Source organism: Amphiprion ocellaris, chromosome 7 (genome assembly GCF_022539595.1).
Source record: "Amphiprion ocellaris isolate individual 3 ecotype Okinawa chromosome 7, ASM2253959v1, whole genome shotgun sequence".
Taxonomy (NCBI): domain Eukaryota; kingdom Metazoa; phylum Chordata; class Actinopteri; family Pomacentridae; genus Amphiprion; species Amphiprion ocellaris.
In genome coordinates, this window is record NC_072772.1 from 28,219,115 (window position 1) to 28,341,010 (window position 121,896).

At 38.5% G+C, this 121,896-nt stretch overlaps 8 protein-coding genes across 25 annotated transcripts in view; 3 read left to right on the top strand and 5 right to left on the bottom strand.

Moving 5' to 3' along the window:
* Positions 1–6,692, bottom strand: part of robo2 (roundabout, axon guidance receptor, homolog 2 (Drosophila)) — a 270,858-nt gene extending 264,166 nt beyond the window's left edge. For 5 of the 13 annotated variants that reach the window (XM_035950235.2, XM_035950232.2, XM_035950231.2 and 2 more), the window contains exon 1: positions 6,159–6,681. In XM_035950235.2, coding sequence (XP_035806128.1) covers positions 6,159–6,282 — 124 coding nt within the window. In that variant the 5' untranslated portion in view covers positions 6,283–6,681. Of the gene's footprint in view, positions 1–6,158 lie in introns of all 13 variants that reach the window. The other 8 variants (XM_035950226.2, XM_035950224.2, XM_035950234.2 and 5 more) reach the window with 4 other exon arrangements.
* A 53,014-nt stretch (positions 6,693–59,706) lies between these two features.
* On the bottom strand, positions 59,707–68,337 carry LOC111571535 (protein sel-1 homolog 3). Of its 2 annotated transcripts, none has more exons than XM_023274753.3 (23): positions 68,181–68,337; positions 67,611–68,085; positions 67,256–67,382; positions 67,016–67,137; positions 66,815–66,930; positions 66,673–66,734; positions 66,441–66,573; positions 66,215–66,350; positions 65,962–66,099; positions 65,607–65,812; positions 65,345–65,524; positions 64,781–64,900; positions 63,598–63,738; positions 63,412–63,474; positions 63,156–63,329; positions 62,943–63,070; positions 62,774–62,857; positions 62,593–62,683; positions 62,391–62,478; positions 62,205–62,314; positions 61,972–62,099; positions 61,777–61,879; positions 59,707–60,071 (listed from the first exon to the last, which is right to left on the bottom strand). In XM_023274753.3, the coding sequence occupies exons 1-23, from the start codon at positions 68,232–68,234 to the stop codon at positions 59,982–59,984; spliced, it is 3,069 nt and encodes a 1,022-aa protein (XP_023130521.2). In that variant the 5' UTR covers positions 68,235–68,337; the 3' UTR covers positions 59,707–59,981. The 2 variants fall into 2 exon arrangements, with proteins under 2 accessions (XP_023130521.2, XP_035806135.2); XM_035950242.2 differs by having other exon boundaries at positions 66,191–66,350.
* Positions 68,338–68,588: 251 nt separating this feature from the next.
* Positions 68,589–96,201, bottom strand: stim1a (stromal interaction molecule 1a). 4 transcript variants are annotated; one of them, XM_035950239.2, is made up of 14 exons: positions 96,038–96,201; positions 95,184–95,316; positions 91,937–92,067; positions 89,304–89,418; positions 87,617–87,728; positions 87,123–87,238; positions 83,416–83,593; positions 75,678–75,855; positions 74,682–74,849; positions 74,228–74,328; positions 73,807–74,036; positions 72,851–72,931; positions 71,821–72,244; positions 68,589–71,374 (listed from the first exon to the last, which is right to left on the bottom strand). In XM_035950239.2, the coding sequence occupies exons 2-14, from the start codon at positions 95,302–95,304 to the stop codon at positions 70,873–70,875; spliced, it is 2,457 nt and encodes an 818-aa protein (XP_035806132.1). In that variant the 5' UTR covers positions 95,305–95,316; positions 96,038–96,201; the 3' UTR covers positions 68,589–70,872. The 4 variants fall into 4 exon arrangements, with proteins under 4 accessions (XP_035806132.1, XP_054868210.1, XP_035806131.1 ...); XM_055012235.1 differs by having other exon boundaries at positions 72,181–72,244; positions 96,038–96,198; XM_035950238.2 differs by lacking the exon at positions 72,851–72,931 and having other exon boundaries at positions 96,038–96,199.
* Positions 96,202–100,795: 4,594 nt separating this feature from the next.
* On the bottom strand, positions 100,796–103,230 carry LOC111571520 (post-GPI attachment to proteins factor 2-like). Of its 2 annotated transcripts, XM_023274721.3 has the most exons (6): positions 102,964–103,226; positions 102,632–102,805; positions 102,029–102,278; positions 101,624–101,730; positions 101,415–101,523; positions 100,796–101,285 (listed from the first exon to the last, which is right to left on the bottom strand). In XM_023274721.3, the coding sequence occupies exons 2-6, from the start codon at positions 102,797–102,799 to the stop codon at positions 101,155–101,157; spliced, it is 765 nt and encodes a 254-aa protein (XP_023130489.1). In that variant the 5' UTR covers positions 102,800–102,805; positions 102,964–103,226; the 3' UTR covers positions 100,796–101,154. The 2 variants fall into 2 exon arrangements, with proteins under 2 accessions (XP_023130489.1, XP_023130488.1); XM_023274720.3 differs by having other exon boundaries at positions 102,632–103,230.
* Positions 103,231–103,289: 59 nt separating this feature from the next.
* Positions 103,290–107,731, top strand: chrna10a (cholinergic receptor, nicotinic, alpha 10a). The gene is made up of 5 exons (XM_035950240.2): positions 103,290–103,784; positions 104,783–104,928; positions 105,084–105,238; positions 105,804–106,336; positions 106,680–107,731. Exons 1-5 carry the CDS (start codon positions 103,724–103,726, stop codon positions 107,378–107,380), a joined length of 1,596 nt encoding a protein of 531 aa, XP_035806133.2. The 5' UTR covers positions 103,290–103,723; the 3' UTR covers positions 107,381–107,731.
* A 1,650-nt stretch (positions 107,732–109,381) lies between these two features.
* On the bottom strand, positions 109,382–110,359 carry LOC111571525 (olfactory receptor 13H1-like). The gene has a single exon (XM_023274725.3). The coding sequence runs from the start codon at positions 110,357–110,359 to the stop codon at positions 109,382–109,384; it is 978 nt and encodes a 325-aa protein (XP_023130493.3).
* A 282-nt stretch (positions 110,360–110,641) lies between these two features.
* LOC111571524 (olfactory receptor 52B2-like) lies at positions 110,642–115,619 on the top strand. The gene has a single exon (XM_035950241.2). The coding sequence runs from the start codon at positions 113,989–113,991 to the stop codon at positions 114,928–114,930; it is 942 nt and encodes a 313-aa protein (XP_035806134.2). The 5' UTR covers positions 110,642–113,988; the 3' UTR covers positions 114,931–115,619.
* A 4,358-nt stretch (positions 115,620–119,977) lies between these two features.
* Positions 119,978–121,657, top strand: LOC111571533 (olfactory receptor 52B2-like). The gene has a single exon (XM_055012379.1). It carries the CDS (start codon positions 120,135–120,137, stop codon positions 121,071–121,073), a length of 939 nt encoding a protein of 312 aa, XP_054868354.1. The 5' UTR covers positions 119,978–120,134; the 3' UTR covers positions 121,074–121,657.
* The last annotated feature ends 239 nt before the right edge of the window (positions 121,658–121,896 follow it).

Consider the following 121,896-nt stretch of genomic DNA (forward strand, 5'->3'; position numbering starts at 1 on the left):
CTTTAACTTTATTCTCCCTATTGAATACGGCTTTGTCTGCTCAAATGAACTTGAAAACTGCAATATCAATACAACAAGATCTAAGACAAAAAGGTTTATTATCCAAGTAGACTGACTCCCATATTACAGCTGATGCTTGTATAACTCTATAGTGAGTCCTTGTAGAGCTTAAAAATTTCGGTCTCCAACAGAAAGGGAAAGCAACATGTGCAAAATGGTTCTAAAAGCAGCCTGTAAGTAAAGAGTTCTGTATGATGAGTCACACCCAGACTGTTACATAATAGCAAATAAACACACATATTGGACTGTAAAACTGTTTGATTATAGCACAATTATTAACAACCACTAATACTGCAGTAACAGATATATATTCATCTAAAGTTAATATTTAAAGTAAATAATTACATGGTGACAGAGTGATTCTGTTATAAAATGTTCGACATGCATGTGCCTGTCAGTCTTATGATTACATTTCTAATAATAAATTATATTAAGACAGTGCAGTGTTAGAACTTCTACTATCATTATTTTCATAACATTGGTTTTGATTTGACAACAGCCCTCTAACGCTCCAAACTGGGTAGCAACAACATTTACCTAATGTTGACTCAATCCTGTTACCACTGTATCTGTAATCTCGCCCACACTTTTCAGCATGTACAAATTGCATTTATTTCTAACAAGGCGTAGGCGTACATGAGGCAAGTACATTTGAGAAAATGATTCTTCTCAACTTGCAGTGGCACAAAGCTTAATGATCTAATTGGATTGAACAAGAAACAGCAGACATATTTTCTGCCTTTCTAGCCTTTTTCATCATGATTGAGTAATTATGAGGGAGCTACTTCTCTCATTATAGATGTACTGGCTGGGTGTCTTGTAAACACTTTGTTTATAAAATCAGTCGAACTGAAAAACCGGCCTACATTTTTATATTAGCATACATGGGATGTTGAAAACAGCTCTCAACAATGAAATCAAACTGAGTCACAGAATGTCAGCAAAAAGGCAATACGTCACATGAGTGAGTGATTTCCTGCTTGCTCTATGACAGCCCTTAGTGTGTTCTCTGCCCCAAGACACAAGTCAGAACACATTAATTGCAAAAGTAATGACAGTGATTTAAATTTTCTGTCAGGCTGGTGGCTAATTTTTCCTCCATTAGTTTGTATATTATTTCTATCCCTGCAGCCAGTTCTGACTTCTTGCTATAGTGCTAGGGCATGAGTGACACATTGGAGGGCGGGTAACAATATCTATTAGCAGTAATTCTACATAAAGAGAAGACCGGTTTATGAAACAATGCACTGAAATCGGTGAGTGCTAACCAGCTAGCCCTGCTCTCGTGCTGTGGTGGTCATTGATGTCTTTCACCTGCCTGTCCGGTGACTCTCTCATCCTGCGGCACATAAACTCCAACTCCACCATGCTGAACTGCAACTGGTAACAGTAGAGAGCAATCTAATCTCATCACAGACTTTACTTCATTCTTGCTCTACTCTGCAGCCACGGTGAGCTTAGCGTAGCATGAACCAGTTCTCCACCTGCTGCTGGGTCTGCTTGGAGCAGCCACAAACTCACAGCAGATCTCCCAAAGAGCAGAACGACTGCCATCACCAGCTGCAGTCCAAGACAATGGAGTTGGAGTATGCATGCTTAATGAGAAACTCTGGAGAGGCAGCTGAATGACATCAAGTACCAAACTTTCAAAATTATAAAACTCACATGTAGCTCCTTTAAGTCTGAGGTAAAATACTGTGGGAATAAACCTATTTAAATGTCTTAAGTCACTTAAAAAAATCTTTACTCTTGCATTCAAAACAAATAAACAGAGGAAGCTGCCTGAGAACTGATCAATTTCTGTCAGGACGTGACAGATTAATTTATTGCCGACATGCACGCTGCAGTGAAGCTTTCAAGAATCATTGCAGTTTATTTAAATTTAAGGGCTGTTTTAAGCAGTTCAAAACACTGCAACATCCCAACAAAAATACAGCTGAGAAACAAACATGAGCAGGCAATTAACTAGTAAGTTACCCAATAAACTATACATATTATTGAAATCTACAGTGACATACTCAATGAAAACCGTTCACCTTCTTTCAAATAATCTTGGCTGATCTATCAGTACACTTAAAACCTCTATGATCATTGGCTGCTTGTGTAGTTTTTAATTATGTCTTAGTAGATCCCTCGGTGAGCACAAAATAAAGGAACTATCTATTAAAATGCACATCTCAAAAATAACTTAAATAATTTAGCTGATCACCGAATATTTATGTTAATTATTTAAAATGTTGACAATTTACTGTAGAATCTTTGAATGGAGACTACCATGTATGATGTAAAGTTAATGTTGAGGTACATTTTCAGATGATTGCTTTATTGTTTCCCATAATGTGAGCATCCCTGACCAATGCATACTAATTGCACAGTAATGAAGCACATGCAAACGCAGTGATAAAGTCAGCAATTTGTGCCGTTGATCTGTAGTAGGCTGCAGAATATTCCTGTGCGAGTAGGAAGTGATAATATTAATTCCCTCGTCTCCTCTGCTGGTCTATAAATCTGATACTCTCTCACTCCCATCTCAGACGGCCACATACACTCAGCTGTTGGAGCTGAAGGAGTGAGAGTGTTATTTCTGTAATAGGTGTTGGTCACTCTTTTTTACCATTACTCTTTCACTGACTGCCTCAGCAGGCACCTGTTTAGTAAATCAGTTTTTGAAAACATTACAAAAAATGACCTTGTTTTCTAAACCTGGGCTAGTCCACATATCATCTGTCTTCATAGCTTTGTATTAACAGAGCCAGGCTTCTCTCCACCTGGTACTGTCTTCGCGTTACCATTTATTGTAGTTTGGTGGGATCGTAATACATCCAATTGGATTTATCCCCCACTGCCAGGCTCACTTCAATCTCTGCTGCCCCTGATCTAGGTGCTGGAGTAATATTAGTAAAGGGAGGCTCTCTCTGCAGGGTGGTGTGAGAATATGAAGGATCAGTAATTGTTGGATTCTGGGCGATGTCAGACATCTTGCATAGGAAGTAAAGTGTGTTGTTTTCTGATCACAGGGCACTTGGAACAAGCACTCCACTCTCTGGAAATGTGATGAAAATAAATAACATTCACGCGTTGTTTCAACCTTCAACATGCCACAGCTGGTACACATGGTGTTAATCCAATGAGAATCCACAGTCAGCATACACCAAGCTGTGCGCGGATGGCTGAAAGTCAATGTGATGCACAGTTTGGTTCCACAGAATCATAAATATACAAGAAGCTTATCCTTAAAATTTCAAACATTTGACTCGTTTTTTTCATTTCTTTGAATATGTTGGTCGTTGACTGGCCCGTGTACACCACAGCATGGAAGAACCAAATACTAGAGACAAGAGCCACGATGCATCACAGTGGTTATTTCGGGGAAACTGACTTATCAAAACGTAATAATAATAATAATCTTACATAGCGGTTTTTATGTCCATGCATGGATGTGATTGCATTGGTTGTATTTTCTTCAAAATCTGTAACAGTGATATGAAAAGGACTATGAATTGCCTTCCATTAAATAGTTCGATTCTTACAATTCCGACAAATAGTTTGACATCAACATTCCAAACTATGAACATTACGAAATGAATGCAGAGCTTAGCAAAAATACAGACTTTTCCCTTCGTTTTAAAGCTTTATTTTGATGTATGCTGATGTTTTTCCAATCAATCCTTGTTTGAAATTTGCAACTTTTAGTTTTGTATATCAGCAATTTTAAAGAACAATTTTTCAGTGTCCACTCTGTACAAATGTTCCAACCAAAAATCTTTCACACATATACTAGCTAAAGGCTAAGTGTTAGCAGTAAAAGTTAGTGTTCTTCACACAGAACAGTTGGAGTGGTGTTTTAGCAGAACTTCAAAGCTTCGGGGAGTGTGATATCACAATATGGGAGTCAGTCTACTTAGATTGCAGAAGTGGTTTGAGATGTTTCGATGGGAGTTTTGATCATTTTTCCAATCATGACAACTTGTCACTGTTGGAATCCATTGTGACCAAAATGGATTCAAACCACTTTTTTTGTGAAAATACTAACTTTCTACAGCCACCCTTCAAGCCTCCAGGGTAAGAGGGAGAAAGAGGTGTTTGATATTCAGAAGATGGATTTTGAGTGGGTAAGCACACCAAGGCATGGCTCGATTTGATGGGAAATTTGTGCAGATTTTGCAGATATTTTGCTTGTAGCCATTGCATAATGATGTTTATTTCACTCCTAGTCACCCTACCTCACATAATACAGCTAGCAAAAGCGAACACTCTTCAAAGCTAAGGTGCAGATGTGTAAAACAGCCAGCTTATTTTTAAGATTTAAAGCTATGCATTGTGCACACACATTTCCAGTGTGTAACAGTAGGGTAAATGCTGATAATTGAGTTAATGCTCTACAGCAGCAAATTACACATGCATGAAAATAGAAATGTTGAATGTAATAATGAACGTCGATTTAGAGCCAATGAAAATTACCACTGGTGAAAGAAATCCAATGACATTGTGCTGGCACACAAATGATATGTTAAATAATTATTCCCACCCTGCATTTTCTATGGGAAATGACAGGACACCCATGCAACCCTGCACAGATGTTATCTTATTTATGGAAAAATATTAGTCCTCTTTTTTATTACAAAACCATAATTAAGAAAGTAAGGTTACAATTGAGAGTGTGGCTACAGAATGATTTGTTCAACTGTGCACATAGATAGAGATGCAGTTTACAGCTTAATTACACCAAGGGAGGTCACTGCCCCCCATTTCACCAGAGGCCAGTGATAGTTTCATACTGTATCTGCTTTTACCCTTGGTTTACAGATTGCAGATTCATATTTGCTCCAAACACATCAAATTCCTCAATTGAACAAATTTTATCCATCATTTCAAGTAATTCGAAAAAATTGGGCTAAAACTGCGTGAAAACAATGGCAAAATAAAACTTTCTTTCTCATTCTGCCCAACCGACAAAACCAAAATCAATCACATAAAATAAAATGATTGTGACTTGTAATATACTGCATATGAAAGCTACATTAATTCCTACGCACAATAACTTATTAAAGCAAGTGAAGACCTGTACATGAAAAGAGAAACTCTTTCATTATCTCATATTTAAAAGCGTGTAATATCGATCAAAAAGCTTGGTCAAAGTCATTAAGTTAGAACTTCTGTGTGCTAATGATGCATGTCGGTGAGAAGTGCGCAGACGGTACGAGGAGGGTGCAAAAGAGTTGCATTTGAAGAAATGTAAAGGAGAGAGTGGGTGAAGCAGAACAAGAGCAAAGTGGCAAGGAATCATTAAATAGATCACGGCGGTGACGCTGCCTCTTTGAAGACACATGCGTCCCACTGAGCATGAGCCTTGAGTGCTAACAATACCGATAGGCTGCAGGGAGCATCTCACAGCCTCCTCACTGAGTACCAGCACTAAGATTAGAGATTCCTTTAATCCGACAAAGGGGATTAAATGCTACAAGAGAGGCGAGAGGACCGCTCCCACGGAGGGGCTGAGATGAATTATTTACACCTCCCCTCAAGACTGGTGATCTAAGTCTTTAAACCAAAAATCACAGTTCAGAGACACTGGTGGCATGTCCTGCCGACCAAACATTCCAGGGTGCACAGACAAATGTGATCTCGTGCAGCACACTCTGCCACACAGAGAGAGCAGGGTGTGTGTCAGTATGTGGGGAGGGATTACAAAATAGAGCTTTAAAGCTCTAAAAGATAGACAGCAAAATAGAGCTGAGAACGCCAAACTATTGAAAGTGTCAGCAAGTGTGACAGCTTTACACTGACTAGCAAAAAAGTTGGACATAACCACTCAGCTGACATAAAAAGAACGTCAGTAAACAGGCCAACTTTCTCTGCACACGTCCACTGCCACTGTGGTTTCACAACACATCCAGAAGTATTTAAAGACAAGGTCAGACCGTGAAGACATGAACCATCACCATTTCTAAACTGTCAAACCCAAGATCACCTGCAGATGTCCAACAAATCTTGAAAAAAAAATATCCACACATAGGTCAGTTCAATAACTCACAAGTCAAATAATCCAATTAGTGACCGCTACACAACGTAATACATGGTTGTCCATCATCACTTACCCCCCTTGTTCCATCTGCCTTTAGTCCTTGCCTGATAGGTGAGTTCGGGGCAGCCAGACAGCACCAGGAGAAAAAAAACAAGTTCAAACACAGAAAGAGATCCAGACTTTGCCCTGGAAAACATGTCCAAGAGTTGCTGGCAGCCGAGTCACTTTCACATGGCTGTGTTTCCTCCTAGTGCGGCGCGGCTGTGGCGCATGGTAACCCACGCGTGGGCTGTCATCATTTTTCACGCTGGTGTCAGCAGTGGCTCTCTAGTCCTACCATGCTGCTCTGTGATGCCCCGGCTGGGTGCTGGTCTTCACTGACGCTGGAGATCCGAGTGAAGCCACATCTCTCCCTTCTGTGAGCTCTGCCTCACCGGAGCGCGCAGGAACCAAACAGGAACACACAGCTTGCCATGCGACGGCTCGGCTCAGCTACGCTCGGCACAGTGCATAGGAACTCGCTCTCACTCAGGCTTGCTCACACACACACACACACACACACACACACACACACACACACACTCCCTCTCTCTCCGTCTCTCTCACGCTCACTGCTGCCGCCACCACTGATGCTGAAGCTGCTGCTGAATTATTTCCTGCCCTCCTCACTCTGGATTTCTCTGGGAATTCACTCCTCTGCACTCTGTCTTTTGCTCAGAGCTTCACGACGAGGGGGAGACAAGAGGTGGGAGCACAATCCACTTTCTGAGTTTTCTTTGGCTGTGCTGGAATGAGGCTGTCGGGTAGTGTAAGCCGACACTCACGCAAGAATAACAGTTAACTACTGAGCAAAGGGGACAGGAGAAGAACAAGGTCCATTCTTGTAGAGATGCTTCTTATCAGCGGGACATTTGCGAGGAGATTGTATCACCCTTGACAAAGTAAAGGGATAAGGCTTCACTAGAGGCAATGGAGCATGGAGGGAAGAAGAAAGAGAGGGTGGGAAGAAGAGAGTAGGGGGATCAGAAGAGCACTCAGGTGGGGAAATTGTAGGAACCACACTTCTTGACCCACCCACATGGTGACAGCTCATGGTCAGAAACAGTACATGAAATGTCCCTGGAACAGTGCTGACAACGTCAAACTAAATCACTCCAGACAAATTTTGATATTTCACACTTAAACAGCAATACAAGTTAGACACTAACCCACTAGCACTGCAACTAATGGCTAATTTGATTGAAAAAAATTATTAACTGGCACATTTACAATTGCATTAAAAAGTAATAGGAGTTACACAATACGGCTTTTTCAGAGCTGATACCAATTACTACATATCAAACTACACTTGCAGACAAAAGGAAAATCTTTGTATTAGAATGTAGAATAAAGCAAACTGCAACACATAACTTCACTGAGGCATCTTTTTTTATATTCTACACATGTTTAACTAAAGAGGAGCTTTTAAACATTTATCCTTCATTGTTGATAGGCTATTACTGGTGGTGTGTAACCAATTAGATAGAGCTGCGGGCAGGACATTGCTCAAGATCACAGAGTCGTGACTACAGATAGAAAGGGGCGGCTGCATAACAGCCAAAGTACCGCTTTTAAAATTTATGTAGTTGGGAATTGTTGGGGGAAAAAAATAAACAATACGGTTAATCAGAAAAATGGTGAATATCAGCTCTGATTATTTCCCACAGTGATAGTTGGTTGACCCCTATAAAGTAAAATCTTGACTGCTCTGTCCAATCGTAAGTCTAAAAAGTGAGAATATTTAATTTACAGATTCCGAAAAAGAAGCCAATCTTCACATTTGAGCTGAAACCAGATGGCATTCTCCTTTTTTGGTTGATACACAACCAAGAATTAGGTGATTATCAAAACAGCTGACAATGAATTTTCTGTTGTCTGACTAATCGGTCAAACAACTCTACAGTCCACAGAGAATAGGACACATGTCTAATGAAATTTGTAAGATTTTCATCAGTAAAACAAAGAACTGTAGCTGTGTTATATTACAGCCTCTTCGCAGGTCCTCCTTCAAGTCGGCGCCTTTGGCAGAGCTGCAATATGAGGAAGCTCTACCTCCTCCAATACACTGCAGAATTAAAAATATCTATTTTCTAATTGATAACTGGATATTGCTATGGTTTTGTAGGAGACGGTTTTTGGAAGCATGCTGTTTATCAAGATATTAGTCACATTTCTCAAAGCTCCAAGGTCATTATGCTCCTAAGTTCATAAAACAGGTACTTCACAAGCGAGGAGTATGAACAGGCTGTCGTACACACACCATGGCTTTAATGTCCTAATTACAGCTTCTGAGGAAACCTATGATCAAGTCCATAATTTTTTATACACAGTGCAAATTACTATTCTGAATCCGCACACAGTCTTCGCTAGTTTACCCCCTCCCCACTTTTCTGTTCCTTCACGCTATCTCGCTTTCCCTTCATAACAAACGTGCAACAACACCAGAACTATAATTAAGCTCCCTGCACATGAGAAAAGAGACATGCATTTTCTCTAAGACACCAGCAGGAGCATACGTTTGCAGTGCAAATTTCTGATGACAGATAAACAAGTTTAATGTTTGCCTCTCTCTGGGCTATTACACAACAGCTAAAGTACATAATTGTAAAGTATGGCAGTCCCCTGTTAATTGAGATATAAAATTACAAAGCAAATCTGGACCAGACAAGGTGAATTTAAACTCTAATGCTACAATATGTCTTGTTGCGTGTCTATACTTCTAAGTAAGAGTTCTTCATCAGTAGCCTGGAGCTTTTTGTGTTAAACAGTAATACTCAGAGATTATTCTTTTTGCATATAAAAAGCCTGGAATGGTACCTCAGGCCCTAAATTTGAATGATGCCGACAATGCTAAGCAAAATGTAGCTCAGATGCAAACAGTCAGTGAAGGACAAGCTGAAAATGAATGTAGCATGTGGTATAGTTTGTTGCAGACACATGGCTTTACTCCTTTATAACCCAAAGATGGACAGCAAGAACCCTGAAAGCAACTGTTGCTATGATGGCTAAATTTACTACTCCTGCTTCCCTTACTGAGAAATAATTTCATCTCACCACAACATCAAACACCGACGAGTTATTTTAGGTTTACAAACCCAGGCTAATCTAAAAGCTACTGCCCATCACAATCCTTTTCATAAACAGCAAAATGACAACACATTAATCTGCAGCAGATATGTTTGCAAATCTGTGGAAAAAAACAAAAGTTCTGAACACAAACTTCAGAAACAGATGTTCCAAAAACAAACTGTGTGTCATCAGTGGTCAAAAGGGACAGACTGTGATGTCTGCTGCCGCTTGTGTAAAATTAGTTCACACAGACATAAATCTGGTGAAGTCTGTCTATGATCCCAATGAGCTCATTATGCTAAACATCCAAAGTTGTTTTTGCCTCACGAACAAGATGAGGAAGGAAACATGATGGTCAAGACAGATGCTCAAAAAAAAAAAAGTATTGTTGAGTGGAGTACTGTCACGAAAGAGGAGTAGAGTGGAGTGAAGGAGGGGATGTGGGAACCCCTACATCCATACTGGTAAGTCTGACAGCTTATCACCCCCAGACAAGAGCCCCCTGGATAAATGTGGTCATGCAGGAGAAGAGCCCAGCTTCAGCAGTGATGGGGTGCAGGACAGCGATAAGGATGAAGCTCTACTGGGCGAAATGGGGGAGCAAGGCAAGGGGCCCTGGGCTGCGAAACTCAGCCAACAGCAATGCTCATTCCAGCTCTCACTGGCTAAACCTCTTAAAAAATTTACACACAGGCATTCAACATACTCAGCAAATATAGGTTACAGCATGCATGTGGTCGTGTGTCTTAAGTGTAACTGTGCATGTGTGCACGTTTGATTGCACATCTTACTACAGAACCCCAAAAAGTGTGGTAGGTGGGTGTGGAGCAGAAGGAGCTCCAGTGAATACAGAAAACAAAAAGGAAAAGAGGATGAGTGAGACAGAGAGTGAGACAGGCAGAGAGAGAGGGAGAGAAAAACTGTCTTCTTGATGTTTTTGCGATGCCGGCCTCTTGAAAACACACCATGAAATTTGCTTTTTCACAGGAAGTGACAGACCGAGCACCATGAATTGATCCCCTGATGGAGATCTGGCTCTTTGTGTAGTCATTTTCTCCTCTGCGCATCTGCCTGCCCAGATACTGGATAATCTACTCGCTCCCGGCATTCCTAATCCAACCATCCATCCCCATTCACTCCGCCCATGTGTGTCCCAGCACAGAACAGGGGTGTAGTTTGGAAGTCTCTAATAGAGTACATTTGGTTGTTTTTCTCTCTTGAAATGACTGTTCTGCAGCACTGAAATTATTCCCGTGCATTGCTAACCTCCAGGTAATGATCAACACTCTAATTATAATTCACCAGAATCAGAGCAACAACAATCAAACAATCAGAGGTGAACCTTTCTTTGGTGAGAAGCTGAATGCTGTCCTTTTCCCGAATTTTAAAACACTGACATAGCAAGTAAATCAAAGCTAGGACATCCACTACAGTTTCCTTGTTTGCATTTTTGCTTATATTTTTACTAACATTTGTAGATTATAGTCAACAAAACAACATACTTGAATAGAGCAGCACTCCCAGTATTTCTCCTGGCAACCAAATGTTAAAGATCATAAGCTGATTATAGCTCTGTCAGCCAATTCAAATAAGTAAACAGGCCAGACTAGCAAAGGGGAGTGCTTGTAAAAAATGATTAGTAAATATGTTTGCAGTGTACATATGGGCTGGCCTGGTCTGTCTGCTCCGTCTGCCATAAAATCAAGGGCACAATGTCCATTAAGAAATGCATTATATTACACTGCAGTTTGATTTTGATTAAAGGTCATGCCAATTCTTAATTACAAAATTGCATGTGCAACTATTTCTATACATTAAAAAGCTATGCAATTTCCTGTTGAATCACTGAAAATTCAACAATTACCTTTCCCTTCAACCTCAGTTTGGATGAATAATTTGTAAACTAATCAAAAATGTATTGTGTTCCGCGCCTCCTTAGCATGCTGCACTAAATAGCTCTTCAATCAAATTTCTGGTACAAGCATCCATATGTAAATTTTATATATAACCATTCAGAAACAGGCCAGCCTTGTTATGATGTACATGAAAACAGCAATTGAAGTCAAAAGTGTGGCGCAAGCTGAAGACGCAATTACATCAGGAATAAATTCCTTTACAATCAATCCTTTATACCATATAAACTTGTGCACAGAATGTGTCTGTGAATGGTCCCGCAAGTCAAAGAACAGAGAGGTAATAAGAATCAGAATGAGTTAGTGATGGCTGTCATAAAATATGGCAGGGACTTCTATTTACAACCTGTAATAAAACTGCCTCCGCTGCGATTTATGGAGATGCTTGCCCCACAGAGCCAAACCCTTTTTGCCAAGGGCATGTTAATAACCTACACAGTGCATTTTGAATATATTGGCAGATGGACATTTTGTCTAATAGAGCATTGCAAACTGGAAAGCAGGCGCTAAAAAAAAGCAACAGCATCATGCTTATACAGTATTCTGGTGGCAGCATGGCTCCAGCCTGAAGCTTTGCTACGTCTCTGAGACCAACTAAAGCTGCTGCCATGGCGGGGGTTTCTTTGGTTTCTGTACTCATCAATCCTTTGTCCTCTGTCACACGTAACAAGTTCCCCCCCCCCAACAGCCCACTGGCGAAGATGGAAACATTATAAATAGGATTGCATTTTTGAATAATGGACAGAAATGTCACATAAAACCTGTTATTAATATTAATATGAGGTGGAAACACATTACAAAGATGTTTTCTTACAGCCTGAGAAAAGATAAAATGTTATAGTGTTGGTTTAACAAAACAATCTTAACTTAAGGTGCATTTACGAGCTGTGAACCATAATCTCATCCGAGTTTGCATCAAAATGGGTCAAATAACAGACGGCTGTATAAACTGTAAGTGAGATTCTAATTGTCTGCTTCCAGATCCAGTTTGATTATTTCAAAGACATTAGATTTTTATGACTATAATGACCACAACTAGATAAAGCATGTACCTTTCAAAATTATATCAATTCTTAGTTTTTAAACTGCACGTCAGGATATATTAAAGTGACGGCAGATGAATATACCTTTCTACTGTCCAATAAAACATGAACCTTTAGACTTAGTCTTTAGACCTTCAGACTTACTGGCAGCAGCAAATATATTTAAACTCTGAGACCAAATTTTATCTTCCAGTTGGAGTATTTCTCAAAATGCATGCGTTTTCCTTATCGGCATGAGGTTTGGTATTTGTTTGTGTCCAATTATGTTTGTGCCTTCTCTCTTGTACTAGCTTTGGGATTGCTGTAGATAGGTTTCTATTTTCCAAAACTTTGGCAGCTGAAACATAAACAATAGTTAAAAATGTCATAAATGTATTTAATCATGCATACATGCAACCATTTGAAAACAAAAGCTGTAAAAAGGGAAAAGGAAAAAAAAGTATTTCAACAGGTAGCATTAGACTGAAATCAACCCATCCTTTTTGTGAAATAATCAAAGAACTTTAACTTTCAATTCTTTCTTTTTTTTCGTCCATGTCATTCTAACTATGCTATACTGAATGAAAGACATTTTTGAGTATCTGTGGTGGTATAGGACTTTATATTGCAATGAAAAAGCAGTCAACAGTGAATAAAAATGCAACAGGAGCAAAAACTCACAGAGACTGGTTGGGGTTCAAAGGAATAATTATACACATGGATTGTAATGCTAACAAATGGGTTGGTATGAATAGTGTTTACCATAAAAGGTAATCATAGTTGACATTAGCTATATTATAAATGCATGCTCTTAATCTATCCTTTAAAGTGATCAAACACATTATAGCAAGAAGCATGCATATTCATCAGCTGTGTTAGTAAACAATGGAGCAATTTAGATCAAAATAATACGCTCTCAGTGGGATCACATCAACAGGATGAAATACAAAGAAAACAAGGCAGACACGACAGAGTTATTGGAAATGTGAAAAGTAGAGCAGACGTGATGCAGGCATTAGCTGAAATAATTTGTACTGTACTATAAGCCATTACAGCATGAACAATGTTGACAATCACACTGCACAGACTATGGAACAATTCAAGTGCGTTATGAAATTGTAAAGAGAAGAATCTATTTGTTGCTTCTCTGGTCTCCATTAGCGAGACAGAGGGGAACAGGACATGGACAGATGTGGATAGTGTTGAAGGTGACCATCTCTTCAGACTGACAGCACTGTACAATCTGTATCATACACTCAATTAAATAACATGTTCCTGTTCTCAACTTTCTCCCGTCCTCATCCCGTCTCCTATCCCAAAAACCTCAATTACACTCTCAGCTGCCGTGTGAACAACAATATTTCTGACAATTCACATTAGCAGAATGTGGCTGGTCTGTAATTATTCACTTGTTCACCACAAAGTCCTGCAAGGTGATGGTTTAATGATGCTAATAAAATGACATACAGACACCTTAAATCACATTTTAACAACGTATTATTGTTATCAAAAAGCTATCACAAATTACAGTTGTGGCAATGAGTGGAACAAATAAATTAATAATAATCACTGTCGCTTCACCAATAACTGGTTCAAATTTTCCAAATGTCCCAGGAAATAAAAAAAGTTATACAGTGAAGGGATTATAAATGAACATAACTTTTTTTGTATAAGAATTTGCCCACATAGGAGTCATTATTTTGAAAATAGCAATTACCTCAGACTAAACTGACAACAGTAAATGTACAGCGAAGTTGCAGTATATTAACTGTGCCTTTGGAAAACGTAAAATGGGAAGTAAAAAAATACATAATAGAAACATTCTGTTTAAAAGGCTCCACATAGTTGCATTAGCTACTGAACTGTGTTAGCAATGAACAAGCGGCTATTGCAGCAGCACAGACTGTAAATACACTAAATTTACCAGACAGTTACAATATAAAAGTAGTTCCATCCTTAAAATGTCTGTATAGTTCTGTTTAACTGACCTACACAATTCAGCATCACAGATACAGATACTGCATTGGGTTAGCTTTAATTATGTGTCAGAATGACAACGTTATTACTTAAACGATGATTGTCTACTCTTGTATTTTAAACAGTTTTTGATATTTTTCCACAGTGCAGTCAGCCAGGAATAATGAAGAACGAGAGCAAAGCAATGACAGGCAATCAGGATCCATCCAACTTGGAATTGAACTGCTGACTGCATTTGCAACCATGTGGTATTCATCCTAAACACTCAGCTATCACATTGGCCCCAAATGGTTTTCCATTCATGACTGCAATGACAAACTACATATGACAAACTTATATGTGATATTATCAAAATAAAGACATCTGACACTTCCCACATTACAGTGTTGAATTCTCAGTCTCCTGTCTGCTGAGGTACTATAACCTTTGAATTTTACAAACTAACAAAGACAGTGATGCAGATGCAGCAGATTAAATTAATTTTTATATTGTATAAAGCTGATCAAATTTGCTGGTGACATTTGTCATTTTAGCTGACGGTATCCAGGAAAAAAATATGAGGATTGATAGTATTAATATCTTAACAACCATCGTGTTGAACTTGTACTTGACCCTAATTAAAACTTTAAGTCGTCACTGAATTCAAGTAAAGGTTAGCATTCATACTACATGCAGGTTTAATTATGGATTTTTCTGTATTTGCCAGGGCGAATATTTTACAAGTGAAAAGTCATTTTAATTGTCAGCATTTCACTTATCCATAATTATGAACACATAACTAATTGGTTCTAACCTTACTCAGATATAACATTACAGCCTTTAACCTTTGTCATTTAAAAGTTTTAATATTCATGTTCTGAATTTCAGCTTTTTACTGCATACAGGTACACAGCACAGTACTCCTCCTGATACTACCCATCATATACTGGTGCATCAAGTAGAAAGGAACCATAATAGGTAATGTTATGGAAAGGTGAGAAATGGGCTGTACTGAAGCCGATGTGTGACTAGACATAAATCATTACCTCAGTTTTGCTCCAGGCTGTTGCACACTCTCATTCATTTGAATACTGTACATTTGCAAACTATTAGACTGCTGGCTAATCGATCATCGGCTGTATATAGTCCAGAGGCTTGTTTGCTCTAAGAATATAAAGTAACTCCACTGGGGTTATTTATTATCAAACGCAAAATAAGGGTACCAGAAATGCCAAAAGGTGGTCTGGGATCAGCAAAAGAAGCGCTCATTATAAAAACACACACCCAAAGCTTTTGTGGGAGTGCCATTTAGTCAGATGGATGGAGTAAGGCACCGGGTCTCTCAGAATAACTTTCTGGAGGTGTTTACAAAATGAGATCCTCCGCTACAGGCTGAGGAGTAGCAGAGACTGCCAGCAGATTGAAAGCTATCCGCATCCATTACTTCATATCATCAGCAACAATCACATCATCTTCCAGACACTTCCAGGTAGACCTGAGCCCCTGCAGGCTTTATTGGAGCTGCCAGCCCAGCAGCCATACAGTCACCGAGCCTACAGCTCATCCTTCCGTTTGATCACTGCAAATTGAATGAGTATAATCAGCCAGTCGATATGAAATGTACCTCCCTATATCCAGTTCAAAATATGACTACGCAGAAACAGCAGGAGAGAAGTGCACTCAGACTGAAGTCAGGTGTTTCCATAATGATATTCTTTTTCTCCTGGACTCTTTTGGTCTCTTCCAGAAAATAGGATCACTTGTCATATGGAGAACAAAATGTAGCCGACTGCTATACAGTTATTCACACACACAGGGGGTATATTGAAAATGTGTCCACTTTAAAGCATCTATTTGACAGAAAATGTTTATGCATGACTGATAAATGCCAGTAAATTGTTGATATCGTGTATCCATATCTGCCACTCAAAAGGCTGATTAACTGTCAGGTCATACTTGTTCTGATTGACAATTCTGCCAATTGTCAATACTCTGAGCAAGTACACTGGCAGTGATGCATTTCAAACCACGTTTGTATTCCCATGCATCTAAATGAACTGCACAAGCCCAATGAATTGTAGCGCACTTCCTAAGCTAGCACATTTACAAAGTTTTGCATTGGCTGATTTAAACAAAACACCTGATTTCCGCACAACTGTCTCAATAATGTCACGGTCTTTGCTGCAGTTTAAATGTTGCTACTGGAGAGGATGACTGCAAAGTTAGGGATTTCAACTTTGAGCTTCAGTAATGAGCTGCAAATACAGAAAAGGTCTGCAAATAGTGATTATTTCAAGCCCTGTCTCCACAAATATTGTGTTCCCATACAACAAAATTCCATTCTTAGCTTTGTTTTGAGTGAAATTAATTTTTTGGAAGATTACATTTCAAAACAATAAATCTTTGTCATTTATTTATCTAATCTACTGTTTCTCCTTTTCAGGCAACCAGTCATATATGAGACGGAGCAGGACTCATCACCATGGCAACCCAGAAAATGGAGGAGTAGCTTCAAACATGTTGTGAAAAGGTCACATTTTAACCTAAATCTAACCAATTTAATGTTTGGATTATTGTGTTTTGATTGATTAAGTCATCATTTTAGTCTACAATATCAAGAGAAAGTAAAAAATAAAGGGAAATCTTGCAAATTACTGCCTATTATTTTTTGACCAACTGTTGATCAATTAATTTGTTCATTAATCAGTTGTTTGGGTAAAGAAGATGAAGAATCTAAAGAGTGGAATGAAGAGAGCAAGGGCACATTAGGTGAGCAAGTGCTTTTAAAGTGATAGGTCTCTCCTAATTAAATCAAGTTTGATAACTTACTCCACCACCAAGGGAATGAGAGAACTGCTCAGATACAGTGTGTGTTCATTAAGAGTTGAGTAGCTGAATATATTTTTGCTGCTCAAATTCTTGTAGAGCTCCTTCAAAAAGCAGAGCATTTTATCAAAATTTACCTGTATACCCATTTGCTATAAGTTGTCTATTATTTAAGTGTTTCTAAAATGCAATGACGGAGTTCAAATATTTAGGCAATATACAAATGTTACTGAACTTCTATTGGGTATTTGTAATTACATTACTACAGCAGAGGAACACACTGTTTATTGTAACGTAGCGTTAGTTCAACACCAGCAGCGACAAACAAATTCCGAACACATAATTCCTATTCAGATGCCTTCAATAGGAAGCAGAGAGGGCAAACTACTGACTTATAGAGACATTCTGGTGGGTATTCAAGGTTCAGCTCTACAATAACCCCACCTGGGTCCCTTCACATGGACAGAGACACAGATAGAGAGAGAGAGCTAGAAATACACCCCTTGATGTGCTGGGGTGGGCCGATTGCTCTCGGGAGCAGTGTTGGGCATTAAATCTGCCTGGGGATGAGAAAGAGTGGCAGGCACTCAACTAGGGGGCCTCAAGACACATTTTAAATTTTGTCGGGATGACATGTCTCGTCCACCTCTCAGGCTGTGCTGACAGGGGTGACAGTTAGCCAGCTTTTATGAGTCCAACTCGAAGGTTGCAGAAAGTCAGTTGAAACTCACCTACAAACTGTTGAAGTGGGTTTTGCATTGTACTTTTGTTTTTCTGCGTTTCATTTTGCATTATTAAAAATATTACAGAAATATAAATATAAACTTTACTCTATGCAAACAACTATGACATGCTCCATAAATCCCTTTCACAATACAAACCTGCCAGATACCGAGCTGACCACAGTGCATTTATCACATGGACTGCAGTGATGATGCAAGGCTGAATATGAATGTTTTGGAGATAAATTGCTTGTCACCTGGTCATGGCTGGCTGCAAGCAGACTCTCATCGTGAGTCTGTGTGTGGTGTGTTTGTCCCTGGCTGAACCTCACCTCACTTTACAGAGATGTCAGCACCAGTTGAAGGCAATCTTTTGTTTGCCTTTTCCTACATCATAATATCAGTGCATTAAGTCACAGAGGTGGCAGGAGGAGAGAAGAGGAGTGAGAGGGCAGGGGTTGAAATCAACACCTAAACCCAAGGACTGCAGCGTATTGATTGGTGATGATTGATTCTACAAATCAATTTTGTGTTAAGAATTTATGTTTCATGTGGTATCAAGCTGCACAGACACTGAAGTCTTTCAGTTAACTGCAATGATTGAACGACAACCTCAGCTAACAGGGAAAGGCATCCAGGAGAGGTCTTTAAGTGCTACTGTTCTGGTTAGTCAGCAGGGAAACAGACAGGTGTTCAAGACCTCAGCCTTGTCCAGAGGACAGAGGTCAGAGTAGTTAGACAGATTAATGAAATCCGGTGGAAACGAGTGCACTGTAGCTGAGGGAGAAGATCATTACAATGAACTAGACAGATGAGTCCAACCGTGGCCATTAACCGACCAGAGCTGGGATGTGGTTTCCGGTGCTAAATGCCACAGAAGCAAATTCAACAGTACATTTCACAACATTCGAAATTCTGTATCCAGCCCAGAAAATGACAGTCGGAGCATTATTGGAAATATGCTGGAGGTCAAATAAGGAGAAAAAAAGCACACAAGCCTTGAAAATTACTTTGTCATTCTCAAAAGTGTTTCTCAGTAATTCTGTAAAACCCAAGAAGAGGAAAAACAAGCTCTAACAGAAACTACATGTACAGTCTACAAATGTAAGCGAGCATGTCTATCTCAATAAATATTCATAGGTTGTGAACTCACCTGCTTGTTGCCAAAATTAAAAAGTAGGTTACAAGAGATATACTGTAGGGTGCCCGGAGAGCTCAACTGGTTGTGCAGGCAACCCATGAACAGGGGCTAGTCCCCGACGCAGCGGCCTGGGTTCGATTCCCGCTCACGGCCCTTTACTGCATGTCTTCCCCCTACTTTCCTGCCTGCATCTTCACTGTCCCTATCTAATAAAGGCCAAAAAAATAGCTTTAAAAAAAGAGAGAGAGATACTGTAGAAAAATAAGGCTCTGCAAGCTTTTACACCTTGCCTGTATGTTTGAGTGGAAAGCCAACACCAAGTGCGAGGCTTCTAAGCTTGTCACTTTTTCCAATTGCTCTTTTGCCACTAATGCTAGTTATCTTGTTTACACCACATACTGTGTAAATCTGCACATTGTCAGGGGAGTAATCTGCACATTTCTGCACATTGGAATTTTTATATATTACTTTTTATCATGTATAGTCCTTGGATTTGGTCCACTTGCTGCTGTTACACTTAAATCTTATTTGTCTTGTAACATTGACTATTAACTTGCAACATTTGCTTTTAAAAAAAATCTTACAACCCTTCTTTAAAAATTCTCTGCTTGTTAGCATTTACTGTAACACCAATTAACACCAAATTCCTTGTATATAAAAACCTAATTTGCAATAAAACTGATTCTGACTGGCTAAAATTTAAAAGGTCTGCTGTGGGGGTTTGTACCCCAGGAAGGACTACGGTGTAAACTGGGCACTAGTTTGCAAATGGACAAGTAAGCAACCATCGCAATGTACACAGGTTTCTTACCATTTCACTGATTTACATTTTGAGGCACTAACATGTAACAACACAAAGCAAGGTCCCAGCAAAGACAGAGAAGAAGACTGCTCGATGTAATCAGAACTTAAATGGATCAACAAGATTATTCTATTGGTCACATTTAACAGTACTTTGTAAATGTGAATGTTGTACAGTACAGAACCAGATTAGAGTAGAAGTTTGTTTTATTTCTTACCAAAAAAGACTGGTTTGGAAGCTATGCTAAGCAAATTTCATTGCAAATATTTCAGTAACTGTTTTCTATGTTATGTAAAAAATATATTTATATGTACCCTGTGAATTTGATAATTGCCCCTTCTCTAAGTACTTCAAAATGTAGTCTTAGGAGACATGCAAAATAAAAAATAAATCTGATCAACTGCAAGCTGTGTTCATCGAAAGAACTTTCCTTGAAGGTTAGCCAAATTATTAACGGAAATGCACTGGTGCATTGATGGACAGTGGTATAACATTTAACAATAGTACTTCCTTTGATTAAGGAGACAACCAGATGTGATTAAGGCGTCTCTGATTGTGCTGTCAGTCTTCCAAATGGACAGGACCTCGGTGCTCACCTCTCCGCAATTCCAGTCCAAATGGCTGGGCGTGGAGATGTGTCTCCACATTTCCAGCACTCACTCATTTAAAAGACCCCTTCGCTCTTCACTAAATCTTCCTTTGGTCCATCTGGAGATAAGGTTTTATGCAGGACAGAAGTCCACTCAAGCTAACCATCACCTTTACTGTCTCCGCTCGTACAACAAGCCATTAGCATTAACACCAGGATACAGCTAAGAAATTAAAGATGAGCTCGAGATAGAGTGATAGGAAATGTGAAGCATTCTGTATTCGACAAGTTCATCTTTATGTAATTAATGCAATTATGTAAATATTCTTGCACTGTTTATTTTACTTTTCTGTTGCATTTGTCTTCAAATATTCTCAAGAAATTTCAATTCAAAGAATCTCAAAAACACTTAAAGACCTTGGAAACAAAACTGGTGCCAACATGATTACAAATTCACAAATACTCCTAACAGATGGATTAAATGAACCAACAAATGTGTTTGCATTATATGCTGCGAATCTATAAACTCTTACTTTCTGTTATACATTAGGGTGTAAAGTATCTCTTGAATGAGAATGATTGGGTGCAAACATGTTAGTTCTTCTACAGATGTACAGTTGAAGCAAATAGCAGCAAATCAGTTCCACCTCATGGTTTCATTTTCATTTGCCTCAGATCTATAAAGGTGTGTATTTGTTGGTAGCTCATAGCAATGCGCACAATCTGCACACGCAGTACTGGCATAATCCATGTATTAGTATGCCCTTCATTAATTAGATTTTCCTGACAGGACATGTGTCATTTCATTTGTGTATGTCTGCATGCATGTACACTGCAGTCATAGTGTAAAAGATACTAGCAGTTTTCAATCAATTTCTCTGAAATTTTGCAACTCATTACACAATATTGGCGTCATTAATTATCCTCATGTTGTTATTACTTGAACTTTAATAACCACAGCAGATTTTGTTGATAAATTGCATGCCCATATGTTGTTTGTTCACATACAAATTCTGCAGAAGTGCAATTAGTCAAATTAAGCTGGAAAAAAAAATGAGGCCGATTAATTACTATGACATTATGTTGGGTAAAATAAATTAATTAAATAACTTCAAGTCTTGGCAGAAAAAAAAACCCAACGACCAGACGAAAACATACAAAATTCTGTGATGAAAAACTCATGTATGTACAGTCAAACCTTAAAAAAATGCTTGCAATTGTTAGCTTAATTATTAGAAGAATGAGAATCTATGACTAATGTTTCAGCAGCCTTTTTGTAATGTTTTGTTTTCACGTCATAAAGAAAGCAATAACACCAATGTGTCATTCATTCATCACTATCTTTTATAATTGCTTCCCTGTGATCTGTTTTGTTCAGATTTGGTTATTACAGTATTATTTTCACTGCTTTAATACTCAGTCTACCATGCTGACAACACATCACATTTCTTTCATTATGTCAGCCTGATTCAACTGATGCACCAGCAGCACTTCATCTGACCATGGCAGAAGAACAGAATAAGGAAAGTGGTTGCCAACTAGAGCAACAAAGACAACAAGACCCAGAGAGCAAGTGGGCAACAATTTCTGTCAAACAACTTGGTGATGAGAAGAGTCAAAAGAGAATGGAAAAGACTGGTTAAAGCTTACAGAAAGGCGAGGGTAAATCAGGTAAGTGCTTTTTAAAACACATACATCGTGTGCAGGGGCACAAGCTCACCAAAACCAGACAGTTGAAGTCTGGAAAAGCAAAACCTGATCTAATGAATCTCAATTTCTGCTGAGGCTGCAGATGGTCAGGTCAGACTTAAGTGTCAACAGCAAGAATCAAAGGAGCCAACCAGTCTTGAGTCAAAAGTGCAAGCCTCAGGGGATGGTGTAATGTACTGGGGAATGTTTTCTTGGCACACTGTGGGGTCCTCGTTATCAAAAAAATCATAATTTGAATCCCACAGCATGAGCATCTATTAATAGGTCTAATTAATCTCCTAATGGCTACTGTCAGAATGATGATGTATCATGTAAACAAAGCAAAAGTGGTGTCAAAATTGGTTCCTTAAAAATGACAGTGAGTTCAGTGAACTTCAATGGCCTTCACAGTCACTGAATCAGAATTAAACACAGGGATGTGGTAGAATGGGAAAGTCACAGCATTATTATGTAGCTGATTTCCAGAAATTACATGATGTAATTGTGTCAACATGGACAATAATCTCAAAGGAACGTTTCCAACAGCTTTTGAAAACAAGGCAAGAAAGAACTGAGACTTTCTAATAAATGGCACAAATAGACAGAAGAAATACTCCAGAAGTCAAATAGAAGCAGCCTTCAGATACTATGAGCTCAAAGTACATATGGCTAATACGTTAGCCAACAATTACATACTTCCAGTGGTCATACAACAATCCAACCTATTCAATCTGAGTCCGATGCGAGACACTACTTGACTCCAACTCTGCCTTTTTATGCTGGTCAATTAATGTATTTTGACAGAAGTTAATCTTTAGAAAAAGTGGCTTAGTGTTTTACATGGGGTTGTTGATGAGAACAAACATGACAATGATAACGCACATCAGAGTACAAGCTGAACTGCAAATAATAGTAATTTTACCACATGATTTGGATTTAGTTCAGCTTCAGTCGAATTTCAGTAATTACATTTTTACTCATTTTTAGTGTACTTTTTGTAAACATAAAGTAAAAACACTGTAGTCTAGCATTCATGCTTTAAATTTTTATATCATCCAAATACTCTGAGGCCACAGCAGTCACCATCTTTGTGTACAGTTACCATGGTTACAGGTGTTATTCTGGTCTGAGGGCAGGTTAATGGAAAAGGCTCAGTGTCCATCTCCCCCTGCTCTGCAGTGATAGACAGATGAATCTCCTCAGTAAATCTAGACATCATTTCTAAACTATAAACCACTTTCTCTCTTTCACCTAGTCTTACAATTACTGCATCTTCATACTCTCTCCACTGAAGAGCAGCAGCTCATTCAATCATTTGTTTACTCAAGTCCTGTTTACTGTCTGGGTTCTGCTTGATAAGAGAGACTAAATGGTTGAATAACATTAATGCAGTTATTCAACAGTATTTCTTTAGTGAATCTCTAGAAGGGGTTCAAATGGAGAGCAGGCAATTATAGTTTAAATGACGCACTCATTCTGACAGCAACATGAATGATTTTCAGCTCAAAGTAACCATCCTGCTACATCCAAATCTCCTGTGTTACGTTAGCAGTGTTAGATTAACCTTAGCTTACCTTTTGTGTGGTGGCAGCATGTTTGTCGCAGCTGTTTTGTTGTCCCTTCTCACTCTCTGCTTACTTTCGAAAAACCAGCAAAAAACATGTCTGACATGTTACATTATTAAAGGTAGAGAGCATTTAAATAATAGTACCATAGGTTATATTGATAAATCTATTAAACTAGTGAATTTTAGGGTGTGGGGGAAATCTTCAGCAGGTATATTAAAAGCACAGTTCAAAAACATCTGTCCATTTGTCCGACTTGAACATCATCATTTACGGTTTTATTTGTTGCTGAAAGGGGTAAAACATTTTGCCGGACTTCCCGTTTGGAAATAGCATTTTTTTATTCAGCTTTTGTTTTCATCATGAAGAATAAATCTTCAACAAACATTTTGTCACAGTTTTTGTTGCCAAAATTAACATTTGTTTATTTTCATTGAGTTTGATATGAGCAACACTGTTTTTCTCAAAACAATCATGTACTCCAGTAATTAATATTAAAAATCTGCTATAATCCATGTTTCAAAACTTTAAAATGCCATCAAATGTACATTCCCTGTGCTCCCTATGAACCATCTCAGTCAATTTATCCAAAATTTGGGCTAAAATGCTTATGTGCCGTCTACTTTGCACCAAACCTATTATGTAACTAGATGGAGTCCCATTTTTTTCATAAAAATCTGGTTTGACAGAAAAATAGCCATCTGGCATGTCCAATTACAAAGACTGACTGTATGCTCTGTTATTCAGGGAAAAGAATATTAAGCAAGCTCCCAGTTTTATTTTTAAATCGACTGAAAGAGGGACTTAAAAGAAGAATTCATAACCATGTCAGCTACTTGTGACTGGGTGTGGCCTACAACATAAACAGCCATGATCAAAATAAGTGCACCTGATGCTGTGCAAAACAATTATTCTCCTGCAGATCGGTGGAATTTTGAACAAAACTTGGAAGAAAATAGAAAATACATAAGAAGATAAAAAAGCACCGTAAACATTTAATGTTTCATAAGACATTTGACTCACTGTAAAAGCTGTATTTCTATCGACTTACTTAGACTATATGTGAGATAAAAACATGCGTCCTGGATTAAGGGGAACTAAGGACATAGAGATGACAGATAAATAGTGTACGAGGATCTGGTGTCTCTAAAAGACATGTGCCCAAGTCAAGCAGCTACATGATTAACCCTGTACTGGTGAGAGGAGTCAGTGAGTCAGTGAGAATGTGAAGGAGAGAAGAAAGAGTGACAGCAGAGGAGTTGAGGAGGGGGACAGAGGAAGTGTCAGCGTTGCTTTAGAAGGCAAAGAGAAACACAGGCTGACAGGTGAACCCGTGAGGATTGACCGGCCTACATCCAGATTTCAGCGAGAGCTCATCTGGCACCAACAGAGCTTATGTGTCAAACAGGAGAAAGGACAGGAGGATCCCTGCATATGGCCACGTGTGTACAGCTGTGGCCCGGCCTCACACTAAGCAGCTTTAATGATCAACACGTAACAACAACAGAGGACACAAGGACAAGGTGATTATCATCTCACACATGGTGGTGTTCAAGTGGTTGCTATGCCTCCACAGTAGATCCTTTTTAAGTATGACAACTGCTAGGAATCTTCGTGCAATTCCAATGAACGAAAATCTGAAAGACTCTTAGACATTTGCAAGGTTTGTGATGCAGTTAAAAAAAAAAAATTAATAATAATAAATAACAATAATCAAAATAGACAATTACGGCAATAGTAAATGGGGGAAATGTGACTATGACCCCAAGACTATGAATAGAATCTGTCAGCTAAGATTCTATCTTTTAACACAGGCATTTTTCCATATGTAGCACCCGAAGTACTTACTAATAAAAACACTGACATCTATTTAGGATCATGAGCAGTATGTCATGTGTGATTCACAAGAGGAGTTGAGGTTGAACTGAAAGGTCGGCAATTTTATACCCTTTCCTGATACCATAGTGTGGAAATTTACATTGTTATACCAGCAAAGGGGATAATGCAAACACTTAAGAAATATTGGTGGGAAATTTTAAAAAACAACAAAAAACACATATATAAGGACTCGTTCAGATTGTCCAAAGAAGTGGAAATAACCAATCAATCAATACAAGGCACACAGTATCATCAATCTGTATATGTAACAGAAACCAAAAATAATAAACAAAAATAAAACTCTTTAAAATACCAAAGACTGATTTTGTTGTTGTTTTTTTTTTAAACTAAGAATAAGTGTCTTCCAATTTGAAACTTTTCATTTAAATGGTGCTTTAAATTAGGAGGAATTAGAAAACTACAACTTCAGTTTTTTATCCTGCAATATATTTGTGTCAGTGTCAGTATTCACACTACTGCTGCTGCTAACTGGGTAGTATTAATGGTGTGTATGGATACTTATCTGGCATCCAAATGAATGAATTTAGCTGGTCAAACATCTTTTGTGAACACATCCCACGGCTGGCCACACCGTCTGACCTTTCACATTCTCAGTGGGCTCGCCATTGCCAAATCTTCACTGATGTTCTTATTTTAGTAGTTCCATACAAACCAAAAACTCACCAAACCTCCAAGTGCCTTTAATTGACAGAAACTGTCCCTTTTACACTAACAGCTGCAATACTAGTTAAACAGCAGGTTATTTCAAAGACGTGGGATTCAGCAAAACCTAAACACTCTTCTGTGGTGTTTTCAACAGAAAAGGGTTCAGTTAGTGTGCAACAACATCATAGGGCATTTTGATTCCAAGTGGAAGTGACATTATCACAGCATGTAGCACTCTCTAGCCTGTCTGACACAATGTACACAACTTCCATCAGGAAACAACACATAACTGCACTTCTAAATGACATACAAGGGTTTAGTGGCCCTATGTTCCTCACAGGTTACACAACTTTACAATTAAGTGCCTAAATTTGTCCCTGACTCAACTGCCTTGTATTTTCTGTCACAATAACATCTAATATTTCTTAAAGTGTACCGTGAAAAAAATCCTTGAAAATCAATTCTGTCCATGAAGCTGTTTAACCACACACTTGACAGCTCCTGGCTGGCACCTGAGTCTAACTCAGCTTAGGTGCTGTATGCTGGCACTCACACACAATAGATTTTTTCTTAACAGCTCATTTCTTCTGGTCTTATTATATTTAGCAGGTTTTCCAAACCTGTATGAAATGAGATTTCAACTTTTTGCAATGACCTTTGGCATACTCATCTGTGACATACTATTTATTCTTAACTTAATATCATAACATTTCCTCGAAATCACTTTATTCTGCATGTTTCATTTCAATTTTTGTCAAAAATACAGCTTTTGCAATAACCGCATTCTTTTAAAAACTAAAGATGATGTGTTTCTCAGCATAACCACAAAATCACCTGACTGCAGCCAATAACGATGTGACAAAAATTCAGGGATGTTTTAGCTGAACTGCAAGCCATGTTTACACAGAGCAGAAAGGTGACACATTAAAAATCTAAGTATAATATCTATAGTAAGTAGATCCATATTTTTTCCCCAGTATTGGCAACACCTGTGGGCACAAACACTTTGATTCCTTTTTTTGTAAAATAAATCCTAATACAGATATGATTTATGGCATTACAGTGTTTTTATACCATATAAATATTTTTGAGCTTGCTCTTCTAGCAGTCATGGTTGTAATCTTTCCACAGATGTGCAGAACTTTATACTGCAGTTGCAAAACTGCCCAATAAAAATGTGACAAGAGCAAAAAATGCCCTAAACATGCCTAGAAAACTCTATATGCATAACCTGTTTAATATAGAGAAGATCTTGTGTGTCATCAAAGCCTGTGTTTGTATCATGAATCAATGGATGGCAATAACTGACCACCACTCTTCAGTGGTTTAAAAGCATCCAGCATCATTTGGAGATTCCCATTTGGTTAAAGTACAAATGTCAACTCCAGTATTCCTCACCTTAGCAGAAATGAGAGAGCAGCAGAAATAGCAAGTTGTTGTACAAGGCAACTATTCTATTTTGTAGTCGCACATAAGGTGGCAACCGCGGTAGCCTGTGTTTTAGCTACAGGGCACGATTAGCTGCAGTGATTTGCCTAATCCTTCCAAGTAGTTGTGACACAGAAGGCTGCTGCATACTCACTGAGCAGCTACATTACTGTGTTTGAAGCTGCCCACCTGTTCAGCCTCCAGCATGTAAGCAACATCATCAGTGACAATTACCAGATTTGTGGCTGTAAGCTGTCATTCATCTGCAACAGCGTGAAACAACCCATTCACACTGTCATCTGTGTAGCCTTGGTTAATTACAATAGTTTGTAGAACATGAGTCTCAAGCTTACAGTCGTCTGTTCACCAACTAAAGTACCAAAGAGTTCCATGTTAAATCCACATATCACTGTGAGTACAACTCAATAAATTTTGCTCAAAGCTTCTTGGATTTGTTCCCACATTGTTGGATATGTTTGCTAGTATAGCAGCTTTCTTAGATAATGTCACTGGCCTCTGAATTGTTCAATGCAACTCCATTGTATGTAGACATGTAGACTAATACATTGAGGAAAACACCGGGAAAAGAGTTATTTTCTTCCTCACAATTAGCATTGTATGGAAGCTTTTTGCAAGTGACTAATAATGGAGATTTCTGCTTCACTAACAGTCTCTGGATGGTGGTGTAGAATGCAATTCCTAAAATACCTACTTGTATATTTCTCACATATCATTTTTAGTCATGTTGTACTGCATGAAATTTACAAATCCAAAATGCAGCAAGGCATTTGGCAGTTTTCACCTTGCTGGTTTTGACAAAAACATGAATCCCCATATGGGTATTTTATCTATGATTTACAGTATTACAACATACTCCAATCAACCACACGCTTCAAATATTGTGCAAATCCAGCAAAACTGCACTGACTCGTCGAGGCATGGACTCCTCAAGACTTAAGGCACCAAGATGTTAGCAGCAGATCCTTTAAGTCCTGTAATTTGTGAGGTGGGGTCTCCATGGATCAGACTTGTTTCTTCAATACATCCGACAGATGCTAGATCAGCTTGAGATCTGGGGAATTTAGAAGCCAAGTTAACATCATGAGGTCTTTGTCAGGTTCCTCAAACTATTACTGAACAATTATTGCAGTGTGACAAGGAGAATCATCCTGCTGAAAGAAACCACCACTGTCAGGGAGTACTATTGCTATGGAAGGGCATGCAACAATGTTTATGTAGGCGGTAAATGTCACAAGGAACATCCAAATGAATGCCAAGACCCAAGGTTTCCCAACAGAACATTGCTCATAACATCACAGTGCCTGAGCCGACTTATTGTCTTCCCATAGCACATATGTTGCCATCTTGTCCCAGGTAAACAACACACATGACAAAATGATCTTCAAAGAAAACAGGAATTATCAGACTCCATTTTCCTGTTCAGCTGCCCATTGTAGGCACTTTCCCCAGTGGACAAGGGTCAGCATGTACACGCTAATCAATCTGTGTCCACACAACCCGAAACACTACAAGCTGTGATTTACTCTACGTTCTGACACCTTTCCATTATAGACAGTATTAAGGTTTTCATCAATTTGTGCTACAGTAGCTCCTCTGTAGGACTGTACCGCATGGGCATCAATGAGCGTTGGGCACCCTATTGCCGGTTCAGCAACCTTGCAGTCAATCTCACTTTCATGAAAGTTATAATGTTCGGTTTCGAAAATGAGGTGGAGGTGTTAAATTCCACTGCTTAATACAGGAAGGTGTTTCTAATTAACTAAAAGTGTTTACAATAATAGCAAAAACACTTGACTTTGTCATAAACACACACACAACATTTAGTATTCTTGACAACAAAGCTCACGTTGTGATAAGAATTGAATGAACTGCTAATGCTGGCAAGTTCATAGCATTGCTGTGACAAAGGATTAATAGGTTGTTTTCAGACACCAGCTGGGAGACTTGCCCTCTCGGTCAGTAAGCCATCATTTGCAACAAAGACAGTTGGAAGTAATTACACAATTAATGAGCAATGAAAATTGATGCTTCTGTAAGCATTTATACAATGTTAAGGTGCCCTAAGGTCACAGAGAATCCCGTTGAGAAGCTTGACAGACAAAATGGAAGTTTTGTTCTATCCGTCTGTGATGAGGAAATTTGTTTGCTCTCCATGTGGGAGATAAAACCCACAAGAACAATGTAATTAAACCTGCAAGAAAAACAATGACACTCAGCGAAGTTCAACACAGATTCAGTGATAACGTTTCTTGCTCGAAATTGTACAAACATATTGAGATTATTTCCATTTTCAAGATTTAGGTTTTATTTGCGGTGTGTTTAAAAAAGGCTGACCTTCACAAATGCTGAATATCCACTTTTGTAAAAGTGTTAAATAATAACATTATACTGACAAAAAAAAAGATATCAAGCTCAACCACTCAGTGCAGAACCAGGATGGTGTATAGAGCGAACATACTATAGTAATTTGGTGGTAAATTTTAAAAAAGCAAGCATCTTAAAGTAATTTGGAATTAATGACTTGAATGACAAAGATTACTCCCCCAAGGAGGTGGAGCCTTGGTGGAGTAATCTTCCGGAAGGTCTGACCTTCCGGAAAGCTCAGAAATGACACAAGGAACAGTTGATTAGATTTTGGCAATGATGCAACTTATAGTCTGGATCCACATTTTTTAAATAGTTTTTTAACTATTTAAGCCGTCAGAAATGATACAAAAGCTGAGCCGCCTTGGCGGAGCACTGTGCTCTCTGAGTGCTTTTCTAGTTTGGAAACGTAGCCCCATCACCAATAGACTAACATTAGCAAAGCCAAGCAGCCAAATTCCAGCACTAACAAATGAGATCAGCTGACATAGACTCACTGCAAGACTTTGTAAAACTTGAAGACAATAACTTTATATTGTTGTTTATAGTGTCTGGCTCCTTTCAAAAGCCCTGCGCCTGCTAAGTGTTTTGGATAATGATGGCTTACAATTGAGAATTGATATTAAACCTAATCATGAAGGATACCAATTATTGCTCAATTAATGTATGCCCCATCTTCTTTCACAGCTTGTGTTATTCACTTGCCTAGTTTCAACCACCAACTTCATTTATTAGAGGAAATCCTGGTTTTATTACATTTTAAGATGACTGGCTGAAAGGATTTTATTTTACATATTTTTATAAATTAGCACACCTACAGGTATTGAATTCAAGTCAAATGTCCATTATTTTTTAGGAAATTAACTGGCCTTTAAAAAATATTATACTACACCTACATATTTGTGAGTAATTCTAAGACTCCTTTCTTAAACAGCAATAAATGGGCTCAGGGCTCAGTATGACAGAATGGGTGAGCAAGACAGAAAACACTGAGCTTTATCCTTGAATTTAATTTCATGTGTTGCCAGCTTTGAGCGGCACTCGATCCCATTCCTGCGGATTGCCTCTGGACATCCGTAGTTTCTAGTTCTACTTTCAGATTGGGTTATGACCTATGAGGTTGCAAAAACAATCTGAGCTGTTATGGTGCTGATGCTTCTGAGTTACTGGACTGCCTCTGCTCTCAATGCTACAAGATTATGGAAGGCTTGGGAGCAATGAGGGAAAGGTGTCATATGGGAAATAAGCTACAAAAGTGAAATATGCCTGAAGTCAACTTAACAAGGAGCTGTACAGAATTTTCTTCCTACAAATTTATGAGCAGAGCAGACAGGATCTTGTATTACCTCCCAGAAACTGATTTTTCAAACAGCAGTGTTTTCAGTGTAGTTGATCACAGCAGATTTGCAGTCCCCATTTTAAAAGAAAATAGCACCTTTAATCAGTTTAGCAAAATAGGAGAAACAACACCCATATCCAGACATGGGCATGATAACAGTTTTGTCTGAATTTGCTGATCTTTTATAACATTGATGTAGTTTAATTTTTACTTTTTCATTAGATGCTGGTATTTCGTACGCAATACAGGAATTGCACTTTTTCCTAGTTGACTTTGGCATTGAATTGTGGTCAGTACCTGCACCAAAAGACGATGAAATTTCACAGTTTATGTCTTATGTGAACAAATAGCTTGTATTTTAAAGCACATTTCTGACAACCAGAGGCCCACTAGTAAGAGTTATTAAATTTTTCCAGTGAAATAGCCTTGTCCGTTATGTGCTACAATGGCTAAAATACATTCCAAAATGTCAGATTAGTTTAAAGAATGGCAAATATTCTGAGTTCTTTTTCCTACCAAGTGAAAAAAGCTGAGCTAAAGCTTGTCATAGGTTTTCTAATACATACTAATCCAACGCAGATGGACTTAAAGCATTTGTGGGGCTTTCAAATATGTAACAGATGTAAAATTAGAGAAAAACAACACAACTTTACCTACACGCAGTTGCTCTTCCTTTGCATTTGACCAGGTCAACAAAGATTTAAAATGTACTATAAAGACTGATAAAGTCAACAAAGAGGAATAATGACAAAATGTACAGTAAATGTTGCAGATAGAACAGCACACAACAGTGGACACAACTGCTACATTCCTGCTGTTAAGAGCCAACAGGCATAGATGGCTGGAGAGGCTCTCAGGGCAAAGAAACTGTAGCCCCAGAAATGGCACTATAATCAATAGCTTCCCAGGCCACTTGTTAAAAATGCCATTTCCATCTCCAAGTCGCTGAGAGGGCCCTTCACCAGAAAAAGAGCCACATATCATTCTCTCCAGACAACTGGCGGTATGAAAAATAGGGGACCACTGTCACTGACCAATATTGATTATGAGTGAAAATGTGATCATTTTGTATTAACTTGCCCCTAGGAGCCCTGTTCTGTCAGGTTCGCTGGTGAAAATTAATGCTTTCATATCGTGCTAACAAAAATATGGGCCATTGCTCATTTTTGCCTCGAGACAAAGAGGTATGTGCCAATCACAAGAATTTAACAGTTTCCCCAAGAGGACATGGTGATATGAATTAGATTAAAGTCGCTATTTAACACATTTGTTCCTACTTTAAAGATATTTATTATTGCCCCTGACACTGCTTTAATGAAGCTCCAGACTTGGCATTTAAATTATCAATTTGTGATGATTAGAGTTGTCACTGTTAAAAAGAGGAAATGTGGAAGAGGCTTTGCTATCCAATTGAAATGTCTTGCTCTACATGTTCTACATCATCATAATGGTGCCCACATGAAACAATTTGTTAATGCGAGACGCTGACTGAGTTGAAGCCCAGCAATCAAGAGGAAAACATTAAGGAGGAGCATTTAGAAATTCTGGCAAGAAGCTCAACTAAATGTTAATTTTATAGGCTACTTTATACACTTTGCTTCATGACTACCTTGGTGCATTTCAGTCAAACTGATGCAGTTGCCTGTTTGGTTCAATACTTTTAGGTTGGTGTAAAAGCTGTCAGTCAATCTTTGTTTGGGAGTAAACCACCAGAAAACATGGACTCCAAGCAGACACTCGTGTGGTTTGTTTGGGGTGTGAAAAATCATTCTGATAGTAGATATGCAATTTCAGCATGCACTCAAAAAGCTATAATATACATCCATCTGCCGATTGTCAAAAGTGTAAGATGCATTTTACCAGCAATCTGGAAAAGTCGCACAAATATTTATGCAAATAACCACACATTAGAAAGTGAAAAGGAGTTGAAACAACAGTGCACTGTGCTTTTGGTATCATTTGGAGGCTCCTCATTTACATTTCATTACCTCGAGTTGCAGTTTTGACTATCAGTGCCCATAAACTGTTATTTCCTTGTGAGCTCTCGTTGACACAGGAAAAGATAATTAACATAAATCAAACAGTTAAAGGGCTTCATGATGCACTGTCACTTAGTAAAATTTGATTTTCCCACATGGATGGGTCAATCAATGACTTTTTTGCCAGTAAGACTTAATCTTTGTTCTTCTTGGCTTTAACTAGGGTGAATACAAACAGACAGAACTAAAAAGGTAGATTATTCTTATTAAGAATATTGGATTTTGGGGGGCTGATGTGATACTGTTGATTATTTACTAACTCTCCAGAAATTAATTTCAACAAGCAAGTCGCTAACCAATGAAAACACCACTTGACTCCGCACCACCATTGTGATACATACTGTTACATGTGCTGCAGACAGTGTTGGAAATAAAAGAGTTGGACCGCGCTTTACTGGACAAACTACCTGATGACACTATTTCTAAGTTACCCAAGCATCTTTTTTCTGTGTTATGTTCTGCAACAAAAGATCTCATATCACCATATATCTGACAACATATAAGTTGGTTCAATATGCCATTGATAGGCCGATGTATCGATCAGGCAGCCATTATTTGTTCCTTAAATCTGATCAAATAAACCACATGTGGTAAAGTAACCCTGACCATGTTGTGTAATCCAAAAATATAAATACATTCATAGAGGCAGATATTTGCATTCTGTTCACACTCAAAAAGTACTAACCACCCACACATGTTCCTTTGGTGTACACATATTAAGAATGCCAAAGGAACTTCATTCTATTGTTTCACTCTAGTATTTTCTTTCTGAAGCACAGCATATGTAAATCATACTGCACTGAAGGAAAGCAAATGAAAAGACAGACTAAATTTAACTGTGTCAGCATGACAGGAGAATAAAGGCAGTCCCAAAGTCATTTTGGATGCAGCGTGACTAGCCCTCTCTCAGCCGTTTCTTAGCAGGGAAATGGAGGTTCATAATTACAACATAGCCTACAGACAAATGCACAAACCCGTGGCACTCGGATCTTATTGAGGAGGCAAAAAGTCATAAACACCGCCCTATAGGAAAATAGCCCGTGGTGTTTTATTAGTTTGAGTGTTATTTTTTTCCCCTTTTCCTATTGAGAATTCAATAAATCTGTACCAATTCTCTCACGCTGTCACACTCAAACCGCCATGTGAATCTTATCCTTGCAGGCATTTTGTCCCAATCTCAGACACTGGCTCATCAAGTAATGGACACAGCAGTGATATTGCACTCTGTGTCACATATCACGAACCTTATCAGGCTTCATAAGCACTTATATTCAAGAAGCAATGCATTAAACATAGAAAAAACAAGAACTAATATCTTTTGTTTGTTTCAGAGCCAAATCCATATGAAAAATGTAATATATGGTCCTTCTTGCGGACAGACATATTGTGTATACCAGTCAACAGAAGACTATAATTAAAATGAAAGCGGATGTCAACATTTTCCATCATTTTTCTTACTGAACATGCTTTGGAAAAGAAGTCTGCATGTTCACTGGCTGTAGATGGCTGTAGATGTAAAAGGACATGATAAAGCCTGGAAGAAGAAAGGATACAAGATGGCTTTAATATTTTGAGAGTTCAATCATTTTTTCTCAGCCTGTGATGGCTGGCTGAAATTGTCTTGAAGTGTGTGTGTGGGTGGAGGTGCCAGTTCTGACAATAGTCAGGTATATCAACTGCACTGTCATAATCTCTCTCAGGCTGCTAGGGAGCCGCTGCAGTTGTCAGGGTGCTGCTCCATACAAATGCATTGGATTACACAGAGCACCCAGCAACAGCAAACAGATGTCGCAGAACACGGCACTGTCGATTTCTCAAGACAGGTGGGAATCGCTCTTCAATCAGTAGTACAGTAAATCAGGTGCACAAACAAATTACAGTATATTGAGACAAGCCTGTGGGGTTAACAGCCACTGTCTTTTTAAACTGTTGTTCAATGGAGCTACAAAAGTAATGTTATTGTCAAGGAGCAACTTGGCAAAAGACTAGAATGTAAAATGTGGGCCTCTACAAAATTTCAAGTCTGTCGGGGATATTTTACACTCAGGATCAGCCAATAAAGGTTTTCCAGGGCTGATATCACTATCAATGATTGGTAATCAAGAAAGGCCGATGACCAATATTTGAGGCTGATATATACTAAATGTAATGTTAAACAATATTTGATAGCAGGGAACCTGTCATTCATAACTAGGCTTCTTCATTAATAAGGGTGACTATAATTGAATATGTAAAATAGAAATATAAGTGATTAAATTAGGACACTGTTTTGTTTATGTGGGATCGACTGAGATTGCTCAGTGTGTCTGTGCAGTTACATCTGCTGTTCTTCTCTATTTTCTTAATGTGTTGATGGTCTATCACTTTTACTGTTCACTAAGGTTTATACCTTAAAGCACTATTAATTATTGCTTTTGATTCTGTTTAAGGTTGATCTGTGGCTGCCGCCTAACTTATCCGCTAGCCACTAGCATAGCCTTAGCCACTATGAGAAAAGCTAATTTCCTAGTTTGTGGTAAGAGTCTGGGTTTTTTGTTCAGTTTTTTTTTCCAGTCTCTACTTGAGAGACATTTTTGAGAACAGTCATGAGACCTGAAGAAGCGCATTGAATTTATCAATAATCGGTCAATAAAAAATACAGATAATTGGAAAAATGGCAGATATCGGCCAGGCCAATAATCAGTCCATCCTTATTTTACGCACACAGGTTCAACAACACTGGGTTCTCCGTAAAAGCATTAGTCTTAACAATATAGACATGAAAGTACATCATTGCAATTGGGAACAGACCTCACTCCTCTCTCACACAAGGAGGAACACAACCTGTTTTTCTATTGGCTTGTTGTAAATAGTCTTCAAGTTTAAACCTTATGGTACCATTTTCCGAACCATGTAAGAAATGCTGATTACATGTTCCCAGAGAGAAAAGCCTTTTAGGGGTTTAAGCATATCTTAACCTTTTTTACCCTGAGGTAACTTCCCTCTGAGTTACATGAAAGCTACTTTCCTAACAGAAAGATACATGTGCATAAAATGAACAAATAGTTAATGAATGATAACCTAAAAGCCCACGGTTGATGTTACCTCTAGAAGCCCAAAACCATGTTAGATTGCATTTGATTTGCAAGTCAAAATCATGCCTGACAAGGACAGTTGCCATCCCTTCACTTTGGTTGTTGATGGTTTAGTTGGGTGGAGCTGTCTATGGACCCTTTCTTACAGCTGAGCAGAGAAGAAAAGCAGTGGTGATAGAGAGACTTTATCTGCTCACATCTAAAGTTCTCTACTAAAAACATAAGCCATGCCAGATGCCTAAAACACCAGTCTCCTTCGACCTCAGAATGTCAGCAGAAATTAGACAAGCATCTGATGCTGAGTCACTCTTTTAAGTACCCTGAGCAGACATTTCGAAATAGCGTTTTCGTTCATCAGCTATAAATTGATCTCATCAATCAGCCTTAACTCTGAAGCCATACACAAAGTTTCATTGGAGCTAAAAAAAAAAAAAAAAGTCATGGTAGATCAAAAGTGCCCAGTTTTGTCAGCGTTTCCAGTTCAGCTCACAGTCTTATTCCTGAAAGATTATATTAAGCATAGTCTCCATCATCTGCCCACTCAGGGTAACATATGCAGCGCTCGCTGGCAGCAAACTAAGATGAACCCATGAAACAACTGATAAGCTCGGCCATCTTAGCCCAAAATGACATCAGCAGAGCTCTGAGATCTAATATCTGCCTTGACAGAGTCGGGTGATAACAGTGAGTGACATTTCTGAGGTGGCTGAAAGGCATAAGAAAGAAGAGTAAATGAAATGTTCAATGTCACACAGTGTGACTGTTAGCAGGTTTAAAATTGAATAAATAAATAATAAACTTCAACGTAAAACAATTGTCATTGTTTGTATGCAAAGACTTGGCTTTGAACAGAAGTACAAACTCTACAATGACAACACTATCAGCAACTCACCAGAATCGCATGAGCCCATCACAATCTGTGACAATGAGTTCTGGCCAAGAATATCAGACTTTTGTACCCAATCCTTTTTTCTTTTTCATTTGGCTTGGCATGCCATGAAGTAAAGTCTAATTAAACAATCATGCCCATGCAGTCCCATTCCCCTTCTGTCCTATTGACTTTGTCACAGCACTCATCCTCTCCCCAGTATAAAGTCCCATGTCTAATGCCAGTCAGGGACAATGACTGTTGTCACACACTGTTTGTCCCCCTATCTCTCTTCGTCTCTGTGAGCACAGAGTCAGCATCAAAGCAGCAGGCGTATTGAGCTCTGAGAGAGCAAACCAAAGCTTTAAGTGTTGAGTTTAAGCTAAACTGCTGAGCACAAATATGACTGAAGTTGTATTGCGGACTTGCATCTGCAAAACTGTCTTTAAATAACTTTCTCTTGATGTAATGGATGCAAGAAATTCATTTGGCACACCACTTAATCATAACAGGATGTGAGAACACAGGGCCTCGCACACTATTCCATATTCAACACAATGATATGCACAGTAAATATCAATCTCTCCAGGGCTATGTAAAGTTAACTAAAAACTAATCCAGAAATACATCATTTACATACATGTTAGTGTAAGTTACAGGAAAAATAATTGAGGTTAGAACTGAACTCAGTAAAATCTAATGCTAAATGAAGAAACAACAAAGTTACTAATGTTTTAGGGTGGGGTAGCTACATTTCCAACTAGAACTGTGGTGGAACAAATATTTTGCACTCTGACACAGAACAGTTTCTTATAAGCCAAATATGATCAAAAGTACACATTTAAATAGACTTGGATCTATAAAGCATAAAAATGATTGAATTAATATATATTTGTTCCTATACAACTGAATTAATTTCACGTTGCGAGAACCTATTTTTCTAAGATGTGGTTTGTATATTTCAAATACAATTCCAATAAACATACAGCATCTTTGCTATTGATTTTATTGCTTTACTCATTAAAAAAAAAAAACAATCAAACATTAGATAAGGCAAAACTCATCACCCTAGTAATCCAGAAGAGAGAAGAAGCTGTGGTGGCTTGACAATGAATAATATTTTGACCCAAACCATGCTATTTTTATTAACCACACAAAGCAGTTTTGGTTACTAAATCTAACCAAACAGCAAGTAAAAATAATAAATACAATATATGTAATAAACATTAGTCCCCAGGGTCAAAGTCCTGTTGTGGATATACATTTCCACCAATCTTCCAACCTCTTGATTCAGACTTTGTAGTTCTTTCTAAATTGTAAGCATTTCCTTCAAAAACGTTTCTTTCAAAACATAAATAAGAATGCAGTTTAGTTGTACAGGAAAGTAATTTTATGAGATTGGGTTGCAGTACAACAAAGCTTTTCCTACAGACAAGACTGAGCCTCAAGTTACTTACTAAATGTAGACATTAGAAATCGAGAGTGAACTCTGCATTAAAATAGTTAAGATAGTTTGAAAGGCTTCCTATTTGTACATTGGGTGTCTGTTCAATATCTGTTGCGAGGCTTTGAAGATAGACGTGTTATTACATCTGAAGTCTAAGTCCTCAGGAACCTAAACCAGTCAGTCATGTAAACAGTCATGCCATTTATTTGTCATGGTAAATAATCAGACAACTTGAGAATGATCCAGTCAGGTTAGACAGCATGGACAGCAGCTCCTGTAAAGACTGTTCACATTGTCAAGTTGTGAAAACATTTACTGATAACAAGTCACCTTCCACTAGTAAACATTCATGTGGTTTATCAAGGACTCTTGGAAATTCAGCAATATTTAAATAACTGGTGGCAGATTCATTCAACCGAGTACAAGGCGGAGAAAAAGTCAGGATAAGCGCACCTAAAATCATTGATTACAGGCAAGAAAGAGAGGTACTCAGTTTGTCTCATGTCCTTTAGAAACTCTGTGATTTACTGGTAGATGAAAGATAAACATATTTACTTTGTGGTGACTGTGCCAATTGCCACATTTTCAAATGTGGCTAGAAGCTGGTTGTCATAGTGAGCTGGAGAATTACACAGCGTAAGTATTCACTGGTACAAGAGATCAATAAACAAAAGAAAATAAATACTTAATTTTCATGTAGCACACAGTTTGCCGCATTGGTTGTGTTTGTCTGATAACTGAGAACACAGTGAAGCTGTGAACATGAACAGTGACAGACGGAGGACTGGGAGGGTTATGAGGAAGTATCTGCACACAGGATTTTTTTTTTAAATCTAATATTTTCTGATCTGTGAATCGCTATATTTCACAATTTTTGATTTTGGCAACGCCTTTTTTTTAGTCGTTTCTCATTTAAAACTGCTGCACAGTGAAAATTGGCTTTTTTATGACAATGGAGAAAAACATTCAGCTGAAGGATGCTGAAAAAATTACAGTCAAATGTTTAGGTTTTTTTGCAGATATCACTTTCATATTTGTAACAATTCTTGGTTAATACACTGGCATCTGTCTTGAAAATCTGCCAAGCCCTCTTTCCATACCAGACTTGTTGGTTAGTAAGCTGCTGTTATCACTAGATGTAATGCACTTAACATTAGTACTAACCAAAGATGGACAGCCTTATTTATAAAACTATGCATACGAACCCATAATGGCTGCAGAAAAGACAATATCTGTGTCAACGAAGAAAAAAAAAGATTTCTAAAGACTGTCAGCACATCTGTATACAAATTCCCCTTCACAAAGAAATTACTGTGAACTTGGACATGGACAAACCACATAATCTGCCCAAAACGCTCAGGAATAACCACAGCACGGCAGTGTAACAAAGCCTCTAAAGATATAATTAAAAATAGCAGTACATACTGAAAATTCAAATTGATGACTCAGTTTAAGAAAATAAAGGGTCTGAAACTCTCAGACACATATAAATCTTTTTATGTGGGTCATGCAGGTACTCTGTTCATTTCAAATGTTTGTACAGTTTCAGAGTTTAATAAAGCAACCACGTGAGAGCAGTAAAGCAGGTACTGTTATATTTGCTTATGTGAGAACATTCATGATTACTACATTTCCCAGTCAGCTGTCATGGTTTCTCCTACAGCAGGCAGTGGTTGCAGACCACACCCTGTCTCTCTCTCAGCAGTGGCATTGAGTATGCACACGTGCCAGCCCTGGGCATCAGCACAAAGATGGGGTGGAGGGCTGAGAACACTCAGTCGTACTACTCAGGATGGATGTTTCCCATCATGCAGCTCAATCAGCTGCCCAATGATTCATTTCACAGACACTTGGGTAATTATAGGAGTCTGCTCTTCACCTCTGGGGATGAAACTGCACGAGCGAAGCCTGGGTGGGGAGTGGGGCGGTGGGGGTGGTGGTTGTTGGTGTAGGAAGCCAAGACAGGAGTGAGAAGTGAGTGAGCGAAAACAAAGAGACAAGAATGACGAGGGTGAAGATGGAGTAGGAGATGTGGTGAAATTAATTTGACAATTGGTGTCACTGGTCTTGTTCAGGAAAAACAATATTTTCAGTGACTCTGCAATGAAGCAAACTAATTGTTGATGTCTGAGCCCTGCAAACCCTTTACAACTAGTGTGACAAAACAAACAAAAGCAAAGAAAATATACAGCATATGACCTTTTAGGGTGGAGAGTAAAACAAAGGCTATAAACGGGCTGTATGGGAGAGCAAGAATAAAGATGCATGACGAAAGATGTAAAAAAAAAAAAAAAAAAAAAAGACATTGTGAGGAACACAGGTGATGGCAAGCGTGCAAGCTCCCCCTATTGGTGAAACTAGAGAAGCATTTAACACCATACCGTTTGCCTCATTACATGTCATAGATGGACATTACATTTTGGGCTCAAATATCCAGTCAGTGAAACCATACAGTGTGATCTGTCTGTGATGAATGTTGATGAATCAAGCAGCCACTAAACAAAAAGAGCAACGGGGAAAACAGAAATTTCCAAGAGTTTTATGAAGTCGATAGTCTTTAGTGAGTTCAGTGGAGTGTACTGAATATTGATTCGGATGACAATAATTGCATGGAAAGGGTGTGGGGAGAGCAGTAGGGGAAAAAAATATAAAGTTGTGGGAGTTTTTTCAATTATTGAGCAGTGCAAAGGAAGTATAGGGAGTCCATTCATTCTGTTGTGTTTGTTTCAAAATGTGAAATATTCATAGTGGACGTGTATTTAACCGTATCAGATTGAGCTGGCTGGCTAATTCTGCTCACTCGACTGTTCATAGCTGTTATTAGCTGAGGATTTCACTTCCATATGAAACATGTGAAGCCATTACAGTTGCAACAACCAGCGTATGTAGGAGCCGACATACCAACTGTAATGTTCAGCCGCATTATTAGCCAGAAGGCACTTTGAAGGGTCTAGAGCGAGAAACTAATACAAAACGCAGTCCTGCCATTCATTGTAACACACTGAGATAAGAGAACCAATTGAATATATTATTAGTAAAAGAAAAAGTTCACTAACCTGAGCTTTGCAACACTGAATCTTAGAGATCTGAATTAAACAATGTATTGTAAGGAGACAACAAAAGCTAATTTTAGGCATCAACATAAGATATAGCGCAAGATGCTAAAACAAAATATCAGATTTTGCAACAGTTCAACCTTGGTTATTAAAGCACCATTTTTTAACATCATAGTAATACCTTTCTACGTAATCGCAAAATCAGAAGTATAATATTTACCATAGCTATTTCAATATTGAATATTTCAATACAACAATAGTTTGATAAACTAATTTCTGAGGTCAAAGTGTCATTAAAACACATTTGTTTACAGACATTGATACTCTTTTATCATCAGTGGTAATCCTGAAATAATTTCAATTTTAAATCTTATTAAAAAGAGCTGGTGTTTGCATTAGGTATGATAAACAATGAACAACAACCAGGATGATCACTTCTCTTTCCTGTGTTTTTGTTGCTACATGTCCTCCTCGAACATTTGCTGCACATGCTGTGACTCTATTATTTTTTTTCATAGCCGAGAACTCTATGTTCAGAAATGTGATGCTTTGTTAGAAATTCCAAGGCTATGGAGAGCAGGTGCAGGGCCATTGTGACAAGCGCAATTTATCGGCTGCTCCCAAGCAAGGAAACACATTCAATAATGTGTTGGGAAGATTAATCCATCCCCTACATGGGGCTGGGCTCACAGGGTGCCAGTACAGAGGTAATTTACACATGCGTGTAGCCCAACTCAGCAGTTAAGCCTTTGGAGTTAAAATACCTGTATATTAGCAGTTCCAGTCCATATAATTACACTTTAAACTTTCTTGTCAGACACCGTCATGAATTTAAACTACAAAATACTGATCATACATTGTGATTTGAGCACATTTTAAAAACATTGTTAGTTCTAGCACTTCCAACTGTTCAAACAGGCTGCTTCTGCACACTGTGTCTCAGCACAGCTCACTTATACGAGGTATGTGTCTGTGCGTATCAACAAAGGCTTTACAAGCGAGTATAGTACTCGGAATAGCGGGGATGCTTCACTTCTCACTTTATCAACAGATAAATGACAAACTGCTCAAACACATCACATTGCATTAGACTGGGGGTAAACCACAGGAGTCTTTTTTGCTGAAGGCAACAGTGCCAGTTTTTCCTATTTTTCCCCATGAAAGGATGGAATATAGAAGGGTGGATCATTGATAGGCAGGGAGAGCAGCAGGCAGTTAGACAGACATGATGTACAGCACTGCATAATCAGCTCTCAGCCCCATTAATCTGGGCAGACTGCAACACTTGATGAGACTGTGATGCATATGGTGAAAGGTCCCCCCCCACTCCTCAAATCAGATGTCATTTTGAAGAACAGTGTCAGCAGCTCTACCACCAAAGCAGGAGCCCAGTCATGAGCTCAGCCACACCCCTTACCACAACACCATCAGAGGACAAACACTCTGAGGACATCTGGAGTCTTATCACTCCAGCAGCCCAACTACATTTATAATCACACAGGTGCGCATAGAAAAAAGGAACACATGCACAGTCAGCCTCGCATGGTGCAAGCACAGGCACTGGGTCCGATTTCCAAAACCATCAAATCTCTTTAATTATTGTTTCTCCAAGGGCGTATAGTGTTATGCCTAAATCCTGAGCTCAAAGTTATTATAGCCATAGTATCACAATGACGAAACACAAGTCGGGCTCCTCTCATGGGAAAAGGGCATTAAACAAGAGCACACAATGCAGGGGTCATTGTGTGGGATGACAAGGTTCACTAGACATTTTCCTCTGCAGCTTTAACTCTTCCCTCAAGGCAGGTAAAGCTACAGTAGCATGTTCCATTATAGCTGTGAATGTTTATTTAATGTTGTAGACTATTCATCTTGTTTTCCGTAGAAGGGTTATGAGGCTGACATTTACTTGGATGTATTGACAGTGGAAATAAAAACCACAATTTGGGAAGTTTATGGAAATGTTGCATCTGAAACAAATATTTGGGCAATAGAATTAACAAACATATCTACTGAGAAAATTCAAGAGAAGAAGAGATACTAAATGGATTTTGTAGAGATACTGTTCTGAAAAATACAGCTGCTAAGGTCAAGAGCAAACTTTGAATTTCAATGGAAAAGTAATTTAACATGGAATAGAAAGATACAGAAAATTAGAGCAAGACTTAAAGTTAGGAGGCTAATAAGAAAACATTTTGATTTAAATGGTAAATGCTCTGCACTTACATAGTGTGTTTTAAGCTTTAACCTTAGCTCTGTTCTATAATGGCTGCATTTCAAATCAGATGTTTTTTCTTTTTCCATTTATTCCGTAGTGCAGCTGCCCTCACAAAATATGTACTGTTGCATGCAGTATTATACATTGGGACAAACTATGTGATCATAATATTGTGGCTCAAACTGCAAATGTCTTGCTCATAAATCCGTCTGTTGTGTGAAATGAGTTGCCATTTGGTCCGTGCACTCTCTGCAAGTCAAGCTTGTTTATATTTGTGCAAGCTACTGTGATGTATGTGACATAACTGTGCAGGGGATTGTGGGTACGAATGGCCAGAAAAGCATGCTGGCTTGTATACTGCAAAATCAGACTAGATGTAAAACAGAATCTTGGTATTTTTGCTATTAGACATACTATGCATTGGAAGTTACAAAATCTATTTCTGGCATACTACATGGTATGGTAGTATCGGTATAGGAACGGACCCACTGTGTTTCTTATTCAAACATTCACACCCACATTTGCACATCAGTGGTGGTATAGATGCCATGCAAGGTGCTCACTGTCATTAAACATCTTGCAACTTCAGTTTAGTGTTTTGCCCAAGGACACTACAGTGCATGGAAGGAGCTGGGAACAAACTGAAATCTTGTAATTTAGTGGGAAATGTGCTCTACAGTCTTGTAGTTTAACAAAAGAGAAAGGTACACACTGAAGTAACAGAGGGTGAGTAGTCCTACATTTTACTCAGTACAATAGCTCTAACTCCAAAAATGCTGATGAAGCTTACATTTCCCCAAATGCAACTTAATAGCAGCTTTTGCTACACTACCCTTAACAAGCAAATGCTACGGTTTTGCCTGCATTCTGTTAAATTTAAAAGAAAAAAAACTGACACCCTCAAGCTCTGGCTTAGACAGCCCTGATGGATATCAAGGTTATTTTGTCAGCCCTTACAAAACTACCTCCAGAACCACAAAAGAAAGCATGAACCTCTTTTCACAGCATCTGCAGGACTCCCATCTACAGCTGAACAGCTGCAGTCCCATAACAACTAGCAAACCTCTACAATCTTGAGATTGTGGAATACAATGCAAGTTCCAGAAAAGCTAAAGAAGAGCCTGTGTGTTGCAGTAGTTCGTCAAACAAGTTATCATTTCTGGAGCTACGATGTTTGACTTGTTTTGCAAATGCTGTTCTCCTCTCCTCCTCTGAACTTTTGACTAGTGTTTGCCTATGAATGCATAATGTCTTTTAAATGCAATCTAACTCTCTAGTACTTCAGGAAGACAATTTATCATTTTTTCCTGACTAAACACACTATCACAGGAATTTTAGTTGTATAAGAAGTGCTGCTGGTAGGAAGCGTAGAGCCAGATAGTTAGATTTAATGGGCCTTGCTGTGTGTGGGGAGTCAGCGGCTGTGACTGTGACATAGTCCACTGGGACTCCACTCCCCCTGTTCTGTACTGGGCAGTAGATGTGTCATGGCTTTTACGGTCCTCTGTAATATTTCATGACCTTATACATTGGTAAATCAGAGTGAAGCAGATGAAAGGCGCAGCAGCGACAGTCACAGTCTTCTTAAATAAACACAGTCACAAAAACCTTAGTGGCGTGATGTCTTCTGGCTCAGTCACATTAAGGTCATCAAAATAAGCAAGTGCAACCAGGCATCCTAAATGAACTCCCTAAATGGTGTTTTTTGTAAGATGGCTTTCTGAAGTCATTTGTGTTGTAATGGAGCTGCGCCCTGCTGTGTCGTGGGCTTTTTTCAGTTGACTACAACCACTCTGTTTGAGCTAATACATCTTGGATGACTTGGAGTCGACATTTTCATTAAAAAACACGACACTGCAGACATAGTTCTGGAAAACAAAAGCAAGATCATCCCACTCTAACAATTATGCCATCTCTGGTTAATAAAAATGATTTGTTCTAAAACCGTACAATTTAAGCTATAAAAAATAGTTTAAATCTGCAGTGACCCTGAAATAAAAACTGAGATAATGCAAATGCAAAGTAAGAGAACAGGAACAGATTTAATCAGCGAAAAGAAGATTATAGGAGAAGTTACCATATAGTCCATGTCACACATTAAAGGTTCCCACCTAGAATAGTAGATTGAATTACTGCATTTAAACACAGCAATACTGCCATCTAGTGGGGTAAGAAATTTGGACATTTTTTTTACAGGATCCGCAAATTCTCACAAATGGCATGTAAAACAATATCATATATACATTTGATGAGAAAGAAAGATTTGCAAAGACAAATATTATGTGTGAAATTTACAGTAATGTTTGGTCAAAACAAAACATTCAGAGACATGTGAGGGAGCAAATTCTGGTTTCACTGATAAACTGAACACTAACAACACAAGTACATTACCGTTCAAAAGTTTGGGGTCACTTAGAAATGTCCTTATTTCGAAAGAACAGCATTTTTTTCTATGAAGATAACATTAAATGAAACAGAAATACAGTCTAGACATTGTTGATGTGGTAAATGACTATTCTAGCTAGAAACGGCTGATTTTTTATTGGAATATCTACATAGGGGTACAGAGGAACATTTCCAGCAACCATCACTCCTGTGTTCTAATGCTACATTGTGTTAGCTAATGGTGTTGAAAGGCTAACTGATGATTAGAAAACCCTTGTGCAATTATGTTAGCACATAAATAAAAGTGTTAGTTTCCATGTAAAACATGAAATTGCCTGGGTAACCCCAAACTTTTAAACAGTAGTGTACGTTAAGGACAACTTCTCCACAAGCTTATCATTCATCCAAGGTCATGTGATAAAGCAACTGCATTGCAGATTTCTGTACATTTTACAGTGTTGCATCATTAAGAAGTTATGCACACGAATGCAGCAGTATTGGATTCATCACAGAAAGCAGAACAGGAAAATGATGCACACTGGAGATGTATGTGGATTCAGTTTTACTATGCAGACAGTGTTTCTCCACCAGTTTTTTTCTTTCAGATCTTGTTTTGCATAAACTGCCAGTATTAAAGCTCCTCGGATATTTCAAATTCAAAAAGGGTAGGCTACAATAAAGAGCTTCATCAGTGAAAATCTTAAGTTTTTTACTTATGTCTATTTTGTGTCTGCAGCTACCTCTGATTAAAAAACAACAACATATGATTCTTTTTTTTTTCAGAAATTCTAACACGTACACAATTTCTCCAATATCACAACCTGTCATGGTGTAGTGTGGAGTACTTTCACAGTGTTTGAGCAGAGTTGTAGCTGAGCTGCTGACTGTACACTGTAGGGCTGTAGTCCTGGTTGTAACAATACTTAAATGAGGTCAGGTATGTGAGGCCTTGTAAGTCATTAACTCTCCTTTTAACCTTTTTGCATTTCTACAGCTATTTAAAAGCAGCCCCAGAATGTGATGCCTGTGGATCGTACCAAATGAACCAAGACTCCGACTCCCTCATTACAGATGTTCTTACAGACTGCATTTCTGTTTCATCCGTGCTTTCTACGACACACTACACTTGCACTTTGAATGCCTGCTACTCTCTCAAGGTTTTCAATGCTGGCTCAGGTGTCTGGATCAGCTAAATGCCTGCAGTGACAAATGGCATGTTAGTTCTATCTTGCCTCTGTCTAAGCCCTCTGGTATGTTTGCTGGATATCAGCATATCTTTGCTTATTTGAAGCAGACAGTGAGCTGTCAGACGAAGCCATCACTATTCTCACTACACTCCTAACACTTTTCATATAATGCTATTTAAAAGAGTTTAACGATTCACTGAAAGCTACAGGAGATACTGTTATGTGTACTGATTGTTACTTTAGCACAAAAAATGGAGCATGAAAGATCAAACAGTACTAACAGAAGTAGGTGGGAAAAATATGACCAGTACCAGTGTAATGAGTCTCACAATGTTTCCTCTTGCAGGTTCTGGCATTTTTCTTTGTATAAATGTAAAACACTAGCTTTGCTGTCAAACTGTACTTTCCCACACTTGACTTAAATACATTAGTGTCTTCATTGCCAGGTCACTCTGTTACTCACAGATTCAATATCCATTTATTCTTGGTAATAAAAAAAAAAAAAAATCAATCTGCAAGGTGGCTGGCAGGCTTCCACGGCTGCTGATAAGGCCGAGTTGTCTTTTGGCACATTACAAGCAGCTGAAGTGCCTCCAGTGCTGTTCCCAGGGTTGTCCAGTGTATCTAAGAAATTACTTGCATATCATTCACACTGATTGTTTAATCACAGATCGCAGCTTGGCAGAATTACCATAAACAGATGCATTAGAGTTGTTGTATGACAGTTTTATGTGATGGCACCAGAACAGCATGCAGCACACTTTCTATTTTAGGCATTTTGACGATGCTCATGATCAGCGCAATTAAGGATGAGTGCAGCAGTGAGATGAGCTCATATTCCTGGATCCCAAAGATTTACATCAAACCAAAGCATGATGCAACAGCTACAGTGTGCTGACAAAAATGTTCAGTTCACAGAATATTTGTAGATTAGAAATTAAACAAACCGAAAGCTAAGGGTGTTGGAGAGGAGGTGCTGAAATCAGGCTAAGTGATATGAGAAAAGTTATGATCCAACAGAGAGAAGGCAAAGAAGTTCACATAAACACAGCAATGTGGTATTATTAGATAACAGAAGAGCATAGAGTTAAAACAAATCTCTCTCAGTGTGGGTACTAAGGACTTTCTCATATCATCAGTGTTTGAATAAGGACAGAATTGATAGTCAGAGAGCAGTAAATATTGTAATAAATACACCTCTAGTGTACGCATCATCTGCAGTTGCAAGAGAGACACATTAAAGCACATTAAAAGATGAAACCTTATTCTTAATGTCTGCTGGATGATGGTCCTGTATTTTCACTGATGTTTACTCAACAGTTAAACTCTGTAATTCTAACTGAGCACCAAATGATTTCAAGAAAGCCAGTGAGGAGGACTTCGAATATCTCTGTGTGTGCGACTGTATGTAGATGAGTTACTGCTTAGACCAGGGCTGCACAATACATCACTTCAGCATCATCATCATGATGTGGGCACAAAAGTTGCACCAAAGACAGTGTAACGTGCAGCAAGGCAAATTAGCTCAAACACGTCATGCCACAACTTTGTTTGCTACTTGACATTAAAAAAAAAAATTAAAACTTGCAAGGTTCTCATTTTCCATCTTAAATCTACAAGAGAAGTCTGTCTGATAGGCTATAAATCACCCTGATTTATGGGTTCTCAGATTCACAGTTTTGTTTGTTAGAGGGTTTTTTTCAACTTTATTGAAAGGACGCAGTTTGTTGACATGCAGGCTGCATATGTGCAATTCAAAATAAGGGAGAAACAGGTGCAACATCAGTCATAATGAAATACTTCAGCTACAGAGGGAATGATGTTGATCAAAAACAGGCACTCTGTCGATAGTATCTTACAGTTGTTGCCACTAAATGAGACAACAATACTAATAGGTTTGGCTATTTAAATCCAGCCCCACAAAGATCTGTATGATGAGTGCAAAGCCAGATGTGAATGCCATCCAAAGCAAGACATTACATCAAATACCTTTGCCAGTGTTATAAGAAAAGTCCCAAATACCATCTGATACTTGTTTTTATTTTCTACGCTAATGTAGAATGCATGATCACTAATTCTTTCCAAATATACTTATTCAGGTCATATGAAAATTCTTGCATTTTTTTTCATTGCAGAAAATCTAAATATTACAATGTCAGTGTTTTTCCATTACTGTGCAATCACAGCTATTTTACTCAAACAACAATTAACAAAAAATGTCAAGTAATATTAAATAAATTCTTCACATGGAATCTTAAAAGCATTAATATAATGTCATAATGCATTTCTTTTTACACTTTCAATGACATGACTATAAGTGTGTAAGCTTTAGTATATTGGAGTGAAATATTGTAGTTATAATATTATTATTATTATTAGTAGTAGTAGTAGTAGTAGTAGTAGATATGTAGTTATGTAGCTATAACGACTACAATGACGACTATATGAAGCTAGTTATCTCTGCCACCAATATGAGGTATTATTATTGGCATCTGGCATGACAAACTGTAAGCATACGGAACCAGCTCACTCTCCTGCCTGTGTCTCTGCAGTAGAACGTTCACCTTGACAAGAATACCATCTCCTCAGCAGAAGGCATAGAATCATGTGAAGCAGAAAAGCCAATAACCAGATGTCGGCGACATAGAAACGCATCTTTTATCTTTATCTCAGCACAAGAGAGCTAAGCAAAACAATAATCAAGTTTAAGGCTTTAACGTCAACAGCTTTGGGACCCCCTTTCTTCATCTGATTAATAAATGCAACTTTGATTTATTACAAGAGTGGAAGTAGCTCGCTGTACTTACGGGACAGAAAAAAAATGGTAAAAGAAACACTTCAAAATTGCAAACTGGTGTCTGTGAACTCATTATTCCAATGTCAGGTAAATATTTGATATTTGTTTCTTTGGATGGCTCTAATCTTCTCCTGGTCTGGCATTTGTCCTCTCTCGTCCTCCCACACATGCCACAGCTGAGGCCCATAAATCAGAGCTCATTTTATAAGGGCTGAATACACTACTTTCCATTCTCATGCATTAACCTTGTTGCTGCCCCTTACCACCCCTGAAAGTTGGCACCGGTGAGCAGCATGTGTGTTCTTCAGCTTGGTGTGTATTTGCGTGCGCGTACGTGTGCGTGTGTGTATATTTTGAGTTCTTGTCACTTGTTAGTGTAGCAATTCCTGCCATGCTATAAATAAAGCCAGTCACAGGGAGGGATGGAAGCCAGTGGAGTGCCTTGACAGCAGAGGGCATAGTGGCCTTGTCTCCCTTGGATATGAGGATTAAATCTGGTCTACAAACTGATAGCTCACTACACAGTTTATACACTCCACCACTGCACATGCCATTTTTTTCTATCAACTGTTTATTTCACTCAGAACTTGGTGGTGATTCTTATTTTATATGACTGTTGTCGCTTTGTATCCCTCTTTCATACAACTTGCACAGACTGTAGCATACCTTTCTATTCATATGTTTAAATACTGAATCAAATTGCAAGGCTGTCAAACAGTCTTGAAAATAGGACGGCTAGAATATTTTGCAAAATTAATCCATCAATTTTTTCTTTTTCTTTTTTTTGATTAACTGAATAATCATCCATTGCAATTTCCAGAGCTCAAGGATATCTCCTGATATTTCTTTTTCGTCGTACCAAATGGTCCACAATCCGAGGATATTCAATTTATGATGACAAAAACCAAACAAAAACTCGCATTTGAGAGGCTGGAATGAGAATAATTGGCATCTGTAGTAAATAGCTTACATAACTATTCAGTGAGAATATTTCTTTTGATCGAACAGTAATTGCAGCCCTGTCCAAGACAAACATTTCATAAATTACGTATTTAATGACCGCAGTGCCACAGGGAGACAAAAATATAAATAAGTGATGGCCCTTTGCATGCTCTGTCTGCAGCCAAGAAGAAATGCAGTAAGAAAAGATTCAGTCTTACCTTGACCCTGGACATCTAGTAAGTGACCACAAAGGAGAAGGAGCTGGAAGATGGACATTGGCACACCCGCTGGGAGAGCTCTGCATCCCACAGTGCTCCGGCTCTTTGTGACCATGGTGCCCTTGGATACTTTGGGAAATCCAAGAGAAAGAGAGAAAAAATAAGACTCTGAAAAGAATTTCCACTGCAGGTGCAAATTGCTTGATTTTTTTTTTTTTTTTTTAAGTACATGACATGAAAAAGTAAAAACACGTGAGCGCTAGGCTCTGACGCCCAGCGAGATACACAAATAATCTGGTAGACATTTAGTTCAGGCATTTGTTTTGTGTTACATATTAATTTTAAAAAAAACTAAGATTTTCAGGATTAATTAAACAATAATTTATCAGTTTTAAATAACAGCTGTAAACATGCCTTCAAGATATTATTTCTGTGAAATTCTACCAATTAAATTAAAAGAAGTAATACAGAACAAGCTAATCCAAAAAAAAGTTTACATTGTACTCATAAAAATGTAATGTTAATTGTAATATCACCTTTAGGTTTTGTAGTCACGCCTCATCCCTGGTTGTGGACAGTTTGGTCAGAAATTTGTATAAACAACCACATCAAGTTCAAATCTGTATCACAACTACAGTTACTTGATAAAGTCTAAAGTTATCTTTAGGAACAGAAAGTTCAAACAATCCCAAATGTGGTATGAAGAAGAAAAAAAAGGTGAATGCCACTATTAATATAACCAATGTGCCGATATTTAGAGATAACATAGTGGCTAATCGCAGATACATAATCACAATTTTATGTCTTTGTTGCTTGGGGATTTTTGTTTTGTTGTATTTTTGTGCTGCTTTCTGTGTCTAATAAAATAGAACTACAATAAAATATAACGTATATATAATGAAATAAAATGTATATTTACTCACTTCATCTGGAGGGCAGTTATTTAAAAGGTGCTTGAAAAGGTTTCATCCAAATGGCCACAAGTCATCAAAAATCTAATTTTAAATAAATGAATTTTTTTTAAAAAGTTTTAGGTCACGCAAAAACATTTTATCAGCACAGAGCAACATCTCCTAGTTCAGAGACCTGTGTTATGAAGCATATGCAACACACCTTGAAAATGTTTATTTTGTCTCCTCTCATTAAACCTTAAAAATCGCTGTCAGGCGAAGCGATCACACAAAGATTGTAATTAACCTGTCAAGTCTATGCAGGATTTCTGGACCTTGCTATGCGTGCATTAGCATAAAAGTGATGGATACAGCACCAGATGACCAATCGCAAACATGGACAGAGTTGCATATCTTGCACAAGTAAAACAAACTATAATCCAAAACCAACATAAGGAGTTTTAAAATATAATACAGATTAAAAGAAACACAGCTGAAGCCAAGAAAATGGCTGGCAAAAAGCTGCAGACAATCTGAATGTGAAATTAATAGGCTTATCAATATCTTTGCATAACTTAGATGGAGGTTTCTTATTCAAGATTCAATTTAGTTATTATGCATCACAAGATGTATTGCGATGAAATTAAATATGTAGTATATTTATTCTACTCAGAAAAAATGGATAATTACAAAAAGAATTTTTAAAAAATCAAGTAATAAAAATAAAACTTTCCGTGGTGCTGCAGAGAATATTTTCAATAATCTCACATTTATTATCATTCTTGTGGCAGAATGATTTTTGTCCTTTTTCTTTTAGCAGCATCCCCAGTAGTGTCTAACAGTTCTGGGAGCAAGTAAAAAACAAATATAAAAGCATCATTCAATCCAGCAAAGGCATACAGCACATTATACAGGGTTAGCAAGTAGGCTATAAGGCTTTAGTGTTTGAATTTGTTTCTGTTTCAGGACTGTTTCGCTCTACACGGCATATAGCACACTAATGTCTCTGAAATCACTTACAGCTTTATAAACTGTAGTTGCTACTGTTTTAATTTCAAAATAAGAATGCAAGATATGCTTTTATTGCATTATTTATTCATTAATATTTAATTTTACTTTCTTACCGTCCTCTCTCACTGTCAGCTGAGCTTTGCGGAATCATCCAGGAATGGGGACACCATTTCCCAAGAAAACTGATTAGCCATTAGGCCTGTCTGTTTTAATACAAGTTAATCTTGCTGCTTTGTAGCACTGTGCTGTGCTCTGTTTAGGGAATTTTCTTATTCCATGAATCTCAACTCATCTAACATCTCTAAACCCCTTTGTGTACAGCAGCTAATTTCAAATTGGAATCTATGTTTGCTCTACCCAAGCACCTGCAAAGTTCCTTCCTAATTTTGAACCTAATATCTGCAGACCTTTTTTGTTCACCAGCGTTGTGAGCCAGTATTCGGCTCACACTGATTATATCAAAATAGCATATAATTGCCTCAATTAATGACCACAATTTACAAAGCACCAAATACTGGTCCTGATCTTACTTTTCTGCCTTCAATACACATGTAGGTGCAGAATTATGCAGCTACACATACATCAAATAAAGGTTGAAGACAGCCTTTGAGGTTGCTTTTGACTCCTCTACTGGTTTTAATATAGTGTACGAGTTATGGAATACAGATACAATTCACAGAAGTATAGATCAGCTATCGAATTAGTTACACTGTGTTTCATGTCAGGAAGAAACAAAGTGACACCAGGGAAAGACCAATATTATGTTGTATGTAAATATGTACATAAAATCCCCCAAAATTAAAAGAATGAAATACATATCAGTTCTCTCAACAGTAGTCTACTAGTTTACCTCCAGTAAAATTCAAGTTTTTTACCTAGTTAACATGTCTGCAGAGTGGTTTTGATGTAAGAAGAGACATCATGAGCAAAATAGGGAGTCTAGGCCAGTGTTTCCAGCTTGAAAAGGCAGAATACTAAAAATAACCTCAAAAACTTGATTTCAGAGAATTTTACTACCTTAGGAAGACCTTACTGTCAGCTTGTAGGGTAGATATATAGGGTAGACATCATTACTTTTCGTCTGAATTGGTTCTTGATTCAAACAATAACGGTCGAATTCTTTCAATTTTAACTTGTTAATGTGTAGCACAGACTAGCTTTACAGTGTTTGATACATAGAGATGAGCTTTTAGGGGTTTACTCAATGACTAAAGGGAGACTTTAACAGTTAAGTAGAACGTTGTTAAAAAATGCAATTTGTTGAACAAGAACATAAAATTTAGGCACTAAGACATCTATACTAAACGTGTAATTAGGTGGCAAACAGGTCAGGTTTGATTTCCAAAACCTGGACCAGTTAATGCTACAAGAAGTGCAACAACAGCAGAAAACTGCACAAACTGTAGAAATAATCATGAATTAAGATTCTGTAAAAGTGAATACAACTTAACTTACTGCAAAACTGTTATCCAATCGCGGAAATGAATAAAATAGCGCAGGTCAAGTCATTTAGAATCACAAAAGTTTTGTTCGTTTTATTTGCTCTTGGTAGAAAGACTTGTAAACAGCACAGAGTTTATGGCTGCAGTGACACTTGTGTTGTCTTCATTAAGAAAACAACAAGAGTAAAATGTGGCCAAAGCTCCATGTTGCCACTCCAATAACTCAGGCTCACTGCATGGCAAAGTCTACTAAGTGCCATCACTCACTCTGACATTTCACAAGAAGTTTCCAAAGGAAGCAATGGACCTTCACGGTTATGCACTAATTTGTATTCACATTTTGACACCCAAGAAAGAGATTAATTATTTGGCACCATTTCATAATTGGACACGTCAATAAAAAACAATTTGCAGTGCCTCCAAATACAAAACAACGCTGTGAAAACAACAGATATTATGTTTGATCACCAGCCATTACGTCACATCAGTATGGCAAAATACTGTTCTTCACACCTTTCAACAAAAGTATTGGAGAGCTCAATATTTAATGGTATTAAAAGCTTGACTTGATCCACTATAATCAAGAGAAATCCAAGTGGAAAAATCAAAGTGACTGGGATCTTTTTAGCATTTCAAATACGAGTCAAATTCTGCTGTTGTGATTGTTTACCTGCTTAGAAAAACCAATCAGTCTTTTTTTTTTTTTTTTAAATCAATATCTGTGTTAGATAAGTCTCAATTTTCCTTAATTTCCCAAATTGTGACTGGCATCCAACCAAGGCATTTGAGCAACATGAAGGTAAGCAGAGGGATTTTTTTTCCCTACCTAAACATAACTGCATCTCTAAATTAAAGTTACTACAGCATACTGCAGATTTTTAGCTAATTGTTATTGCTAAACCTTTTTAAATTGCTACACTTACAGCACAACAATTGCTGCATGCAAGTCTGTTAACTCAAAAACCACATCATTTCAATTACCATATCCATCATGTCACTCAGGATTTAAGCAAAACTGCAAAAATGCTCGGTTTTGTTCCAGAATCTCTTTCAATTTTTATTAAGAGCAAAAAAATTGGCTTATTGACCTGAAAACTACTCAGCTAGTGATTCCCCTGAAGGCATAGGAAAGAACCCAAAAAACATGTTTCAACACAAATCAAGAAATTAATTTAGCATGTGCTGTTTAAAGATAATGCAGGTAAAAGAAGACTTATTTGATACAATAAAGACACCCTCCTACAAATACCTTCTCTAAATATGCTTCATTGAAGTCAAAACTAACTTTTAAAACATGCGGCGACTCAAAACAACAGTCTGAATAAAATATACTGCAGGTCTTCAATGCTGAAGTGAAATGCTCTCATTTATCTAATACCAGACTATGAATAAGTCATAATTTAGAGCTACAGATGACGACTTTATACCCAAACCCATAAATACACACCCACACAGACACACAAAGTACCTGCACAGTGTCCGCTCCTCCGAGTTGCGTTTCTGCTGAATGTCCCACGAACGAGTCGAGTTCTCAGCGCTGCCGGAGTGAGTTTCCCCTGTTTGGTTCGGCTCGACGCTCACAACTGGCTCAGCTCTCTGTCCCTTCGCCAGCCAAATAGCGCTTCTGTAAAAGACAGAGAGAGAAACGGAGGGGAAAATGAAAAAAATAGAAAAGGAGAAGAAAAGCAGCGGATAGGAGGGAGAAGAAGAGGAAAAGAGAGACGGATTGCAATGATAATGTACATTGTCAGGAGCTGCATTCTCGGTAAGGCAGTGTGCGCAATGTAAAAATCGCACAGTTAAACTAATTTGATTTCACATTCCCTCAGCGCTGCTGTTTCCTTTTCTATTCATTCCCTCCACATTTCTGCTTTTGAGCTCCAAATCACAAGCCTGGCTGCAGTGCACTTAAATCACAATCTTTGTAGGATCTATTTGAAGCACTGACCAACAAAAACTACAGCCTTTATATGCACAACACAGCAGAAAACACTTGAAATTCAGAGTAAAAGTGTTGTGTAAACAAATCTTCTCTTAATCAGTGGATGAGAGGTGGACGGATGCAACTGTATTAAATAAAAGAAAATATTGACAATAAAATATAGTGTTATACCAACAACACTGGCTTATCACAGATATACTGATATTGGCCTCTGCATTAAGTTATAAAATACTGCAGTACAGATATGTTTAAGGTCCTTTAGGGAGCATCTCCACTACATAACCTAGCAACAATAATTGGATAGCGTGTAATTATGTTACTTTTCAAACACTTAAAGCAATATTAGACAGCAGACGACACTCAAAGAGATAAAATCTGTGACTAAACTGCAAAATGCACTGGTTTAAAACTCAAGAACATACACACTCCCTAGTTCTCCAGTCTAACCATGGTTTTGCTATTTTTTCTATTGAGAAGTTCTACTTCAGAAATGAATGTCTCACACAAGCACATTCTGACAGAAATTGATGCAGAAGTATTTTAAACAGCAGCAATATTAGATTATTGAGGCAACTAATGTATTTAACTGCCAGGTAGCTACATTTGACCAACCATTTTCAGCAGTGTTTCTAATGCAGTCAAATGATTTTACAGTTTGAATCATAAATCGTTAGCTGTTAACACTATTTTGTCACTGCCTTTGATACCAGGAAGGTCAGAGCAAAGGTCCCCCAGATAATTAAACCCTTAAGGTTTTAAGAATTTTGCTGCAGCTACAGCTGACGGACAGTCACCCTGCTGACAACATGCTGCGGTCCAAAACAGGACATTAGTCATATGCTGCCATCACAGTTTAAATTCACAGAATCATTCCTTAAAATAGAAAACACAAGGTACTGCAGCTGTACATATAGTCGCTGGTGCCCGAGGGCTGTACTATGAAGCAAATTTAATGGTTTATGGAGATATGTTGAGCTGAAAGCCAAGTTTTCAAAGTCACAAAAGTGTCACTCTTTAACCTGCTGGGTCACCATGGTAACTAATGCTACTCAGCTAACCTGCTCCCTTGATAGTTCAGGGTTTAGAGGATTTCAGCTGTGAAAAGTGTCACCTTTTCACCAATTCATGTCCTGACCATGTTTTGTATGAGCAGCACAGATTCTCAACTAAGGAGATACATTATATTTGCAAACCTGTTGAGCTGTGTGTTCGTTTAGCTACACCTGCACAGATTATTATTTACTGGCATCATGTTAGAGAAAACTGTTAAAATTGAGATAAGTTGCTTCCATATACCCTGTTTGTAATCCGTTTAAACTGCACTGCTTCTGTCAATTAATCTTGTTTGTTTTATAAAGAAGAAGTAAAACTTTAAAGTGGATTAAAAATATTGATAGTTGGATGAGTGGAATATTTTTCATCTAAATGGCTGTAAGACTATTTGAAGTTTCTGTAAATAACGTTAACACAACGGTAAGTGTCTTTTTTTGTTGTTTCGTTTGTTTTTTCTTAAATAACCTCCCATTGCACTACAAACAACATCCTTTTAAAATAATCAAAATTATTACGTCTGAAGCCCAACGTAGCATGATGCTAACCACGAGAGGCACAAACTGACAAACGCCCTGAAATAAATTCGTTAGTTAGCTGTTAACAAGGTCGCTAGTTTACTAACTTCATTTGCTGTAAGTGTGAGCTATATGGAATATTCACCTGTTTCTCAGCTTCTCTTTGTCAGCAGACTTTTTTTGTTTTACATTAAGATAACCGCTAACTTTTGAAAAGCCTAAACAGACGTTACTTGCTGTCTCGCGCTGTTAATAAATCGTATTAAGCGCAGGTGTGTAGCGTGCTGACGTCATCACGTCAATTTATGTCGCTCATAATCCTGCAGGCTCCTCTTTCAGTTTAAATAACTGAAATAAATGTTATTTCTTAACCTGAACTTTGTTTAAATGCCTCTTTATACTGCTGGGAAAAAACACCAATGTGAAAATATTAAATACCAGAATCTACAACAGGATAGTAGAGAAATAAAACAGACATTCTGAAAATCACAATGTTATGAGCCCCAATTTCAGTTTGGGAGGGGAACAAGTAAGTATTTTGTTAATAAAATTCTATAATTATAAGAAAGAGCTGTATTACGACTGAATTAGGCAGGTTACATGCTTACATGCATGTTTTAACACTTCCTGACATTCCATGTATACTATGCTGATAGTATTGGATTGACTTTTCTCCTGACTACTCTGCTGGTAAGTATCAGTTTCCAAAAAAAACCAGCCAGTATACACATTTAAAGTCCATTTCCAGTCATTAATTCAGCCTTGAAAAACTCATCTGTTTATTCAAGTTACATATTTAGATTTTTTTCCCCATTAAAATAATCCTTTATTGCTTTAAAACCACTGCTTCCTCTATAATGCATTGATCAGTGAAGTCCTAGGATCTGTCTACACCCACCCCTCCCCACTCACTGCAGCTCAGCACACCAGCTCTGTTAAAACTCTGTGAAATTACTCTTTACACCATAACAAGTTGTAATATTGGAGTAATTCTGCCACATGTTTAAACGGCAAAGTTATTCTGAAGAAGGGTAATGATACAGAAAGTCCCTCCCAACATGTATAAAGAATTGTTCCCTTAGATTTATGACATATATGAAATGTCAGAGGTCTCAGTCTATGTTTTTGAGACTGCAGTACACTGCAATTTCAAGATGCAATTGCTCAGCCATGGTGTTGACCACTTATTTCACTCAAGGTGAGATTTTCATAATATAAGTCTTTAACAAAACATTGTATATTATGACTGTATAGGGTAGGCTGCATGTATTTTATGGATGGCATTTCCTGGCATTTCATAACTCCCTTCAGGTACTGGAAGCCCTCAGACTGACAGAAAGCATACTGAGGGCATGCATTTAGTATTCTCAGAGGTATTCAAATCAAAATATTATCTTTAAAATGCAAGCTGTACAGCATATATGTGTAAGTTGATGCACTTTGAAGTGTAAAGTGCTGATGGTGGACCAGAGGCAATGTTAACTACCTGAAGTCATCAGCTGACAGGATTCATGACATTTATTCAGACTCTTTATTGCTTAGTCAAGTCTTTTTTTTAAAATGAAAAGTAATAAACTGACATATCAAAAACATCACAGACATGTACAAAAACTAGTATAATTTATAAAATATTCAGTTTTATAACAGTCACTTTTGTTCTTTCCAGTAATCCCATTAAAAACAGTAAACTGACAACAAATATTGCTGTGCCGTTGCGGTGAAGGTTGACTTTGCCGTTTAATCTTTTATTTCGGTTTGTCAAGTCCTCACAAGAATCTTGGTTCTAGTTAAGCGACAGGATGCGTCTTCTGAGCAAACCAATGATGACGAAGAGCAGAGTCGGAGCAGCAACCACAGCAACAGCAGTGGAGAACTGTGGGAGACAACACAAGCGAGTTCATAAAATATTACAGTATTGTGAGTTTTTACTGATATGTTTGCTGACTTGAGGCCAGATTCACAAATACATTTTAGACTGGACTTTCTCTTCCCACCAACTTAAAATGACAGAAGACAGTTTCCATGGTAACACTCAGTGAAGCCAGCAACAATCAACAAAAAGGACCAAAACACGGCTCAAAATTGGATGTGGTCAAAAATTTCTTCATTGTAATAGTCATGACTTAATTTAATCTAGTCAGATAAATTTATGGAATAAATAATACTGTATGGTCTTGACCTTAATATTTTAATGGTTTCTGTTGGAGTAAGGGAGCTGAGCAACTTGATGTCAGCCATGCTTTTTGTCAGCGGGTGTCACTGAACATTGCCATGAAGATGCCAGTGTTAGTTCTAAGTTAGTCTGTGACTAGACTGGCTACCTTTGCAGGCTTAAAACGAGCCATTGTTTCGGAGTTACACTGAGATCTGGAGTTACAGTAAATAATTGGACAGGCTGACCAATCAGAGAACGCTGTTTGGGATGGAGGTCTTAAAGAGTGTTAGGATTTACTTTTTTAAGGCACTGCTAGCTGAACACTGAAATTGATATCACATATGAGTAATACAATATTGATATTAACAACCATTTGTTGTGTAATTAATGTACGAGTTGTGTTGACCTGAATAGAGAGAGAGCATTAACCCCTGGCTCTGAAGGGTTAAATACATGATGGATACAGACAGGTCAAGCTGGAAAGTTACAGCTGCACACACACACATCAGTACAAAGAGTGTTTTCACACACACACACACGCACGCACACACACACCAAAAAGATAGAGAGATTGGTTTTGCTTCATAGTATATTCCTATTTCCTTACAAGGTAACAACTAATTGTACTGAAACTGCTAAATTCAAGGTTGTTTAAGAGTGGAAGCCATAATAATCCTCCCTATGAGATACCAGCAGCAGCTGCATCACATCACAGCTAACAAAGGAATAAGACTAGCCGGTAGAGAGCAGGAAGAAGTTTGCAGGAGGTTCTTTCTACAGGGTGCTGCTCCTGTGGATTGGATACATCGTGTGCCAAGAGATATGGACATATCTGTGCACCAACTAATGGAAGAGCTAAATCTAAACCACGGTTTATCCCCACTTTTAGCCAATCACATTTCAATATTTGAATTATATGTTTGCGTTTTATAACCAATCACATTTCACCATACTGTATAAAATGTTCTGTTCATATCAGACTTTATCCTTTTCTGGGAGGCTGTGCCAAACAGAGAAGGTCCTTGTACAACATTCTTTTGAGACACTGATATTTACAAAATAAACAGCTTAATTGGAGAGAAGTAGTTTGTCTTCTATCTTAAAAAACGAACACACTCAACAAGAGACAACAGCTAAAATGAAGTGTTTCAGACAGAGGGTGAGAAGAGCTCCTACAGGAGTGTACAGTACAAGAAAAACAACTAGATTAAAAAAAAAGTTGAATAATGTAAACATATTCTGGTAGATCCCACAAATAAAATTAGAAAACTGCACATATATATATATATATATATATATGGCATAATGTGGACTCTTTAAATATTCTATAGCATATGTGAATGAAATGTTGAGCAGGTAGATTTTATTAGGATTACTGAATTAATAAGAGGCATTTTGCAACAAATGAACACATCACACTAACCTTAACAGCAGCTCTGTAGTCTTTTTGGAATGATTGTAGATACACATGGAAGAGGGCAAGACTGCAAGGCAAGTATGAATCTGCATCTTCTGAATCTCTGCATCTTTTGGAAGAGAAAAAAATGGACCAGATTCCTACAGATGGACATGTTAAACAATAAACTGATGTACACATACATATACTATTCAAACATACCTTTTGTACAAAGCACTTAGAAGCAAACTGTTGTCTGCCAGGTACAACTCTGAGAGGCCAAGGTCAATTAGTATAGACAGTGGCAGCCTGTAGCCTTCTTCAGCTAGCAGGCCAAGATTGTACCATCCCTGTGGAAGATAAAAAAGCATGACTTACACAAACATACAATGATGAATGAACACAAACATGAAAAGAATATACACTGCATTAAAATCAATCTCAAAGCTGCAGACCTGTGGCTTTTTCCTTAATGCTGCCAGTTTGTACATCTGTGCGGCAGAAAACAAGTCTCTCTGCCTGTCATCATGTCCGTCATATAACAGGTCACCCATCCTAATAATGGCTGCAGACATAATAGAATTACAGGCAAATTCCATGAGTCTGCAGATATTTAATTGAATGTAATGCTTGCGACTTACCATAAGTGTCAGGATCTTGACTTTGAATTGTGAGGTTGTAATACCTCCACATACAGTGTAATCCATAAACAGGATCCAGAAAACCTCCCTGTTGACATACAAAGGGAAAACAGTTTCTAAGAATAAGTGAAAGAGTGAATAAAACAGAAATATGACTGTGAAATGAAAGCTAACAGAGACAAATTTTATCTCTAAAACTCACCATATTTTGTTCACACAGGTACGCCACATTAAACTGAGCAGGTACATATCCCAGTTCGGCAGCCATCATGTAATATAACAGTGAACTGAACCTGTAGCAAAATCAGAACGTTAACTTCCTCTAAGTGCTACCTAGTTGTCTCATCAGGATCGTGGCAAGTGTTAATAGAGAAAAACATTACATGTCATTCTTCAGATATGAATCCAAGGCTTTGCGTAAGACACTGCCCAAATATCCGTTGTGCTCAGCCGCCCACTTTACCCACCTGCAGTCAGTCAAAAAGACATTTCAGCTGAAACACAAGGGAATATGTAGGGAAAGTGAAATGAATCAAAGGGTAAGTAGCTCACAAAACAGCATCTGATGGACGTCTGTTGACAAAGCCTGGCATTCCAGTGGTCCAGATGTTAGCGAGGAAAGTTGCTCCTCTGATGTGTCCTCTCTGTGCAGACTTCAGATAGTATTTATAGGCCATATACTGCAGGAGAGACAAATGATTCACTCTGACAACTAGAGATTAGTGTTAGTTTTCAGGCAAATTACATTTTTACAGTTTAGCTTACCTGGTTGGCAGCTTTTCCTGGATACAGACCCTGTGAGTACATGACACCAAGATTAAAAGCAGCCTCTGGACACTCGAGGAGATCAGCCTGCTCCCACAGCTGCACCGCCTGCTTGTAGTCCTGCTTAAATTGCTCATAGTACCAGGCCAGGGCATTGATTGCAGGAACAAAACCCTGAAGAGGAGATTATTGTAAGAAGCTGTATGGGGTGTGCAAACTCTGAGTGGGTAGTAATTATCAGTAAACCAAACAAAACCTGATCCATTGCTTTCCTCAGGAATGAGATGGCTTTTGGAACATCTTTTTCAACCCCCTGTCCCTACAAACAAAAAGGTTGATACTTATTCAAAGCAGATATGACTATATGCTAACAACAAAAGGTATGGGTACAAATTAACATATTAATTATGTTTACTCATTGTACATTAGATGGGAATCTGACCTGCAAAAGTATAATCCCATAATCATACATTGAGACTGGGTCCTCTAACTGGACAGCTCCCCTTCTGTAGTGTCTCGCAGCCTCCTGGATGTTTGGGGAAACTCCCTGCTGACCCCAGAACAGCATGCGGGCGATAGCTTGCTGCAAGACAGATGCTGGATTATTACTTAAAACTATACGTTTGAATTCTCTCATCTCGTTTACTTATCTGGCCGATTTCTTTACTTCTCATTCTAGAGAAAAAAAACACTAGAGAAAAACAAAAATGTAAGGAGTTCTATTAATTAATATCATTTTGCAAAGGTTTTAGCTTCTTTAAATAATTAGTTTACATCTTCTGATTTCATGATTTAGATTTTCAAACATTCCATTTGCCAACAGTGAAGTATTCCAATAAGATAGTTGCATGATGTTAAAGAGAGTAACAAATTAAAACACTGCAGGAATTTTCAGGCAAGTAGCCCAGAGTGTGAATAAACAATTACACCAAGCAGGTGCTAATGAACATAATAAGTAGTTTGAACCAGACTCATTAACCGGAAGAGAAGCAGCTGTGCCGAGGGATTAAAACCCAGTGAGGGTCAGACGTAGGAAAAATGTGAGGCTGCTGAAGGAGAGAGTGTCATCTAGAAATTCTACGTCATGGCAAGAGCGAGCATAGCAGCTAGACTCAGTTTGGTTATTCTGCATCTGCAAGGTCTCTCTCAGGCAGAAGGTCATGGCAGACAGGTGACTTCAGATGTGCTGTTCAAGCTCTTTTCCAGAAGCTCAAAGAAATGAGGAAGATGTCAGGAAGCGCCGTGAGCTCAAAACTAGCAGAAACCAGCAGGACCTTGGTTTACCCACATACACTCTGGACAAGTCTGGTCAGCAGTGTTCTTTATGGAAAATACAATGCTCAGTTGTAAAAGCAAAGCCATCCGACTCACCTATGCATGAATGCTCTGGACGGGTGAATAGAAAAAAATTGAAATATACAGCTGCAACAGAAGGAGGCTGTTCACCAAAGAGCCAAAGAGAGCTACAAGGACGAGTGTCTACAAGCATACAATGAAGTATGTTGGAGGTTCCTTGCAGGCCTGGGACTACATTTTGGCAAATATGGTGTGGAATTTGGTCAGAATTACAACTGCAAACATACGGACAGAGTCATAAAGAACAACTGACAGTGGCAGTGGCCTACCTCGGCCTCAGCTGTTCCTCTGCGTGCCTGCAGTTTGAGCCACTGGAATATATGGTGATCTTCATTGGTCTGGAGATTCAGTACTCCTTCATTGTTCAAGTAAACAGCCTCAACAAATGTCTAAAAAATGAATAGAAAAAAGAGAAGACAGATGTTAAGGTTCAAGAGCATTCTTTTCTGAAAGTTTAATTCTTTCCTACAATAGTTACAAATAGTCCAGAATGCAGCTCTGTGCTCTGAATGAAACAAAAAGCCTTTCTGAGCTGTAATAAAACACCTTTATCATACTGTTATTATATGAAAAGCAGAGACAAAGGTAAAGTTATTGATGATGTAAATCTGAAAACTATAGCCGCAATAAGAGAAGCAGAACATTTATTAGCACATTGCATTTGACCTCATATGTTGTAATAAATCCAAGGTTCATAATATGAGAGGAAAATGTGCAGATTAGATTTGAGTGCCCCCAAAGTCTCTGTTTTTAAAATACTGTCTGGATACAGCAGTGCACAAATGCAGCTCTTATAATGTCTTTATATATTCCAGTTACTAAAGCATACATACCTGCTGTGGAGTGGGATTTTCACGGTCTACAGTTGTCTGTTTAGCAATGTTTGCGTAATAGGCATAGGCCAGATCTGGGTCTGCAGGGAGACCTTGTAGTCCGAGGTGGTGCAGGTGCCCCAGATGAAGAAGCGCCAATCTATCATCGTTCTGGGCAGCCAGCAGGGCCAAGAGCCAAGCCTGCACCAAACACAGGGCCATGTGACAATATAAACAATCTGGACATATTAACCAGAGCTACGGTTCATCCAGTAAGACGAACCTTAACGGGCTGTTTCTGGACTCCCAGTCCAGTGCTGCAGAGCACAGACGACATGTGCAGAGCTCGGTTATCAGCTAGGCAGCCAGCTTGGAGCAGCACTGGAAATATTCTGCTGACCACGCCATTGCTGCTCCCTCTGACCAGCTTATGAAGCGATAAGGAGTACAGTGCTCTGCCCACAGCTGCCAGGCAAACTGCTCTTCCGCCTGCAAGTCAGAAATGTAATTTATTTCAGTGGTTTGTCTTCAATGTGTTTAGTGACACAGACATTAATGAGCAGTCATTTCAAGCTCATGCTGTGCAGGCAAACATTATCATTTGAAAATTTAGATTCCAAGATTTTGTCATCTCCTACCGTATTTGAAAGCCAGTAACTTGACCAGTTTTGCAGCAAGTTTTCTGTGAGGGTCAGCTGCCTCCCACTGCTCACACTGGGAATCTGATGGCAGTCTCTGCTTCACCATCCACTGATGGAAAGCATCAAGACATGTGTCTGCAAAAAGCAACACAGGTACTGCTTTATACATTCAGCAGCTCTTTCAAAAGGTTTTAGAGAATCCTTTAAACAGTTATTTCAGCTCCACCTAGTGGAAATATAAGCCCACTACCAGACTCTGTCCTCTGTTTGGCCTTGAGTGAATAACCGCTGATCTTCACATTCATCTCTAGGCGAAACCCCTGACAGGTCTGCAGCCATCCGGTCAGGTTCACTTTCTTAATCACCTCTGGAACAGCAGCTTCAGACTACAGGAGAGAGAAGTCATCAAATACAGAGAAAAACTGCGCTCAGCTGCAGTACAGTAATGGTACAGCAGTAGAAGTTAGCAGCATTACCTGGCTGTAAGGTGATATTCTGTTGCGATAGTACACCACTGGTCCAAAATACCCCTCCACACCTGGGATATATTTCCCTCCACCAATCACTAAATATCCCTCTGTGTCATCTAACACAACATCATGTCCCCACCTGTAAGATATGTTAACAGATAAACAGAACTCTTGAAGTGCAGTTTCATTTTTGATTGTATAGCTGAGTAATTTTGTTAAAAGTGAAAAGTAGACTTACGTATGTTCTGTAAACCGAACTGTTCTCTGCTCCTTGTAAGTACACACCATGGAGATGCTCACCTGAGAAGCAGTAAGTTTGTTTTTGTCATTACCATTATGCACGTATTTATGACATTCTCCATCACAAAGAGACTACTCACTGTCCTGCCGTGCAACGCCACGTTGAGTCGGCACCACTCACTTAAAGGCACTTTGAATGGTGAAACAAATGCAGAGGATTTCCCAGGATCTCCATTCACCTGGATGTGTAGTTGGCCTGTATTTATGAGGCAATAGTGAGAGATTTGTATAAATATAGATAATATGATAATAGAGGGGTGAGAGAGAAATCTGAATTATACCTGAATCTGTGAGGAACACTGTTGGTGTGGCATAATTATTATGGGAGTCTATATGGTGTAAAATGCCACACATGAGTTCTTGGCAGTATTTAGTTACAAATATCCAGATGGAAAACATACACCTAGCAAAAAAACAAACAAAAAACAATGAGTAAACACTTGGTTAACTAACATTAAATAAGATCTGCAATGATTGATAAGAAAGCTGGGTTATGTATGGTGTAACTTTGATGGTGGTACCATGGAAAAGTATTGGCTTTAACTCGCAAGTACTCCAGGACCTCACTTCTATAGGGGTCCAGGCTCTTTGTGATGCCAAAATTTTCTCCAGTTGAGGCATAAATTGAAGACAGCAAATGTACTGTTTCTAAATGACATGAACAGTTTAAGGTGGCATTTAGAAAATGAAAAGCAGTGTTTTTATTCCATAACCATCTTGTAAAAAATATATAATACGTGATTATCCAATATTAGTTGTGAAATCTGTATCATCCACTCTTTTTCTAAGTATATTGTTCTCTAATGCTAAGCTGCTAACAAAAAAAATGGAATTGAGATGTCATATTTAGTTTTAAGCTCACTTCCCCAACTTTACCTGGTTCCAAAAGACACTGTTTCTTTAAAAACTGTTGAGTTAATTGCAGCATTTGTGTGCTCCAGGCTATACAGAGCCTATGCTGTTTGACAGGACGACTAAAGAAGGGCTTAGGCTGCAATGTTGCCACATCCTGAGCTGCGATGGAGCCCTCAGTATCATCGGATCCACTGTATCTGACCGAGGCTCGAAGGATACAACTCAGCACCCAGGCAGAGTCTGGAACAATCCCGTCAGCTTGATACACCAGCCAATCTGGCCATCTCAGCTTCACAGTTCTTATTTTAGGGTCACCAGGGACACACGTCCACTGTCTTAGCAGGAGTGTGGAGACCGAGCCTGTTTCAAAAGATACAATAGAGTCCAGCTGCACTGTGGCAGGTTCATCACAAGAGAAGAGTGTTTCCAAAAGGTGGTCCGGCAGAGCTTCCTCTGGAGGATTCAGGAGCCTCACTTCATCTACACCCCAAACAATCTATAAGTAACAAGACATTCAGAGTTGCTAATGACATATGTTAGAAGCAGGAGGGATTAGTGTGTTAGAGATGGTGAAAATAAACCTTCTCCTACCTGCATACTGAGGCAAAACTGACAGATGTATTTGTACATTGTTTGGAAATCCATGGTCCGCTCTGTGGTTTCATTAATCTTTCCATTAAAGACATTCAAGCTGCAATGAAACAAGGAGCCTCAAGATCCGGATCTCATCCTGCTCCACCTCAGCTAGGTTGAAATTTAGGTAAATATTTACCAGCACACAATTTCACCCAATGACTACATACACACAGTGTAGTTAAGGTGGAGCTTTGCGAGTTGGGCTGCATTCCAAAACTTAACATAAGACCAAAGGTAAACTCACCTGATACGCAGAATATGCACTAAAATTGTGAATTTGCATGTAAAAACAAAACACTTTTGCCTGATTCTAGAGTTGAATTGAAGTGGTGTGTATAAAAAACAAAAGAAAATCAGCTGATCTTTCATTCAAAATAGTTTATTGCTATCATGCAGGAGTGCCATCAAAGTCTAGACCACCACAGTAGATGCAAAATTATCATTTTCTCTGTACAAATATACTGTATGTTTTCATAAATAGAAGCTCAAAATAAAGACAAGGAGAAAAGTAGGGTTGGGACTCAAGAGCTTAAGCTGATCCACTCTTCTAACCCAATACAGGTTTCGTTATGACGGTTGACATGCATCAACGTTACAGTGCATTATACTGGGAGCAGACGGACGCGCACACACACCTACACGCACACGTTCAGATGGCATAACCAATTTACAGCTCGGTCGTGCAAAATAGGTACAAATGACACCTTAAAAAAGTACCAGTAGGAAACAGTTTTTTTTTCTTTTAAGCTGGTTTCTAAAATGAAATATTTCAACGCGTCTTATACATCCAAACCACCTGTTACAGTAAGCGGCTCGGGGAGACCGACTGTGTCTTCTGCAGCACTTTTTGGTTGTTCATTAAACGGGAGCACCCGAAGTGTATCGGTGTCCGTACTACTTTAGCAATCACCTACAACTACTAATGCATAGTTCTGTGCTCAAATGAAGCAATAGACATTAAAACTGGTACAAGGCTCTTTGTTGTAGCAATCTGAGGAGAGCAATTTTCTGTAATAAATGTAAACATACTGCACTGATGATACTGTTACAGAAACAATACCATTGGACATTCCGCTGTTAAACTCTGTATATACAGTACTGTATATATCATGCGGTTTTGTGTTCTGTGTCGAAGGGGATCAAAAGGTTGAACACACTGCAAGTACAAAGGCCTCTGACAGAAATAGTGGTTTGGCACTTTTACATGATTGGTCTTCTGCCTCCGTAACTTGTCTTCGATAAAACATGGATCACAAGTAGTGACAACTTGAAAAACTTCTATCTTACTGTAGCCCTTACCAGCACCCACTCCTCACTGACAGACTGCTGTGAAGCTTTTATTGTCCACCTAAAAAAAAACACAGGAACAATAAGACACAGGATAGCAGAAGCCAAAATCCAAGTTAAAATCACACCCGGTTCACCAAATTAACAGTAAATAGAAAATGTGGATCCCATTTTAGTTTTTAAGAGGCTAATCCTCAAAAACATACGCTTTATAGGTGTACAAATCTAATACCTCTAGCACACCTTCTAAAAAGTGCAACCTAATTTTAAAATTCAATACACTGACAAATAAATATAGTAGTCTCTGGTGTTTTCTGACCGCTACGTCAAACATTTTGGTAATTAGGTTTTTTTGGTAAAAATTATGAAAGTAAAATTATTCCGATATCCGCGCTGTACATTTTAGACAGGATTTTTAAACACCTGTTCAACTAATGGTCCACTGAGGACCTGTGTAAACCCTAAATATAAACAGTAGTTAAACTCAACGTTTTTTGTTTTTTTTTTTTTTTAGCAAAAAGAACAGACACCGCTCACACTCCCATGCACTGAATCTTAATAGTAAAAACCGCAAAGCTAAAGGTCTGCAATCCTACTGGACAGTCCTATTGTAACTTTTCAGTGTGATTTGCCTCTTAGATGCTTCATAATTGAGCCTTCTTGTAGCATAAATCACACCCAGTAGTAAAAATAGTAAAATTCTTTGACAGACAAAAGTGAAGTTTAAATCACTTATGTTCTGCAGCTTTCTACTACTCCAGTTTGAACATCTCCTGTATGTGTCATTTGCTCTGCCAACAAGACAACAACAAAAGACAGAAAAACTTGTACCCATCAGTAAAAACAAAGTACTCTGTGAAACAAAAAAAAGGAGTGCACATTCACTTTGGATTTGTAGGCTAGGTGGTTAGGTAGTACTCAAAGAAACATCAAGTGTTGTCTAAGCAGGTTAACGACAACAACCAAGCAAACACTAAGAGCATTCGAGTATCAGTCAAACAAAAGTGAAGACATGCAAAATGTTATAGATCGTAGAACAAGAAAGAAAAACCAAGAGGGACATATTCCCCTTACAGACTGGCACAATTTCCTGCAGAATAAATAATACTTTACATTCCAATATACAAGCCTACCCATTCCCCACATGTTCAACATTGACCAAATAAGCAGAGAAAGCTGAACACAGTCCACAGTCTCTCAGAGTAGGTGTTGTAACCTACAAAAAGATGCAATGGCAACAACTTGTGCCATCATTTGAACATTAGTGAACCCCAAAACTTTTTTTGTTTGTTTTTAAAAACAGATCACACAGAGGAATACAGTCAGACAGCTCTGATAGCCTGTAGTTCGCATGTAGCTCTTATTTCCTCTGTTTTTTGAAGATCTTGAAGGTGTGTTTCTTGCGGCTGGCAGTGGAATCTGTATCTTCTCCTGTTGAGCCACTGTCTTCCTCCAGAGGGCTCTTCTTGGAGGACAGCTGAGGGATGCGAGTGCTGCCTTTTGCCCCCACGACTCCCACTTGCCCTCCTGTCGGCGATGGTGTGTCAGGTTCAGTGGAGTTTGGGCTGAGGGAGCGTGACGACTCTGACAGGCTGTTGATCTCTCCCATGCTGGGCGACTTCTCCATGCCGTACACCTTCTTCATGAGTATGGGGCTGTCACAGACGAGCTCTGTAGGACTTCCCTCGTGAATGCGGTTCCCACCGTTGGGCGTGAGAGCATGCAGGGAGATGGCGTCACCTGACAGGCTATGTATGAGAGAGGTGGGCTTGATTAGGTGGCCTTTGGAGCTGAAGGCAGACAGCCGATCACCAACTTGGGAGAGGGACAGGGAGGAGTCAGAATCGGAGCGATTTAGGTCCCTGAGAGGGGGGAAAAGGAAAACACAAGTTAGAGGAAATGAGTGAAAAAAATAGACCCAACAGTTACAAAAATGAAGCCTTGCATGCTTGGGTTTGTCTACACTATGCCTGCAAAGCCATGGACACGCTGGGCACAGCCTGGACACTGGAACTCCACACTTGTTAGTTGTGCAGGCAAAGAACACCAGGAACACTGGGAGAGGTTGGAAAAAGAGTAAATGCATAGATCCTGTAGTAGCTTGTCAGGTGCAATGATGTGAAGGCAAAACTAATAAAAGAAAAAATAAAGAAAGCATGGCAAAATAAAATGAAACAATGACAAAAATGATGTACTGGAGTAGGTACCCAAGCCATGATACATGTGTTAAACAGTGACATGACAGCAGGTGGTGAGAAAACACCCACACACATGCGATGTGTGTGGAAAACTGGAGAGAGACTGATACCCGAAACTGTCGCTGCATGAGGAGTGTACATTGGAGGCGTCTGAGAACGTGAAGTCAGGAATGGGGTCCATGGGCTGGAAAGAAGTATGATATATATGGGAGGAATGAGCGGCTACGCCGCCACCCACAGAGCTAGGTAAGCAGGAGGAAGAAGAGGACAAGGATGACGAGGACTGAGGGTTTGGGTTGGAAGTACAGATGACAGACGGGTGAGAAACAGCTGAGGAAAGTGGAGGCAGAGAAAAGCACTCGAGCTGCCCAAACGACTGGCTGCGTGACTGTCTGAGGGCAGCCCTAGACCTGGATGGGTAGGGGGTTCCCTCTCCCTGCTGCCCCACCAACAGGCAGCTCTCTACCAACCTCTGGGAGCCCATGGCCAGCTGGGGGTCAATGTGGCGTTGACGCAGCGACATCATACTGGGAGCTGTTGGCACAAACGACAACATTATTAACAACCACTCATTAAGTAAAGCCAAATGGACAGAGCGAGACCAACTGGGGGATCAGTGGAAAGATACTCAGGTGTTGGGATACCTTTATCTGACTTAAAACACTATTATTCTCAAAAATGTACTAATTTAGCCTTTATACTGTACACCATTAATATATTACAAAAAATCCCAACACTTGTTTTATCTCTCCATCAAATAGGGGAAAATTTTAAAAAATCATAAGACTATCGTTATGATGCTTTAATTAAACGGATTTTTAAAAGTGTTTTTGCTACTTATAAAAGGAAGTGCCCATTTATAACAAAGCAAGTAACAAAATCAAAGAGGGAAACACAAAGGGGTGCACAGGGTAGTGACAAGGCTTAGAGGAGGGATTACGAGTAGCAAGCAGGCAACTACGACAAAGTCAGAGGCGTTTTCAGATGAACGCAGCAAGGACAAGTCTTCCTTCTTTTCAGCCATGTCCATCTGCAGCATACTACTAGCTAAAATGTGAGAGCTCTGTGTGGCCTTTAGGCAAGAGGAGAGACAGGGAAGCCAAACTGAGGACTGAACTGGGGCATGAATAAATTGCCAACCAGGACGTTTCCACACGGGGAGACAGTCTGAACCAACGGACCACAGGTCACTGGCTCGCCGTTCCAACAATAGGTTGCCATCTGTAGTTAGGCCAATGAGACAGTAGTGGGAGCCAAATACCACAGAAGTGTTGGAGGGAGAGAGGGGAGTGAGACATGGGAGTGCAATTAATGTTAATTAAAAGATTCACTCACTATTGCAGCCGTAAAGGGATTCTGAAGTACAACTTCCACCTCCAGTTAGTCAAACCCAAAACCTAATGTGTAAAGTGTATACCGTGGAACCTATAACAACAAAGCTACAAAACATTATGGAAGTTTTCTTGATGGGATAAAAATGTATGAGATGCGTTTACTCAAGAGTTCTGCAATGAAAATTAATAGTTTTTCATGTTTAACGATTTGATGAGAAACTTGTGGTTCTGCTATTTAGCCCAATTAATTTCATGTGAGCACTGACTGTAAATGACACGTTTCATTTTGCCACAAGTTGATTTAAAATGTCGGTAGAACATATTAGGACACAACTATTACAAATAGGTCAGCACAAAACTTGTTATCTTTAGGAAGTATATTTTTCTTGACAGTTCAATTTCCAGAGGAAAGTCACAGGATTCTTCAGTCTCAATAATCGACCTAGAGTCAAGTAAACACTTTGATCCAAAATGAGAACAATTAACAAAAAGGCATTTAACTGAAATTGCGTGTAAAAGAACAACACGATTATGTGACATAATACAAATGTAAAACAACACTCATTCAATCATAGACATGTTTAACCCTCACTACCTCCATCACCAGGGAGGCCACAAGGACAAATTGTGGTGAGTATAGCGTAAAAGGTCCAAATTCTCATGTGGGCTGATTTTTGGATTTCCCCAGCAGAGCCTTGGTTTGTTTAGGGATTCGTTTGCTAATCCCCACTGACTGGCCCACAGATTCGGATGAACCCTTACATTGTAGAGTTCCAGGCACGATATCCTCGTCCATGTCGTCCATGTCGTCAGACATGATGAAGTGTTGAGGTGTAGCTCTGCCACCCATGAAGCTGGGATCGAGGTTGAGGGCTGAGGCCAAGGTAGGAAGGCCTGGGTTGTTGACGATGGTGAAACCTGTGAGGATCTCTATCTGCTGCCAGCGATGCAGCCTCTCCCGCAGAGCAGCTGTCACCTCACCCAGGGCTTGTCTATGGAAGATGAGAAGAGAGGAGGAAAAAGAAAACTTCAAATGAAAATGAACGTCTTAATTATCAGCATAGGAAAAAACACAACACTCAAATTTGAAATATTACTAAAAAATGAGACGGATACCATGTTCCACTCCCTTCCCTTCCCCTGAAACCAATTACAGTCTGTAAAATCACAGCCTTTGACTTACTTTGCTGCCAATATTTTGTGGTCCACATCATCCAGGGAGGAGCTGTGAGCCACATGGAAAGTCCCAAAAAGCGTGTTCCTTTTTTTCTTGATCTTCTCTGCCTGTGAAAACAAGTGACCCAACATTTATCTCTGCTGTAGAAGTGGAATATTGTGCCAAGATGACATCAACAGTCCAAATATGCAAGAATATGAACAGTTTTTTCCCCACACAGCCATTATTGGTATTACATCAGATTGCTTTCATTTGAAATACACTGCATAATTACTGAATTAAAATCCCAAATATACACCAATTCCTTCAAGCTCAGGTTGAGATAATAAGGAAAAGTCTTTTTCAAAATTTGTGTTTTTGGTGACATTGTGAAACAGTTGCTTTGGAATGGAATTCACAGATTTTGATCCTATGATACAGGCACCAACATTAACGCTTATTTAGGTTTTTACACGCTTACCCCTTCTTTGGCCACCAGGAGTTGCCGTTCAGCATTTTGCTTCTTGATGTTGTAGTACTGCACTTCCACCTCATGGGTGAGCTGCAGCCACTTCTGGAGAGACTCTGGCGGTGACCAGCTACTCCGTGACTCCAACTCCTTCTCTGCTTTCTTTAATGCCATGCGTACCTGCAACGAGATCTTAAAAATTAGGTCATGAAGTAACATATACAAACAACACACACAAATCGGCACCAAGACTTTTTTCTTTTTTTTCAGTTTCTGTATTTTACTAGAATTGCAAATTTTCTGTGAAATTTAGCACCATGATGCAAAATTTGTTAAATGACAATATACAGAAATCAATCAATAAAAATAATAATACTAAACTCTATTCAAACAACATCATTTAAACAAAATTACAGGGTGCTTGGCAAAGTTCAACCAGGATTAAAATAGTTCTGGACTGCAAATGACTGATTTGTCCCGATCATCATTCATACCTAAAAGGTAAAGATAACTTCAAACAATGTTTACAACTGAGGACTGGTAGACCTGCATATTTACCTCCTCAATACAGGAGTCTAATAAGTTGTGACAAGCATTGCTACAAGCTGCTTAACATGAAATTCAAGTGTCCTGAAACAACACTGAGTCTAAAAGCCCTGCATGGTTCCAGTTTAACAATGTGTTTCTGAATAAAAAACACACTGTGACACAAGTGTCCGAATTAGCTCACTGTGATAATCCTTCAAGCAAATACCCATGTGGTTTGTTTACTTGTGTGGGCAGTGCTGTGCTGTTCCTGCCAAATTCCTAATGGACAAAGACTTCAGTGGGTGTATTTATACTATAGCTAGTGTGAATCTGATAGACTTTAACATCCTGTGCAGTTGCCACCTTGAAAGTTTAATAAATTCTATTCACTCTGTTTCATTGCTTCACATTTGTGAACTTATCCCCAACAAAAAAATAACAAACAGCATGTTTATATGGCATCGATCAGTTTATAAGTACCTGTTCTAGCTCTTCTTCTGCATACTTCTGGCGACTCAGTTCATTCTCTGTGCCTTCCCGCAGCTCTCTCAACCGTTGGGCCTCTTGCTTGGCAGCGTTTATCTCATCCCTCAGCTTCTGCTCCAGGTTCACCTTCTCCACTTCGACTGTGCGGTGCTCCTCCTGGGCGATTTGCAGTCTGACGAAAGGGTAAGCAACAAATGCCAAACATTTATCTCTTCAAAGCAAGACATCCATGGCTGCTTGATTAATATTTCTGTGTTTAATGTATGCCTTAAGGGAGATGTAGCTGCATACTCTACACTGTAGCTTGATGTGCACCTCCCCAGAGCTGTCTGTTTGCTAGTAATATGCCATGCAAACACAGTATCCTGATTAAGGCAGAGATAAAGGGGATCAAACTATAATAGAGTGTAATTGCATCTGGCTGGTTCAAAATGTAAACACAAAGGCCAGCATTGTGTCAATGTAGCCATATGCTGTTTTCAAAGCTTTATCAATCACAATACAGACTCACCTGGATCAGATGTCTTCTATTTTTTATGCATTGCAGTGATTTTGATAAAAGCAACTGTCATTCAATATTGACCAGGTTCGCTCCAAAATCATCTGCTTTATTTCAATTGCCATTGTTTCAAGTACACACCGGCAAATAAACCCCACTGCTACCTAGTGTTTTTTCAGTGCATTGCAGTGCACACAAATATAAATGCTCATAACAGTGAAGGCCACTTGCATAGGCTACAGTCAAGGCTCTGCGCAGATTCAACGCAAGTAATATAAATCAACCTTAAGGCCAAGCAAAGAAACATAACCTAGTTGGTGCCAGTGTCATTTTCTACGGGCAGGCATTAGCTATGAGCATGTGAGAGTCATGTATGTGTGGAATGCAGCCACTGCATCAGCCATGCATCACCGGAAACAATGGCTAACACGTAGAAAGCAAAGTCCCAGAGTCAGCTGCTAGGAAGCTCACAATAAACTGACATCAGAGGGAGCAGAGCCAAGAATGGGAACAGCTGTCAGAGTGTAACTTTAGAACAGTACAGTCTGGGACCAGTGCTCCTGTAGTACCCTGAACATATACGTGTTGGTTGGTTTGTGTGCAGGATATTTTTAGGGCAAACTCAAAAAAAGCTTCTTTTAAAAGAGGAGCTTGTCACCCATTACATAATTATTTCTGCTTAGACACGCCACATTTTAGCATCTCTAAAAATCTCAAAAAAGACCTAATGCAAATCAGAACAATTGTGTTTATACGGGTTGTAGAAATAAAACATTATCTTTTAAAACTGTGAAACCTAATTGGAGATTTGGCATGCACATAATTAGAATCAAAATGGGAGCAAATGTTTTTAGCCAAACAGTTACTATTTTGGCTACTTCATAGAAGGAGAGTCATAACATAACATAGCTTAGGCCCAATAGTAAAACGTGACACAACAAAACAAGATTCAGTGTTTAGAATTGTCTTTATATTTTCTGTTTGTTTATAAACTATTAAGTGCATGAAGTAGTGCAACCTTTCAGTCACTAGGGAGCAGCACTGACTTCCAGTCAGAATAAACAGCAGGAGAGAGCAGAGAAGGGCAGAGACATGAAAGTTGATCCACATCACTAGCTATGGAAAATGTGGCTGGTGGACAGTCCTGCTAATGCTTTCGACCCTGACCTCTGCCATTCTCTAGCTAAGATTTGAAAGCACTGGCACAGCTACAGGGTCCAGAGAGAAGATGCCAAATGCTGTTCCAGCTGACCTGCATTGCAGGGCTCACAGGACGCAGACACAAAGTCTCTGCAGACTTTGCAGGAAACAGTAAATAAGATAAGTTTACATGCCAAATAACTTGTCAGTGCCCATCACGTGCAATGTTGTGTTCCTTGTGGCTGGGCTTTTTTCAGGATGTTTGTTTGTAGAGCACCACTAAATCCAAATGTGGGTGAATTAGCACTAGAGCTCACATGTTAAGCAGTCACGCTTAACACCATCTCCCAGCAGTGAGGTAGAGGCTGGGTCAAACAGTGTTGTAAAAGGCACCCAGGAAATCCAGCTCCCGTCAAAGCCCCCTCCCACTGTCTCCCAACAGGGAAGCCATGTCTGGGCCAGGCTACTTGATACCACTACAGGATCTGCTTGAAGGTATGGAAAGAGAGCAGCTGGCAGCAGAGATCAGGAAGAAAGGCACGGCTACAGACAGAGGACATACCTCCCTCTCTCTCAGCTCCAAAAACATGCACTGTAAGAGATGCAAGTCTTTCTTCCTAGTTACCGACTGACCTACTGTACACTATAACATTATCTTTTTTCCACAGTCAGAGAGCTGATTCAGGAAAAAATGTATGCTCAACGCCAGTTATGAAGTATCTGGGAATTATAGTAACATGCTTTTGGTTGGTTGATACATAATCTTGCATGATTTATATTTAACACTGCCTTATTCTGAATACAAGATGAAAGCGAATCCTTTGTATAATGAAGGCATTTAATTATTTTAGGCTTTGTGGGCTATATTCCACTTGATCAGAAACAGACAGAACACCATCGCTTTGCTTGCCCAGTCCCTCACCTCTTTCCCACCACAGGTTGGATTTAAATGCAGTTGCACAACACTACTGGATTGCAGCAGAAAAATTGTACTGCACTGCTGAACAAATAGCTATAACTCAAGGATATGAGCAGAAAGCAGTTTCTGCTCTAGTCAGTGCACTTTATGTAAGGCAGCACAACACTGTCCCAAACAACTAGCAAGGTATTACAAGCAGCTATGGCAAGTTTGAGTGCTTGCACTGCATACCAAATAACATCTGCACTTGCTGGCCTTTAATATTCAAGTTCTCTGGTTTACTCTGCAGAGTAGAATTAAATATGAGCAATTATCTTAGCAAAAAAAGATCTGTCAAACCCAAAGTGGGCAGTGGCAGGTGTTACAACTGATCAAAATTGAAGCTAGAGAGAGAACATACAGGTTGCTCTGGCAGTTTATCAGAGTTTGACCTCATTGATCTGTCCTTATTACAGCAAACAGTAGCTTTGTTTATTAGTATTCATCAGGCAAATTTCACAATAATCCATCCACCTTAATTATTGTACTGTAATGACAAAGTGCAACTCATGGCTGTTAGATAAAAATATGCACAGACAAGAGATAACAGTGTAACTGCACAGACGCCAATCTCAGTTCAGTCCGTGAAAGCCTTTTCACTCTGTTGGCTATTCATCAAATCATACCATCATGTTTCAAAAATGCATCCACTAAACAGCCAGCTGATACAAAGACCAAGTCATGTGGGTAAAAATGGTGGTAAGAGTAAAATGTGGAAGTCTACAACAGCCCATCTCTCCCTGTTTAATGTCCTTGAGCATCATGCCAGGAATGTTATGCAGCTGTGTGGCAACGCCTGTCACTGCTGGCCAGCGAATGGGCCTGAGCCAATGCCTTATCTAACAAAACATGACTTCCCCTGAGGTTGAACTCTTTCCATTTTGCCATTCCATGAGCTTCCCTTTACACATAATCTCAGGTCAAATTCAACTTGATACAGCTCGATCAACATGCTCCCACTGAGGAGCAACTGTCTCATTTAAATTTTTTTTTTCTTTCCAGCCTTTTTCTAGTTGGAGCACTTAAAGTGGTGACTTAATGAAAAACCAGCAAGTGTCCATAAAAATTCCAGTTGTCATTCTAATCATCTCAAGCTGCCACTGATCGCAGAAAGGCTGCAATTTCACAGATTTTTAAAATAAATTATTTTGCAAGTCATTGGTAGTGGAAGCAGTTCACTTCATTTCACCTTCTGCACTGATAACCTGTTTAATCTGAAATAGTTGAAATTACAGATGCAAGGCATTAGCAAAACATGAAATGTTATTTCTTTGTGAATAATGACCATTTAATAGCACTCTCCGTGCACTGGCGCTATTCCTTTTAAAAGCTCAAAAACAACCCTGACCGGTGAATGAAATGAAGCAGTTTGTAGTATCCTTTAAAGGAATAAGAGGACACGGTGCACGCTTTAAAGCACATTCTGAGCATTCCTTCAAGTATTAACAGGACCAAAATAGATGGATTTGTCTTGTAGCTTTCAATTATTCCACGTGTTTTAAAACACCTCATTTAAATCTCATTTTAAAGCATTACATCACAAAAGCAGCAATGGCCTGATGGACAGAAAGCACTATGTGGAACTATGAAATATTTTATCATGAAGTTTGAGAAACTACAGACATAAGCATTTAATGAAAAGGTTATACAAAGGCTTATTTAATAATGGCTAACCTGCAAGGGTTAGAGATCGTCAAGAAGATTTTGTTGGTGCAAATCTAACCCTAAGATCAAAATCTGTCTTCAATTCAAGTACAACTACATCACCAGAGGCAGGTGTGACAGGTAATAAGTCCCCTCAGCTGGCTCCTACAGCAGCTGAATGCCAAAATTCCCTGAGCTCCATACCTTTCACACAAGCTTAAGCATTTTCTCTTCTAGCAGGAAAGTCTGGTTATGATTGCTTGTATGTGCAATGTCTGCTTTTGATACACTTTTCAGCGATTACACTGTGATCAGTGGTGTGTGCTGGGGGTATATTAGGAACTAAAATAAGAACTAAGGTAACTCTTCACCACAACACGCTAATACAGATTCTGTATCACTGCATCCAAAGCTACTAACAATAATCAGCATTTCCGAACATATACCATTAATTTGAAAAGCATAACTGCATGTCTTGATCTTTTGCATATGCAGCCTCACATTAGGAGATAAATATGCTGTCCTGTGGTTTTACGGTCATGTCTGGGAGATGACCAACCCATGTCGGCCTTTGCATTTAACTGACCTGGGATTTGTTAGTGAGATTAGTGGTCAAATGAATGAAAGCCACTCGTGTCATATAAATGGCTTTGATCATTGCTGCTCAAAGCAAACACTTCTGCTTTTATCCCAAGATTTCAGAACGGCTTTAATAGTTGGTCACCACCTCAAAACATATTAATACTTTTGTGTTTTTTTTTTTTTTGGCTCTTTCAAATTTGGTAGAGGGTTGCTACAGAAGTCAAGCGGTTAGGATGCATGCGACATACTACTGTCCATGGTTCAACTCCCAGCTGCAGGACCTTTATTACATCTCATACATCCTTATCTCTTCCCACAGTTCCTGTCTATCAAACAGAAACATATATACATATAAAAAGCTGACTCTTAAAGCACAAATTTCTGAGTAAAGCAGAGCCCTATTGGCTACAGATGATACATCTTGATGGGGAAGCTGTATAAAGTTGTCAAATTGGCTTAAATATCAACAAATTCATTGGTTAAATATACAGTGGTCCCTCACCATATCGCAGTTCACTTTTCGCGGTCTCACTGTATCGTGGATATTTACATTGTATTTGGTATCGCGGATTTTTTGCTACATCACTGAATTTTGTGAAATATAAATATTTTTATGTATATATATTTTTTATTTTGCTGGAAAATAAGCATTAAGCAATAAGCATTCAGCCTCTCACCTCATCTATTCTCACTGTGCAGTACATTCATCTCATCATCATCAGTACTGCACAGCCAATTCATCATCTTCATCATATAAGTTGTAGTATATTCACTGGTGAGTACCTATATAGAACTTTATACGTTGTTAAAATTACATAGGTTTCACAGCGTAGAACGTGTTTAAGAGCATAGGAAGTGTTTATAAGAGTGTGGGAAAGGTTTGTAGGAGCGTGGGGAGGGTTTATAAAGCCTTAAAATACATAACCCCCGCGACAGACGAGGGACCACTGTAATTGTAATTGTGACTGGTCAAAGTCAGTTTATCTCTAGTGATTTGTCTAAAGTTCTTAGACTGTTTCATTATTCAACACTTTTCACTTCCAATTTTACAACAATCATTGTGTAAACTCATCATGCATCTCAGCTTTCACAGGTTTGCTTCTACAATGAGTTATGACTCAGTAGTGAGTGTGGAAACATATACCCTGTTAAAATTATCAGCAGATTCTTCCTTCCTTTGAACCAACACTTTCTTTAGCTAAACATAAAAAGTAGGACATCATAATGACTTGAAAGCTAAACCTTCGGGGCAAAAGAACAATGGTGTTATTTCCCACAATGAAAGCTCTATAGTAAATGGGTGAGGCTGTTGGTTTGGTTGTTATCTAGATATCATTTAAGGGCACTTGATCAACAGAATGTTCCAGTGACAAAACGTAAAAGAAAATCTGTTTTCCTCCATTCAGGAAATGTTCAAAGTTAAACACTGAATAAAACCTTTCAGACATGCAATCCTTCAACAACTTGTCACGTGTCAGCTTCATGTCTGGATAAGCACCCTGCTCACGTTTCTGTAAAAGCGGCAACAGCAATCTTAGTTCCAACCTAGTAACATTTCCACATTACTTTCAACACAAGACAAGTCTCAACTGCCCGCAGTCACATTAACGGACAGGCATGTACAAATAACATACTTTAAGTTGCATTAAGTGATTTGAAGAAGTCTTTTTCCAAGATTCAACAACAATATTGGTCCACAAACTTCACATACAGCGTGAAAGATACCATTTTCATGCCAAAATACCTTTCCTGTTCACTTTGCTAAACAATTTCATATCTGCTAGAAACTAAAATATCCATAAGAAAACTTTGCCACAACGAACAAGCCACATCAATGAGACTCACCAATAATAAGTGTAATCCTGGTTTTGACAAAACATTAGCAGCCCAATTTGCTGCTTGCAGAGTTTTTCCCTCCGAGTTTATTAAACACCAGCAGCATCAGACAGCAGAAGGATCCATCTGAGTGTCTCCAAAGAGAGAGAGTTTCCACACGTGGCACAACAGAACAAAAGCGCCGGTAACATGATTAATTATTTATGATAAATCATCCCCAAAATGGAGACATGATCAGCCAGGAAATCATGATAAATGACACTGTGTACTTTACTTAAGCTCAGAGAGGTGAGCTGTCACACACAAAGTCACAGTTTATAAGCCCCAGTTAAAACACTTGCTTCAAAGTGACCGTCTTCTGGTTGAGTCATGAGCTCCATCACAGCTGTCTGGTTATTTTTACTTTACTGTTTGTAAAGTAGTAGTTAGATTGTCATGACACATGGACAGAGTTTTCAGGAAACCATAAATAATGTAGGCTATTAGTTTGGTAAATTTGGAATTAGTTTAGATTTAGTCTTTTGTTTATTAGTGTATTATTATGTAATATATACCACTTGATTTACTGTCAAATCATGTGAATTCATGTGAATGGCAACGGCCACATCTGTCACTGTGGTTGGTATGTCTGAATGAAACTGTGAGCAACACTAATGTAAAAGTGACCTATGTCTGAATGACAGAATATTGTCACTTTAACAGATTGAAGCCAGCGATGCTATGGATCAGGTGTCTTAAAAGTGCTTAAGTGAGCGAGCTACTGAAGTGAAGAATAACACATAGCACATGGAAGCAGCACTGCCAAACCAGCACCGGCTGATGTTAATTTTAGGACTGAAGATTTATTCATTATCACTGTAAAGTTAGTTTTGAGTCAGTTTAAGGTAGTGTATGGAATCCATACATTAGACAAAAAGGCTGTGACCATAAAAGTATAACAAGTTTAAAAGATAAAAATAACTGTTCCACATTTCATACTGTGTTTAGAGGAATATAAAATTAATGACATGAGTGCACAATGCAGTACTTATAAAGCTTAACATTGTTGTGTGGGTGGTTGGAAAAACCCTCACTTTTGTTGTAGGTCATGCAGACTCTGCTCAGCTCTTTGGAGGCCCTCCAGGTCTTTCATCATCTTCTTCATGTGGTCCTTAGAGTAGCGGTTCTGGATGTAGGCAAACCAGCAGCCACCCATGCCTATGACTATTGACACTACCAGCATGAAGTCCTTCAAGTGGTTGTGTCTATTCACTAACAGAAAAAAAAAAGAGAAGACAATTACATTTGGTAGGATATTAAACATCACAATCATTAGATGATGCTATAGATTGGGAATGCATTTCAGGCAGGCAGTATACATCATGGTCATACATATAAAGCTGTCTAACAATGAGCAAACTTCACAAGGATGTGGTGACGCTTCACCTAGTCAAACTGCAACTGCTGCTGAGTGACACAAATAGAGTCAGTAGCACAAGTTCAGGTTGCGGTGAGAGAGGCCCGGTGCAAAAGACCACGATAAAGACAGCTTAACGCAGCCTATTTCAGTCCAGTAACCAATGCTTATAATCATGCACAGAAAACCAAACAAGGGCAACCATAACAATTTGGTGCACATGAAGTGCTGTGAATCAAATCTGTGTTTAAGTACCACTGACTGTGCTGTTATGTTGTCACTGTAAGGTTTTCAAAGCTTTTAAAAGTCGCAGCGGCTACAAACTAACTATTCCATTTGTGTGAAGCCTTGGATTAGATTCAGATCACCTTTCAACCACAGATTCAAAAGCCATCTTAAAATTAAACCCAAAATTAACTTTGGGTGTAACAAGATTTGTCACAAATGATTCTGAAGAACAGCCTGCATGCAGGAGCTGACACATAGTTTGAGTTTAAGCCTTGCAAATTACATCATGAGGCAAGTTTTTCTTGCGAAACCTGCGATGGGATGGGCAGGAAAAGGATGTCAAAAAACAAGACTTCTACTTCCTGAAGTGAGACAAAGGGAAGTAAAATGAGAAGTCAGTGCTGGCTTGTTTTATTTAGATAAGATCAGGAGAACATGTCACCTAGAAATATAGCTCTTTACAAACATGTTCCTGTTTCTGCTATTGACAAATTTCCCCTGACATCACACCTGTAAGACACATTTTTAATCTGTAGCTTGTGCTAAATGACTATTCAGAAGGGCTGTGCAAATTCTTGTAGACTCAGGTAAAACATTCAGAACAAACACGCATTCACCGGAGTCAAGGAACTAGGAATAGATGTGCCTGTGATTGTGTAGAAGTAACAAACTGGTACTAAGAATCTTATATTTCCACAGGGAAGCTGTAAATCACCGCTCTTCCTAATTCTACTGCTCGTCAGCTATTGCGAGTGACTAGTATATGGAGATCATTACCTCATAATCAAGAACACAGCTCCACAAAATGAGGTCATAGTATTTAACTGAAATGCATGTGTGCTAAATTCGTCTCAGGTCTGCATTGTGACTGTGCACAGATGCTTAAATGAAATACCCTGCGATAGATTAAAGTAATTTCCTGATGGTACTCTTCTGCTGGTCTATTAATCGCTCTTACAACACTGTCAGTCTTGTCTGCATTTACCATCTCATTCACCGTACAATACATTCAATCATCTCTTTCAGGAATACCACCAAGAGAGCATCAAGTGACATTTAATTAGCCTCAAAACTGGAAATGACTCTATCCCACTGCTTGGGTTAATTATTGCACAACTGATTTGCTTCAAACTATTGTGAAGTGTGTCTTAAAATGCTGCTGCTCCATACAGTCAGTCAGTCTGACTGTTAGTGATTCCCCCTGACTTTGAGAGGCTGTCAAAGCCAGACAGCCCTTACTAATGTCTTCCTTCGGGTGTGACTCGAACAAAACACATCCACAATGACACATGCCAGACACAGACCACTACAGACTGCTCCCCTGTGCAGTGCAGTTTCTTTATAATGCAAGTGTCTGCTTTCTATGAAGGTTCATAAAATTTTCTCTTTTTGCTTTGGTATACCAATTCGCATAAACATTCCTCTTCTAAATATGCACTCCTCCACTTCACTATATTTCTGTCTTACTCGTTATTAAAAATAGCACTATCACAACTCTATGTAAACTAACATTACTATTTTTAAATCAAGCGCTAGAAGTCTAGTGATTCAAAATGTCAGTAATCAGCAGGCACGCTGTAACTAAGCTTTAAACAACAAACATTTTCTTCTTTAAAAAAAATTGGCAGTCTTTCTGGGAATATGTTCTCCAATATCAACAGGGATTACATTAAAAAAATAAAAAATCCACTCTACTGCCAGGTGGTATGACAGCAGAGACACACCCAATTCATTGTGATGTTACAAACCCCAGAAGAGACAACAAAACTGAAAAACCTGAAGCATTACAATCCGAGAGAGCAGATTTGGAGCAGTGATACTGGAGAAGCAGAGTAAAGCAGAGAAAGAGTGGTGTGTTTATTTGTCTCAGTACGCAGAGGGGTGTGTCTGGAATACAGAGCAGCATGGTCCAATCCTCATCTCACTTCCTCAATCCCTGAAACTGATACAGGTGATGCAGAATTTTCCTACATACCAATGGTGAGCTAGCTCAGGTGAGTGGAAGAGCAAGTCAGAGTGTAAATAAATACAGGAGACAAAACATGATGACAAAATATCACAGCTGATGAAAAATGAAATTAGCAGACGACAGCATTCAGGATGATGGCAATGTTGGCAGGTGATTCGATGAAAGAGATTCAGTTGTTGCTCTTCTGTTAAGGAGTTAGATGGGCTATTGAGTTCTGTTGTAATATGGGAGACTATCTATGTCCCTGAGTTTTTTTAACACAGAGTTGAGGGAAACTCTGAGTTTTAAGTTGCAGATTTACAGTTACCAGTTCAAGGAATCAGACAGCGTTTGCTGCCCACAGAAATACATCAACTAATCATCAAATCTCTACACTGAGACTCTGTAGTAGACTTCCCTACATAACCTACAGTCTTGACTTGCTTCAGTAGCATTACCACAGGTTGAAAACTAAAAATGCACACTAAACCTAGACGCTTTTTTAACCGCCATCATTATTACTGGACTGAACTATGAAGTTATGTAATGGCTGTATATATAAACTTATCTGTTTGATCTGTATTTTCATTTTCAGTTTCTGTCAACAATGTTTTGTTACTGTCATTCTTCAACCGAATGAAAACATTAAAAAAAATTTAAAGGATAATATACAAGTCTGCTAAATGAAAAATGACTTAACTACACTGAATATAATCTGAGCGTTTTAACTTTTTTGAACCCTTTCTCCTCTTCTTTTCAGGTTCTTTCACCAGAGTTGTGATTTTATAGATAAATGTGTATTGTCACACATTAATATTTCTATCACCAATGGATTAAAATCAAGGCTCTTCCCTTCATTTACCCTTTGGTGAATCTTTATATTAGAGCTGTATGGATACTTATATTTTTCAGTTATTATGCATGTGCATAACTCAAAGTAAACATAATTCAGATTTTGATTAAATGAACAGCTGTTCTGGAACTGAAAACTTCACACTGTGTGGGAAGTTGATTAAAAGTACATTTTCACATGGAAGTGGACCACTGTCTTACAACAACAGTGGTAACTGAAAAATATTTGACTAGCTTTGTCCATGTAAGTATTTCAATGTGAAGAAAAAGGGAACAGAGAATTTGGAACAAATTAATGAGAGTACAAATCAAAGCTGCAACAGAAAAAACAAAAAAAAAGGAATTACGTTACATACTTAAGGGTGCTCCAAACAGTACAGTGTCCAAAGATTTGAGCTGCAACTTTTGCACATGGCTACGATCCAAAATCTTCAGAATAGAGAGTGTCAGAGTGGTGTTCTTTACAGCAAGCCTGAGAGAGAACAGACACATATTCATTTTGCAGGAAGTAGGAAGAAAGAGGTGAGGGTTTAATCCATTCTGAACACTGCAATGTGTCCCCTTAACAAATCCTCTACATCCAACAGATTATTCTCAAAGCATCAATTGCCATTAGTTCCACAAATGTGATCCCTTTAACTGAAAGCAAATCGATAAATATATAAAAAATAATAAATAAAACTGACCTCGGCTGATAGGAGCACGAAAAATACTGACAACAGCATGACTGCTGTCAGGAACTTTTCAAGTACAAAAAATTTTACAAGACACATACAAACCACAACTTCTTTGTCTTTTTCATAAATTTAGTGCAACTTGAAGAACTTGACACAGTCAAAAGGCCCCTTACCTTGGCATTGCACTTCCGTTGAAACTCATCTTGCGAAATGCATCCACATATTGTGGCAGTTCCACATATGTGATGAGCCATTCCACCACCTCATCCACTGTCCAATTATACACTGAGGGCAAATATAGAAAAAAAACAAAGCATATAGTTACAGTTCTCAAGCCATAGAATTCAGTACTGGTGAAGCTACATTGCAACAAGATGCCACATACAGTGTAATAAGAAAATAGCAGCAATAAGCTTCATTGTGACTCGCAGCTACTGAGTGGGTTTTGAAGAGAAACAATTACTATGGCCAATATCTTTAACAGTATTTGAGTGTGTTTACATCTACTCTGTACATTACATGTAGATCTGTAGTTTTCTGGCCACTAATTTTAGAACAGTGATCCTAAACAATCAGTATAGGTAAATAAAAAGTTTTCTTGTGACTACACAGTCAGTCAATCAACCTCAGCCCCACTGACTGAAGTGTTTCACAAAAAACAGACTGAATGCAAAAAGTCCCTGAAATCAGCAATAATTTATGATTGTTTCAACACATATCTGCAGACCATCACCGGGCTAGAAACCAATTCTGATGTACACCTCAACCAGTCAGTTATCCCAAAAAATCTGTAACTACATATAAATTGTTGTACTAGTACTTTATCAAAGCTTTATATAACCTGATCTAATATTCTCTATCCCCTAATATTCCCTTTTAATCCACATTATTCCTGTGACATGGATGTTAACACTTTTAAATTAAAACTGAAAGTTAGCAGTACTCTCATTGGCATTGTTGGATTGTAAATGCAACGTACAAAGCCAAAACAATGTGTCACTATCATAAAACATTTATCTGCACTGTGTATATAGCTTGACTCAAGACATATTATAAGACAGTGTGCATCCACATCCAGCATGATCTATGAGGTGTTCTATAGCATAACATACACTGGCATCTCATAGTAATAATTAGGGAAGGCAAATCTGCTTCCCAGATCCTGGCAGAGAGTCAAAAGTGTGGGTTGTCTGTGTTACAGTGTTGCTCTCTTGAACAAAAACCCAGTTTCTTGGCTCAAAACCTCTAGAGCCTTGTCAAGAAACTGCAATGCAGGGTTAGTCAGTACTATGAGCAAAAAAAAGGGGTAAACGAAGCCAGAGGAAAGGGTGTGAAAAGGCATGAGTGCCAGATACAGCACAGCTCAACAGTGAACAGAGCTCTCAGTGAGTGCATGATAGCCAAGCCTAACGGATAGTCAGAAGGAAGTGAGAGTGTGGATGTGAATTTTGTGCTGACAGTTTCAATGACGTCCACTCTGCCACTGGCTGAAGCTGATAAGTAGACAGCACTTTGTTTGACAAACCATCTGATCAACTGTCTTCTCCTTTGTTAAGTGAGTTATAAGGTTAAGCAGGGCTAATACGTGACCCACACTTTCAGAGGGAAACACATTAACTCTAATTTACTGGGTATTAACAACACTGCCTTCCTGCCAAAGTGCATTTCAAAGTCACAAGGAGTGCTGCATTAAAAACAACAATAATCCATATTGGTGGACTGTATCAGTGTGCAGCAGTGTGTCCAAAACAAGTTTAAAGTCTACAGCGCAGATTCAATTGCAGAAAAGATCTAAAAGAAAGGCCTGTTTGTGCAGTCAATGTTGGCCTTCAGAGGAAATGGGAGGATTCAAAGCAGTACCTTCAGAGCCCTTCCATGCGTTCCACAAGTCTTCCACACTGATGAACTGATCATCCCCGTGGAAGCTGTTATGTTTGGCCTTGGGGTCATGGTAGTTTAGATCTTCTCTCAGGAACTGCAGAATGATAAAGGACATTTATAAGGTTATCTCAACCTTGTACAAGGGTTACATCACAAATCTAGCTACAGTGCTGCACATTATCTTTTGTTAGAGAGCTTCATTTCTACAACTGTTAGAGACAGAATTTCACTTAAGTTAGATTTGCCTGACCAATGCAGAATTTGATTGCACCACTAAGTGACTTTTTTTGTTTCCAAAACAAAATTTTGTCATTTATTAGCAAATGTTATAAAGATCACTTTATGCTAATTTCTCCTTTAATTTGTCATCCTCCTATATACAGTATATTAATGTTAAACAACTCAAGTCTGACTGAGTTGGGGTAAATTGAATGAAAAGTATAAATAGCTAAAGGACAAAGACCACATTTTTGAGTGGTGTTGGGTTTGGATTTATTGGTAGCCCTGTGACCCGCTTCACTCCCATGGTCTTTACGACCCTCATAAAAGAAGAAAATGCAGTCCTTGTGGCTTAAGTGTGTATTTGCTTCGTCCACTTTGGAAGTAACATAAAACAAAAATCCCAACCACACTTGAGCTCAACGTTTTCCACTCACTATTTAATGGTCTGGAACACCAAAGAACTTCTTCCTCACTCGTCTTGATAGTTATTCTACATTACATCGCATGTACTAATCACGAACAGCTAAAAGTCAGACTGTGACAATATTAAAAACCCACAAAGCTGAAAATGGGGTGGGTTTTATGAACCTCAGCACACTAATTGTCAAGAATCACATTTCAGAACCCAACCAATTACAAAATCACTATTAAAAAAAATAAATTAGTAACTTACTGATATAAAAACCTACACTCAAACTGCCATGTACCATCACAAGGAACCTTTCTCCTCCCTTCTTTAACTACACTTTTACACTGCAGTCACAACTGATTTAACAAGCTACAGCTAATCAGTTGATTGACAGGGCAATTATATTTGAGAATATTTTTCGTAGATATGAGAATACTGTAGGTATCTTACTGGTATGAATTGGTTGTATCTAGCCACAGGTTGAATACAAGTGACACTGCAGAGCCTATATTTTTTTCAGACTTCAAAGTAAAGGCTGATTCTTGGTTGATTTAAATAACCATATCATGTGATGTCCAGTTTTATTTCAGAGTAAAGATTTTGGCATTTGATCAGCAAAAGACATGAATTTTCATAAAATATATTGCTAAGGGTAATAGAAACAAAATAAAATCACTTTTTCAATCTTTTTTTAAAATTAGAACTCTGCATAATGTACATAAGACTCTGTGGTGCACAGTAAAATTAACCAAAAATTGATGCTACTGTGGATTCCGCTCTCGCCCCCACTAGAATAGTGGTTGTCACCTGCTGGCAAATGGAACCACACGACTGATTGCCCACTATATTGTAGGCTAACTCGCTCACCAGGTTTTTAAAAACGAACCCTACATAACATCTAGCACTCCCACAAAAGTAGAGTCATGCAACACGGGTGAAAGACAGTAAGAAGTCATGGTGCCTTTCTTTCTTGATAGATTTGTGTGGGAGGACTTCACTACAGTGTAGAGAGAATGTCTGTGCTGAAGGTGAAACATTATTTCTCCTGAAAATATATGCACTGAGAAATCAACAGGACCTGCATAATGTGACAGAAGCTTATTCTTAAAAACCAGAAGCACACTTTGATCTTGGTCATTAGGAAATCACCTCCTCCTTAATGTAATCACTGTGTGATAACAGGAAACAGAAGCACAGGCTTGAAGTACACTTATTCTTCTAGAGTTTTCCATTTCCAAGCTCATAACCACTACAGATATGAGTGCCCACTGCACTACATTTGAGTCTTTGCCTTAGGGGTATTTGCGTGCCAAGTGCCTCTTTAAAAGCACAGACAGCTGCTGTGATGGTGCTGCCTGCTTTGGTGTGGCCTCAACCACATGCCAGAGACTGACCAAACTGAAACAGTTCTCCAGAGGAAACTTCACAAAGGCCACAAAATGTAGTTTAGACTGAAGCTCAGTACTGAGCTAAACGACTACCAGCAGTGTCTGTAAGGAACCAGTGATGCCTGAGAAGCAACAGACCCAACTTCTGATGAATCTTACACAACAGTGACCGGACATAAGCAGCAAGTGTTTATATTCTTCTTTCATTATACTTTAATGTATTAAAGAGAAAAGCACTTAACACTGTTCTTCATACATTGGAAATCAATCAGTGTCTACATGCATGTCAGGTACGACCAGATTTCATGTGAATTAGGTTAATTATTGGACAAAAACTTCAGCACAAACAGGACTGGAACAGGAAAGATCCTCAATTTACTCAGGGTAAGTTAAGGGCATTACAGGGCTATCATTAACCAACCACCTAAGCAGCAAATCCTGTGACTAGTCAGATAACAGGGGATTACAATAATGATATGTGTAAGCCTCTTCAGACTGTATGAATCCCACCTCTATGACTGTACAATCCAGAATACCCTGCTGCAACAGCGCATTGGTTCTCAGTAATGATTGTTTTTCAGGCTCGTACTTACGCCGTCTGTTTCTACCACGTCTACATTGCCGTTTGCGTCATCATCCATCTGCTTATGGATACTCCGGATAGCCTCAAAGCTGAGAATGGCGTTGTCATCCTTGCATAGTGGGACATCGATGCGACAAAAATCTGGTGGAGAAACAGTCACACATAACAATTATATTTATACAACAGAAATAAAAAATGAATTAAAAAGAACTTCTTGGTAAAAATTATTCAGAATTATGTACAACTAAACAAAGTGCATTTATATAAAATCATGGTTTGATTTTATTCAGCTTTATTTATCAAAAACTTGAAAATCGTTAAAGTCTTGAACATTTTTTGTAGATTGTTTTGGTTTTGCTCCTCCATTGACAATCTGAGGTTCATGACTTTTAATGCATTGTGCTTTTAACACAAGTTTTCTCAAAGTCCTGTTGAATTGCCCTCACTGAACTGCTCTCTTGTAAAGATAACTGAACTACAAAATTCCTTGGCTGAATGGAAAGCCTTGTTTATATAAGGCCTTTCACTCAGTGTTGGGATGTTACCAAGAAGCCAGACACTGACTGTATCTGTCAGACTTATGTGTAGACCAATGACTTTCTGATGTATTGAACAGACCAAAAACAGGCAACATCTCAAGGTGAGTCAGCCTTTGGCAATTATGGGCTCAATTTGGATGTTGCAATTCTGATAAATGTCAAAAAACTTGGGTTTGGTAGTTAAAAGGCTTAGTAATGAAGAATATACAATTTCTGCATGTAGGGCTACACAATTAATTATAGATGAGTGAGAAATGTATGCCTTTTTATGCTGCATCTGTGTGCTCACAGTGTTCTCTCTTCCTTCCTGAGGGATTACAAATCCTCTGCCATAGATCAGAGATAATACTGCCACTCCCACTAAAAGGGAAAACATTTTTTTCTCATATACTGCAGGACTCTGGAGCTGTGTCAAATAACCTCACAAGTTCCCCGTGATAACCATGGGTTTAGGTGCATAAAGATAAAACTACTTGTGTAAACTTTAAAATTTAAATCCAAAGACGTGTGTTCATGGTTAAATAAAGTCTATAAGAAGCAAACGTCAAGTGCAGTGTCCTTTCGTTGTTATACATTTCCCTGCATTAAACCACAAAAGAGGAAGATGAGGCTCAGGATTGGCCTTTCCTGCCAACATGAAATAGTAGCTTAGACTTCCAAATCCTGCCTAAGCTTCTGCTTTTACCAACAGCATGCTCTTGCAGAAACATGTGTAAAGAATTCTATACATAAAAAACAAAAAATAAATCATAACACTACAATTCTACTAAATTCCTTGTTCTAGTTTATTATGATTTGCGAGAGGGTGGCTGCTTTTTGGTTTAGGACCTGGGTAGAATAAATTCCCTGACATGTTCATGTTGTCTGCATCATCCTTGCAACAATATAGTGTAGCAGTGTGCAAAATTAACCTCACTTCCCTTTCAATAATGTTCGAGTTCAGGTCCACACATCTCAACTGATGCTGCTGCTTCATTAGTCACTGTCACCCACATATTTGTGTATAATAAACTGCAGGCAGTTGGTTTGCATTGTGCTGGAATTTACAGCGTAATGCCCCCTCCCACTGATCAGCTCATCATACCAATTAATGTGCTCTTTATTCCCAGAACTAGATGTTCAGACAAGTAGGCTAAGCAGTTAACAAGACCAAAAAAAAAAGTAAAACACGTCATAGGTTAGAGTCTGAAACTGTTTCTGTATCCCTGAACTCTTGTTTTTACACACATTTTGTAGCTGAGCCTGTGCCTTACCTTCTATATTACACCGCTAACCCAGAACTAAGAAGGCTGAATGCACAATGTGAACTTCTGTGTAGTAAAAAGTTAATTTTTGAGCTGCAGCGTGTGAGCTTGCAGGTTTACCAAACCTGCAAAGCCACATACCACAAAGGCAATTGCTCCATGCAACTTTCACACGCTCCATGTTAAACAAAGAATGACAGTTGCCTGTGTGAAAACTCTACCACCTGCAACTCGCTCACACTCTCAACCTGGCCCTCTTTCTCATTTGGCTTGCAAACCTCCGGAGACACAAGATAAGATATTTACATACCAGTCAGCCTGCCTTTTTTTAAGAGCTCAAGTTACGCAAGCCATTCTGTGTGCCTGCATGCAGATGTAGAATACGCTCTAAAACTTTGCCACTTCATAACTGCAGTGGTTACTATCTCCCATCGTCACTTTGAATAACTGTCAAGCTAAGAAAATCTCAGTCACATCAACAACAACAAAAAAATAATAATCTTTTACACACTGTGGCCTATTGAGAGTGCTGGGAGTAAAATGTTGAGAGCATATTTTTAATAATCTGTGTGAGCAATTTGGACAATATATTGCCAGTTCCTGTTTAACCACACCGTTCAGCAACACAAACAAAAGAGTGCAGTAAAACATGTTGGAAATACTGGGTCGATGTCCAGCTGTTCAGGTACACTATACAAAACTGACCAAAAATTTAGTCTTTTTTAAAACGTGCAAACTGCTAAATAAGTGCACTTTTAAAACCCTGAGTCACAGTCTTTCATAACTGGCTCATATGCTTGACAGATGCAACAATTATTGCCATTCATATGAAATCACTTCATGGACTGAGAAGCAATTATCACAGTGTTTAGAAGGCTGAATTTATAAAGAATCCATCTTTAGAAAAGGAGCTTATTCAGCTCACACAATACGTTTGTAATTCAAAACAAAGCTTTCAAATTAAAAATGAAAGAAAAAAACGTGATGTGCAATGCACTGCAGTAAGTCACTGCAGGAGTTTGCTGTAATGAGACACCCAGACAGATAAGAATTTTTGAAGCACAACTCTGGACACAAGTGCCTGCATAATGGTTTTATAAATATGTAGTGCAAATATTGTGCAGCAAGCTGGAACACTATTTATTTAAAATATTTATTTTAACTAGAGATTTATTGAAAATAGTTCAACAAGACGTAGTGACTACTTAAATCCATGGTCCACTACATATTAGATCAATTAGCTCTTGTCTGACTAGCTGGCTTGATCTAAGCTGGACAACACGGCTTAATGGCAAATGCCAGCCAGACTATTCTCAGCATGGCTACATTTAGTGTCTGCACAATCACAAAGAAGTGGCACGAACAGTAATACTCCAACTGCCAATCTATAGTGTGTGTCAGCTTAGCCTATGGTTGGAATAAAATGAGATTTTTGCGGAGGAGCGACTAAATAATGCCACGATTGATCACTCACCTGATAGCCCATTTTCAACAATCTGACTGTCCAGTGTGGGTGAACTTTGTTTTTCAGCCCAACTTTCTCCAAAGAGACATAAACAAAATATCCATAAGGTCATCAAATTGTGGAGCTCCATGACTGGTGTATGCTGGAAAGAAGACAGAGACAGAATCCCTTGATAATTCTGATAATTGTAGCAAATAATAAATTCAGTATTTCTGTTAAACAATTCATCACCACTCACTATTGAACCAATTTGTATCTTAGAACAGACATGACAGCTTTTCAAAGAAAACTACATAAACCGGCTAAGAGCCCACCAAAACATACGGTTAGTTATACAAAAAACACTTCTTGTGTGTGATTCTTCTTCCCGAATGAACCAGCGTACTCTGAGGTTAGCTTGCTAACACCTGGCATAAGCTAAGGAAGCCTTTAAACCCTTACTTTGTCGGTTTAGCTGCGCTTTGGGGGTCTTTGCCGAATTTACACGTCAAGTCAGGTAGAAAAATAATAAGATTATGGTAAGTACCAACAGCTTGGTTCGCTTGCGTCTCGTAGTTGGGTGTCTGACAAGCCCTGGGAAGCTAGCTAGCTGAACATCTCGGCTAACTTGGAATTTACTATCCAACAAAGGAAGATAAAAGAGAATGCTAAAAAAAAACAGTAACACTAACGCTTCTGTATTTTATAGGTATTTCAATATGGTGTCGACTTGCTGCATTTTCTACGGACGTACATTAGCCACCGTTGACGTTTAGCTAATCACAAGACAGTGACCGTTAATGAAGACCTGTAGTTTCAGCTACGTTACACTGTCATGTTACTACAGGGTAATTCAGCGTTGTGTAACAAAGAGATAAAGTTACCTGTCATGTACCAGAGCCGACAGACGTGTACTTTTCAGCTCTGGGTTAACATTGCCGCAGACTGCCTGGTCCCTCGGAGTCGTCTCACGGTGAACTCCACCTCCTGTGTGAGGGCTCCGTCTTCCCTCGACCGAGAGACACAACCGAAAAAGCCGCAGAATGTAGACACACTGCGAGCTGATCTTCCTCTACAGCGCAGAGTCACTGCGCAGCGCCGGAAAATGTCGCCCCCTCACGACTGGAGTGTGTACTGCAAGTCACAAGAACTAGCTATAGTGAGCCACCTAGTGGTGAGTTTCAGGCATTGCAAAATCCTGCAACTATGGCACAGGACAGTTTTCTACCTTTACTCTGAAGCAAGCAGTGAATATTCCTACAACACTGGCTAACATTACCTATAAGTTCTATAAATGTTTTTTTAAAAAAAAAAATCTTCTAAGAATATTTCTATTTATTTTTTTCATAATGTTTCTCACCTGAGACATAATGTTTTAACTGGAACATTCAGAACATGTTTGGAGGATGTTGTCAAACTATATTATATTATAACAAAGGAAAAGCATTCTCAACATTGAAAAAATGTTTTCCAGATATTATTAGAGTTTCAGATGACAGAATGTTTTTATAAAACGTTCCTGCAATGTGACATATTAACAAAGATGGAATGTTTTGCCTGTAATATTCTGATGATGTTTTGGGGTTTACAACCTCCAAGACAAATTTACAAGCGACAAAACACTTTTACAAGTTCGAAAACACTTTTACAAGTCCGAAAACACTTTTACAAATCCAAATGTAACCGGAAAGGGAATGTCCCAACTCAGGGGTTGAAGCGGAAGTGACGACGAGGAGCGGCTAATGCAACGGACAACGAGCGGGTGATGTTTTGCCTGTTTTGTGGGGAACATATAAACCGATTGACGCGGTTTTGTTTTTCGTGTGGTCGGTCTTTAGAGTGTTTAAATGGCACAGATCAGACCGACAGAGTGCATTAGCCACTCCTCGTCATCACTTCCGCTTCAGCCCCGGAGTTGGGACATTCCCTTTCCGGTTACATTTAGATTTGTAAAAGTGTTTTCAGACTTGTAAAAGTGTTTTCGAACTTGTAAAAGTGTTTTCGAACTTGTAAATTTGTCTTGGAGGTTGTAAAAGTGTTTTGCATTATGTAAAAGTGTTTTTGGATTTGTAAAAGTGTTTTGTTTTGGGGACTGTGGTCATGAACACATTACAGAACATTCTGACATAAAACACTCCAACAATGTTACATAATACTAAAGGTATGACATTCTCAATGCAAAATCTGCAAAATGAAGGAGGAGATTTGTAGAATGTCTTTAGAATTAGTCCTTTCAGAATATCATTTTGGGAACTATAAAAAAAATTGCAAGAAATTAGAAAATTAAACTTCTGAAAACATTTTTAGCAGCAATCAGCAACAAAAACCAAAATTACTTAATTTCCCGCATTCCATTGAATTCATGGACCAGACTGTGCTTGTTTTCTGCACCGATTTAAGGTAGATATGCCTTTACGTGAAGGAAAATATGGGTGACAATACAAATGATACAGAACAAAATTATACAAAATATTTTATTAAACTATATCTGTTCTTTTTAGCATAAGAGAAAAAATAATTAGGTTTTTCCATCTCAAATCATCAGGGGCCTGCTGCTCAACCACTTCTGGTTTGTTTTAAATTGTATCTAAATAATGATTTATGGATCATTTAAAGTGGCATTTGTGAAGTTTTAGATTGATATATCAACTTTCCAATTGCCAGTCAAACCACTTTCATCATGTTTTCGATATTTGTCGACCCCCAGAGAGTAAATGAGGTCGTCAATGCTGGCTTGTGGAATGTTTTCTCATTCATCCTGAAGGGCTTAAGTTGGCAAATTCAACCAGCGCTTCACGTGGCACATTATCTGCCATATGTACCATCTGAAACTATTTTGTAGACAACAAAATGGTGGCATTGTGGACATTTATTTACCTGATCCTATGGTCCAGTCTGTTCTCATCTTTCCCTTGTCATCCGTGGCATCCATTGTGAATAAAGCTACATTTTAAGGTGGCATTTTATAGTCATCGGTTCAAGAAGTGTCTATGTGCTGGTCACACTATTTAATCATTGTCCTTTAAGTCCACATGTGACCCGTGTGGATTAATTCTGTGGATTAACTATGAGGTTGAGAATTTGTCCCCAGTTGAGCAACTTAAAAACCTTTTGTCCACCATTGGCTAAATTTAACCCTTCAGGTCACATCCATATTGTTGGAGTAAACAAAAGATCAAAAGCTGTTGTGCCTATGGGTTCTAGCAGTTTTTCTGCTTCTTTCATGTTTTTATTGAAAGGGATGTGTTTGCCTCAAACATCTTCACCAGATGTTCACCTTCACACCACTGTGGCTTAGAATTTTAAACTGAATTGAAAATTGCAGCACCACTGTTGCTATTTTAATGACAACTGTGCTTTTCCTATTATGATAAGTTAAAATATCTGCTAAGAAAAAGGTTTTAAAAAAATGTTAAGCAGCTTTAATGGTATCATGTCATTATGGTATAAACACATCACAACCTATAATTTAACATAACTCTGATGCAAATTGCAATACTGCATGTTCAGGTCTCTTTTCAGTGAAATTCATGTACATGTGGTGTTTTGTGTATGCTAGAAGACACATTATGAGTGAAAGAATTTAGATAATGTTGAGTGAAGTTGGGACTTCAATCACCTACACATTTGAAAGGAAGCAATGATGCAGGTTTTAGTGCTAGAAAGGATTATTTTACTACATTTTACTCTGATACATACAGTTGAGTTTTTAGGGATTATGCTCAGTGACCAACCACAGACTTCAAAAACTAATGACCACCTTCTTATGTTTTGTTTTAAGGTTCTATGCGACATAAATTGGTATTCAAAGCAATTAACTGGTTCAATGTTACACCTTAGGTGCAATTTTGTATACATTTCCCACGCTGTGATGTTAATTCATAGTGGGAACAGTCCTTGTTAATATCATAGTATTGATCTTAGCCACGTGTGACTTTACAGTTGTGTCTGTAATGAGGGCGTTTCCATTCATCAGTCAGTCTAAACACTGTGTAAACGCAGTAAATGTGAGAAAGTGGAGAACAAATATACAGTTTTATGGATTTTGTTGTGAATGATTCCAGCTCTTGCAGCCAAAATGAAACTTCTTGTTCCAGTGTTTGACTAAATCTTGCATCATCGGGGAAAGATTCTGGGTTGGACAAAACAAAGAGGCTTCAGAGCACCACAACCTTTGCTTGTACTGTACAGTACGCACTCAGAGGAGCCATTTTGATACATCAATATCTTATTAGGATGCTGCTTGACAGTGGTACATAAAGTGTAATAATGTTTTACATTCACAAAGGTGAGGTGCACTCGTGCTTTAAGTGCTGTCAGAGCTATTGAAGAAACACCACAGTGATTTGTTGTTGTAGTTTTTGTTGTAAACATGCACCACTACTTGCTCTTAAAAAGAATTATAAATATGAATCAACACCTCTCTGACACTGTAGTCACAAAAACTGAGCGGCACAAGCTTCACAGATATAGGATTTCACTGCAGAGAAGTGCATTTAATGGCAGACCTAAGAAGCAGTGTCTTTCACTCGAATTGAAGACAGATTTTATGATATTTTCTCCAAGCTGTGGAATACCTACTTTTATTTCATATCACAGTGTCTAGAAAGTAGCAGGCTTTGTTTTGCGTATTTCAGTTTCTCTTCTGGCTTAAATAAATCCAATAAATAAATCAATTTTTAAGTCACATCTGAAAATTTTTGCATGAATTTTAACTATGTAAAAAAAAATTAAATACTGCAAGTAGCTTTTGGTGGCAATTCATTTGGAAGGAATCTTAACCCTTGTGTTGTCCTGTGGGTCAAAATTGACCCATTTTAAATTTTGAAAATGTGGGAAAAAAGCATATTTTCACTGTGAAACTTCTGATGTCCACATTTTCAACATTTTTGGGAAATCTTTGAACATTTTTTGGTGGTAAAAAGAAATGTTACAAATGTTTCTTCAGAATATTCACAAAAAACACCAAAATCCAGTGAATTTCGCTGGATTTTGGTTGATTTTTTGTTAATGTTTTTAAGGAAAATATTAGAAGTTTTACTAATATGTACGTAATCACTTCAGATATTTTTCGGATTTTTTTTTAGGAAGATTTATGCTCATTTTTTGAAAATATTTACAAGGATTTTCTTGCCAAATTCGGGGGATTTTTTTTTTAAATAAAGCTTTTAAGAAATTATTGGATTTTCTTCCTGAAGGTTTTAGAAATTTTGAGAAATGTGGGGAATTTTTTTGCTGAATTTTTGGATTTTTTTCAGACAAGGAAACAGTATTTTTTGGTGCCTGTAAATGAGGACAACAGGAGGGTTAATGTTGTAAAATACGGTGTTAAAATCCATCGTTTCCAGGTCCAGTGAGTATCTAAAACTCAGAATTGAGAATGCACATATTTTAGTTTCATGGGCACCACAGAAGTGTGATCTAATCCTTAGTATTTTTGCCTGCATTTATGAGATTACTTTTTGTGTTTAATCTTGATTCAACATGCTAATTTTTCATACATGTTCATATGAATTTTCATTTATGCCACTGGGTGGCTGTAGCTTTGGATTTTACAGCACAAAATTTTTTAAAGAGGAGAAACAGCAGCAGAGGAAGGCAACCATCCTTCCTTTATATTTCAACATAAAAGCCAAACACACTTGAAGAACAGTCACTTTACTTTGGCACACGTACAGTATGACCACACATTTGCTGTGCAATGTACAAAAGTTAAAATTTCACATTACATAACACATTGTATGCAGGCGAAGGCATCCATGAATGAGACACCGAGGCACGAAAATGCACTTACAGCTAACCGAATAACCCTACAGCAACACAAGTGCATCCTCTGTTCACAATCATCTGACATCTACACACTCGAAGGACTTTAAAGGCGTCATCATGGAAATATATGGAAAAGGCCTTCATCCCACTCTTCCTCTTGTGCAGGATCAAGGCTGTTCTCATCAGGTGGTTTAATGCCTGTACATTCGGTTTGCAGTCCTTGAGTTTCTAGTCAGAAGTCTTTATCTTCAGAGGATGAAATCACCATGACCTCCCGGCTCTTAAAGTCCCACACAGCTGTGAGATGGAAGGCCATATTGGAGAAAACCACGAGATACTCAAACAGAGCAAAAAATGTATAACCTGTTAAAAGAAACAAGGATAAATGATAAACATGTTTTGAAATGCAATTTTGTGTGACTGCTAATATGACAAATAGGTATTTACCTTTAAAGCAGTACACAATACTTTGAAAAGTGATTTAATACTTACTCCCTGATTCACAGTACATGTTGTGTTTCCAGTAAAAGAATCCAGCAAAAGCACAGAAGCACACGTTGAGAAGTAAGAAACGCACTTTCCAATGGTGAGACTTGGCATCCTTTAAAAATGACAAATAAAAAAAATCACTTCACTGGAATGAAATGCTGCAAATAACATGATAAATTTCAGCATGCAGTGGCTGATTTGCCATATCTCACCTCAGGACTTAATGAATATTTCTTAATAGCCTTCCATAAACGGCAGGTGATCAACATGTAGATTAGGGAACTGACAATGAACAGGACAAAACCTTCTTTATGTACAACTAAGGAGCAAAAGAGAAAAGGGAGAAGGGAAAATTTGTAAAGGACAGAAATTATAATCATTTGTTCAACTTCTAATCAATGTATCAATCTGCTGTTTGACTATGCATGTTCTGTAGAGATATAGAGTTGAAAAAGGAAGTAAAATTTTACTTGCAATTTCCATAAACCATCAAAACTAATCTAATATTCTCTCCAGCTGTGTGAAGGTAAATAAAGGCTACAGTGAGAGATTCAAAGAGAAAACAAATATTTGAATAAAGCCTCTCCCAAAGAGCAAACAAAACCTGTTTTACTCACAGTACGTCTCACTGGATGACACGTATGTGAGGAGCAGGAGGCCGAGGTTTTCAGAAATGGAAAAGGCCAAGTTCAAGCAGCTGAGCGAACTCTCAGGGAACCTCGCGGCAAAACGTGTCTTATAAAACTTAAAGTAGGTGAACGCCACCAGGAGCCTCGGTGCGGAGTGCAGTCCGATGCAGAACCGCCATATGTGGCACTCTGGGCTGAGGCTTATAGAGGCACTAATGGAAGGCAGGTAATTGGGAACCTGAAGGAGACAATGTTTTGATTTTAGATAAAAAGATGAAAACAAAATTATAACTATTACAAATTACACAACATAGAAAGCTTACTTAGTACCCTATGGAAGGACCAATTCCAATTAATTGCACTGCTTTATACATCTGTAAATATCTATCTACTTGCACACCAGGCAGATGGTATTTGACTACACTATTGCACTATCCATTGCATTGTATTGCCTTTCTGTCTATGTCCTGTACGTATGGCAGAATTGACAATAAAGTTGACTTTGACTTGACTTTATGCAATAGATCCAAACTAGGAAAATTGAACAGGAGACGAAAACATGGCTAAACATTTGCCAAACAAGGTCACTACCTGGCAGTGAGTTCCAGTAGCATCCTCAAAATGAAAAACAGAGGATATGAGGACACATGTTATCAGTCCAAGCAGTGGGAGGCACACGGTGGCCAGAACACAGGTGGCGAATGACACCCTGATGACCAGGGGCCTCTCGTGGCCAAAGATGTTTGAGCCTTGTAGCATCTTAGACTGAAACAGTGGAAACGTCTGATTTAAAAACATCTCCAGAGGAAATACTGCACCTGGGATTTACAGCTGAGCTCATTCCGAATATGTACATGCACTTACACATTCTGATTCTTACACATGCATGCATACTAAACCTGTAAAGTCTGAATTGCACCTACCTCCACTCTGTTTACTGTTTACCAATAATTTCTCCTCCACCCCACGCGCAGGCAAAACAATAGCTACCCTACAACAATAACAGTCACTACATCGGGCTGCGCGATGGAGATGAGTCCTCCAGATACCATAAGCTGTGGATCGATCATCCAGAAATCTCAAACATTTTTTATTTGCATTCACGACATTTCTGCTGCCGGTTGATGCACGCAGGCCTGCGGATGCAACATCCTCCTTGCGGCGGGCAGCAGAAGGAAACAGGGAGGAGGTGGAGGACCGAGCAGCACCCGGAAGAGAAAGTGAGAGAGCTGGAGATGCTTCGGTGGAAATAATGCACTGACCACATGCTGGATTATGTCTCAGTGATTGGCCAAATGAGCGATTTGGAGAAAATGAGCGCAAACGTGCGCTTCAGGCTTCGTTGTGTAGGTGGGAGCTCTCCGTGGTGCTGGAGCGCAGCAAACAAAGGACCGATTTATTTATTTTTCCCTCCCAGAGCGCAATTAAAGACAGACTGAACACGTGTGTAACTTGCAGTTTGTGTGAATGGGGTGAACATGTGCCCGTCTATCAGGACTTGTTCCGTCCATCTGCTGCTCCGCCTCTATTTTCAGTCACTTGGCGGCTCTGCGCAGGACAACATCTCAAACTCATGACTGCTGAATTCACCATCAGCCTGCTGTTTAAAAATCATCTACAGCGCATGCAGCTTGTTTGCAGCAGAGCAGCTCAAATGTTCCTTGGATCGATATAATTTGCAAGATGAAACGATGGAGAATCCAAACTTTACTTCCCTTGTTTCTGTGTGCCAGTATTTTGCCAAGTAAGTTTCATTTCATTTCCAGTTTATCTAACGTTTCTCTGCATAAAATTGGCTGGTTTTATTGCCTGCAATCAAAAGTGCCTGCTGCCTTTGGTTACTTACATTTTGCATGAAAAAAAAGCAAACTACATTTGAGAAAGAGAACAAAAAATCACTGTATTTTTTGAACAATTTGCATAAAATCTTGTCCTCATCAGCTGCATTTTATTTTATTAATGTCCTTGTTTTTATATCTTATAGATCATCTGATCCTTCTCTGATTTCCATCCTTCCTCCACTCAGAATCCATAAACTTGCAGCCAGTTGTTGAGGGATTTTGCTCTCATCATAATCCCACCAGCCTTCTTTGTATCCAGCTCAGAGGCTTTGCAGAAACAGCAATTCAGGGTTAACATCTGGCTACCCCCAAATCCATTGTTGATGCTGGAAACAAGCTCAAGTTGGACTATAAATTACAGCGTTTGCATTTTGAAACTGTTATTACATCTTCCTGGTTGTTTCCTTGGTGAATTAGAGATATGATTACAGAATAATTCAATTATAAAACATGAAAAATTACTTTAAAAGATGGCTGAGCACATTCTAGTATCGCTGTTTTCAGGAAATGTTTAAATTCCCTGCTTAGGCTCACTTTGATAGTCGTATGTTGTGTGTCCAGTGGATTAAATCAACACATGTTATGCTCCACAAAGGCAGCCTTAGTACAGGAAGTCTCTGCTGGTACACGATGACAGATTTGCCTGATCTCTTACTGGAGCTTTACAGAAGGGCAATCTAGCTTGACATCCTCTCCTTTGTCCCCTTTTACCATCTGCCATTCGTTCACATTCTCTGACTCACATGTTTCTCCTCATCTTCACCTCAGCAGGAATCAGCTGCTGTACATGTCACTGGCCAGGAAACTAACTGGACAAATAATCATCAGACCATAGTGTCCATTCAAGGAAATACTTCATTTTTCTTGTTGTATGTCATCGGTGTTTCTCTTCCTGCCCTAGTTTGTTGGTGTGCTCATGGGAAATACGCTCAGAAGCTCCTGAATGATTTGTTCACCAACTACACCAGCGCTCTGAGGCCTGTGGAGGACACAGACACCATCTTGAATGTGACTCTGCAGGTTACACTGTCGCAAATCATCGACATGGTAAAACAGCCCAGTGTCAGCACAAAGATTGCGAAAATGATCCGTGCAGATACCCACACATTAATATCACATCTCTAATTCCACTCTGATCTTAATAGTGTTTAATCCCCTTCTTGCTGTTGTCATCATTTCTCATAATTCTCACTGTTTCACAGGATGAGCGAAACCAAATTTTGACTGCATATTTATGGATACGGCAAGTGTGGGTTGATGCACACCTCACATGGGATAAAGATGATTACGATGGACTCGATACCATCCGCATACCTAGTAGTTATGTATGGAGACCTGATATAGTCCTATATAACAAGTAGGTCGGACTGGTATTGGGTTAATCATTTGAGTATTGACTCAGGATGCAGTTTTTTTGGTCAGTATTGAAGGCACAAGCTGGACATTTCTTGAAGCAGTTATTTATAGGAGTTTCCAGGCCTCTTGTCTGCTTTTTATACCCAAGTAATGTGACTTTAACAGTCCATCTGATAAGAAAAGCAACAACCACGATGATGATGATGATGATGATGATGATGATGATGATGATGATGATGATGATGATGATGATGATGATGATGATGATGATGATGATGATGATGATGAGTCTGGTGACAACCTGTGGGCTAACCATGAACTGACAAAAAAAAAAAGCAGATGTTGCATTCAGAAAAGTTATAAAACGCAGACAAAATACTGAGGAACGAGCACAACTCTCCATAATGTGTTGACTCTGTTCTCAGTTGGTGTACTTGTGCCTTTGTTTCCTGATCAAGTGTCTTTTTCAAATGATTCTGAAGCAAATGAAGTTAGATCCATTGGCCGTGAATGAGAGAAGTGTTTCTCTAAATTCTTTTTCCATGCAAGTGTTCTTTGTTTTCCAGTGCAGACGATCATTTCACAGGCCCCATGGACACCAATGTGGTGATCCGACACGATGGCCAGATAATGTGGGATTCCCCGGCCATCACCAAGAGCTCGTGCAGAGTAGACGTTTCTTTCTTCCCCTTTGACGCTCAGCAGTGCAGGTTCACTTACGGCTCCTGGACCTACAACGGCAACCAGCTGGACATCCTGAATGCCATGGATAGCGCCGACTTGGCCGACCTGGTGGAGAACGTGGAGTGGGAGGTGCTCGGGATGCCGGCTAAGAGGAACATTATTCTGTACGGCTGCTGCGCTGAGCCCTACCCAGATGTTACCTACACACTGAAACTCAAAAGAAGAGCTTCGTTCTACGTTTTCAACCTGCTCATACCGTGTGTGATGATCTCTTTTCTGGCTCCGCTGGGCTTCTACCTGCCGGCTGACTCTGGAGAGAAGGTTTCGTTGGGCGTCACCGTCATGCTGGCGCTCACCGTCTTTCAGCTTTTGGTTGCAGAGATCATGCCGCCTTCTGAGAGTGTGCCGCTTATTGGTGAGTTCAAATGACTACCTGTCAGGACTGTATCCTGCAACTCTGTGTGTTGATTTCCTTGTCTTGTTTCTCCAAAATGTTCATTATTCTGTTTGTATTATTTGTCTGTTATCCATCTGCTATCTCCCATCCCTCTCATCCCCACTCTCACCCCAACCAGTGGAGGCAGATGGCCGCCTTCCCTGAGCCTGGTTCTGTGGAAGGGTTGTTCTGTCGAAAGGCAACTTTGGATTGTTTGGTTCTCTGTTCCATGTTTATAATATGTGAAGTGCTATGAGATGCCATATGTTGTGAATTTGCGCTACATAAATAAAACTGAATTGAAAATTGTTTCCTTCCGCAGGTAAATATTACATTGCAACAATGACCATGATCACAGCCTCCACTGCTCTGACCATCTTCATCATGAACATACACTACTGTGGCCCAGACGCCGAGCCTGTCCCCAGGTGGGCCAAGAAAGTCATTCTGCAGTACTTGGCCAGGATGTGCTTTGTTTATGAAGTTGGGGAGAACTGCATGTCACCACAGCCAGAGAAACCAGAGCCTCCGCCTGTAAAGAACACCAACTGCACCATGAATGGCCAGGCAGGACCAAGCAGGGAGGAGTGCGCCTTCAAAATGGAGAAAGAACAAGAGAGAGTGGCCTCCGTGACCACAGAGGAGAGAGAAGACTTGGATCAGATGATGAGTCCGATCGGCTCAATAGGGAGGAACCCAACCAGCCACTACAGCACCTGGAAGAACGGCATTTTCATGAGCATGGACAACGGAGACTCAACAGGTCCGAGGAGATACAGGAAGGGAGGAGTGAGCGACGGAGAGAGAAAAGACAGAGAGAATCTCTGCAACAGCCAAAGCAATGAGAAGCAGCTGCTGCGTAACATCGAGTACATAGCCAACTGTTACAGGGATCAGAGAGCCACACAGAAACGGACGGGGGAGTGGAAGAAGGTGGCCAAAGTTTTAGATCGCTTCTTCATGTGGATATTTTTCATTATGGTGTTTCTAATGAGCCTTCTCATCATGGGAAAAGTCATCTAATTCTAGTACAATCCAGACGTCAAATGGTGTACATAACACAGAGATTATTACAGAAAGTATTATAGAGTAATTTCATTAACATTTAGAATTACAAACATCTTAGAGATGGTACATCCTGAAGGACATGTCACTTTATACTGCAGTTTTATGTAAGAGTAGAATTAGATCTTTGATAGACTTGGAGTTTTTGAGTTTTGTTACTAACAACATGTGCCCCAGTGCTGTGTGAAATTTATTACACTCAACCAAGAAATAACAAGCTTGTTGGCAACGCAATACTTTTTTAATGATGGAATTTTCACAACGGTTCATTTTTGTGTTTTTCTTTAAATAAAATCCCAATTAGCTTTTTTTTTTTTTTTTTACATATAGAAGCATATATTTCTTTTCATCAAGGGATTTACAAAATCCCAAACTTTAGTAATAAATAAGAAATCCACTTTGCTGACCAAATTTTGAATATTAACTCATAAACTTGTACAGTACAGAATGATGTTAATGAAACATGTTCTGTTGTTGCCTGAGAGAGTGGCACCAGGCTTAGATTGAGGGGATTCTTTTTTATCTGACGGATCTAATTTAATTTTGAAAATAAATACAAAAATACACACACACACACACACACACACACACACACACACACACACACACACACACACACACACACACACACACACACACACACACACACACACACACACACACACACTGGCATGAGCCTGCATTATTTATATTCAGCGTTTTCAGAAACACAATCAGGTAAAGTTCTGCAAAAAAAAAAAGAAAAAGAAAAACAATCAGACTAAGAGAAAACAACATCTCATTGTAACTCTCATGGATTATCCGTTAAATCCCTGGAGTGCAGCCATTTGCTTTGCTGTTGATGGGCATTATCCCTGGTCTTTATGTTGCAAAATGGGATATTTCTCTTTAATCTGACTGACAAAGGAGAATAGATGGACTGCTTAATCAACAAAATTGCACTGGAACAAAATTTGATTTGAAAGATGTTAAAAATGCACTAAAATGCACCGACACATGCAGAGAAGTGTAGAACTTAATGACACAACTGGATCCGGATTATTAAGGCTCATGTGGACAGTACAAAGATGAAAACGGCATAGCTACAATTTTTCTCATTTAGAAATATATTAAGTAAAACCTGCAAATGTATGCTGCCAGGGACCAGATTCTGTTGTGTGGAAGACAATCATTTCTAGTTGACAGTGTTGCCGTATAACAAAAAAGAACAAGAGTCATTACTATAATGTGAAATGAGTAATATTTTAAAAAATCAAAAAGATCACATAAGTACAGTTCCAACACAAATAGAATGTACTAATCTTATCATTAACAAATGTTGAACAAATTCATTTATTCATGAAATCAGCTACTCTGCATTTTATAAACAAAACTGTATTCATATTAGAGGGGCATAAAATGGAGGCTGAATAACTAAAATGACCATGGGGAGGTTTCCTAAATTAAAATTAAACAATGCATGGCATTATATAAACAATAGCATCAGACTTTTTGTATTGTGTTGTTGTACAGAAGTGATCACTGACAACTTTTTTTAGAGTTTCCGCCCTGGGTAATAGCTCTTTATTACATGGCAGAAAACATCAGCATAAAGTATGCAAAATAATTTCACAAATTAAGATGTTATTGGTTTTGCAATAATCAAAATTAGTTAGAGAACACAAACCAGACTTCCATAGCATTTCTAGACCAGAGGCTGAAACAGAGCTGCGGTTGCACATATGTGTATGACTATCTGTTGAACGACACAAACTAGTATTGTCACTCATTCTTATTTCTTCATGCTTCTCAGTGACAATCTGTTGTGTTGACTTCAGAAGTCTGACAACTGCAATGTAACTAAACACCGAATTATTGTTTCCACTGGAGCAGATACATACAGGCTTTAAAACGAGTGTAATGAGTGAACATAATTTACCATGCATGTCCTAATGTTCAAACCTCGGTATGAATAGGAGACTAGATTGGAGTCAATTTTCTCTGCAGTATCTGGGTGATTTTATGGCGTAATGATTTCGTCTGCATTCCATAAATGATTGGATTTAAATTAGCAGGAACAACGTGAAACAAAATATATGCAATCTTCCTTAAATCGGGGTACTTTGGGAAACGATGCAATATGATTGTTAAAAACCCTGACAAGAGCATGATGAGGTAAAGAACGAGGTGGCTCGCACAGGTTTGCAGAGCTCTGTTATTCAACTCCTTGTTTTTCCTCATCCAACATATAAGAGCTATTCTGAAATAGGTGATGCCGATGCCTCCGATTGAACAAGAGAACAGCAGCACAGTGAAAACGAGTCCGTAGATGTTGTTAATAGAGACGTCTTCACAGGAAAGCTTGAACAGTGATGCGTTGTCACAATAAGCATTTTGTATTACTGATCTGCAGCGAGACAGCCTCACCGTGAGACCAATCAGAACAGAAACGAGCACTAAGGAGACTCCCCATGCAGTTGCTGACAGCCCGACTACAGTTCTGGTGGTCATAATTGAGCTGTACCTCAAGGGGTGACATATGGCCACGTATCTGTCGATTGCCATGATGACCAGAATCATATGTGAGGCTGATCCGAACGTGTGGCTGTGAAAAGCCTGAGCCACACACTGGTTGTAGGTGATGAACCGCTCTGTAGAAATGATGTGAGCCATCAGCCGAGGCAGCAGGACTGTGTTGCCTATCAGGTCGTTGATGGACAGGTTGCAGAAGAGAATGTACATCGGCTGGTGCAAGCTCTTCTCAGTGATGATGAGCACCAGAACTCCAACGTTGGAAAAAAGCAGGGAAAAGTAAACAAACAGCAGTAAGAAAAACAGAGGATACATGAACTCAGGAGAGATGTCAAAACCTTCGATCTCTAGGATATTGGTGGGAATAGTTGAGTTTCTTTCCATCCTGTTTAAGTTGATGGAGAATCTGAAAAAGATTAAATTCATTCATATTCTTTGTATGTACAGCAAAAATGCAAACAGAAAACACTTTTTATTGCATATTAGGGAATGTTTAAGAGCTTTTTCTAGTTCCATTTTAGTGAAAATATTACATTACAATGATGCTGACCTTCTCTCTGCACATATTTACTATAACTGCTCAACAAAACCTACGGTCAGACAGAGTCACAGTGTTGTAAGTTACCATACCTCGTCTGTGGAGGAGTGAATCCCAAGTCAGCAGCCCGATCTGGATTTCATTTATCTTCAGGACGGGCAACATTTGACATCAGTTCACTGTCTTCCGCATTTGCATTTTGTTTTGTTTTTTTGGTTGTCTTTTTTTAATCTACAAGTCCCCTTGTCAATTCCCAGATGTGTAGGCGTGGAGGTCTGTAGTGATAATTGCTGTCTTGTTTAGACTCATGTTAAAGAGTCTTGGGTGACTGAACATTCCAAACATCAATTTCAGGTCATTCTCTCCTCCTGTATCTATTTCAATCCCTCTTATCTATGTTATTTGACGATTATACAAACAGGATTTAAAATAAAAGGTTGTCAGTTTGCATTGTAATCTATATACATCTTTTTCAAGGGAGCAAGAGATGACTGAACAATCAAACATTAGAAAATAAAGAAACATGGGAAGGTGATAGAATTGGATTTTTACTCAAGCCCAAAACTCTACAGGAGTTCAAGCTCTCTTTTTGCATTTTTTTTGCTTTTTATTGGACAGTATCAGTGGAGAAGCAGACAAGAAATTGAGAAGTGGGGATGCAAAAGAGAACGACATGCAAAGCATCTTGTGTTGTGGCCTGTCATGCTGTGTGTGACCTTAACAGGGCTTCACTTGTTCACTCAAAAAATGGTAACACTGCAGTCACCGATTCTGTTGCCTTCATTTGAGTAATTTATTCACACTTTAAACGAGATAATAAAATATGTCTAAGGCTAACTTGGGGTCAAAGACTGTCCTGATGCCATTTTCTACAGTTTTGTTTGTGTTTGCTAAAGAAAAAAGACTTATTCCCACATATTCCTTTCTTAACAGCTGGACATCATCTGATTAATTCTAATAAATCAAAAAATAATTAGTCATGAAATTATTAGATTAGAGCAATGCGAGGCAAAAAAGAAAAGATTTACGTTGCCTTAATAGGTTTAAAAATTGTGAGTATAGAGTGTTATTTGCAATCAACACATAAAAAGTCGATCTACCAGGTCAAAAGACAAACTGTGGATAGTGCAACGAGGAATATGCCTTAATCATTGGATTACTGAGCAATCTAGTTGTGTTTTTTTGTATTTTCAAGTGAATAAAAACATTTAATGTATGGATATGTAAACCACTCAGTGCACCTTTATACACACTCAAACGTAAAGCAATACAAAACTGCACTAAACTCCTATATGTCACCGCTGCTTTAGGCCTCAGGCATATTAAACATTTTATGATAACAAAACTGCCAGAAACAGACGATTCAGTTTTTCAGTTTCATAGTGAGTTCCTGTTGGGATTAATATGCAGAAGCAGACCAAGCGGCCACTTACAGGATGAATCAAGTTCACCTAACTTGGCTGTGTTTAAGTCCAGCTGAACATGTAAACTCTCCAGAGAAAAGGCCTGAGACAGCAGATTCACACGATGCACTTTGCTGTGAGGCAGCACAACTGGAGAAAGAGCAAACCAAGTAATTAGAGGGTCAAATCAATTATGAAAGCAGCTCAAAGGTCCATCCTGTCCGTTTCTCAGAGGGAGATGATTAGTCTTTCCTAATGTCCTAACTGGCCTTTTGTGTGAATGAATAATGTCCTAGTTCCCTGTGGCCTGATGTGACCACATTAGCGTTCTGTTTCAATTAACGTTTCTCTGCTGAGATACATAAACAAACGTAAAAAAGCAGAATAACAATGTTTTAACACACTTTTCATAAATATTAATACATCATAACATGATTCTGTGGATATTTAACTAATACATTACAAATTAATGTAGAGAAAAAAAACCTATTTTCAGCAGAAAGCAGAGATATAGAGCAGTGCTTGAGTTTAAAATGTTTTACATAATAACACACTTGTGTTAAACATGAAAGTTCAGAAATCAAACATTTGCAAGTTTTTATGTCAAAGGCAACCTGACATAACAACGTGTAAACATTTCATTCATACGCAGCCTCCCATGGGCGTTATTAAACATCATCCTTCATTAGCAAATAAAACAGTATCTCATTAAGGACCGGAGATTTGCTGTTTGTCCAGGGATTAATTACAACGTGAGACAGTTAATAACACATCCTTTCATCATATCTCAGAGGTCCTCATTAATAAATGTGTTTTGACAAAGTAATGAGGCATGGAGCTGATGTAATTCTGCCTACTTAAAGTGTATCCAGTTACATAAGACTTTAGCAGCATTCCTTGGAGTTGAAAAGTTCCTAAAAAACATAATTTACATTATTTCTATTGCTGTGTCTGATATTGTTGTATTAATGTGATCTGAGCTGTCTTATGGCTCTCAAGATTGATATTTATAAAGATATATTCCTTTAAATAAACGTGTTTAAAAGTATGGATTTAGATTTGATGTTCCACTCTTAAAACAGATATTTTTTAATAATAATTTTAATATAATTTAATCTCTGAAACAGACATACAGTAGATTTAACATTTTAAAATCACTGTAAACTTTTGAAACATGAGAAGTCCAGCATCTTTTGCTGAAATACTACTTGATTCTATCTAAATACTGTGATTCAAATGATTACAGACTTGATGTAATGACAAATAAAAGTAAAACAGTTATTATGAGGGCTGATAACATGACACTGACATTTGTTTATGATCTAAAACAAAACTTAACTTCACTAAGAAGTGAATCGAACTTTCTTCATATCTCCTTTTTATCAAAGGTGCTCAAGAAGAAAAGTTAAAATCTGTTGTCATCAAATGTACAGATCATCAGCGAAACAAAAATTTAAAACAAATAAATAAATAAACTGTGCAGAATAAAGAGGTTGTTTTGTTTAATATGGCCTTGGCTAATCTACTGATTCTCTCTTTGTTTGATTAGAATTGCTAACAAAAGCAGCAACAGCTCTACATTTTAAACCCTGAGTCAGGCTCACAACAAATAAGTAGAATGGTGCACATTTTTCCCCCCATAGTTTCTTTTTGTGTGTGTTTTACCCATTTTCATTTTAAATTCTTCTTCATCGGTTTCCTCCATCTTGAGCCTGTCACTTATGCTTCAATCATCAATGCATGTAAACTCATCCTATTCATCAGTTTGCTGGCAATGAATTCAGTATTTTGAGGGAACTTCTACTGTAAAACTGTAATTTACTTTACATACGGAGTACAAAATGAAAAAAACAAACAAAAAACCCAAATGTGCCTTTAAAATCTAAGAACTTTGTATTTTCAGTAATCCTGATATTGCATATCTTTGCAAAGCCAACAAGAATCCCAAAGGCAAAAGGTGACGTAGACGACGTACGGTTATGGTGACATTAAATACAGTGAGACGGCCCGTTCTCAACACTTTAGGCAGCATCACTTTGAAAGTACCATGTTGTGACTTCTGTGCACACTGACTTCATTTCTGATACATTTTAACAACTGTCTCATTCATTTGAATGACAATGGAAAACAAATCTTTTGGCTTTAGTTCTGAGTTAACCTTGGACCCGTTTGTTATTCCACCAGGAGGAAAGTATCCCATATTTTTTCTGGGTATTGCGATTTATTTTTTTGGAATTTCCTGCAACCTCACCTTGCTGACTCTGATCATGCTAAGGAGGAACCTTCACAAGCCCATGTATTTCATCCTGTTCAGTCTCCCCCTCAATGATCTGATAGGAATAACTGCAATGCTGCCAAAAGTACTTTCAGATATTGTCACGGAGACACACACGGTTCACTATCCTCTGTGTGTTTTACAAGCTTTCTTGCTCCACATGTATGGTGGTGGAATACTGTTCATTCTTGCAGCAATGTCCATTGATCGATATGTTGCCATCTGCATGCCGTTACGCTACACCTCTGTTATGACTCCCAGAGTTGTTATCTGCATCATCTCCCTAGTTTGGGGTCTTGACTTTGTCTTGATTGTATCGCTGTTCTCCTTGCAGACGAGGCTTCCCAGGTGCAAATCTGTCATCATGAATGTGTTCTGTGATAATCCGTCTCTCCTGAAACTCACATGTGGGAACACGGCAGTCAATAATATCATTGGGCTGTTTAACACGGCGGTCATGCAAGCTGTGAGTGTGTCTATTCAGGCGTTTTCCTATGTTAAAATCCTGATCACATGTGTGGTTACAAGAAAATCTGAAGCAAAGACGAAAGCCGTCAACACGTGTATCGCACAGTTAGTGATACTGATCGTATTTGAAGTGGTGGGAACTTTCACTATTTTATCTCACAGGTTCAAAAATGTCTCTGCTGACTTGCAGAAGATAATGGGCATGCTCATATTTCTTGTACCTCCACTCCTGAATCCGATCGTATACGGGCTGTATACAAGTGAAATACGAACCACTCTGCTGAGAGTGTTAAAAAACAGAGTATCCTTCTAAGTTTCCGTGGAGACAACTGTACATGAAACCACAGGAATGTCATGCTCTTGAGCTCAATTCCACTTCACGGATTGTTCTGTGTGAAAGCCCTAAATCTAAATGAAAAGGCTGTTTTTTGAGTATGACAGGATTTGAGCATTTCTTTACTGATATTTTTGTTTTGACTAAATATGACTTGCTGTGAATTTAAAAAACAAAGGTGCAGCTTACTGCAATCATAAAAATGTATTTGAGCTAGTAACTTATCTAGGTAGTGATCTTTTTTTTAGCGTTTTCAGTTGGTGTGTTTGGTGCTTTGTGTTGATTAAGAAGAGCGGTCAGTATATGGAAAACATACTGCACATAGTCGAGCATGTTTTGCTGATATTTTAATTCAAGGAGTTTTAACTGACTTAAAATGCAACCTGTTATTAACTATCATCTTTCCTTTTTATTGTATGTTTAAATATTGTTTTCTGTAAAGAAGAGTGAACTTTGTAGCTCATCGTTTTAAGAATGCACATTTTCATTTACTGTGTTTCAGTTTATGTTCCATAACTATCTGGTGTCAAACAACTTCACATCTACTAATGACACTGCTTTTTTTTTTCTTTTTTTTTAAAAAAGAGGAATAATCTAAAAGAGGATGCTTTTCTATAAAAAGATGTCTGATGTTTTCCATTAATAAAATCCAGTTATTTTGAAACGTTTATCAAGTATTACTGTCATACGTGTGGGAAGCACTTGCAAAAGAAATAGAAGCTTTATTATCATTATCAAGCAGGATATGACAGCAATACAAGGCGCTCCATGACTGAAATGTGTACAGAGCAAAGAGTCTATGAGGATCTTTCAAAAATTATAAAATGCCTTTAAGAATATATTCTCTCAGAGTCTTCAAAGAGCATTTATCAAAGCTTCATGAATGTGATCTGTGCTAAAGTGCAAAGAGTGGGGATCAGATGGCATGGTGCAAGTTTGCCACCAAATGTGATGTCAAATGACTTTGTGATCGAGGACAGACTTGAAGAGACAATATTACTAAATCCATCTATCCACAATAATAATAATAATAATAATAATAATAATAATAATAATAATAATAATAATAATAATAATAATAATAGTAATAGTAATAGTAATAGTAATAGTAATAATAATAATAATAATAATAATAATAATAATAATAATAATAATAATAATAATAATAATACATTTTATTCATAAGCGCATTTCTAGACACTCAAGGACACCTGACAAAGAAAAACAAATACAACTGAATAGATAAAAACCATACATAAAGGAAAAGGGTAATTAAAGAGACTGGGCAGTCATGAACAGGTGAGGTTTGAGTCTGGATTTGAAAAGAGTCAGAGTCAATGTGACGGATGTCCGGTGGGAGTGAGATCCAGAGTTTGGGAGCAGAGCAGCTGAAAGCCCTGCTCTCTATGGTGCTGAGGCTAGTGGAGGGCACCATGAGGTGGATGGAGGAAGAGGATCTGAAAGAGCCATCCATCCATTCATCCATTATCTCCATACCGCTTAATCCTCATTTCAGTTGCAGGGATGCTGGAGCCTATCCCAGCTGACTCAGGAGAGGTCACCACTCTATCTCAGGGCTACACATAGAGACAGACAGGCACACTCACATTCACACCTACGGATAATTTAGAATCACCAGTTAACCTCTGCATGTTTTTGGGCTGTGGGGGGGGGAAGCCGGAGAACCTGGTGGAAACCCACATATGCACTGGGAGAACATGCAAACTTCACGCAGAAAGATCCCAGGCCCAGGCTGGGACACGAACCTGGAATCTTCTAGCTGTGAGGTGACAGTGCTAAGCATAGAGACACTGTCAGCCCCATCACTAAATCAATATGTCATAAATATCTCTCAAACCAGCATGTTGCTCAGCTCAGACTCTGTCTTAAGTACAGACTCATAATGTCAAGATCCAGAAAGCAATAAATAGACAATTAATACTAGAATTTTTTGAATAACAAATACACCTCAGCACACTGGCCACAAATGTTTCTCCCTTTTTGGTTTGTTATAGTATTGTGCACCTTTCGGGTAGCAGATATTAAATTTCCAGAAAGATAATTGATTAGACACACTTTAAAACCATGATTTGAGATCAGCTATGATTTTGACTCTTTCCAAATGTTTGTGTTTCTTAGAAATTAGCTTTTAGGTCACTGTTCAAAAAATCTAAAATCTGAGATCCTCTTCAGTAAATATTAGACAGTTTTGGACATTTTACAGTAGAATATCTATTAAAAATATCTGACACTGGTTTTACTGGTATGTATTCGCAGATGGAAACACTGATTGAAAATATGTCAAAGGCACTGATGCCACACACACTCCTGAATGAACCAGCAACACAGTAAAAATGTTACTTCATGTCCAAGAAGCACTTGTAAGCCGCATGAACAAATTCCCATAACCCCTCCAGTAACTTTCCAAGAGTAAAAAGCCGGTCAGTTGTTCTATGAATAAGATGAATCTGCTTTGGCAACCATTTTAACAATGCATTGCATCCATCTGCACTTTAATATTATTTAGTAGCTTTAAACAAGAGCTAAAGTCTTCAGGACATCATACAGACAGTTCACTTGTAGGTTAAAAGTTCCACAACTAAGACAAGGCTAATATTTCATGAGCCTTATCTTATATTTTCATGATTTTTTTCTTCTTTTTCTTATATTGCTTAGTTGGTAAACATCAACAAATAGTACAACAGCAACTAGTGACTGTAACAGTACAATCTGTATACAAATAGATCTCTTTCAGGTTTATTAACCTATTAAAGTACTGAGCTTAGTCAGGGAGTATTTTTCCTCGAGACTGAAACAAATCTGTTTCTTATGTCCTGCAAGTTGTTCGCATTCATCACATGAAACAGCAGAGGTTATTTCTCTCGTTTTCATGACGACAGAACACAAATGAGAGCAAAAGACAAAATGAATCACAGTAATGACAGATCATGTCAAGAGTGAATTTTTCTGGAACAGAGTCAAAAAACTATTGCAACTGTGTCTGCATATATTTATGTCTTCTAATATGCAGACTAATGTGAGCTCTGGATCTGAAATATAAGACAAAGATGGATTTTTCTCTTACAAGCTCATCAATCATCAGTGTTCAAATGAAATCATGAAAATGAGTTTTTACAAGATTTTATGTTCAAACCTACACTATATTGACAAAAGTATTGAGACAGCCCTCCTAATAACTGAATTACGATATTCCAATCACTTCCATGGCCACAGGTGTATAAAATCAAGCATCTAGGCATGCAGACTGCTTTTACAAATATTTGTGAGAGAATGGCTCACTCTCAAGAGCTCAGTGAATTCAAGCATAGTACCGTGATAGGTTGCCACCTATGCAATAAGTCCATTCATGAAATTTTCTCGATACTAATTATCGAGGAATATATGTTAGTGGTATTATAATAAAGTGGAAGCAATTGGGAACAACAGCAACTTTGGCATGAAGCGGTAGGCCACGTAAACTCACAGAGCAGGGTCAGAGGTGCACAGTGTGCAGAAATGACCAACTCTCTGCACAGTCAGTAGCTACAGACCTCCAAACCTCATGTGGCCTTCAGATTATCTCAAGAACAGTGCATAGAGAGCTTTGTGGAATGGGTTTCCATGGTCGAGTAGCTATATCCAAGCCATACATCACCAAGTGCAATGCAAAGCGTGGGATGCAGTGGTGTAAAGCAGCCACCACTGGACTCTAGAGCAGTGGAGACGTGTTCTCTGGGATGACAAACTATGCTTCTTTGTCTGGTAATCTGATGGACCAGTCTGGGTTTGGAGGCTGCCAGGGAACAGTACTTGCCTGACTGTATTGCACAAAGTGTAAAGTTTGGTGGAGGGGGGATTATGGTGTGGGCTTGTTTTTCAGGAGCTGGGCTTGGCCCCTTAGTTCCAGTGAAAGGAACTCTGAATGCTTCAGCATACCAAGACATTTTGGACAATTCCATGCTCCCAACTTTGTGGGAACAGTTTGGAGCTGACCCCTTCCTCTTCCAACATGACTGTGTACCAGTGCACAAAGCAAGATCCATAAAGACATGGATGACAGAGTCTGGTGTGGATGAACTTGACTGGCCTGCACAGAGTCCTGACCTCAACCCCATAGAACACCTTTGGGATGAATTAGAGCGGCGACTGAGAGCCAGGCCTTCTGGTCCAACATCAGTGTGTGACCTCACAAATGTGCTTCTGGAAGAATGGTCAAAAATTCCCATAAACACACTCCTAAACCTTGTGGACAGCCTTCCCAGAAGAGTTGAAGCTGTTATAGCTGCAAAGGGTGAGCCAGCTCCATATTAAACCCTATGGATTAAGAATGGTATGTCATTAAAGTTCATGTGTGTGTAAAAGCAGATGTCCCAATACCTTTGGCAATATAGTGTACATAGGGGTTGACCAACTATTCTAAGTTTTTGTTGTTTTTTTATAAATATAGTCTTGAGTAACATCCCACCAATGGCACTATCTGATATAATCAATTAGAAAATAGCCTATTAACACGACAGAGAAAATGTTGCAAAGTTGTCTTTTAATTAAACATTCTGTAAAACATAAATAAACAAAATGATTAAAAACTATTTTATTGAAGTATGTCTTGCCCTGAATTTTGAGACCAAGTTTTTTGAAAAACCCATATTGTTTGATCCCTACTTGATTGACTGAGAACACTGATTTAAAGCATCAAATAAAGATTGTTTGATAATTTACATTATCTTGATGTAAAATATTTCTCTAGTTTCTTTGGCAAAGCCACCCATTTGGTTAACAGCAAATATTTCATGTGGAGTTGTGTGGTAAAGTACACACATCATCAAAATAAAACCACAGAAAAGGTATTGGTGAGGCAAAAAGAAAAAAAATTAGAATAAAAGCATGTATCAATTGTGCACGTCCCATTACATGCAAGGACTCAGGCTCTCTTGACACAATTCTCCCCCCTTGTCTCAAGAGTCCTGTTTATCAGATATAAAATCTTGTTCATTGGTCATTACAGCACAGGGTGATGATCGGAGAACACACTGCAACAGGTAGCAAACCACACTGACATTTCATTCAATGTGTTGCACTTAATTTGAAATTGCTTGTTAATGAGAACATTTCTTTCAGGTGAAGCTACTTAAACAGTTGGCAAGATATAAGGAAAGCCAACAATATCAAAAACCTGTATAATTATGGATGGAAATTCATCTTTAAGGAATTTACTAACATTGGAAACACTGAGCTTATCAACCACACATATTTATCCAGCATTTATATTCGGAACAGTTACTTACTTATTTATTGTATTTTGCAATCTGTTGATATTAATAACTATTGCTGTAAGAAAAAAACTGCATAAGCCCATGTTTATCTTGCTGTTCAACTTGCCCATTAGTGACATGATCGGTGCCACAGCTTTTTTTCCTCAGGTACTTCTCAACATTGTGACACAGAAAAGATTGATTTCCTTTCCTGCATGTATTACTCAGGCTTTTCTCATTCATTTTTATGGCACAGGGAACTTGTTGATCTTGAGCGCTATGGCATATGACAGATACGTTGCTATATGTTGTCCACTGAGGTATAATACCATCATGACTCCACACACTTTAATGAGAATTGTGATTTCAGTATGGGTTTTGAGTTTCTCCTTTATAATTATAGTGATAATACTGACTGCACGTCTGAAAGCTTGCAGAACAAATATAGTGGATTTATACTGTAACAATCCGTCATTACTGAAACTTACCTGTGAGGACATCACTGTGAACAACTACTATGGATTTACTGCTAGTTTTGTGATTCAGGCAGGCTCTCTGTCAATACTGATGTATACATATGCACAAATCTTGCGTACCTGCGTCATGACTAATCAGAGGGATGCCAGGCAAAAAGCCATGCAGACTTGTGGTACGCATTTAGTTGTTGTCCTAATTTTACAAATCTCCACTGCCTTCACACTTATTTCTCATCGCTTGGACAGTGTGTCCCCTCTCCTGAGAAGGGCTTGTGGGGTGTCCATTCTAATTTTCCCCCCAGTTTTGGACCCAATCATATATGGACTGAAAGTCAAAGAACTGAAGCAGAGCATGTTAATGTTCTTTAAAAGAAATGTGAATGCAACGAAGTAGCCGCATCTTCATTTTGGCCTTACTATTTAATATTTTAATCTCCTTTGTTCCCAGATATGTGGGAGTGAATTTTTTTATTTCAAACAGATACAGGACAATCTAACAACAACTTACAATTCTTGTATAGTGTAATACTTTGCATGCAGACAATCTCCAAACAAAAATGCTTGTAATGCAAAGTAAATGTACACTTTTTGCATGTGTAAATTGCTTTCTGTTAACATTTATGTCTAGATATGTTTACGAGCACTACAAGGTTTTTGAACAGCTGAGGTTTTGTTTATTGGTTTCTACAGTGAGTCATTTTAGAACTGAAAGATCACCAGAATAGACAAAGAATATCATTTAGACAAAAGAAAGTCACAACAGTTGCACTTCATTCCTACGTGCAAAAATTCATTGAAACAGACATGCATGCAGTGAAATGTACTGAAGTGTAGATGTTCTGCTCTATTTGTACTATTTCATAATACAATAATGTATCTGTGCAAATATTAATGCATTTGATTTGATGATTTCTAATACATGGTGGATAAGATGAATTACAGATAAGGGAATTACTTAAATTAATGTTGAATTTGACAATGTAATAAAAGTCTGTCTGATATGTTTCTGAATGGTTTATAATCTGGTTTATAATAATATTTCATGTGCCATAACTTTGAGTGCTAATAGAAAATGAATCACAAGGTATTGTGAAGAAACAACCAATAAACAAATTGACAAGTTACACTGTTCAAAACACTGTTTACAACATAATACACTTGGGATCTAAGCAGAAGTATAAAAAAAAGCAGTAAAAGTGAAGTACAATGTAAGATAT

Excerpts from the sequence above, each read along its gene's own strand:
- LOC111571535 (XM_035950242.2), bottom strand. The coding sequence starts at position 68,234 with ATGGATTTCCAAACAATGTACAAATACATCTGTCAGTTTTGCCTCAGT. Across the intron at positions 66,931-67,015 it reads AGTGTTCCTCACAGATTCAG|GCCAACTACACATCCAGGTG; the intron begins GTATAATTCAGA and ends TCATAAATACAG. Across the intron at positions 62,315-62,390 it reads TCAAGATCCTGACACTTATG|CCATTATTAGGATGGGTGAC; the intron begins GTAAGTCGCAAG and ends TTATGTCTGCAG.
- stim1a (XM_035950239.2), bottom strand. The coding sequence starts at position 95,304 with ATGGAGCTCCACAATTTGATGACCTTATGGATATTTTGTTTATGTCTC. Across the intron at positions 87,729-89,303 it reads CGCATGGAAGGGCTCTGAAG|TGTATAATTGGACAGTGGAT; the intron begins GTACTGCTTTGA and ends ATTTGCCCTCAG. Across the intron at positions 74,850-75,677 it reads CAGAAGAAGAGCTAGAACAG|GTACGCATGGCATTAAAGAA; the intron begins GTACTTATAAAC and ends ATCTCGTTGCAG.
- LOC111571520 (XM_023274720.3), bottom strand. The coding sequence starts at position 102,838 with ATGTTTTTAAATCAGACGTTTCCACTGTTTCAGTCTAAGATGCTACAA. Across the intron at positions 102,279-102,631 it reads CTACTGGAACTCACTGCCAG|GTTCCCAATTACCTGCCTTC; the intron begins GTAGTGACCTTG and ends TGTCTCCTTCAG. Across the intron at positions 101,286-101,414 it reads CATGTACTGTGAATCAGGGA|GTTATACATTTTTTGCTCTG; the intron begins GTAAGTATTAAA and ends TTCTTTTAACAG.
- chrna10a (XM_035950240.2), top strand. The coding sequence starts at position 103,724 with ATGAAACGATGGAGAATCCAAACTTTACTTCCCTTGTTTCTGTGTGCC. Across the intron at positions 103,785-104,782 it reads GTGTGCCAGTATTTTGCCAA|TTTGTTGGTGTGCTCATGGG; the intron begins GTAAGTTTCATT and ends TTCCTGCCCTAG. Across the intron at positions 106,337-106,679 it reads TGAGAGTGTGCCGCTTATTG|GTAAATATTACATTGCAACA; the intron begins GTGAGTTCAAAT and ends TTCCTTCCGCAG.
- LOC111571525 (XM_023274725.3), bottom strand. The coding sequence starts at position 110,359 with ATGAATTTAATCTTTTTCAGATTCTCCATCAACTTAAACAGGATGGAA.
- LOC111571524 (XM_035950241.2), top strand. The coding sequence starts at position 113,989 with ATGACAATGGAAAACAAATCTTTTGGCTTTAGTTCTGAGTTAACCTTG.
- LOC111571533 (XM_055012379.1), top strand. The coding sequence starts at position 120,135 with ATGGATGGAAATTCATCTTTAAGGAATTTACTAACATTGGAAACACTG.